The 140531-nt window shown below is 49.4% G+C and overlaps 5 protein-coding genes and 1 non-coding gene across 7 annotated transcripts; 3 read left to right on the plus strand and 3 right to left on the minus strand.

Moving 5' to 3' along the window:
* Positions 1 to 252: 252 nt before the first annotated feature.
* Positions 253 to 33293, minus strand: DUOX1 (dual oxidase 1). 2 transcript variants are annotated; one of them, XM_043472096.1, is made up of 34 exons: positions 33195 to 33293; positions 31336 to 31444; positions 29150 to 29233; positions 28800 to 28964; positions 27830 to 28017; positions 27490 to 27691; positions 27219 to 27385; positions 26792 to 26852; positions 26574 to 26670; positions 24858 to 24948; positions 23743 to 23845; positions 23302 to 23474; positions 21577 to 21752; positions 21249 to 21367; positions 20297 to 20434; positions 19508 to 19621; positions 18550 to 18749; positions 17711 to 17896; positions 15271 to 15496; positions 14905 to 14998; positions 14465 to 14640; positions 12310 to 12379; positions 11966 to 12097; positions 11247 to 11425; positions 10784 to 11014; positions 9977 to 10076; positions 9649 to 9698; positions 8003 to 8130; positions 3919 to 4072; positions 3293 to 3525; positions 2894 to 3052; positions 1412 to 1567; positions 1130 to 1258; positions 253 to 572 (listed from the first exon to the last, which is right to left on the minus strand). In XM_043472096.1, the coding sequence occupies exons 2-34, from the start codon at positions 31391 to 31393 to the stop codon at positions 450 to 452; spliced, it is 4662 nt and encodes a 1553-aa protein (XP_043328031.1). In that variant the 5' UTR covers positions 31394 to 31444; positions 33195 to 33293; the 3' UTR covers positions 253 to 449. The 2 variants fall into 2 exon arrangements, 1 of the variants encoding a protein (XP_043328031.1); XR_006270077.1 differs by lacking the exons at positions 253 to 572; positions 1130 to 1258; positions 3293 to 3525 and having other exon boundaries at positions 1431 to 1567.
* A 649-nt stretch (positions 33294 to 33942) lies between these two features.
* DUOXA1 (dual oxidase maturation factor 1) lies at positions 33943 to 44627 on the plus strand. The gene is made up of 7 exons (XM_043472102.1): positions 33943 to 34226; positions 40448 to 40622; positions 40941 to 40998; positions 41951 to 42085; positions 42335 to 42548; positions 42812 to 43029; positions 43704 to 44627. Exons 2-7 carry the CDS (start codon positions 40476 to 40478, stop codon positions 43943 to 43945), a joined length of 1014 nt encoding a protein of 337 aa, XP_043328037.1. The 5' UTR covers positions 33943 to 34226; positions 40448 to 40475; the 3' UTR covers positions 43946 to 44627.
* Positions 44628 to 44951: 324 nt separating this feature from the next.
* DUOXA2 (dual oxidase maturation factor 2) lies at positions 44952 to 48850 on the minus strand. The gene is made up of 6 exons (XM_043472104.1): positions 48391 to 48850; positions 47190 to 47247; positions 46771 to 46905; positions 46310 to 46523; positions 45718 to 45932; positions 44952 to 45328 (listed from the first exon to the last, which is right to left on the minus strand). The coding sequence occupies exons 1-6, from the start codon at positions 48535 to 48537 to the stop codon at positions 45135 to 45137; spliced, it is 963 nt and encodes a 320-aa protein (XP_043328039.1). The 5' UTR covers positions 48538 to 48850; the 3' UTR covers positions 44952 to 45134.
* Positions 48851 to 48954: 104 nt separating this feature from the next.
* On the plus strand, positions 48955 to 68489 carry DUOX2 (dual oxidase 2). Its single transcript, XM_043472097.1, has 34 exons — positions 48955 to 49032; positions 49399 to 49475; positions 49724 to 49813; positions 50071 to 50235; positions 50833 to 51020; positions 51159 to 51360; positions 51465 to 51631; positions 51998 to 52058; positions 52180 to 52276; positions 52724 to 52814; positions 53091 to 53193; positions 53622 to 53785; positions 54316 to 54491; positions 54713 to 54831; positions 55197 to 55334; positions 55557 to 55670; positions 55860 to 56062; positions 56360 to 56545; positions 57936 to 58161; positions 58241 to 58334; positions 60207 to 60394; positions 60906 to 60975; positions 61400 to 61483; positions 62012 to 62190; positions 62330 to 62560; positions 62736 to 62835; positions 63538 to 63587; positions 63874 to 64001; positions 64254 to 64407; positions 65640 to 65872; positions 66095 to 66253; positions 66397 to 66552; positions 66662 to 66790; positions 67076 to 68489. The coding sequence occupies exons 1-34, from the start codon at positions 49019 to 49021 to the stop codon at positions 67196 to 67198; spliced, it is 4659 nt and encodes a 1552-aa protein (XP_043328032.1). The 5' UTR covers positions 48955 to 49018; the 3' UTR covers positions 67199 to 68489.
* A 13070-nt stretch (positions 68490 to 81559) lies between these two features.
* On the minus strand, positions 81560 to 113382 carry SORD (sorbitol dehydrogenase). Its single transcript, XM_043472105.1, has 9 exons — positions 113179 to 113382; positions 103099 to 103132; positions 99157 to 99321; positions 96996 to 97155; positions 91299 to 91417; positions 88158 to 88223; positions 87042 to 87217; positions 83140 to 83261; positions 81560 to 82333 (listed from the first exon to the last, which is right to left on the minus strand). Exons 1-9 carry the CDS (start codon positions 113239 to 113241, stop codon positions 82168 to 82170), a joined length of 1071 nt encoding a protein of 356 aa, XP_043328040.1. The 5' UTR covers positions 113242 to 113382; the 3' UTR covers positions 81560 to 82167.
* Positions 113383 to 120035: 6653 nt separating this feature from the next.
* TRNAG-CCC lies at positions 120036 to 120108 on the plus strand. The gene has a single exon. It is a non-coding gene; the product is annotated as a tRNA-Gly (tRNA).
* The last annotated feature ends 20423 nt before the right edge of the window (positions 120109 to 140531 follow it).

Here is a 140531-nt window from a genome sequence, read left to right on the forward strand (position 1 = left end):
TTACCAGCCCTTTTGACAGTGGAGAGCTCAGAGGAGAGGAGATTTGAGGAGTGGAGAGAGGTTTTAGGATGCCAGAATCTATCTGTGCTCCCACTTCATCCCTAAGCTCAACAGCCCCTGCACACACACACAATTTGTCTGCTTCAGCCTTTTGATTTTTTTCCTTATTTTGGAAGAAGAGGTGTCACTTCGCCGCAAAACAATAATAGATCTCCTAGCTCCCAACTTTTAGTCCTTACATAGTGCCTTGCATTTCTCTAGGCTGAGACATTCTGGGCCTGGGAGTCCCTGAACCCACATGGGGTGACTGACCATGGCCACCTGGACCAAGGTTGGGAGGTAAAAATGAGGAGATGGCTGAGGAAGCCAGAAACAGGAAATCTAGAGGTGAAGTGTCAGGCTGAACCTCTGCTCATCTAGACAGTGGGCATAGCCCCTGGGCAGGAAGCCTAGAAGTTCTCATAATGGTGGGAGAAATGAGTTCCATCCTGCCTGTTGACGAGCTGACAAGCCTTTTCTACATTCTTGGTCATGCCAGGGGGGCCGCAGCTGAACACCCCAATCTTCCGGACCTGTTGGAGAAAGAAGTGAAGGCTAGCTCAGTGTTTAGAGGGAGTGTCTAGCTCAGTGTCTAACTCCATGTTCATGTGAAAGACCAGCAGGAGTCCTTGGTGAGGACTCATTCCATGATCCTGTGAAGGTTTACTCCATACTGTGCATGATGAGGGCTGGTTCAGGGTTTTATAAATCTTGCTGAGTTTTGGAAGACTTGTTCTCTGTGGGGCTAGCCTTTACTCTTTTCCAAGGCATTTGCTAGCTTCAAGTGTAAGCCCAGTGTTTGTCTGGATAGTATTAATGGTAAGGGTAGCTCTGAGTTTATGGTGAGGACCAGCTCCACCACTGAGCCCTTCCTTTGGGACAAGGCATCATGGCTTCAGAAGTAGCAAGTCCCTGCTGCCTGCTTCCTGCCTTTGCCTCTGAGTGACCTGCACCTCTCCTTTTCCATTCCATCACCCCACCAGACTCCTCAGGGATCGGTTCTCCTCCCTTGATGGAGCAGGTTTGGGAGCTTTGCTCAGACCTCAAATGATAAAGGTGAAGAAAACCTCAATGTGGGGTGGGAACTGACCTGTGGATGGACCTTCTGCAGAGAGTTGAAGAATGCCTCGAAGGGGGGGCGGCCAAAGTGGGTGATGGAGCGCAAGCCTGTGAACAGACTCCGGTTCAGCACCTTCTGGAAGTGCCGCTCACAGATGTACTGGGGAAGGAAGCAGAGGAGAAAGGTCATGGCCAGCAGACTCAGGGTCAGCTCCTCGTCCAGAGGCTGGTCCGCCCACCCGCCTCGGCCATCCTGGCTTGCCCTGCCCACCCACACACCCACAAAGCCACTCCTTGGTTGGCCCTGACTCACCAGCATGGTGGTCCTGAGGTCGAACTTCTCAGCCAGCTGGGTGATGTAGATGTGCACGGACACCAGGTCCTGGCGGTCATTCTCCTCCACCTCTCGGATGATATCAGCCAGCCATTCAAACTGCCGCTGGGTCCGCGTCACCCAGATGAAGTAGATCTGGGGAAACAGTGCTGGAGCTTGGGACCCAGCTCGTCTCAGAGTCCCTACCTCCCAGGAATCACCACTCCTGGTCTCAGAGCAGCTTGTGCCTCTCCCCAGGCAGCCAGGGGGAGTGAGTGTATGGGGCCATGCTCTGAGGGGGGAGACGGAGCTGCCCCAGGGCATGGAGAAGCGGAAGTGAGCAATAGCCTGGGGCTGCGAGAAAGGACCCCGTCAAGTGAGCTGAAGGTCAGGTGGGGTGGGAGGCAGCCTTCCCTTCCACTCCATCCAGTGGGCCCTGTTCAAGCTGCTAGGCTCCCAGCCTACAGGCTGCCCGAGGGGAGGGGGACCCGCTAAGGGGTGTGTCACAGAACGGCCTCTGGGAAGACTGCGTTGGCTGCCTGGAGTGGATAGGCATGGGCTCAAAGAGAGACCAGGGGGGACTTCCTGGTGGCCCAGTGGCTAAGGCTCCATGCTCCTAATATAGGGAGCCTGGGTTCGATCGCTGGTCAGGGAACTGGATCCCACAAGCTGCAACTGAGTTCTCAAGCTGCAACTAAGACCTGGTGTAGCCAAATAAATAAATACTAAAATCAGAAAATATACCAGGGGCCTGGATGCTGCCCTGGGGGACCCATCTCCAGCTTCTGACGGGGAGAAATGGGGTTGTGTGAGTTAAGGAGCAGACACAGAGCTGGCATAAACAGAGGAGCCAGGTAGCTGTCTGTCACCCTCTGAGTGCTGACAGCATACGGGCTGGGCCTCTGCCCGCTGCATTCTTGCACCCCTGACTCACCTGCCGGGCCCAGAGAGACAAGCAGGGGCCCGCCACCAGGGCTAGACTCAGGTGAAGGGGCCTGGTGTGGAGGGGCCTGAGGGCCTGGGCTGTGTTCCTGGAGCCGACCAGGCCCACCAGCCCTGCCTTGAAGCCCCTCCTCCTATTCCTCTTGAGAGCAGGGCTGGTTTCACCGGTGCCTCACCCCAAGTGCACCCTTCCCGACACTGCTTGAGGGGCGGGCCCCCTCTCCAACCCTGGCTGGAGTGACTCTCAGAAGCAGATTCTATGTGGGGCACCCCATAACTGAGGGAAGAGCCTGCAGGCATCAGCAAAAACACTCGGGTCCAGGAACAGCCCGACTGTGCTGTGTGCTGCGGTCCATGGGGTCGCAAAGAGTCGGACACGACTGAGCTACTGAACCACAACAATATCCTGACTCCCTTGGGTCAGGCCAGCTCAGCCTTGCCTAGAACAGGGAGGCCAAGAACAGAGGCAGGGGACAGGCATGGATGGACACAGTGACAGGGAGCAGGGGACCACAGCTGGTGGGAGGAGGGGACACTCACCTTCTTACAGAACACTTGGCAGCTGACTGATGACTTGAAGACCAGGTCTTTGAGGATGGAGGCAAAGGGGGTGACCCCAATGCCCCCTCCCACCAGCACTGACACCTCAAACTTATGCCACTCCTGGTGGCCCTCTCCAAATGGCCCATCGAGGTACAGCTGCAGGAAAGGGAGTGGGTTAGAGTTGAGTTCGGCTACCACCACAGTTCTGAAGCCAAAAATGGGAGGCAGGGAAATGCAGGTAGGTTTATGCAGTGAGGGAGAAGTGGGAGCCTTGAAGCATCATCTGGAAGAATCAGTCTCTCAAGGAGGAACACAGTGGGGAGTCTGGTGCTGCAGGACCAACGCCTGCTAAGGGGATGTGGGAGCGTGTGGTACGCCTGGCCTGGGTCCGGGCACCTTTGGGTATTTGGCACAGCTGTCACCCGTCGGGGGTGAGTAGATCTCCCTGAGACGGGTGGTCCAGGGCCCCGCTGCCCGGATGTGCAGGCTAAGCGTCTCCTCGTGGGGCGCTGACGTCAGCGTGAAGGGGTGGTACTCAGTGGTCCCCAGAGCCAGGCAGGCGATCCGCACCCACTGTCCTGACTTGTACTCGAAGCCTTGGGGCCGCTGGAACTCCAGGTGGGTCACTCCTGAGGAGGGGAGGTGGGCGGTAGCCCATTGTTCTGAATCCGGCAACAGGGGGCCCCCCAAGAGTTCCCCCACCTGCGGCCTCAGCTCTGCTTTTGGAATATGACAAAGGAGGCCTCCCCTCATCAGAAGTCACAACACCCCCTCAGGCTGTGTCTACCCTGAGCAGGGTTTGGGCAGCACTGGGGCTGGTGGGCAGCAGGAAGAGGAGCAGCCTGGCCCAGGCTCCTCCTCTCTCTGGTGTGAGAGTGGCTCAAATCCCCTGGCAAAGAGCCTCTTGTACTCACTCCCTCACCCCTACCACCTCAAGGCCCCTGCTAACTCCACTGGGCCAGGCTCTGCCCTGCCCTGTTCAGCATCCAGAGAACAACCAGCCTGCTCCCCCGAGCAGGTACCTGAAGGCAGCAGCTCTGCCTTCACCACGCTGATCTCCACCTTCTTCCGGCTCAGGCTCACCAGCTTGTCCCCCACATAGATAAGTGCTGGGACCAGGAAGAAGATGTGGAAACGGGGCAGCTGGATCAGGGCGAAGCTGCCATGGATGATGAGCTAGAGAGAGCAAAGAGTACAGCTGAGATCGAAGCCACACCCACAACAGGGTCTGACCCCTGCATCCTTCCCCAACTGGCCTATCCAATCCCCACCTCATCAGGTGCAGCGCTCCTTCCAGGCTCCAAAACCTAACCACTCCCAACCCATCCTCCATAGCATCCATCTGCATCTTCCTGACGCCATCCACCTGCACTCAGGCAGTAGCCTCCTAACTTTCCGCGGGTTGCCCTACTGTGGTGTGTTCTTTCCAGGACGGTCAGTATGACTTTTTAAAGTTCCTTTTATCATGTCATCCTAGCTCAGAAAAGCTTAGAGGGTTTCCCACTTCACCACAAGGCCTTGCGATGCTCTGTCTTCTGCCTGGCAGCATTCCCTGCTCCCTGTTTTTCAAACACAAGTCCTTTCTATTTCCAGACTTTCCACCTGTTGCTCCCTCTGGCGGGAAGGCCTTTCCCCTAGTTCCTCCCATCACCTCATTTTTCGGGCCTCAGCAGAAACTCCACCTCCTCATGCCTTCTCCCTTCCCCCAGCACACTCTCTATCCCATCTCCCTGTTAACCCCATTCAGAGCACTGTCGTCATCTGCGATATTTGTGGATATTTGTGTTCCTTCATCCATGGACATGTTTACTGTTGTTCTCCCCACTGGACTGGAGAAATAGGGACTGCATCCATTTTCCATGACACTCTCAGCTCCCAGCAGTTTCTGACTGGCACATGGTAGGCACTCAATAACTAGTGAGTCAGTGGAAGGGGTTTCCCCAATTTACCCACTTCCTTTGGAGACTACGACACCTAGTCAGTCCTCTTTTTCCATGAAGTAACTAACAGGTATTGTCCAACTCTGGTTCTTTCCCCAACCAGCTGGTCTAATGTGGTCAGACATGACTTGCCCCATTCTTTCCACTTGCTTTGTTTGAGTCCAGTCAGTCTGGCTCCCACCTCCACCTCTTCTCAGGACCTGCTCACAGCAGACTCCCAGTGGCCAGTCCCCGAGGCCGCCTTTTAGATGGCATTCACTCCCACTCTCCACAGCCCATGGCTCTAGTGAGCATCCCGGCCTTGCCTCTTTAGCAACAATGCCCTGCTGGTTTTCCCTCTTTCCCTCTCTGACTGTTCACTTTCTATCTCCTGCACTGGTTCTGCTCCTCCCAACTCCTAATCCTGTGTGTTGCTCAACCCCGATTTCTTCACCCTCTGCTCTTCTCCTACAATCTCCCACACAGCGTGGCCTCTCAGCCCTTCAGCCTCAAATATTCTATTGTCATTCCCACTTCTCCACCAGCGCTCCTGCCTTTCTTCTTTTTTTTTCCTCGATCAGGGATTGAACCCAGACCTTGGACCCTTGGCAGGGAAAGTGCAGAGTCCTAAGCCCTGGACTGCTAGGGCATTCCCTCATAGGTGCCCTTCCTTCCACCTAGAATGCTCAGTTCCCACTCTGCCCTATTAAACCTTAGCTTATCTCTCCTTCAGGCTTAGCCCAAGTTCCATCTTCTGTGTGAAATCTTCCCTAACCAGTTTGTCCCAAATGAGGCTCCCTTCAATGAGCTCTTGTAACTGACTGACTGGAACATTCAGCTCAGCAATTAATCCCATATTATCTGGTCATTTTGATCACTTCACGTGCATGGCACTCATCTCTGCAGCTAATCCTCAATTTCCGAGGACAGGGCTTAGAGTCTCCCCCTCCTCTGTTGGGCCTGTGTGTGTGTTGGTCACTCAGTCATGTCTGACTCTTTGCGACCCCATGGACTGTAGCCTGCCAGGCTCCTCTGTCCATGGAATTCTCCAGGCAAGAATACTGGAGTGGGTTGCCATTTCCTTCTCCAGGGATCGAACCCAGGTCTCCTGCATTGCAGGCAGATTGTTTACAGAGCAAGTATATCCTAGGCCCTCAACAGATAACTGTTCAAGTGAACTCGGTCCCTCATTCAGCTCCCTACTCCTCCAGCTGAGTGTTCCCCAATTCTTGAACCTCTCCCCACAGAGCTAACTCGAACCTCTTTGGGCTCTGAATTGGCTCCAGTTTTCCCAAGATCCTCTTTCATTACGGAGCCCACGCCCACCCCTGAAGCTTTCTGAGCATCTACCGACTGAGAACAATGGATGACTTCATACTCCTCTGTTTATACACCTTGCTTGGTGTTGGCTCTACCTTGAAACCGCAAAGCTGCTGCAGAGTCATGGTTGATCAAGGAGCCTGGGGAACAGCTTGCCTTCTCAGCTTCTGCTGCACTAGCTCCAGCCTCTACAGCCTGAATCAGCAGCCTAGACACCTTTGCCCAGGGTCTGCTCCACACTGGGGTCTTTTACTTGCAATTTCTCTTTCTGCCTGAGGGCAAGTGGCCACATCTGAGATAAATGGAGAGGCAGCTGGTGCTTTGTGTCTGCATGCTAAGCTGCTTTAGTTGCGTCCAACTCTTTGGACCCTATGAACCATAGCCCACCAGGCTCCTCTGTCTGTGGGATTCTCCAGGCAAGAATACTGGAGTGGGTTGCCAGGAGATCTTCCATGACCCAGGGATCAAACTCAGGTCTCTTATGTCTCCTGAGTTGGCAGGCAGGTTCTTTACCACTAGTGCCACCTGGGGAACCCTGCGATGCTCCCAGGCTGCCAGTGCTAGGACTTCCCAGCTGAGGGGCCTGTACCTTGCTTAGCTGCTGACTTCCCTGTTGGCTTCCCCAGTGATCCCCAAAGCCCAGGGATAAATCAGAAACCAGTTTTGCTCTCAGAGAGCCAGGCTGGCCACTCTTCTGGATCTAGTTTTTTTTTTTTTTTAAAGCTGCTTTGTCAGCAGAAACAAAACTATCATCTCCACCCCTAATAATAACAGTAACCCAGATTCTAGGGCTCTACCCATTATCAAGAGATTGGTGAGGGAGGCATAAATTAGCCACAGCTTCCAAAGAAACAAACTCCATGAGTTCTCGGAAACATCTAAGCTGAGGTTGGGTATTTATCTCCAGAACCTTGAAGTGCTGAGCCTCAGGCAAGATGGAACCAGACATTCTTATCTCCCAGTGAAGACAGAGCTGCACCTGGGAGGGGGCAAGGCGGACAACCAGTGCCATCCAGACCCTTTGTCTTGGGACAAAGAGGACCCCTGTGTGCAGTTGTTTCTGGAGCCAGGTGACAGAGAGGGCAGCCGTGTGTGAGCTCTGCACTTCTTGAATCCTGGCAGACAGGCTGTCACCAGTGGGGACGTCAGAGCTTTGGGACTTGGTTTACCGTCTCAGCAAGGCCCTAAGAGTGCCCTTTGGGGAAATGCCTGTGTCTGTGAGGAAGGCAGGCCAAGCAGCCATGCCATAGCGGCACAAATCAGAGTCATCTCTGGAAACAGCCACTGAAGTAACAGAGAGCAAACCCAGGGGAAGAGGGAATGGGAAAAGGAAGGAGGGAGGCAGGGAATCTGAGGGAAGGGAGGCAGGAGCCCAGGATAAGAAGGAAAGGGGAGAGGTGGAGTCTCAAAATCCATTTTATCAACAATCCAAAGAAGACATTTTGAGCAAGTTCATTGACATTACAGATGGCACTTAGCTACCTGGATGGGGTAGCTAACACCCCAGAAAACTGGATCAGAACAAAAATGGCAGAACCTACTTAAGGGTGAGTTTCTCTTTAAAAAGACAATGCTCCCTTGAGTGAGTCCACCCAAGAGCCCAAACCACCACCCAAAGAGGGGAAAGACTGGCTGGGCAGAAATGATGTGGGGGTGTCTGGAAGGAATGTAGACCAGCCTGGTAAGGCTGCTACTGCAAAATGCATGCCAGGGAGTCAGCCTTCCGAGTGCTGCAAGTTGGGTCAGTCTACCTGAGCGCCCCATACTATAATCTCTATCTTTTAAGGTGGATGTCTCGGCCATCGCTGCCTCCCTGGGAACATCCACCCAGATTCCGCTGGCCTGGTTCATAGCCAAAACCTCTCACCAGCACATAGAGCAGGATGTAGAGGTGATGGGTCAGCCAGAAGCCCCGGAAGCTGCAGCGCCGGAAGTGGTGGGAGGCGAAGATGTACATGATGGAGAGAATCAGGAGCAGCATGACTCCCGTGAGACCTGCAAAATGAACATGAGGTGAGGGCAGAGGAGCAGGGCCTCACAAAATGGGCTGTTCTGAGGCTACTAGGGTCTTCTCTCCACTCCACAGCTCTAGGCGAATGATAGAAACCCACCATCCTTCCCTCTTCCTCTCCCCAATACCACTGATCACAGGTGCCTTTCACTTTTCACCAGACCCTGCTTGTCCTTCATAGCCCCTGTTACGACTAGTATGTCTCAAGCACCTGTGTCATTATTTGTTTCATATCTGTCACTTTCTTGACTCTCAGGTCCACAAGAACAGGGCCCAGGCTAGGGTAGTTCACCACTGCACTCGGGTGCCTAGTGTAAGGCCTGGCACCCCACAGGCCTTTGGAAAATGTGTACTGAATGGATGAATGGACAGGGCAGCTACTCTGAGTCCTCTGGATAGAACTCCGGATGCTGTAGGCCCTACCCTTGGGGAGTCGAGGCTTGGTCAGGGTCCAGGTAGCACTCTACCTGGCAGCCACATCACAGAGCATGAGCACTGACACAGTAAGTGGGACCACACCATCACTGTTCATCACCAGAGCCCCCCTGAGTCCCACCCACCCAGACCTGGTGGGAGACCCCTCCTCTCACAGGGGATCCTAGGCAACACTGGAGCCATTCCAGAGAATGTCCCTCAAGTGATCAAGGAGGAGGAGGCAGAAGTGAGGAAGATTAGAGCCCTGTAGGGTGGAAAAGCAGAGGTTAAGAAGGGATCTAGCCAAAGCCTATAAGTCCTGAATGGAGAGGAGAGCATAAACACGGCTTGATCCATTAAATCCCAGTGTGCAGGATCAGCAAGCACTCTCTGAAGTTCAAAGCAGATCGTTTTAGGGTTTAAAGAAAATTAAAAAAAAAACATGCTGTGTTTTACAGAAAGGAGTGTAGAAGATGCGTTACCCCAAGGAGGGAACAGACTTAAAATATAAATAGCTTCAAGAAGCATTTGAATAGATTTACAGCTAATAGCTCTAAAATGGGTGATTATGGGCAGTGAGGAATATGCCCTAAATGGCTCTTGTCAAGACTACAGAATGGAGGGGGAGGGGTATTTGCCAGGCTCTATGAAGAGTAAACTCCGGGAGTTGGTGATGGACAGGGAGGCCTGACGTGCTGCGATTCATGGGGTCGCAAAGAGTCGGACACGACTGAGCGACTGAACTGAACTGAATGAAGAGCCCAGCCCCTCCCTCACATAGCTGAGGACAGCATTCCTCAAAGTCACTGTCATGGTAGGTGTGTATGTTCGGGTGGAGGGGATACACTGCTGTCCCTCAGAGGGAGTAACTAGCTCAGAACTGGGGGAGGAGCTCAGCTAAGCTCTTGAGAGAAGGCCTGGAATGCAGTCCCCCAGCCCAGAAAAGCGCTCAGGGCAAGGACATAGCCTGGCTCACCATCAAGGCCAGGAGCACCAAGCCGAGTGACTGGGCTGCCTGTGGCAGACAGAACCCAGAGCCCGGCACTCAGAGCCAGGCCCAGAAACACACGCAGCGAGAGGGCTCTCACCTGGCACAGTCTGGAAGAACCACCAGTAATACTTCTGGGGGAACTCGGATCTGTGGGGAAGGGAAAGCAAGTGAGGAGACATCTGGGACTTCCAGAAAGGACTCTCCAGAGGAGGCACCCCAAACCAGCCACCAGTCTCCCTTTCTGCAACTTGGGATTCTGGGCTCAGGATGATCATTGTCTGTGCTATAACCTGGAGGGGGACCCACTCCTGAGCCAAGAAAATTTCTTTTCTTTTTTCTGAGCCAAGAGAATTTTTGCAAAGAATTTCACCCTCTTCACCCCTAGGCCAGGCCACACACACACTCTCTCTCTTTCTCTCTCTCACCCATTGTCATGGAAGAGGCCCGGAAAGAGGCAGGAGAGGACGCTGAGAGGGCTGATGGAGAAGAGGTACACGTTCACCACGTGGCCTGCACTGTGTAAGACTGAGGAAGACCAGACAGGGTAGGGGTGAGCCTGGGGCCAGCCCACTGTGGGTGCTCAATGCATTCAACCCTAGCAGGAGGACTCCAGCCAGCCAGAGCTGGGGGCCTGAAGAAGGACCCTGGGGATCTGGACTTCTGTTTTCTAATCAGCCTCCTGTTCCTCCCCTGCCTCACATACCCATTATCCGTGAAAACAACCCCACGGGTCTGAAATTATACTCTTAGAAGTTCATTCCTGGGAATTCCCTGGTGGTCCAGTGGCTAAGACTCTGCGCTCCTGATACAGGGGGGCTGGGTTCGATCCCTGGTCAGGGAACTAGATCCCACATGCCACAACTAAGACTCTATGCAGCCAAATGAATAAAAATAAATGTTTTTTAAAAAAGTTCATTCCTTTGGTTTCTTTTGCAGAATTATGTTTTAAAACATAAAAGTTGGGGGAGATCACACACTATTAAGTGCACTCATTTTGGGGTGTGAGTAACTTGTCAGTGGGAAGTGGTGAAATGAACTTGACAGCCTGGGGCAGTGAGGGACTCCTGGGCTTACTTCACACCACCGAGGGAGCCACCGACATCCTATGAGAAGAACATCTAAGACTCAGGCTCACGTTACACGTGGGTGGAGAAGAGGGGGGCTCTCAGAGGAGGGGCAGCCTGCAAGGGGCGGAGGAGGTGGAGAAGATCCCTGAGACTCCCAGGCCCTGCCTGTGAGGACGATGGCAGTAGAAGCAATGAGGCGATGGAAGTCCACGGCGGCGTCGAAGGGCACGTAGCGGTTGAGGAAGGTCTCTCGCAGGAAGGTGATGAGGTTGCGGCACATGGTGAGCAGGATGTAGGAGAACATGAAGGAGATGCTGGCCGCTGTGCCGCGCGACAGGATGATGCCCACACGGGTGATGTCCGTGATGCCCTTGTGGTGAGCCGCAAAGGCGTAGTCTGCAGAGGGCCCTGGCGGGTGAGCGGAGCGGAGCGCAGCGCAGGCCCCGGCCCGCGGCCACCACTGCCTGCCACAAGCTCTATTTGAGCCGGCACTTGGCTCTCCTGAGGCCCCGCCCCCAGGGCTGTCACTCATTGCCGCCCCGCCCCGGGGCTGTCCGTCACTCGCTTAGGCCCCACTCCCCGGGCTGTGGCTTATTCTAAGCCCCGTCCCTCCACGGCTGTCACTCACAGTAGGCTCTCTCCAGGAACAGGCCCCCTGCAATCGCGTAGAACACCGCCAGGCAGCCTATGTGGCGCCGGTAGTTCTCAACGAAGCGCTTGAACTGCTGCACCGTCTGGTGACGACGGCTACGTTGAAACTTCTCTCGGTGAGCCTCGGTGAACAGCAGGGGCTGGAACGATGTCACCCTGGGAGACAGGAAGTCTTGGTTCTCGGCTAAGGACCCGATGCTAATATGGACCCGGTCTCCAGAGGGGAGAAAGGAGCATCAAGTCATTCAAGACAAAGTAGGGTGTAGACCTCAAAGGCTCCTAATTACCACCCTCCTCAAGCGGGCTGTCAGTGAGGGGACGCCCTTGCAAATGGTCACTCTGTCACTCTCTTCTTCCAGTCCGTAGCTCTCAATTCCCACTAGCTCTATTCTCATCCTTTACTGGAGGCTTAATGGACTCTTCCTCCAGGAAGCCTTCCCTACCTCCCACGCATAGGTGACCACTTCCTTGAGTTCTGAAGCCTTCTGTTCTTACCACTATTATAGCATTCATCAGTGGGACACTGTGACTATCACTGTACCAGACTATCTCAGCAGACTGTGACATTCTTGGGCAAGGACTGTTCATCTTGCCCACACCCTCAATGCCAGCACAGTGCCTGGCGTAGAATAACCAATGTGTGCGTGCCAAAGGAATGGGTGAACTGTTTGGGCTAAAGGGAAGGAGCAAGCGTACTTCTTGCCAAACCTCCGGCGAATCTCCTGGGGAGGGTCTGTGTCGTTGGGGCACTGCAGTCTCCGTGGTGTCAGCTCCACCCCGATGTCAGTGTCCTTTCGGGGACAGCGAGCACTCACTCTGGGAGAGGGACTAGGACAGGAATGCAGATTAGGATGGGACCTTGGCCCCCTGAGCCACCTGATTCTCTGCTGCCCCTCTCACAGGGCTTTCTCTGCCCTTTTCTAATTTGCATGAAAGCACTACTTGGGCTAGTGAAGGTTCTGATCCCAGACATTCTGGGGAAATAAAAAGCACCTCCCTGACCCCAGCTCTCCCTCCAACATCCCCAGATAAGGGCTTACCAGAGCTTCTCCTGGCTGATGTAGGAGGCTCGCCGGCAGAGGTCCTTGATGACTTCAGGTACCTCCACCCCTGCAATGCAGAGCCAGGCTAGCTAGAAGCTCAGGGTCCAGGGCCCAGGAGGACCTATCTCAGATGCACACCACCCACCCCATGTCCGGACACTGTAGAGGGTCCCTGGCCAGTACACTGCCTCTGGGTGAGCCAGCCTCAGCCCGTGATCCCAGTGGGAGCTAGACTCAGCCATGAGGGGTTAGGGAGAGGGTTTGAAACCAAGGGGGCCAGGCAGGCTCCCCTGAGTATGTGTCCAGTTTCAGTCCCCCACCTGAGACTGGTATAAGGCTTGTGGGCTAGGGTTCAGGAACTGTACACAACCTGCCTGCTAAGACTTCAGTTCAGTTCAGTTCAGTCGCTCAGTCGTGTCCGACTCTTTGCGACCCCATGGACTGTAGCCTACCAGGCTTCTCCGTCCATGGGATTTTCCAGGCAAGAATACTGGAGTGGGCTGCCATTTCCTTCCCCAGGGGGATCTTCCCACCCAGGGACCGAACCTGGGTCTCCCGCATTGTAGGCAGACGCTTCACCGTCTGAGCCACCAGGGAAGTCTGCTAAGACTACTCAGCCACAAAACCCTGCTAAAGACCCTCTGGCTTAAAAACTCCCAGGAGTTAAGTGTAGACTCTGGGTAGTACATGTATGGGAGATGACTATAAAATTCTTTCCCCTTTTCTGTGTTTGAAAGTGCTCGTAATAAAATGTTAGGGGTTGGGAGGAACCCTTCCAGAAGCTGCCAGCGCTGAGGGGCAGGGCAGGACTGAGCTGCAAATCCAGGTTCTCACAGGAGGCCTGGGAACGTCCAGGTCACTTTCAAGTGCAAAACCAGTCTTGAAGATTACCCTGGTCTACAGCCCAGAGGCCAAAGTGATTAAACTGAATTTAATGAAATGAGTGTTTTAAAACAAAGAATAGATGTCTGTTCTCTCAGATGGTTCAGCAAACAACAGATGTTGGAAAATGGTAACAAATGGCAAATGTAGGTGAAGGGCAAAGGGCAAATGATGCTCCTTGTATCATTTTTACACCTTTCCTGTGGGTTCATGATGTTTCCGAGTGAAATACAGAGGAAACAGCAAAGCACAACAACAATTAAAAACCAAGCAAAATAGTACTCAGTGTTAACACTCAACTTAATCCCCAAGCCTGGTCCTCCCCTCCACACCAGGGCCTGGATGTCCCAGGACTCTGGTCTAGGCTCACTTCCTGGCACCTATCCCTGCTTTCCCCTCAGGCCCAGGTGCCTGTCTGGGAAAGGTGAGAAATTGCAGAATCAGGAGTGCTGGGTCTGTGTTCTACCAACACCCCCCTCTCGCCCTGGGGACCAGAAGCCCTGACCAGAGGCCCAGCTGTGTTTTATACAATTCACCCCTCACCCCTTCTGGGCTGCTCAGCCCCCCAAATTCTCATAATACTGGGAGGGACTGGGTTTGGTCTCAACATGTCCCAGTGAGAATTCCAGGCTGTGAAGACTCTGTAACAGCCCAGAGGAGGCCACAGGCAGTCCCTCTGCCTGCTACCTGGCCCCTCTTCACCCTGACTCTAGCCCCTACTCACCTGAGTCAGACATAGGTGGGGCAGGTAGTCAGGGGGAGGGAAAAAAATAGAGTGGGACTCCATATACTTAGCAAACATTTAATAAGCACTCCTCCAAGGGGTAAGGTGGCAAATAAAACCAGAGCAGCCCACTGCCACCATCAGACACCCCAGCTGAGATGGGTATGACCAGGTACAAGGAGACACGTCTTCCCTCCTGACGTGGGCACCAGGCACTGGGGTCTTTGACAGGAAAGCAGAATTCCACCTGCCATCCCCCACCCTACCCTGACCCTGCCCACCCCACCAGCAGGGCTGCACTATGACTTTTCTGGGCCATGGGCACTACTACCTTTCTGCATTAAAATATTATATTTTAATAATTATGTTGGTATAAAGAAGAATATAATCCAGGATGGATACATTACATGTTTATCATCATTATTATATCAATTCTTCTCACTTTAAAAGAAATATAAACAGTTCCATGGCACCTCAAAGCATGTGGGCCCTAGGCAGGTGACTGCTGTGCCTACTGAGTCAGCCGTGCCCAGCCCGCTGCCCCACCTTTGACACACAGCTGTGTGAAGCGGAGCTCGCTGTCGTGGTCCCGAAGCATGAAGTGGAAGTCCTCCCACGTCAGCTCCTGCTTGTCCTGGAAGCCTGACTCCCGGAACATGGACTCCACCACCTCGGTCAGCTGGGTCTTGGTCAGGCAGTTGTTGGAGATCTCGATGAAGGACCTGGGGCCGGGGGGAGGGAGGCCATCAGGCCCCAACAAGCAGCCTGCATCTTAGATGCAAGGCCATCCCAACAGACCTTCAGAGCTGAGCCAATATGGAAGGGCCCCGACTGACTAAATCCCAAGCCCTCTCCTAGTTACAGCAGTCTCTGGCTATATGGCCTCTATATCTGCTGTTTACCTCCTGCTCCCTCCTTCATATCCCCCCTCTCTCCCCCACAGTCCCTGCTCTGGCCCACTCTCCCAGCTCTCCTGCAGCACCAACCTCAGCATTCTGATGAACTCGTCCTTGGAAATGAGGCCATTCCCATCAAAGTCATACATGCGGAACATAAGGCGAGACTTCTCCTCGGGGGAGCCTGGGAGAAGAAGGACCCTGTGAGAGCCTCGGCCCACCTGCCTACACCCCAGGCTGGCCAGGAGGAGCCTCACACTGGATCGACCCACTGCTGGACGCAGCCAGGGTTTGCTCTGCTTCCTGACCCCTACCCGGGCATTCCCAGGTGTCTGCCACGACTGGAGACCTGGCCGCAGTGCTTCCCCGTCACTTAACAGGTCAGCGGCACTCCAGCCTCAGTCTGCAGCTCTTCTCATCTCCTCCTGTCTAGGTAATCACTCCCCCCTCCCTCACCTTTCATGAAGACCACCAGGATGTCGAGGAACTCCCGGAAGGACAGGTAGCCATTGCCGTCTTTGTCGGCCAGAGAAAACATGGACTCCACAAACATGTCTTGGGGCTTGAGGCCCAGGGACTCGGCGAACTCGGCCCGGCTCAGCTCACACGTCAGGGCCTCCCGCACCTTCTGCGATGAGTCCAGGGGCAGGGTACCTGCGTCTGCCTGGTCGATGTCCAGCACCTGTACTTGGGCAGCAGCAGAGAGGGGAGAGAAAAAGACAAGGCTTCCTTGACTTGAAGGCCAGTGCAGGCTTTTGGTGCCACCTTTTAAGGTGGCTGCTCAGCACCCCCACCGCTAAGTACTAGCCCATCAGCCCTGTGAGTGGTCCCTGGGCCTCTGTGTTAGCTGATTGGACCAGGGATGTACACTTGACCCAAGCAGAAGGTCTGGAATTGAGACTGGGAGGTCCCAGAACAGTCTTGACCTGAGTGTAAGAAAACAACCACACTGCTCCTTCATGTGCTCAGAGACATAGAGACAGGAGGAAGTGGGGGGTGGGGGGTGGACTTCCCTGGTGGTCCAGCGGCTAAGACTCTGTGCAGGGGGCCTGGGTTCGATCCGTGGTCGGGGAATTAGATCCCACATGCCACAAGTAAAGCCCCAGCATGCCACAACTAAGACCTGGCACAGCCAAATAAATAAATAAAAGGAAGCAGGGGCATGGAGAAAATGGAGGCAGCCTGAGACAGAAGTGGCCTTGTTTGATGACAGCTTTCCCTTTCCTGGTCCCTTTCAGGCCAGATCACAGTCTTCCCTTTGGACTTCCTGAGACACCACTATGTCCTCAGAGTCACTGACCCTCTGTCAGTGCTAGCTTGAGCAGGTGTCTCTTATCTCCAAAGGAGTTTTAACTGAGAACATCTTCAGCTGGGCTGAGAACACGTTGGGCGGAGGCAAGGGGAATTCTCATGGCAGGCCATCTTCAGCCCACCCTCCCCAGGACTGCCTGATCATAAGGACAGACAGTGAGGGAAGCAGGCCACTGCACCTGTCCTCCCAGCCTGTCTACTGGGGGCCTCCAGGTCCAGCCGGCTGTGATTTCATGAGCTAAACCTCATTGCTTCAAGCAAGGTGCTGTGGTAGAAAGAGCCTGGGGCTGGAGACAAGAGACCGGGGTTCATGTTCCCTACTCTGCCACCCACTCACACTGCGTGACCTCAGGTAAGTCTATTCAGCTGTCTGGCATTCATTTCCTCACCTGTCTTTCTTATCTCACAGGGTCAATGAGAGGTTGTGTGAAAAATGTTTTGAAAGCACTGAGCAGATAGAAAGGGTTGGCAGCTACCCCCAGAATACAGTAACACACCCTCAACAGTTCCCAGCACAGTGAGTTCCCAGATCACTTTGGGTCCTAAGCTGAGAGGAGGTGCCCAGGTCCTGGCAATGAGTCACCCCAGTGAGGGGTCCCTCCACTCTCCTGCACACTCAGGTTCAGCTTGGAGGAGTGAATGACATGCCATGTGCCTGGCATGTGATGAATGACCATTAGATGGTACCTTCCTTCATAAATCCTCTCCCCAGCCAGCCAGCCCTGCTCCTTCTCCTTCATTTTCTGCCCCTCTACTAGGCATCTCTGCTCAGCCCTTCATGCTGCTTTCTTCTGAGACAAAATTTTTCCAACTTGCATGCTTGCCAAATCTCACCTCCACCAAGACTACCTTATGTCGGCCTGAAGCCTTGCTACCTTTTCTGAACTCCTAGACCACTTACTTCCTGGATCTCTTTTGTCACTGTCATTCTTCCCAATTATCTTTCTTCCTGTGCTCACACCATCTTCCTGGGGGGATGATAAACTCCACTGGTGGGGGCCCATGCTGTATTTATCCTTCATCTCCCAAGCTTCTCCTCTCCACTATTCTGCTCCCAGGCTGCCTGTATTTCCATACCAGATAGGGACTGAAGTCCTTGCAATTCTCTTCCTATCTTGTTTACCCACATCCTCCCAATAGACTAAAAAATCTGCAAGGTGGACACTAATGTCCCATCGAGGCCTCTGACAGCTGTGCTCCCCCAAGGACGCATGACCAAGGACCCTCACTGCCCCCATACTGCTCATCTCACCCTAAGTTCCTGCAGCCATTGGGACAGGATGAGCTGCATGAGGGCAGAAAAGTGGTTAGCTGTGAGGAGTGAAATAAGAAGTGACACATTCAGATAACCCCCTTCCTGGCCATTGCCTCCCTGGAGTCTTACAGACGAGAATGGGCTTGGGAAGGGGGCAGGAACATCTCCTTATAGCAAGGTCAGGTAACTTGGCCAAAATCACAGCAAAGTTGATTGTTAGCTAAGAACCTGGGGCTTCTAACCTTCCCTGGTGTCACCCCCTGGCCTCACACAGGTAAGGGCACCACTACAGGCAGACGCATGTGGACAGAACCGATTCCACATACACACCTGGGAGAAAAGGTGCCTGAAAAAGGTCTCCAGGAGGTGGCTCCGCTGCTCCCGTGTCACTGCGGCCCTCATCAACTCCTGCTCTCGCAGCTCCCACTCCTGGAAGTTCAGCCCGCTCTCCTTCAGAGCGCCTCGCAGGCTCTCCACCATCACCTGCCGCTCTTCCTCCAAGTCAAACAGCAGCACCTATGAAGGAAACATCAGAGAGCAACCACGTGTCAAAGCCTTGTGAGGCCAGAAGGTTTATGTGAATCTTGTTTTTTTTTGGAGGGGCAGGAGGGGGGGCACTGGAAAAATCACCCCGGCCAAAGAGATATTGTTAATCCTGGGCTTCGTGGAGTTAAGTAGCATGCTTGCAGGTGCAGAGGTAGCATGCAAAGGCACATGTGCAAAGTTATGCTTCCTCTCTACTCCATACTGGAGAAGGGATGGGAAGGCAGGAAGGGCAGAGGATGGAGAGACCCAGAAGCTGGACAGAGTCAGAGCCAAAGACCAGCACCTGACTGAGCTCCCCTCCAAAGCTCTAATTCATCAGATCCTGCAGCCAGGGACAGGAAAGAGGGCCCAGCTTCTTCTAAGGACACTCAGCTAGGGCCTGCCAGGCATTCGTAGAAAGGGAGAGGGCAGACTGAGTCTGCAGGAGCAAAAGGGACAATGGAGACTGTGGCATCCAGAAGACTCAGAGCAGCACAGACATGTTCCAGTTTATCTCACTATCCAGCACTCCATCCAGGGACTAGGAGCTAGAAACCCTGCCTGGTTTGGGGCCCCTTCCCTCCACCTGGCTCCCCCCATGGCTTAGGCTGCGGACAAAGAGCCAGGGGCCAGCTGGGCCATACCAGGTCATACTCCTTGGGGATCTTGAGCAGCAGGGCACGGTGTCCGTGGTTGCTGGACAGGATGAGGTTGACCTGCTGTGGGGGCCGTAGCTGGACTGTGCGGAGCACGGAGAGCCTGCCGTCCACCACGTGGATCTGCCCGGGCTGCAGGTGGACCAGCACAGGCCGGCAGGGCTCCTTGTGGCCCTGCCATTCCATTGCTGGAGAGAGATGAGGCTGGGTCAGCTGGGGGCTTCCTCCCCACCCCCTACCCCCTGCTGCCTCGGGGAGGAAGAGGGCCGGCTCAGGGCTGGAGTTAGATCAAGGCCTCTGAGCTCCATGTCCTGTCCTGCATACTGGCGGTCATCCCCTCCCAACAGTTGCGCCTCTAGTCCATGAGCAGCATAACTACCATGTCCTGGGTGTTGACTATGTGTCCAACACCGTACCCAGTGCTTTGTGTGAACTATTTTATTTAATGTTCACAAATCTATGAGGTTAGTGCTATTGTTATTATCATGTTACAGATGAGAAAAAAATAGGATTAGATAGATTAAAATTTGCCTGAAGTCCAATAGCCCATAGGGGTGGAACCAAGATTCTAATCCTCAGTGAATGTGATTCTAGACCTTCCTTAATGACTTCTTCGTTGCTTGAAATTCCAGTTGTGAGACACTGCAAAGCAGCAGTTCTCGGGAATTTGTGCATCACAATGAGCCTGTGAAATGTAGGCAGGGTCCCATGACTCCTCCCTGTGAGTCTATCACATTCTGTTTTTTGTGGGGACCATTGGGAGGAGCTAAGGAAGATGGAGGACTCCTGATCTGATTCCTGCCTAATGCCCCAGTGACACTTCCTGCCTGACCCAGCCTGTCCAGAGGCCTAGAAAAGGTCTTTGCCCTAGGCTGCTGAGAGAGGCAGGGGCTGTAGCCTGGAGTCATGACCTCCCCTCCCCAACCCTGGCCAGCCCCAGGCCTACCTTTTATGCCCCCCACGAGCTTCTCACACATGATGCTCTGGCGGTCTTGGCCCTGAAGCCTCTTTAAATTTCTCCTCCGGAGCTGGGCAACGATCCAGGCACTGAGCAGGCTCACTGAGAGGCAGAAGCAGTAGGATGCTCAGAGGAAGGTAGAGGTCTGGGGAGATCAGTGACTTCTTTCCCAGGTTTCTTTCCTTGGCAAGAACCCCTGCTGTCCTCACCTCCTAGGTAACCCATTCAGTTGTCTCAAATTATGAAGTGCCCCGGGAGGGAGGTGCTCTGCATTCCATGGGAAGTTTTGTGGAGCATCTAAGGTGCCTGCCTACCCTTGTCTGCTTCTACCACTCGGGTCCCTTCCCAGCTAGAAACTGGTCCTTGTGCCAGAGACTGGACCCACTCTACTAGGCTGCTGGTCGATCAACACACTTAGTCAAAGACTAAGTTGCCCAAGCCGTTGCCCCAGCAGCTACATCCCAGCCCTGCTCCTCAGGCAGGCATTTGCTTCTGACAGTTTCCCACGCCGAGGCTCCTGTAAATTGCTGTGGATTGTGGGTTGCCCATGGCTCCTGAACCAATCTGGGCCCTGCGAGGGACCCCAGAAGAACAGGAAGACAATTCCCCCTGGAGCTGACTTATGTGTTGCTTTAATACTTCTCACGTCCTGCCTGCTCTGATGTTTTCATCTCCTCGGAGGAACAGTACTCTGCATTTGTTGGTTATCATAAATACATCTGACCCCACCCCCAGCTGACACCTCTCACCCAGCCCCACCCTGCCCTTCACTTTTACCCAAGGGGAAGCAGCACAGAGTCCCAATGGTGACCCCGAAGCCAAATCCACTGCCTTCAAAATAGTCCCGCATGATGGGGGGAGCACAGGCTGGCAGGCCTTCGGTGCTGAGCTGTCCTGGCTGTGGGCAGGGGTCTCCTGGGAAGACAGAGGAATGTACAGGCCTGGGGGTGCTGGCCCACATGCTCTAGGACAGGATCACCGAGGAAGTTAGGGTGGCAGAAAGAGTTCTGGGAAGCAGAGGGGAGGGGGCTTCTTACCCCTGCCATTGTACCAAGGATGTGGCATCTGCCTACTTGGGTAACATGTGGATAAAAAATGAACCTCAACCTGTCTCTCCCCCACACGCACATAATACACGCACATACACACACACACACACACAGCCCTTCCCTCATCACTGCAGTGGGGTTAGGATATCCTTGGCCACCTGATGCGAAGAGCCAACTCATTGGAAAAGACCCTGATGCTGGGAAAGATTGAAGGCAAAAGGAGAAGGGAGTGGCAGAGGATGAGATGCTTGGATGGCATCACTGACTCAGTGGACATGAATTTGAGCAAACTCCAGCAGGTAATGAAAGACAAAGGAGCCTGGTGTGCTGCAACCTCCATGGGGTTGCAAAGAGTTGGACACAACTTAGCAACGCAACAACAACAAAGGATAGCTTGACCCCCACAATGCTATAACCATCCTGGCCAAATGTGAGCCTCCTCACCAGGTCTCTCTGCATCTCAGTACTACCCTCGCTTGGGTACCTGCTGGGGTTTTACAGAAGGGATCCTACATAGCTGTATGTGACCACCGGGGGCCCCAGAATCCAAGTCTTCAGGGGTAGAAGCAGGGACACTCCCCACATGGAGTCTACTACCCAGTCACCCTGAACCAAGCCCCCAGCTGGGGAGGGCTGAGGCACCAGATCCCAAACCCCACAAAGCGCCCCAGGCCACTCACCAGCATGCCAGAAAAAGACACTGGGCTGCAGGGCCCCAGGGTCCACCTTGGTGACAGCTACTAGGACATCCCGTAGGGAAGTGTTTCTGATCTCTGCAATCTCTTTTTCAGAGAACAGCCTGGGAGTGGGAGAGGTGGGGAGCTGTTGAGATGGGTGAGCAAGGCAGGCCTCTAGGCCCAGGAACCCAGATGAAGGAAAAGACACAAAGCGTTGGGGAGGGAGTGGTGGGTCAGCTGGGAGTCAAGGGCCCATTGGGGCCATTCATGGGCAGAGGGTCTGGGATCCAGGCTGAGGTAGAGTCTGAGGTGGGATCCAAGCAGGCCTTACCCATTCTTGCTGTTCTCAAACCAGTAGCGGTCGCCATCCCGCAGTCGCACAAACTGATCAAGGACGATGGTGCTGAAGAGGGGTCCAGGGTCCCCGTGGCTCTCCAGGAGCCCCCCAGGGAGTAGCTCCAGCCGGGATAGGTCCTGATTGTACAGGGCCGCCGTGGCCTCCAGCACCTGGAGCCAAGAAGGGAGAGGAGTGAGTGCAAAGATTGAGTACCTGCCCTCCAACCAAGAGCTGGCTCCCAGAGATCAGCCCCAGGGATCATCACAAAAAAGTGACAGTGATGATAAGTCACTCATTATGCGCTGGGCACTGCTCTGAATGCTTTCTATAAGTTGACTCATTTATGAGAATTCTCTCACAGACTCAGCTGCTTATTTATCAAGTTAAAACAAAACAGGCAGGCAGTCTCCTAGGTGACTTGTTCTTGAAAAGGTATGACAGTTGAAGGGTCAAAATCAGCACGAAAGTTGAATGGTTGAATGATAAGTCAGAAAAAGCTTCTAATCTTTACAGGTTAAAAAAAAAGTCTGGAAAATCGAATCCCTTCATATCCATTGCCTTTTAGAGACAGTATACGAACAGTGTCGTTCACCTGACTTTTACTGTAGTTCTTTTCTCCACAATGTAAATAATCACTGTGTGCTATGCTGTTCTTAGTCTCTCAGTAGGGTCTGACCCTTTGAGACCCCATGGACTGTAGCCCGCCAGGCTTCTCTGTCCATGGGATTCTCCAGGCAAGAATACTAGAGTGGGTTGCCATGCTCTCTTCCAGGGGGATCTTCCCAACCCAGGGATTGAACCCAAGTCTCCTGCACTGCAGACAGATTCTTTACCATCTGAGCACTGGACCAGCTTAATTCCAATGAGGCCCAACTGAAGTTAAGGATTTGCTGCCTTTGGCATAACTGGTGATTCCTATCTACATGTTGATTTTATAAAGGTTTCAAGCCTCATGGACATATCACTTCTTTATAACCTTTCAATTCTCCACTTTCCAATAATTTTATAAAATAGTGAGGGCAAAAGCAATAAAATAATTATTGACTGCTAGCTTCCCCAGTGGCTCAGAGGTAAAGTATGCAGGAGAGGCAGGAGATGAGGATTCAATCCCTGGGTCAGGAAGATCCCCTGGAAGAGGTATGGAAACCCACTCCAGTATTCTTGTTGGGAAAACCTCATGGACAGAGGAGCCTGACTGGCTATGGTCCATGGGGTTGCAAAGAGTCAGACACGACTGAAGTGACTGAACACAACTGTAGAAGCAGTGCTGTGCCCAAAACGTAAGGCAGCCAGAACTGGTCTGCTGGCTGGCAGGCCATGCCGTTTGCCCAGGTGATAGCTCAGAGTGTGACAGCTGACTCTCCAAAAGCAGCTTGAATATTGGCATACAAAAGTACAGTTTGTTCTTGAGTTAAGGACCGCCTAAGCTCATTCAGGGAGTTCTTGGGAAGAGTAAATGAGATGAACCCTATTAAGTGCAACAGATGCTCTCTAAACATTGCTGGATCTGCACAATCGCAGTCTAAACCTGATCCTGCTGGTCTGGTAACTTCCATCCTGGCGTGTGATCCTGCGAAAAGCGGCCTGGGTGAGCTCTGCCCTGCCCACCAGGTGCTTGCCTCTGGGGCCTGTGTCTTGCTGTCTGTCTTCTGTGTCTCAATCCAGTATGCCCTGGACCTCCCCCCCGGCCCCACCACCAGGGGCCCAACCCCTCCTCACAGTGCTATCACTCCGGGAGAGGGCTGGGTTGATGTCCTGCCATCTGGTAACTGGAGGCAGGCCCAGGGTTGCCCTGGCCTTGGTGTAAGAGGGCAGGCCCAGATCCCGGCCCCGGAGCAGGCAACTGGCCAGGTAGTCTGTGCGGGAAAACTTCAGTGGCCCAGGCCAGAAATCTGGGGATGAGATACCGAAGAGTCTGAGGGAGTTCCTGGACCTCATGCCCAGGTTCCCACCAGCCCTGGGACCCCAGCCATACCCACAGAGAGGGAGCTGTGGTTTGCAGGTCAGAAGCTCCATCAGCAATGAGACAGTGTAGGTTCCCCATCCCTCGTCGCCCCCCAACCGGCATGCCTCCCTGCCCGATTCTGGAGCTCCCACTGAACTTCTTCCCAGGGGCCAGGGCTGCATAGCCTGCAGGGACAGCCTCAGCCTCAGCCTCACCTCGCACGTCTTCCACCACCACATGGTCCTCTCGCTCAGCGATCTGGGAGGCCATGCCCAGCAGTAGCGCATCCACATCTTCAGCTCTTTGTAGGTTGGGGTGCTTTAGGGGTGGGGAGAGGGGAGAGGTGTGGCTAAAGAGGCCAGAGGTTGGGCAGTCAGGTTCCCTCAACCCCACACTTTGGGTCCTGGGCCCACCCAGTCCTGCTGTTTGCTCCCAAACTGGGGGGTCATTCTTCCTCTACAGCTTGGTTCCCCACTCAGGATGAACAATGTCCCCATCCACCCAGAGTGCATGCTGCTAGGACACAGGTCTCCACAAGCACAAGGGACCTAAACCTTTACCTCTGTCTTAGGAAACTTGATGGTACAGTTGCCAAAGGCACTAGGTCTAGGTCTTGGCCCTTGCTCTGTTAGCAACCAGTTGTGTGACAGGACCTGTCTGAACTCAGTGTCTTGCCCTTAATAAAAGGGCCTTATTAATAAAATATGTAAAATAATACAAAGCAGGACACTGTTTTTATTAGCAGGATTTATTAGCAGGACACTGACTTCTCTTTCAGCCCAGATCTATGACTCTGTTTTCCTCTTCCCTCTTTCCTCTTACCTGCCCTCTATGAACACACTACATGGAGTATCTCATTTTGCTTTAAATGAATGGTTAATGCTCCTTACCCCTAGTGACCTGGACAGATGATTCCTGTTCATCTCTCAGAATTCCTCCCTCCACCTTGCCCTGCTCACACATACACATTCACACACTGCCCAGGTGTGTCTAACTGGGAAGTTTCCTTGGGGGAAGGGATGGCTGGGGTACTCCAGTGCCTACAGGGGAGAAGGAAAACCTAGGAAGAAGTGACCCATGCAGAGCCACATCAGCACAGCCCCCACGCCCGTGTCTCACACTGCCCTGAGGTGGGGGAGGAGACTGACATTTGACGGTGCACAGCTACCTGGTCATCTCAGACATTGGTAGAGGAGAAGGTTGAGGTGCCCCGGGCTGCCTCCTTCACCCCAGCCCATCCCAGCTGGCTACCTCAGTCTACTGCCCACCTTTACCACACACCCTCAGACACACACACACACACACACACACACACGCCCTCAATCCTGACCTCTCGGCTCCAGTAGCTGTTGCAGACCCGGAGAGCTCTGGGGACACTTGAGTTCCTATTGATGACCCCCTGGAAGTGGCAGCTGGCATTTCTGAAATGAAAGGAGCAGGTTAGTGGTGACTGAGGCTATGAAGTCCTAATGTCAGGCAGGCATCAGCTTTGGTCTCCAAAGCTAGAGCCAAGGACCTAGGTCATTGCTTCCTTAAGGTGGTGTGTGGTCATGTTCTGAACAATCTGATTTTTGGATGCTCCCTCTCCCCACATTAAAGCAAATTTCTAAAACTGTATCCCATATTTTGCCATGTTTCACTCTCTCCAACTCTCTCTTAACAGATAAAGATATGGATATGGGTATAGATACAGTTACAGATAAACTGTCAACTGAAAAAAAATGCACAACATAAGAGATGTGAGTTCCGATTTTATTCAGGGAACTTACTGAGGACTATAGTCCAGGAAACAGTCTCTGAGTAGCTCTGAGAGGACTACTCCAAAAAGGCTGGGAGAGAAGCTAGTGTATATATATGATGTTGGCTAGAGAATGGGTGCAAACACCCATCTCTGTAGAAGGTTACTGCTAGTCATGAAGATCAGTTATCCTGGTTAATGGTTTTTGTGTTTTTCTATGTATTGGGAGATAGAAGAATCTGGGGTCATTAAAAATATTTTTTCTGAGATATCTCTAGCTATCTAAGGAGTCTGTTTTTCCAGTGCACAGAGTGCCTTATCCTTTTTTTGGTCCCAAATTCTTTTTCAGGGTATACTGTTGGAAGATAGCCGCAGTGGTTAATTCCACAAGTGGTTCCTTGTGGAACTGGATGGTGGGCAACATTTTTTATATATATTTATATTTATGTATGTAAATTAAAACATATAAAAGGGATTATTAATCATTTTTTTGAAATTTCTTGTCTATGGATAACTCAAGTACTACAATTTCTTAGCCATCATCAGCCATATCCAGAAATTGTTCTAGAGTAAAAAAATCTAATCCATGAATTGTTTTAAATTATAATGCAGCTGGAAAAAAAATAGACTGCCATGCTTTGTTTTATATACTTTTAACTTAATATGTGCATGTTTTTAAAGTTTCCCTCTCATTATTTTGGAGCCAACACTTTTCTCTTTTCTTCAGCTCTCACACATTTTTATTGTAATACCCTCCAAAGGCTTATAAGCCCCATGTTCTGTTCTTATAGCTAAGAATGCCCCTAGTGTAGTGTCAACACCTGAGGTGCAGACCTGGGGGCTTTGTGATTCACCCTCTGAACCTCAATTAACTGATCTTTAATTGGGGGGATTGATATCTACACCAGTTGCAAAAAAGTGAACATTAAGGTACTTAAAAACCACAGTGATTGGAACTCCCCTAGTGGTCCAGCGGCTAAGACTCTGTGCTCATAATGCAGGGGGCCTGGGTTTGAGCCCTGGTCTGAGAACTAGATCCCACGTGTGGAACTAAAATATCCTGTGTATGCTGCAATGAAGACTGAAGATCCCAACTGCCGCAACTAAGACCTGGCATGGCCAAATAAATATTAAACACACACACACACAGTGATGTATTTTTTAAAACAATTGTCCTTCTTTCCTTCCCTATTCACTCTTCCTTGGGGAATGGGCATACTTCAGATTGATAAACCAGTCCTGAGGGTAGATTTTTCTCAATATGCACCTCCATCCCTCTACACACAAACATCTGAGCCCCTCCCTCACCTCATGTAGACGCCAGGGGGCACCATGGTGGAGAAGAACTGCTCAGAGGCAGCCAGAAACTCCGGGGAGATGCTGGGGTCCAGGAAAGGGCGGTATCCTGGTAGGAGTGGAGAGGAGATAGGATTGGTAAGATTGAGCCTTTAAATCACCCAACTTCCCCCCGCCCCCACCAAAAAAGTTCCAGCAAGTTCTCCCTTCCTCCCTCCCCATCCCCTCACCTGCATATTCCGGGGGCATTTTCCGCAGGAAGCTGGGCAGCCACTCATACATGGCGATGTTCTGAGGGTCAAGGGAGGGGAAAGGGGAGGCCAGCGCTGTAACAGCCAGGCCACGAGAGATCTGAGCTCAAGGAAGGCTTAGGTGGGAGATGAGGACCAGGCAAGGGCAGTCACGGGAGAGACTCTCAGACAGAAGAGGTGCGGAGGTTCCTGTTCCCCACAAGCAACCAGGGCAAGCGGGTGGGGAGCGGGCTGCGAAATGATAATGACTGGAAAACCTCCTGCGTGAGTAGCGCTTTGCCTGCTTATCACCCTCAGGGGCTTTTCCTAGACGGCAGCTCTCTGGAGAGGGGGGGTGGTTTCTGGCGGGGTCGTCCAGGACCGAGGGCTCTGGAGTCTCCCGGGGACCAGGCCGTGGGGGACCCACCTGGTAGGTGGCGATGACCCTCTTGCGCGCGTGCTGAAACAGCTCCTCGTCCCCCCAGAGCGGATGCCGGCGGGCCAGCCTCTGCGCCCACAGGTTGTGATAACGGAACCAGAGCAGACCCAGCGCCTGCAGGAAGGGCTCGCGGTTCCCTCGCTCGGCCCCAAAGGCTGCACGCGCCGCGGGAACGCAGGGAGGAGATGAGCGCGGGCTGGACCACCGGGCGGCCCTCGCCGGCCCCCGCCCGCACCTCCTCGGGCCCCCGCCGCCTCACCGTACAGCCCCCGCGGCCCGCGGCGGCCCGTGGTGGGATCCGGCGGTGTCCACATGAGCAGCGGGGCCTGCGCGGCCCGCGGGAAGGCGGGGTCGGGCCCCGACGCCAGCTGCCCCCCGGAGAAGCTCCGCAGCTCGTCGCTCCAGGAGTGCGAGGATCCATAGATGGCGCTGCCGTCCAGCCAGCCGGTCACCTCGTTGGTCTGCGGGGACGGCGGGAGGCTGAGCCGGGGGTCGGGCGGCCAGGCGGGTCCGGGAGGGCTGAGGGCCCGCGGGTGTCGTGGGTGCGGCGCGGTTGCCTCGGGTCCCGCCAGCCCCCCATCCCCGCCTGCCGCGCTCACCAGGTCCCGGGGGTTGCTGGGGCTCTGTCCGGTCTCGGGGTCCCAGCGACTCCTCTGGAAGGGCAGGACCACGTCCCCGCTCCGGTCGCGGTCGAACACGGGATCTCCGGGCGGGATGTGGATGTTGAGGAACTCGGCTGGGCAGCCAGACTTTTCCACGCTCACCAGGTCCGACAGCACGTGGTAGCCTGCCAGCAATTGGGGAGGGCGCGGTAGGGCCAGCAGAGGGCCCCTGAGCCGTGTATCGAGACCCCCAGCCCCTTCCCTTCAAGCTTTAAAACACTCAGAAGCCATTACGGGCAAGTCTAAGCCTTGACCTCCCCACCCCTTACCAACCCTTTGTCCAAAGTGTTTTCATTGTCAAGTTTGGGCTTCTCCTTGGTAACTGGGAGGTGCCCGTGAATGTGCCTAGGCAGCAGGGCTGGCAGCACTGGCTGCGACATGCAGCTGGGAGCAGCCTGCCCAGAGGGCCTGCCGGCCTCAGCGGGATGCTGCCCACTGGAAAGCAGATAGGGGCACCAGGGATGGCCAACAGGAGCTGAGCATTCCTGCTCAGAGCCAACGACCCCCCAGTCAGTGGGGTCAGGCCCACCTAGCACCCCCATTTTGCCAGCCCATCCTCAGCCTTCGTACCAGAATCAGCACCCTGCCCTGAAGCTATCCTAGGAGCCACAGGGGCAGAGTGAAAACAGAGTCCCATTCAGGAGTGAGCCCTTTCGGGATTATGCCCATGGTCCTCTCTTCCCACTCCCATCAACAGCTTAAGGTGGTGCAGATTTATGCCTCTCCCTTCTCCCCCTGCTCCCACACCTAGCCCACCACCCCACTGACTCCTCTTCCATCTCTCACACCCCTCTCTCAGACCCTCCGTCACTACTCTCTGTCACTCCCTGATGTCATAGAGGTGTCAGACACAGAGGTGTTCAGCTGACCCCGCAGACCTCCCTTCCTCAGAGGTTGAGGCCCTCACCGAAGAAGACCCCCAGCACTGTGCGGTTTCGCAGCGAGGCCAGCCCTGCGGGGCCCCTCATGGCGGCGTTGCTCAGGGCCCGGGGGTTGGGCAGGTGAGGCTCTCCCAGGGGCTGGTACACGCCATCTGCATAGCTGGCTGGGACCAGTCGCTGCAGCCGAGAGCCTAGAGGAGGAGAGGGAGGCACAGGACGAATTCTCAGGGGGCTCCCGGACCCCTCTCCCAGGCTCCTTCCAAACCACAGATTCTAAGAGCTTAGGAATGAAGGAGCTTTTGTGGGTACCAGCCAGCCCGTGACCCTTAGTGGTGACTACTATCCTGACTCTGGTCTCCACTTGGCTCTCACCTACCTTTGCTGCCCCATCTGTGCTCCATGAGGTTGTTGTACCACCCATCAAATCGCTGCACCTCCCATGAAATGGAGTTCTGAGATCCTGTGTGAGAACAGAGGGAAGGGGCAGCTGAGCAAGTCAGTGCACAAGAGGACAGCCTGGGTATGGGTCCAGGGGGCCTGGCACTTGGAGCAGCTGAAAGTGGACGCCCAGCACAGTGCAGGAGGAAGGGTGCAGAGGGAGATCACCCAGGGCAAAGTGATGTCCAAATTCAAGCCCAATCTTTAAGCTGCTCAGTGGGAAAATATGGCAGGGAGCACTAAAGTTGTATAACTGGTGTGTACTGAAAAATGGCCTCAGAGAGGAAGAGGGTGGAGGAGGGCAGTGGTGATGGGGCAAGGGAGGCAGGAATCTTCTACTGCCCTCACACCTCAGCTCCCTGGGGACAGAAACTCTTCCTAGCCTTAAAACATCACACAGTGCAAGAGTCAGCCACTCTTCCACCCAGGGAAGGACGTCATTCTGTGACTCACCTGTGGGCAGGGGCAGAATGGAGGGGGCTTGGCCCTGTCCCGTTAAGCAGAGCTCAGAGTAAGGGTGTGAGGCATGGGGCTGTGGCTTTGGGGCCTGTTGCTACTCAGGTCTTTTTCCCAGTTTCTTGGGTGGGATCAGGGACTGACTGGTCATGTGGATAACCTTGCTGCCTCCTCATTATGTTCCCCACATAATTCCTCCTACTGATTCTATTTTATTCTCCAAAAACTAGGACCTAGGAGGAAGCGCTCAGCTGTTGAGGGAAGAACTCAGGCAGTGGGGGCAGAAGGAAGAGCGTAGATGTGGAGCAAGGATGCTTCTGGTCAGTAAATCAGATGACCAGCCAGATTCCTTTCCTTAGACTAGGAGGTTACAGGGCTTAGGCTCCCTCTCTGCTCACCTCAGAGAACAGAGCAAAGAAAAGGACTCTCATCAGCCAGAGAGAGACCCATTCCTCTAGTTGTCGTTCCACTCAGACCAAGGACAGGATCTCAGAGCTACCTTCCTACCCCATGACCGCAGAGCTTGCGCATCAACACACTTATACACATAAACTCACCAGTGGATCTGAGATGGAAGATGACTCAGGCCGTGATGTTTGAGCAAAGAATTCAACTAAGGAACCAGGACTTGGGGCAGGAATTAGGGCGGCCACACACATGTGATTTCTAAAATATGATGAGCCAATGGCAGAACAAGGAGGCCGCCTCTTGGGTAGGGCATGGAGGAGAATGCCTCTGGGAATAAGAGGCAAGAGCTGGGGGGAAAAATGGAAAAATCCAATGCCCAGGGAAGGAGAGGACTGGGAGGAATGGGACTGCGAGCAGCTTTGGCAAGGGAGAAGCTGCAGGGGCTGTCTCACCATCCTATGGCCTCCAGCCAAGACTGATCATTCCACAAACTTTCCCTGCTTTCTCTTCTTGCATCTCCTACCCCTGATGATCAGGGACTTGCTCTTTTACACCTAATTTGTGGCACCTTAAGGCCACTTTTCTCTGCAGAGACCCAGACTACAGAGAATGGCCTCAGATTCTAGTAAGAGGCTGTCCAAAGCTGAAGTAACAAGATGAAACTCTTATGGAACTTATTGGGCTGGTGTCTTTTTTTTTTTTTTTGGCTGCACACCAAAACTTGCAGGATCTCAATTTCCTGACCAGGGACTGAACCCAGGCAATGACAGTGAAAGCCAGGAATCCTAACCACTAGGCCACCAGGGAACTCCCAGATCTTACTGGGTTTTGTTTTTATCATATTGTTTTAAGACACTGGTGACTTCGCTTCAGCTTTGGATCCAACCCGAATCCAAGATTCTTTTTTTGTTTTGTGCGTGTAATCAGTCATTTCCTCTATGAGGTGTCAGGGGTCCTGACTTTATGAAGAACAAGAAAAGATAGTGGAGAGAGAAAGGGCCCCCAGATTGTACGGAATACAATAGGAAGTACTGACACAGCAGTTGATGGCTCTCTAGTGTGTGTGTGGAGGAATTTTTCATTCCATTACCATTCGTCTAATCAAAAGGCTTGAAATGAGCACTCACCATGTGCAGGGTGCTGTGTTAGCTAGGGACTGGGGATACAAAGGTGAAAAATGACTCAGTTTCTGTCCTTGGAGGATCCTGGAGAATCCTGGATTCCTCTGCTCCTAGCCATGCTTCTCTAGTCTGTACTTACCCATGGGCATCCATGGTCCAACTAGGAGTGTCCATGCCAGAGCAAAGCGGAAGCTCATGATGAAAATGTTAATAGGGCTCAGGTGTTAGAACACCCTAAAATGGAGACCCTAGAAAAAAGACAAAGGATGGAGAAAATGAGCTCCAGCAGTTCAGGAGAGTCGGGGTCTCTGGAAGCCCCTCGAGATCAAGGCATGGAAGTGGGCCAAGGCCAGAGTGTATAGCAAATGGCAGGAGACTCACTCTCTCCCAGGAATCTTTCATTCATTCAACGAACACTTGATAAGCACCCACTACATGGTGGGCACTGACCTAGGCACTGGAGATTAAGTGATAAAGCAGACAGAAACCTCTGCCTTCCTGGACTTACTTTACTTTTGAAGATTAATTGGAAACCTTGCTTTTTTTTTTTTTTTTTGGTCTATGCCACACAGCACTCGGCGGAATTCTAGCTTCTTGACCAGGGATCGAACTGATGCCCCTTGCAGTGAAAGTGCAGAGTCTTAACCACTGGACCACCTGGGAAATCCTGGGAAACCTTGCTTTGACTCATCTTCCCATAGTATGTGTTCCCTGGACACAGTCTTGTTTGACGGCCAGAACACTGGGTTGAGGCCAGGATGCTGTGCAGCAGCCAGTCCAGTAGTGTGATCTTAGGCAGGTCACTTATCTGCTCTGGACCTTGGTTTCCTCTTCTGGCTATGAGAATATACAAGCCTAAACTGTCTACCTCCTAGCCTGGTCACCAGAATCGAATGTGAGAATGAGGTTGAATTCAAGGCAAGAAAATTGACAAGTGTTACGTAAATGTGATATAGAGAGGGTAGGCTGGAGCTTGGCTTCTCTGGGCAGACACAGAAGGGATGTAGCCACAGGTGCTCATGTGTTTGGTGCTGGCTTCCTGCTTTCTCTCTCTCTCTCAGACCAGCAAATCACCCAGGAATGATGGGGAAACTGAGGCAGCAGGGGACTCAGGCTGGGACCCTTGAGAGGTGCAAGGCCAGAGAAGACCTCCTAAAGGCAATCTGGAGATTAAACAAACAAACAAAAACTAGGCCCACTCATAATTCAAAAGCTCAGCATGCCACTCTCTCCACCCCCAGTGAAGGGCTTTGAATAGTTAAAGCCAAAAGGCGGCCCTGCTGAAGTGACCACAGTGCTCCTTCCCTGATCTAGGATGTCTTGTCCCTTTCCCTCAGTCACCAGTGTACCACTCAACCAGTTAAAAAAAAAAAAAAAAAAGCATGCAGTGAGCTTTCAGGCCAGGCCAGGCTACCTGAAGGGCAAAGTGGACATGCTTCATAACCACTTCTTCAGGGTGGGTAGCCACAACCATTTACTTCCCAACAACCTTGAAAGGAAAGCAGAGCCTCATGACAGGGCAGTGAAGCCCCAGGCAGTGATAGTACCAGAAGAGAACACAGGTGCCGGGTTCTTTCCCCACATGGCTGCTTTTCAGACCCAGAGTCCCAGAGCGGTGAGTTCCCTGGGGTAGGGGAAAGATGAGTCAAGGCCATAGGCATTCCATCTTGGCCCCAAGGGTGGGCAAAAGGGGAAAGCCTGGACTCTAAAAGCCCCAAGTTCTCTCCCTGACATGATGCAGTGGCACCAGGAGGCGCTCCAAAGACAGCCCCTATGTCCAAGCGAACTAGGCCACCCAACATTCCCAGTTCCCGAAAAACCCAGTCTCCTCAAGCCGGGGAGGATAGGTCTTCACAGGCTCATTTTAGCCTCGGGTTAAGAATGGAGGCTCAGCGGGGCCAAAGCTGGAATTCCCCTTCCCTCAGAAAAGCGTGGCGGTGTCACCACAGTCACCTTCCCCTGAGCGCCCGTACACGCGCGAGCCCTCCTGGGTCTGACCTGCGGCCGCGGCGTCTCTCGAGCGCTGACTGCTGCTTGGCTCCCGCCAGGCTCGCTGCTGGGCCGGCGACGCGCGCTGGGTCCGGCGCCTTCTCCCTCTCTGCGCGGGGACGGGCAGGGCTGGGGGTGAAGAGGGGACTGCGCGTCCCAGTTCTAAGGCGGGGCGGGGCGGGGTGGAGTGCCAGGACCCGCCGAGGTGCTCCGAGGAGACCCGGGCGCGCAAGGGGAGACTGCACGGGCTCGCCCGACTCAGATGGGGTAGACGTCCGGTCAGTGGCGAGGCCACGTGAGCGGAGAAAAGAGCGAGTCGGCTTCTAAAAGGTCTGCTGGGGATGGGAGAGGGCCGACGAGGGGACAGGGTGCGAAGGGACAGGGGAGACGCTGCCCAATCCTCTCCACGCGGGCGGATATGGGCTCTAAGACCAAGAGGACCGGTCAACGCCCGCAGAACCAGGCTAGGCGTTCGAGCAAGGCATGCGTCCTAAGACCTTTTAAGAGTCCGTGGTAACATCCACCACCCGGAGTTCGTCGTGAGATCTCGGGGGTCTCACTGCCCTCGAGCCCCGTCCGCGCTCCTCTGGACCCGGGATTGCATCGCTGGGTTTGTGCTAGAACTGTCCCGGGCTGTGTGCCAGGGGCGAGGGGAAGGAGGAGTCGGAGGGCTGGCTGCGGAGTGGACCGTTTTCGCGCACCCGTCCCTTTTCAGTCGCAGGCTGGGTGGGGGCGGGCGCAGCGCCGCAGACTCGGGTGCGGTCCGAGAAGGTTGAGAGCTACTTGGAGCGGGGAGGGGCGAGACGGCGGGAAAGCATCCCGGACCTGGTTCGTCCGGTCATAGCCTACTTAAATGCAGTAGGAGAAGAGTGGGGGATGCAAGAGAGCCCCGCCAAGAGAAAGGGCGTGCGCTTTTGGTGACCGGGCGTCCGGACCTGGTTTCTTCTTTATCCCATCCCTGGGAGCGCTTCATGTGAGGTTGCACCACGAAGAGGCGAGCGGCGCCGGCTGCCAGGCACGCACTGTTTCGAAGAGGCAAAGGTAGGAAACAGCAGTCCGGGTTTAAGTGGCGGGTATACTGCTGCGGTCTGTGCGGCCCGGGTGGGTGTCGAAGAGGGCCTTGAAGTGCTGTCCCCGCCCCGGCCCCTAGAGGCGCACTTCCCACATCCGCCCAGGTTCAGATCAAGTGGGAGTTCCAAGTACTGGGAGAAACTAAGAGGCAAAGAACAAACAAAACAAGAAACTTAACTAAGGCCACGAGGTTTACAGATGTAGAATCCTTACCTCGGCTTAACTGGAGTCTAGGTAATTCGGCTGGCAAGATTCAGCACCCCTGGGCTCCTTAACCACCTCAGCCCTTTTTAAGGATTCCTGCCCCAACCCACTTTTCAGATCTTGTTCTATTTCTCCACTTAAAGGCCTTCTTTGGTGCAAAAGCACACGTACGCGTGCCCACACACCCTCTTGAAGAAAGAGACTGGGACAGGAATTCTGGACAGGGTCCTTTAAGCCATCCAGAGCTGTGAACTTTGAGTGGGGTCCACCCCAAACAGAAATAAACCATCACATTCTAGCAACTGGTATCACTAGTCAGAGTACTTGACAACTCCAGGTAAGTCACCCACACTCCCTTTGTAGAGAATTGGTCATCTTTACCGGTTCCAGAAGAAGCAGGAGGCAATCAGAGAAAAACTTCAGAAAGAAATCCCTGAGAGGGCACAGAACATTAAGAATGTACAGAAGAACCTTGAATGCAGAAGTCTGGAGCTTGCACTAGGCTGTATTTCTTTGAAGACTGTAGCTTTATTTCTCGGCCACCCCTAATCACACACAGAGGAACCCCACTCTATCCTGTGGTAGGTAAGGAATGGGTACTCTGTATCTGAATTGCAACTGAGCATGAGAAATACTTCAGTATTTTAAGAGGAAAGGTATGCCTTACCTCTCAGGCCAGGTGGCAAAGGAGAAAAGAACAACCCCAGAATGTGGAAATTGGCCCACCCAGTGAGAAAACACCTCAACTTAGTCACAGGGGCCTCTGATGCAAGATTTTTGTGTCTAGGTGTTTATGGTACTGGGAACTCCTTCCTTTTGTCTGTATTTCTATTTATATGAACCTGTAGGTGTATATCTGACCATGCGTGCATGCATGCTCAGTCGCTCAGTCGTGTCCAACTCTTTGTGACCCAGTGGACTGTAGCCCTCCAGGCTCCTCTGTCCATGAAATTTTCCAGGCAAGAATACTGGAGTGGGTTGTCATTTTCTCCTCCAGGGGATCTTCCCGACCCAGAGATGGAAACTGAGTCTCCTGTGTCTCTTGAATTGGCAGGCAGATTCTTTACCATGGAGCCACCTGGAAAGCCTGTATCTGTATCTTTCTTGTGCTTATTTATAGTAATATATATATATATATCAGTATAACAATCTGGTAGTCGGCTAGGGGAGAAGTGGCAGGTTAAAGATTGACATGAGATTTTTCTAGACAAAATTCTACTGTCAGATACTCCTTGGCAAGCCAAGAAGGAACATGTCCCCAAGGGAAACCACAAACTTCATAGGAAAAAGCAGGATTGTTGGGTGTGAGGACTTTTCATTTCAGTCCCACCTTTTTATGCAGGAGGCCTATTAAGTTAATGATTAAAGCCAAATTAGGATCAGGGTTATAAAAAATTAACTTTAAATTGAGTGATGTAGATTAAAGAAGACCTAATTCACTAAACTGAACCAGAAGGAACTAAACAAGGCAAGTTTTATTCACCAACTGTCTTTTTGTTTTAGTCATCTCTAATAAATATTTTGGAGAATTGGAAATAAATTAGTGTTGTTCTTCTATACTTGATCCAGAAACCCTATTGTTAGTGTTACTTTGAAGTACAATGTTAATAGGGATGAGCCATTCTTATAAAATATTTTATAACCTCCCTTATAACCTCCCTTTGAAATAAATTGGAGAAGGAAATGACAACCCACTCCAGGACTCTTGCCTGGAAAATCCCATGGATGGAGGAGCCTGGCAGGCTACAAGCCATGGGGTCGCAAAGTCTGAGAGACTTCACTTTCACTTCACTTTGAAATAAATGCAGGAATAATGCTAATACATGACCCTAATCAAAATACATTGCATCATCATTTCTTTATATTGCAAATATTGGTTTTGAAATTCCAACATACAAGATGTACTCTTATTTGACTACTATGTATTCAAACTTGCTTTATCTTCCTATCTTATTAACCAAGATAGTCTACATTTTATAGCATTTCCTTAAAAGTATAGTTTTCCATCAAAACTGTAACGGCTTCAGTCTAGGTGTCATAAGTTAAAAAAGTCTTAGACCAATAAATATCTGTTATAAAATATTAATAAAGTATCACCATCACATATTTTACAAAATAATTTAATCCTCAAATTCTTACTTACCTTTAGCTGGAGTTGAAATGTATGTTTCAGATTCAATTAAACATGAACATTCATGCTTTGGAGACCCGAACTATCAGAAGAGGCTTTCTAAAAATTTTGTGAAGCACTAAAAATTGACAGCATGGGTCAAATTCATTCCTGTCCAATCTTTAGCCTCAATGTAGGTGATACTGTTGACTGAGTACAGTAGCCGACAGTGAGGAAGCATAGCTCCCTCTTGTGTGTGAAACAGAAGATGCCACCTGCTGGGAGAGGGATACACTCATACATTCATTCATTCCATCCACAGACTGGTTAGCAAGTACATGCTGCATTAGTAAGTTTATCCCCTGATGCAAAGATGGAAAGACAAAGCCCTTGCCCTTTAGGAGATTAGAAGCTAATGGGTTCTAGAGGTTCAAACAGAGTGCAGTGTGATTACTGTGATTGTGGAGGTATGTTCAAAATGCAATCAGAACATTAAGGGTGGGAACATCTACACTGGCCTGATGACGTCAGGAAACTTCACAGAGGAGGTAACACGAGCTGAGACTTGAAAAATGAAAGAGTTTGCCAAGACAGCAAGAGCATTCCAGACATAGGAAATAGCATATACAAAGGCATGAAGGCTTGAAAGAGCATGTCAGATTCAGGGAGATGCCAGTAGTTTAGAATGGCTAGAGATTAGGCTGCACAAAAGATGGAGATGGAAGTATAGGTGGGACTGGACCACAAAGGACTTTGCATATGATGGTGAGAAGATTAGATTTAACGCAGAGCAAAGAAATAAAATGATTATATTTGCTTGTTAGAAAAACTGTCCTGGCACCAGGCCAGATAGGATGAGGCAGAATTAGGGCAGAGGCAGTAGTAGGGAAGGAAATACATGGATGGTTTCAAGAAATAGTTAAGAGGTAAAATGATCCAGGTCTCTGGCTTATTTGATTGATGAGATGGTGATGCCACTGAAAAGACAAAGAGAACAGAATAAAAAGCAGAGTGGAGACACTGAATTCAGTTTGGGACCTGTTAAATCTGAGGCATCCATGGAACAGCCAAGTGAAAACATCCACAGGGTAGCTGGCCCTTTTGTGTTTAGAGCCCAAGTAGGAAGTCTGTGTGGAGACAGATCTGAGAAGCATCGGCCATGAAGGGATGAACTTGCCTAGAAAATCATGAAGAGTTACTAGAAGAAGAGAGCCAAGGCAGAATCCTGGGGAGCATGACTGTTTAAGAGGGGAGAAAGAGCTAGCAAAGGGGCCACGAAAGGGCTGGCCAGAGGCAGGAGACCTAGGAGAACATGGTGTTGTGGAGGCCCAGGGAGGAAGTCAGAAGAAAGAGAAATTACCACAGGAAGGGCAAGAAGGATGAAAAGTGAGTTTCCCTTTAAATTTAGCACTTGGTGATCTAATGGGGAAGGATCCCCAAGTGGCTCCGTGGTAAAGAATACACCTGCCAGTGGAGGAGACACAGAAGACTCAGGTTCAATCCCTGGGTAGGGAAGATCCCCTGGAGAAGGGAATGACAACCTGCTTCAGTATTCAGTATTTCCTGACTAAGAAATTCCATGGGCGGAGGAGCCTGGTGGGCTATAGTCCATGGGGTCACAAAGAATCAGGCATGACTGAGTGTCTGAGCTCTGAGCACACATGCACACAACCTAATGGAGAAGCTGGGGTTAGAGAGAAGCCAGATCCACTGGACTGAGGAGATAAGGCAGTGGGCACACACAGAGACTGTTCTTCCCAAAAGCCTGGCTGTGAAAGGGAGAACATGGGACTAGGTAGTAGCTGGAAGGGACCCAAAAGTTCAACAGAAAGAGATCCTTCTGTGTTCTTAAAAATGGGAGAAATTAAAGAATGTTCTTGAGAGAAAGAGCTGGCAGAGAAAGAGGAGCTGCAAAATCACCAAGAGAATGGGGGATAACTGATGAGATAGGTGGTGGTGAAGGTGGGCAGGATTGGGGTCAGAGCCTAAGAAGAAAAGATTCCATTCCTCTGGAATGGGAGAGTTGAAGAGTTCAGAGAAAAAGCAAAACTTCATGTTAAAACTGAGGCAGAGGTTATTCGACTTGCCCCAAAGAGAGGACTGAATGTTAAATTGTCTCTTTGCCTGATACCATGCTTCCTCCCATAGATAGCACCAGGAGGTGACCAGCCTAGAAGGAGAGGGAGAGTCTGGGAGCCACAAAATTTAGAACTAGAATGGGTCATGGAGATACCATAACCAATTGCAGATGAGGAAGCTAAGAAACAGAGGAGGTTTTCGTTTGCCTGTCTAGTTATAAAATCAGTCAGTAAAGAATTGGAACTAGACCCAGAACTGATTCCAGCCCAGGGTTCCCTGTAAGGATTGTCGAAAGAGACAAACAGGGAGTAATGAAATGCACCCCCTCCTTCCCAATCTACTAGCTTCTATTTATTAGTATTATTCTGTTCCAGGTACTATTCTTAACACTTTATAGACACAATCTAGTTTCATATTCACAATGACCCTATGAAGTTAACATTATCATCATCCCAGTTTTTAAAATAATATCAAGTCCCTGTTGAGGTCAAGTAACTTGCAAGAGGCAAAGGCAGAATTCAAACACGGAGCTTCTAAACTCCTAAACTTATCCTTCCATTGCATAACTTAACAAGACACTGCCTGGTCAAACTACAAATTATGGAGCCTCCTGGGTACTAAGGCCCCAGTACAAATCATACACAGGGAAATGAGCAGAGCTGGGTTCCTTGATCATAAGATGCATTTTTTTTTTCCACGTGTTGACATGTCTGAAATTCAGATGTGTCTTACCAACAATGGCTGTCATAGTTTATTTGTTTGTTTGTTTGCTGCACTGCACAGCGTATAGGATCTTAGTTCCCTGACCAGGGATCGAACCTGTGCCCCCTGCAATGCAAGCACAGAGTCTTAACCACTGAATCGCCAGGGATGTCCTGGCTGTCATGGCTTAATTGGCAGTGGTTTTTTCTCTTTCTTTCTTTGTGATACATAAAATAACAGCATCCATTCCATCTGGATTTCACAAGACACAGTTGATTCAGGTACCATTTTCCCAGTATTTTGTCTGCAAACGGACAAACTAGAGCCAAATAGCTCTGAGACCAGGGAACAGACAGAAAAGAGCTAAGCCAGGGCTTGAGCCGAAAGGAAGCCTGGGAATTTAAATCAAGGAGGAGAGCCGCTGATGATGTGTGGGTGGAAGGATGTGTGGTCCCGGCACTGTGCCTAGTGGAAGGTGGGCTCCTTCAGTGCTCACCTAGGCGCACTAGTTCAGCTCGGCTGTTCTCCAGTTACCAGTGCAGGAGCCAGGGTGCTCAAGAGAGCTGCTCAGACCAGAGGGCCAGGCCAGGTCTGGGAATCGGCCCGCTGGTGATGTAGCTGAATTACATACACTTAGCAGAGCGCTCTGGCCTTTGTTCCTTTGGGGACTGAGGAGGAAAGCCGACCTTTTTGTAATCTGTACCATCTTTCAGCCTTATGCCTTACCTTGACAGTAAATACAGCTCTTTTTATGTTCTGTGATCTGTCTGCTTGTGCTGGAGGCCTGAGGGAGATAAAAGAGAATTATATTTCTTAAGACAGTCCCAGAGGAAGCAGCGAAGCCTTGAGGGTAGCGGTGGCACTGATTTAGGGGACCTGGGGATTAGGAAGGGAGCATGGGGTGACAGAGACTGATTGCCAAGACCTTTATTCTCTCACAGCTAAGGATGGCTGAGGGATAGTGGAATGGCGGTAACCGTGGCGTCTGGTGAGCGCCAGAGAAGAGGGATCTGGTGTACTGTCTGCTGCATCTTCAGCACCAGGAGCAGTGCCTGGCTCAGACAGGGCACTCAGTGAACACCTATCGTTGTTGTAGAGCCTCCGCCTCCCCCGAACAACCCAAAATGGCTGCTTTTGGACACACATTCCCCTTCTATGCTGGGCCCAAGCCGACCTTCCCAACGAACACCACAGTGGCCGTCATCGTCGCCATCTTTCTGACGTCACTGGCCACCTTCATTATCATCCTGCCAGGCATTCGGGGCAAGATGGTGAGAAACAAAACAAACCCTGCAGACCCCAGCCCCAGAGAGACCTTGACCTTGAAAGGAGGGGTCCAGACTCCCCAGTTACAATCAGATTCAGGAGAGTCTAGTCCTGAGAAAACATCAGCCACCCTCCCAGCAGAGAGCTCCCCACTCCCTGACAGATAATTACTGAGTACCTGTTCTGGGCCAGGCACTTTGATCTCAGTTGACTGAGTGACCTCAGCTTTAGAGCAAGCACCCTCCCCAGGTCTGGAAAGAGAAGGGGTGGATTTGGAAGGAGGGTGCGGCATCGTGAGCCACCACTCCCTCCCTGTGACACAGAGGCTGTTCTGGATGCTGCGGGTAGTGACCAGCTTATTCATTGGAGCTGTGATCCTCGGTGAGTGTGAAGGGCAGCTGACTTGGGTGGCTCCTCCATCCTGTCTCTCCCATTGGGGTGTCCCCACAGCAGCCTTTGCTTCAGGGTGGACTTCTAGACCTCCCTGCCCACATCTCCCTCACCCTGGACTTACTCCCTCATGTCTACCCTTTCCCTGAGAGGTGCAAGCCTCCTCCATGTCTCTCTCCAACCTTCTGAACATTTTTATTCAGCGGAAAGCAGGTCAAATGAATGCCTGTGGGGAGAGGGTCTCTGGAGGCTGGAGGGAAAGAATGGTGGAGGGCTGCTTGCTTCGCTTTGGGGATTAGGCAACAGGAAACAGAAAATATCTGTGTTGAAGCTCCCTGTGTTTGCCCAGAACTGTTTATTATGTTAGTGTTTCCTCCCCCAGCTGCTTGAGTAGCTCTCCCTAAATGGGGGGAAGTGAGGGGAGGGGTAAGAGGAGTATAACCAGAGGAGGGAGATATTGGATTCTGATCCTTTTATTAATTTTTAAAATTTTTTATTTTGGGCTGTGCTGGATCTTCATTGCTGCACGGACTTTTTCTTTAGTTTGCGGTGAGCAGGGGCTACTCTCTAGTTGCAGTGCATGGGCTTCTTATTGCAGTGGCTTCTCTTGTTGCGGAGCACAGGCTCAGTAGTTGTGGCGCATGGGCTTTGTTGCTCTGAGGCACGTGGGATCTTCCTGGACCAGGGATTGAACTTGTATCTCCTGCATTGGTAGGCAGCTTCTTTACCACTGTGCCACCAGAGAAATCCCACCCCACCCCCATTTATTCATGTCAAACATGTTGCTGGCAAACTTACTATGAGCCAGGCCTTACCCTGGTTAATGGATACACAATTATGAGCAAAACAGACATGGTCAGTCCCCTTGGTGCTTTCCCCCTGGCTCTAACCCAGCAATGCCCAGGCCTCCCTGAGTTCTTATATATCCAACTCCCCAACCCAGCCGTGAATTTCAGTTCTGAGTGGTCTGTGGGCCAGGTGAGCACCAACACGTCCTACAAGGCCTTCAGTTCCCGGTGGATCAGCGCCAACGTTGGGCTGCAGATTGGGCTGGGAGGCGTCAACATCACACTCACAGGTGAGGGAGGGCTTTTATCTGTGAGGGAGGGCAAGGCATGGTTCTGTATCTTTGGGAGCTATGCTCAGAGTGGTCTGAAGAGCGATAGTATGTGGGGTGGTAGGAAGGGAAATTCTCAGGCCTTGGAAACTGCCTTCTCTCACTGGAGACCAGAGCCTGGCCCTCTGTCCAGCATGATAAGCTGCTTCCCAGGTACATCTCCACTCTGGCCCTTGGGTCCCTGCTGAGCATAGCTGCCCTCTTCCCCAGGGACCCCAGTGCAGCAGCTGAACGAGACCATTGATTACAACGAGGAATTCACCTGGAGCCTGGGGGAGAACTACGCTGAGGAGTATGCCAACGCACTGGAGAAGGGGCTGCCAGACCCCCTGCTCTACCTGGCCGAGAAGTTCACCCCACACAGCCCCTGTGGCCTGCATGGCCAGTACCGCCTGGCGGGACACTACACCTCGGCTATGCTGTGGTGAGCGTGGCCAGAGGCCCTGCTGGCCTAGACTCAGGAATGGGGCTTCCACCCATCTCTCCTCCGCTCACGTGGAGATCCCTAGTGAGACAGTCTGGTGCCGGTGACCACAGTACTTGGTTGGGAAGCCCACAGGCAGGAATCCCCACTTCACCTCTTTGGGGTATCCTTGGGTCCCCGAGCCTCCACCTCAGCCCCTCCAGGTAGAACTTTGCCCCAAATGAGGCAGAGGTACCAGCCTTCACCAGGTGCTGGCTCTCCAGGGTGGCATTCCTCTGCTGGCTGCTGGCCAATGTGATGCTGTCCATGCCTGTGCTGGTCTACGGTGGCCACATGCTGCTGGCCACGGGCCTTTTCCAGCTGTTGGGACTGCTCTTCTTCTCCACGGCCACATCCCTCACCCCGCCCTGTCCCCTGCGCCTGGGTGCCGCCACGCTGCATACTCACCGTGGGCCTGCCTACTGGATTACGTTGACCACAGGTGAGGCCCAGCCTTGGGACAGGCAGTGGGGGACTCAGGGCCAGGGCCCAGAAGATCCATGGGGTTGAGGGTCTGTCTCTGGGGATGAAGGATGCCTTTCCCCTCTTTAGAGCCCCTCCCCTAAGATTCCTTATCCCCAGGCTTCCCTTCCTTGTATTTGTATGTATCTGTCTTTGTCATATCCCTTATCCCCTAACTCTCTCTCCACCCAGCTTTTCCCTAAATCTTCTGACCTCATGACCCCTCCCTCTTCCCCAAAACACTTTTCCCTGTGTCCCCATTCCTAGAACACTCCTCTGTCCCTGTCTCAGAGAGTCTTCAATTGCCCCGCAGTTTTCTTCTCTTCTCCTGTCCTACTGTGTCTGCCCCCTTAAGCCATTTCCTATGCCTCCTCCTGTGTGTCCTGCCCTCCTCCCAGTGCTGCTTGGTTTTCAGAGTTTTCTCTCTCTACCCTGGGATGTAACTGAAGGAACACTGGGTTGAGAGTCCAAAAACTCAGGACAACAGACCCATAACAGCCATATGATCTGATACTGATCATCTCGTGGAGCACAAGTGGCCCTGAAGCAGAGACACTAGGCCTCCCTCAGGAGGGGCCTAATGCTCTTAGGAAAAGACGTCCTTGGGAGCGTGTTCCTATCACTGAGGTGGGATACCTGTTGCTTCATCACCAGGACTGCTGTGTGTGCTGCTGGGTCTGGCCATGGTGGTGGCTCACAGGATGCAGCCCCACAGGCTGAAGGCTTTCTTCAGCCAGAGTGTGGGGGAGGACCCTGTGCTGGAGTTGGATCCCGAGGAAGGGGGACTCCTGAGCCCTCGCTACCGGTCCATCACTGAGAGTCCCGAGCCCCAGGACATCCCTCTGTCAGAGGCTTCCTCCGAGGCCCCCTGCGAGGAGCCTGACTGTGCCCTGTAACCGGAACCGTTCCTTTCCCTGGTGGCACCTGGGCTTCCAACATGGCTCCAGACTTTTCTGGAACCGCCCCCCCAAAACCACCAGAACTGCCAACAGGCTGGGTTGTATCAGTTCCCGGCCCCAATCTGAAAGTGGAATAGGGAAAGAAGCTCTATCTATTGATGTAAAAGTGGAACAAAACATAAAGCCCTAAGGCAGACATCGAGGCTGCCCATAAACCAGATCAAGCAGAGATTACCTGTTTCTGCCCAGCAACCCTGCTCTCCCCTGGTACTTTGCCTCAAAGTGGCATTTACTGAGACCCAGCTTCACCCACATAACGACATATGTGTGTGCGGGGTTACAATGTGATTCTCCTATGGTCCCTCTTATCCTTCTGCATGTCTTTGATTTCCTTTTTCCTGGGTCCCTTTTGTTCTTCTTTTACTGCCCCAGCTGGTGTGATTTCACTAATACAATGAAAGTACTGCAAGGGAGAAGAGACCAAACTTCTTGTCTTAGATCTAATATTAACTGAGTGTGCTGCATTCTCTCTGAGCCTCTGTTCTAAATTTGCCAAATAAGATTGTAGGATTTGCCAAGGACCTTAAAACATTCCCAGGGTTTACATCTTTATGCCTTGCTGACATAGCTTGGCCCTCAGACACCACTCCTTTGATGAATAAATAAAGTAGTGAATAAACTCCAAAATAATATTTCTTCGGAGCCCACTTAGCAGAGAGGGATCCCAGGGGGCCAGTGGCAAGAGTGGGGAGCTGGGAAGACCTGTCTGGTCACTGCTACCATCCCCTTGGGGCAGCTCAGGAGGATGCTGGCTTTGGTTGGTTCTTCCCTGGACTCACTAGAGGGCACCCTCTCCCGGATTACTCTGCATTTTTCAGACAGACAGAACCCAGCGTGAGTGGCAATGCAGAGAAAGAGTGTACTAAGACTACCTCCAACCTAGGGAAGTCTGGTATGCCCGGAAAGCCTTTAAAAGCCGGGGAAGATAATGAAGGAAAGTTTCTAGAAAACAAAAACAGAAAGAATTTATTTCCAGCTCACCCTGGGAGATTCTTTCCCTGAAGCGGGGGTCACATCTGAGGCCACCGGCCTCTCCCACCGCGCTCCCGGAGCTACTCCGCTCGGCGGGCACCGCACCCCGGCCTGCGCGGACCAAGGCAGAGTAGGAGTCCGACGTTGAGTCCTTTCACAGGTTAGTACTGATGGTTAAGTCCGAGGCCCTGAACTGTTTATGCAGTGGGTTGCTGAGGATGAGAGGCGAGCTCCCCTTCGTCGGACTTTCGAGGTCCTTGACGCTTCCTTCCAAGAAGAGGCGAAGAGCGCTGGGCCGAGCGTAGTGCAGACTCAACACCGCGGCTCCGAGGAGAAGGCACAGGACGCCTGCGACAGCACAGTCAGGGCGGGGTTGGGGGTGGGTAAAGGGGGCTGTAAGGGCTTCAGAGCCCGGCCTCCCCATCTCCATCTATGAGAGATATCTGCATTTCCTCCCCAGATACACACGCGCGCGCGCGCGCGCGCAGAAAGATCTCTAGTATGGAATACATGATACGCGGGTTCGCATGCTCAGTGGGGTAAGATACTGAAGGAACCCTTCCGAGCTCGGTCCCCCTCATCTGCAAAATAGGTGTAACAGTGCCAGCGTCTACGAACTATTGAGCGGGACAGATCAGATAATTTATGTGAACTCACTATGCAAACTGGAAAGCGCACACTGGTATAAATCCCGTCCCCGCTCCCAGCCACCGGGGGCGTGTTCCCTCGGTCCTCACCAGTGGCCAGCGTGATCCAAAAGGCTGCGCCATAGTGAGTGGTGAGCTCGGAGGAGCCGAGGCGGAGCTGGCAGAGAGGCACGCTGGAGATAGAGGCGAAGGCGAACACCGAGAAGAGCGCGAAGGCGCCGGTGATTAGGAGAGCCAGGCCTCCGTAGTGCGGAACCGGCATGGAGAGCAGCATGTTGGAGAGGAGCCAGAAGCAGAAGGCCACCCTGCGGGGAGGGGGCGGCGGCGCTGTGAGCCGGGTCCCCCAGCACGCCCGGCTTCCCGCGGGCTCGCTGGCTCTGCATCCCAACCCAGAACCAAAGTCTGGGGCTGGGATGGCAGAGGCGCAGGGAAATACCGGAGGAGGGTAGCCGACGCCCAGCCGTTTCTGGTTCTCTTCGGATTCCCGCGGCCGGTACCGACCTCGTAACCATCTGCCCCCGAGGCTGCGATTCTCACCCCAAGCGCGTCGGGCTGCAGCGGGAACTCACATCCTCCGGCTCACGCGCCTCCACCTCACCCCCACCCCCGCCACATACACACACACACACAAACGCGTGCGCGAGAAATCGAGCGCGCGCAAGTACGCAGAGTGGCTTCTCACCATAGAGTGGCCGAGGCGTAGTGTCCCGCCAGACGGTATTGGTAGTAAACGCCGCAGGGGCTGCTCGGAGTGAACTTCTCCGCCAGATAAAGAACTGGGTAAGGCAGCCCCTTCTCCAGGGCCTCCGCGTACGCCCCGGCATAGTTTTGGCCCACCCGCCAGATGAACTGCTCGTTGTAGTCGATGGTCTCGTTCAGCTGCTGCACTGGGGTCCCTGCGGATGGCGGCGAGGTCACCGGGCTGCGTACAGCTAGGACCCGGAGACTAAGCGGATTCAGTTGGGAAAGTGAGACTCCGAGAGAGAAATGGGTTTGGCAGCGGTTGAGGAAAACACAAATCAATGAGAGCCAGAAGCTATTTGAACTTGTGGGATCTGTCCTCACAGGTCCCCCAGCGGGTGGGACCCCTCCCCCACCCATAGTGTCTGCCAACCCCAGGAGCTCACGTCGCAGCCTCCTCACCTGTGAGTGTGATATTAACGCCCTCCAGGCCCACATGCAGACCGACGTGGGCTCGGACGCGTTCCACACTGAAGGCCTTGTAGGATGTTTTGGTGCTAACGCTGCCGACCGACCATTCTGCGCTGAAGTGCGCCGCTGTGGGGAGACGCACGCGGTAGGGGCGGGGAAAGGTCAGGGAGAAGACTGGGGACGTGCAATTGGGAGAGTGGTGATGGGAGGTGGGAAATGGTGCACAGAGTTGGGCGGGGGGCGCGTCTAGAGCCCAATCCATATACGCGGTAAGGGTGGAAGCGAGGGCACTAGAAAGAGAATGGGAAGGAATGGGAACCCAACCCAAGTTCTCCACTTGCCCAAGGGTCCTCTGGCCACCCCCTTCCTCACCCCAGGTCCTCTCCCCATCCACTGCATGACACACTCACCCACAATTTCTGCTCCTATGAACAGGCTGAGAAGAACTCTCACCAACCAGAACCACCGCTGCAGGAACACACACTGGGTCAGGTCTGGGTAGTGCCTGACCAGATTCCCGCAGACCTCCCTTGACCCCACGCTGCCCTGGCCCTTAGTGCCTCTGCAACTTCCCTCTCTTGCCCACCTTTCCCAGTTACATTCTTGACCTTTAAAGGCTGAAGTCAAGTCATGCAAGTCCCTCTGAACCACTGACATGTCTGATGTTTTCTGGCTGCATGTTTCTACCTCCCTAGCTCCATTTCCCAGTCCACCCTGCCACTGGGCTGTCTCTATGCTTTCCCACCACCCCCACAACCTTTCTTCTCTGGCTGTCTGGTTCCTACTCCTGGTGCTGTCTCCTGCCCGGCTCACTGCCATGGTGAGGCTCAGTGAGACCAGAAGTGCTAGGCAGGCAGGGGTCACCTCCCTCAGGAGAGGGAGGCCTCAGGGTCTGGTCACCAGGTGGAGGAGGTGGGACACTACATGTCAGATATTACTAGGTGTGCCAGTTTTCCAGAAAACCAACACAAGACCTGGGGAGGCTTGAGAAACAGACAACTTAGGTTCTGGGAGAGGGGGAAATCTAAGAAAAAGTGCCCAGTTTACCACAACTTTGAAGAAATTGCTGTGCAGAAGTCTTTAGGTTGGAGGCACATGACAACCAAGAGCAGAGGTGAAACACAGCAGTCTGAGATGCTGTTTTCTGTCCTCTTAGCCAGACGGTCATCACCCGGAGGTCAGGATGGGGGTGGAAAGGGAGTGGAGGTGCAGCCTGGGGACAGGAGGAGGTCCCTGCAGCAGGTGAAGCCTTGGACTGACCCCAGGATTACCAGACTGGACACCCACTCTCTGCAGCAGCCTCCTGAATGTTCCACCTGGGGGTCCTCTCTGAATGTCCAGCAGAGGCTCTCTCCCTATTCTTGGGAAGGGGTGCGTACTGGACCAGACTACTGGTGTGCTCCCCCTGGTGTTTTGGTTCAGTGAACAGTAGTTCAGGTGAACTACTGGTGTTCCTTTGGTTCAGTGTGCTTGTCTGGCTCAGTGTGCTTCAGTCTGACTTTTCATGAAAGACCCTGCCGCCCTCCTACCTGTCCTGGGTTCTCCAGAGACAAGGTGTCTACGACGCCCTCCACCCCCCCCCCCAGACCAGAGCTTCTACTACCCCCTTACCGAGTGGCCACGAATCCCGGGTAAGATGAGCAAGAAGCTGGCGGCCAAGACCAAGAAAACGAGAATGACGATGAGTAGCAGGACGCTCAGGCCAGCGGCATGCCGGGGCTGAGGGTAGAAGGGCAGCACACCATCCCACAGAGTCATGCTGCAGCCCGACTGAGCTGGGTGTGTTCCAGCGGGGAGAGCGATCACTGGCCTCCGAGTCCAGGTCCCACTTCCCTTTACTCTGTCCCCTGCGTGCTAGCACTGGACCCAATGGACAAGTCAAGTCTGAGGGTCTCGGCTCACCTTTAAGGAAGCCAGCAGCTAACTGCCCTCAGGCGTTCTGGATTGGCTGAGACCGAGTTAGGTAAGTGGGAGAGCGGACTCTGAGGGTTCGCTCTGCGTTTGGAAGTCGTATGGGACCTGAAACCCCTTTTATAGCAGCGTGGGCCGCGCGCTGAGAGCGGTCGGGACTTTGCAGCTGGGTCCCGGAGGGAAAAGATCATGCAACTAAGAGGCGGAGGTTAATTATGCAAATAAGAGGAGCCCCACCCGCCTAGCAAGAGGGAGCCGCCCGGTCCAGATGCTCACATCTGGCGCTGGTCTAGCCTAAGTGGAACGTCTGCACAGCCGGCCTCAGAGGATGCAGAGAGGAGGGTGAGAGTGAAGCCGGGGGAGGCTGAGGATCTGCGGAGCTGGGGAGGGAGGGAGGCAGGGAGCAGAGCAGAGAGGCAAAGATTCCAAGAAAAAGACTTCTGACCCGGACGGGGTCCCTAAGCCAGAGGTTGGACGGGTACATGGGACTTGATCTTCCCATCCCTCAGTGTCCATGGACAAGTATTCACTGAGGGATATGAGAGGCTTGTGCCCTTTAAAAGGTGCCCTGTAGGTGTGGGTCCTTGGCGAGACTTCTAAAAGCTTCGCTCCAGAAGTGGGGGTGGACACAGCTAGCGCCAACTGTCGGCGGTGGGGGAGGCTGGCTCTGTATTCCTCCTGTACCACCTCCCACCCCGCTGGTCGCAGGGTCAACATGCTCCGCGCAAGGCCAGAGGTACTGGTGCTCCTGGGAGTTCTGCTGACTCTACTCCTGGATCCAACGGGTAAGTACCAGGCGCTAGTTCCCTTAGGAGTTGGGCAAGGGATTGGTGCAGGCAAGAGGCTTCCTGGGGCTGGAAGATGGGGTGAGATCGCTGCGCGGCTCAGCGAGATGGGAAACTTCCCCGCGCGAGCATCGCCACTTGGGTCGGGTTGGGGGCCCTCGGCTGGTTGGAGACGCAGACCGAGGCCATCGGGTCCCCCAGGGGTCGTAAGGAAGCTAGCAATGAGCGGACCACTCTCTGACCCACAGGTGGCCAGGACTCACTCTCACTGACCTGGGAAGTGCAGCGCTATGACGGCTGGTTCAACAACCTGAGGCACCACGAGCGTGGCGCTGCGGGTGCGTCCTGCGGCCTGGGGTGGGGAACGGCTAGTGGAAGGCAGAGGTGAGGGAGACCCTGCGCGGAGAAGCTGGCGGGGAGGGAGCGCGCCAGACAGCCGCCCCGCTGCCTGCGCGGCCAGCTCCTATACACACCTGAAGACTGAAGAAGGGGTCTGGTGGGTGGGAGTGGGGGTTGGAGGGAGGTGTAGGGCGAGGTTCAAAGGCTTGTTGGGAACGGCGTGCTCTGACAGAGCCCGGCTCCCTGCTTCGCACAGGCTCCCGACTGCAGCGCCTTGTACCGGCCAACTACGCGGATGGCGTGTATCAGGCTCTCGGGGAGCCGCTGCTGCCCAACCCGCGCCGACTCAGCAACGCCACCACGCAGGGAAGCGCCGGGAGGCCGTCCGGCCGCAATCGCACGGTCCTGGGGGTCTTCTTCGGTGAGGGCAAATGGGAGAACAGTTCCGGTGAGGGTTGACCAGGCGCTTAGCTCAGCGCCTAGGGAGAGGGGCCCTGAGGCCGCTCTGCAAGTCCACAGGACACCGATCCACGTCCTTCCAACCACGTCCTCACCGCCCCCCAACCCATCCCCTCAGGCTACACTTGGAGCCTTTGTTCGTCTTGGACGGATTTGAGGGTGTTAACCAGCGGGTATTTTGCTCTCCTAATCTTTCTCTTACCCTTACTCCAAACCCAGGAGTGCCACTAGCCTTCCCTGTAGCTCCTTGGAGCTAGGTCCCCTGCCGCCCCTCTCCTCTCATTGTGAGGGTTAACTTCTTTACCCCCGGAGAGGGAGGGGGAGGCACGATCTGTTAGGAGATGGGGACTGGCTCCAGGGAGCCCTTACATTTATTGTATTATTTTGATTCTCACCACGACGTGATGGGGGTGGGCGAGGAGGGTACTATAACCCCACTTTACAGTTTAGAAGAAAGTTTTAGAGCTGGTGGCGCGGCGCTCGAATTGGAACATCTGTCCTTAGGCTCCCTGGCGGTGGGGAATAGCGATTCTTACCAGATTGAACCCCACGTCCGCAGGCTACCACGTGCTGTCGGACCTGGTGAGCGTGGAAAAGTCTGGCTGCCCAGCCGAGTTCCTCAACATCCACATCCCGCCCGGAGATCCCGTGTTCGACCGCGACCGGAGCGGGGACGTGGTCCTGCCCTTCCAGAGGAGTCGCTGGGACCCCGAGACCGGACAGAGCCCCAGCAACCCCCGGGACCTGGTGAGCGCGGCAGGCGGGGATGGGGGGCTGGCGGGACCCGAGGCAACCGCGCCGCACCCACGACACCCGCGGGCCCTCAGCCCTCCCGGACCCGCCTGGCCGCCCGACCCCCGGCTCAGCCTCCCGCCGTCCCCGCAGACCAACGAGGTGACCGGCTGGCTGGACGGCAGCGCCATCTATGGATCCTCGCACTCCTGGAGCGACGAGCTGCGGAGCTTCTCCGGGGGGCAGCTGGCGTCGGGGCCCGACCCCGCCTTCCCGCGGGCGGCGCAGGCCCCGCTGCTCATGTGGACACCGCCGGATCCCACCACGGGCCGCCGCGGGCCGCGGGGGCTGTACGGTGAGGCGGCGGGGGCCCGAGGAGGTGCGGGCGGGGGCCGGCGAGGGCCGCCCGGTGGTCCAGCCCGCGCTCATCTCCTCCCTGCGTTCCTGTGGCGCGTGCAGCCTTTGGGGCCGAGCGAGGGAACCGCGAGCCCTTCCTGCAGGCGCTGGGTCTGCTCTGGTTCCGTTATCACAACCTGTGGGCGCAGAGGCTGGCCCGCCGGCATCCGCTCTGGGGGGACGAGGAGCTGTTTCAGCACGCGCGCAAGAGGGTCATCGCCACCTACCAGGTGGGTCCCCCACGGCCTGGTCCCCGGGAGACTCCAGAGCCCTCGGTCCTGGACGACCCCGCCAGAAACCACCCCCTCTCTCCAGAGAGCTGCCGTCTAGGAAAAGCCCCTGAGGGTGATAAGCAGGCAAAGCGCTACTCACGCAGGAGGTTTTCCAGTCATTATCATTTCGCAGCCCGCTCCCCACCCGCTTGCCCTGGTTGCTTGTGGGGAACAGGAACCTCCGCACCTCTTCTGTCTGAGAGTCTCTCCCGTGACTGCCCTTGCCTGGTCCTCATCTCCCACCTAAGCCTTCCTTGAGCTCAGATCTCTCGTGGCCTGGCTGTTACAGCGCTGGCCTCCCCTTTCCCCTCCCTTGACCCTCAGAACATCGCCATGTATGAGTGGCTGCCCAGCTTCCTGCGGAAAATGCCCCCGGAATATGCAGGTGAGGGGATGGGGAGGGAGGAAGGGAGAACTTGCTGGAACTTTTTTGGTGGGGGCGGGGGGAAGTTGGGTGATTTAAAGGCTCAATCTTACCAATCCTATCTCCTCTCCACTCCTACCAGGATACCGCCCTTTCCTGGACCCCAGCATCTCCCCGGAGTTTCTGGCTGCCTCTGAGCAGTTCTTCTCCACCATGGTGCCCCCTGGCGTCTATATGAGGTGAGGGAGGGTCTGGCTGAGCAGCACACTGGCAGAGGTGAAGATTCAGTGGCCTTGGGGCCCCGGGACCTTTTATACACCCCACCCCCACAGTTTCATGGGGAAAGAGAAGCAGAATTTGGTACCCTGAAACAGAACCCAGGGGTAGGAGTCCAATCTTAACAGGGAGGTTTCCTCGTTTCCTCCTAACAGCTGAACTTCTGTTGCTGAGAGCAGGATTTGTCCAGCAGCTGTGTCACTCTCTTCCCCCTTCCCTTCCTGCCCTGTGTGGACAAAGAGCAACCTCTACTTTCAGTCCACGTTGATTGCCAAATCCCTGCCGCAGTCAAGGAAGTTCAGAGGACACCCCTTAGTACTCACCAAATGCCCTCTGAATGCCTCACCCCACATCAGCCCCACCCCAGCCTCCTTGAATTCTTTTACTGCATCCTTGTTTCACCATTTCAGAAATGCCAGCTGTCATTTCCAGATGGTCCTGAATGAGGGTTTTGGCAGCTCCCCAGCTCTCAGAGTCTGCAACAGCTACTGGATTCGGGAGGTCAGCCTGGGGTCAGGGACAAGGGAAGGTGGATCAAGGTCAGTCTTGTCACACAGGCTGGGAAAAGCAACAATTCCAGTTCACAGGTGTTGCTGCCTCAGGGTGGTGGGAGATGAAGGTAGAGTGCTCAGAAAATTATCTGGGGACAGCAGTTCAACAGGGTCTAGGACTGGCCCAGGGCCCTTTGTCCTGGGGTGCTGCAGTGGTCTGGGTGAGAGGGACCCCGCTCTGGGGAGGAGCCTGAGGACCGACCTTGAGTGTGCTGTTTCTTTCTAGAATCCCAATCTGAACAGCGCTCAGGCAGTGAATCAGCTGCTGCTAGGAATGGCCTCCCAGATCTCAGAGCTGGAGGACAGTACTGTGGTGGAAGATCTGAGGGGTAAGCCCTGGAAGATGAGGGGATGAGGGCCCAGAGGTCTGTGAGCCTGGGGACCCTTCTGGGTAGTCAGCAGGTAGGCCTAGGGTGCCTACAGTGTAGGAACACACACACAGCAAACAGCCATTAGAAAAAATTAGAGGAAAATAACTATTCTAAACTACCTACATACTGAGTATGCCAGTAATCTCTGGCACTTAGGTCTCTAAAAGTTTTTGTCCAGCTCCATCTTGAGGTTAAGGAGGTGGGACAGTGACTAGAACCATCCTGAGTCTTAGGGGAAGAGTTTTGCCAGAAAAATTGCCCCTGGTCACACATGGTGACATTGACATGTGCTGGATATGGGTGATGCCAACAGCCCAATTCAAGGCTGCTGGGTAAAGAAGGGTTAGGGGGACTGAGCCTAGAGCCGGGTCCTCTCTCCTCCTTAGATTACTGGCCTGGCCCTGGCAAGTTCTCTCGCACTGACTACGTGGCCAGCAGCATCCAACGTGGCCGAGATATGGGGCTGCCCAGCTATAGCCAAGCTCTGCAGGCCTTGGGGCTGAAGACCCCGAGGAACTGGAGTGACCTCAACTCCAAGGTGGACCCTCAGGTCAGAAATAGTGATGATAATAATGGCAACTAAAGCTTTCTTGAGGTGACACTAAGTCCTTTACATGTGTAACACATTTAATCTGTGTGAAGAACATTATAGAGTAGACACCATCATTGTCCCCATTTTACTGATGACATAATTGTTAAGTCCATCTCAGAGGCAGGACTCAAATTTAGGCATCTGATTCCAGAGTATCCTCACCACTACTCTGTACCATTTCTGCAGAGTGAGCCCTGGGTGGGGAGCCATTGTCGTATTCCTGCAGGGTCTCTCCCCATGAGATGGGTGACCCTGAAGCTGCTGGTCACTGGAGACAGGCAGTCTGGGTGGTGACACAGTGGTCCTCCCACCAGACTTGTCACCACCTGAGGGGGCTGCCTAGAAAGAGGAGACTCCCTCAGGGCTGAGCAGCAAGCCAGGCCGCGGATGGGGTCCCACGTTTGAGGGATGGGGCAATAGTGGCCGCCCCCCCAACACAAAACCACACACGTATACTCACACACCCCTCACCTCCTGTGGTGCCCCAGGTGCTGGAGGCCACGGCAGCCCTGTACAACCAGGACCTGTCCCGGCTGGAGTTACTCCCCGGGGGACTCCTGGAGAGCCACGGGGACCCTGGACCCCTCTTCAGCACCATCGTCCTTGATCAGTTTGTGCGACTGCGCGATGGCGACCGCTACTGGTTTGAGAACAGCAGGAATGGGTAAGGCCAGCCTGACTCCCACCTCAGGCTCTATCTCGGCCTGGACCCCAGACTCTCTGCCCATGAATGGCCCCCATGGGCCCTTGACTCCCAGCTGGCCCACAACTCTCCCCCCCAACCCCTCTGGGTCTATTTTTCTCATCTGGGTCCCCAGGCCCAAGTTTGCTGGAGACCTGTGACCCCTTCTCATCCCAAACAATTCCTGGCTTTCCCAAACTTAGGCTCTTCTCTCCAGAGGAAATTGCAGAAATTAGAAGCACCACTCTTCGGGACGTGCTGGTGGCTGTTACCAATGTGGACCCTGACACCCTGCAGCCCAATGTCTTTATTTGGCAGAATGGTGGGTGGCCTGGGAGAGCACAAGCAATGGTGGCAGAAAAGGGGCAGAGGTTGTTGGGGGGGGGGTCCCTTGGTGTTGTCTCAGGGGCTAGGCACCAGGCAGTTCCCTCTGTGTTGGTCTGGGAGGCCTGCATTAGGTACCTCCCCCAGTAGAGACTAGACTGATTTGCAGGCTGCACTCTGTGGTCGGGTTGGGGTGGATGCTGAGAGGTGGGATGTGGAAGAGGAACTTTGGAGAGGAACAAGTTCCAGGGAGGTGGGTCTGGGAGGGAGCGGTACCTGGCCCTTTGCAGGAGAAGAGGGGAAGGATGCCTGGCTAAGGAGTGGGATGCTCAGGCCTTGAGACCTTCTGTGCCTTTCCCGCAGGTGCACCCTGCCCTCAGCCCCGACAGCTCACAATCAACGACCTGCCCCCCTGTGTGCCCCTGACCGAGATTCATTACTTCGAGGGCAGTGGCCCTGGTTTTGGCATCACCATCGTGGCTTTGTGCTGTCTTCCACTTGGTAAGCTCTTCAGCCCTCTCACCCATGTCTCTTCTCTCAGTTCCCCTCCTCTCCACGGACTGTCCCCACCCCTTGTTACTGACTGACCTGTAGGGTTCAGTCCTGAGTTCATTTGAAGCCAGCCTCAGGGGGCCTTAGGAAGGGAGGGGCAGCAGCCAGGGCCTTGGTGAACCCACAGGTGAGGGGCTCCTCTCCCCACTGGCTCCTTCTGACCCCCTTCAGTGAGCCTGCTTATCTCCGGGGTGGTGGCCTATTTCCGGGGCCGAGAGCGCAAGAAGCTCCAAAGGAAACGCAAAGAGAGTGTGAAGAAGGAACCAGCCAGTGATGGAGTGTCAGGTGAGATGGGGCCAAGGGGAGGGAAGGGGGAAGAGAACCGAAGGCGTGGGGTGCTGTGAAAGAACCAGCTTACAGATGTGGGGAGAAAGCCAGGCTTCGGGGTGCCGGCTCAGACTGGAACTGGCCTGAGGGCCGGGGCCGGGGGAGCTCTGCTGAAACGCTCTGCCCTGCCTGTCATCCCTTCCCTAGCAATGGAGTGGCCGGGCCCCCGGGAGAGGAGCTATCCAGTCACCATCCAGCTGCTCCCAGACCGGCGGCTGCAGGTTGTGGACCGGCGGCTCTCTGTGCTCCGCACCATCCAGCTGCAGCCCCCACAACAGGTCAACCTCATCCTGTCCAGCAACCGTGGATGCCGCGCCCTGCTGCTTAAGATCCCCAAGGAGTATGATCTGGTATGGCCCAGCCAGCCTCCCCAGCCTGGGCTGCCCTCGCCCATTTCCCTTCTCATGGCGAGTCCTCTCAGGTCACCCCGTCCTCAGCTACAGGGCTCGTCTGTGAGGGCTGACACTGGGAGGAGGCACTTCTTTCCGAGGTCCCCACCCAACTCTCCCTCTGACCCCCTTGGGCCACTCACCTGGCCCTAGCCGGGTTGGAATGGGGGCCTTTTAGTTTCCTTCCCCCAATCCAAGGACCTCTGAGGGGAGGCTGAGCCAGAAGCTTGAGCACTGACATGGCCTTCCTTCTGCCAGGTGCTGCTGTTTAACTCCCAGGAGGAGCGGGGCGCCTTCGTGCAGCATCTGCGGGGCTTCTGTGAGAATTGGGCTCTGGGCCTGGACGTGGCTGAGATCAAAGAGTATGAGCTGTTCAGGAAAGCTGTGACCAAAGAGCAGCGGGAACGCATCCTGGAGGTTTTCTTCAGACACCTTTTTGCCCAGGTGCTATGACCAGGCCTTTTGGAGGCAGAAGGGGCCCAGGGGTAGGAGGGAACCTGGGCTGGACAGTACCCTATCTAGGGTGAACTGAGCTTCTGTCCTGCGGGCTGGAAACAGACAGCCCCGGTGGAACCCAGGTTTTGCTACTCACTAGGGCATCACCTTGGAGAAGGCAATGGCAACCCACTCCAGTACTCTTGCCTGGAGAATCCCATGGATGGAGGAGCCTGGTAGGCTGCAATCCATGGGGTCGCTAAGAGTCAGACATGACTGAGCGACTTCACTTTCACTTTTCACTTTCATGCATTGGAGAAGGAAATGGCAACCCACTCCAGTAATTTTGCCTGGAGAATCCCAGGGACAGAGGAGCCTGTTGGGCTGCCATCTATGGGGTCGCACAGAGTCGGACACGACTGGCATGACTTAGCAGGGCATCACCTTAGGCAAATTACATCACCTCTGCTCTGTTTTCAGTTTCCTCATCTATAAAAGAGTGATTAAAATAGGATCCATCCCCTTGGGTTATGAGGATTCAGGGAGATAGTCGACGTTTGTGGTCTTCGAAGTGTGCTCCCTGGACCAACAGTAACAGCCTCATCTGGGAATTTGTTAGAAACTCAAGTCCTCAGGCCCTTCCCCCAGATCTAGAAAATCAGGAACTCTGAAGCTAGGACCCACAAGCCCTCCAGAGGATTCTGATTCACTCTAAAGTTTGATAAACACTGTTCTATGTACAATGTATTTAGCCCAAGTGCTTGGTACATGATTGCATTTAATTCATAGAAGTTACATATGTGGGCTTCCTTGGTGGCTCAACGGTAAAGAATCTACCTGCCAATGCAGGAGATGCAGGTTCAATCCCTGGGTCAGGAAAATCCCCTGGGTTGGGAAGATCCTCTGGAGAAGGAAATGGCAACCCACTCCAGTATTCTTGCCTGGAAAATCCCATGGACAGAGGAGCCTGGTGGGCTACAGTCCATGGGGTCGCAAAAGTGTTAGACATGACTTAGCCACTAAATAACAATAATAAGTTACATGTATGTGACTTTTAAAATCAGGCACGTGGCATCCCTGTCTGAACTGACAAAAGAGCATATCTTTAGCCCCTTCCTGCCTATCCATTCATGTCTGCTGCAGTTTCTGTCACCGGTGCAGGCTCTTTCACTTTGCATTCCCAAACACTGTCCCTCCTTGCTCCCACCCCATCCCCTGCTACAGTCTCCCCTCTGCAGGAGAGCAGAAGCCCAAGTCAGAAATTTGTCTAATGATCATGAACAACCAGCAGGGTTCACCTTTCTGATCCAGACTTTGGGAGGTGAGAAGGGTCACTGAACTGCTTCCAGCTCAGGCCTCAACTCTTCCTCTCCCTCCCTCTGCTGCTGTCCAAGTACAGGTGCTAGACATCAACCAGGTGGATGCAGGGACCCTGCTCCTGGACTCATCGCAAAAGGTGCGGGAGGCCCTGACGTGTGAGCTGAGCCGGGCTGAGTTTGCCGAGTCCCTGGGCCTCAAGCCCCAGGACATGTTTGTGGAGTCCATGTTTTCCCTGGCTGACAAGGATGGCAATGGGTACCTGTCCTTCCGGGAGTTCCTGGACGTCCTGGTGGTCTTCATGAAAGGTGAGGGGATGGTGGACCATCCCAGGCGCCAGGTGTCTTTGAGCAGAGAGGTGACCGGGGTCCCCCTGTCTCTTCCCAGGCTCCCCGGAGGACAAGTCCCGTCTGATGTTCACCATGTATGACCTTGATGGCAATGGCTTCCTCTCCAAGGACGAATTCTTCACCATGATGCGGTATGGGGTGGGCCCCTCCAGTCCTGAGACGTCCTGCTATTTTAAACAGGAAAACAGGTCAGGTCAGAGGAGGGTAGGTGAGGAGGTTATGTGGCCATCTGCATTGAGAGGTGGTCTAGATAGTGCATCCTAGACACCCAGAGCATCCAGCTTCAAAGTTTATCTGGCCAGGCCCCTGCCCCCAGAAGGGTCTGTTTCTTCAGCCAACACCAGCCAGAAAATTCTCCCAAGTGAAAAAACACAAGCAACATCAAGATGACCAGTAACAAAGCCAACCAACCTCTTTTGGATGCTGTCAGGTCTTTGCTAACTCTTCTTCTTTTTAAAAAATTTTTTCTTATTTTGGTTGCACTGGGTTTCGTTGCTATATGTGGGCTTTCTCTAGTTGTGGCAAGCAGGGGCTACACTCTTGTTGTGGAGTGCAGGCTCTAGACAAGTGGGCTCGGTACTTGTGGCACACCAGCTTTAGTTGCCCCTAGTCATGTGGGGCATTCCTGGACCAGGGATTGAACCCGTGTCCCCTGCACTGGCAGGCGGATTCTTATCCACTGGACCACCAGGGAAGTCAGGTCTTGGCTGACTCTTCTAAGGCTGTGCTTTACACAGTGAGATCATGAATCCTGTAGGACAGATGCCCTTGGTCACTGCCGATGTTAATCACCAGGACAGGCAGGAGGAGAAAAACGGAATGTTGTTCTATATTTCAACCCTTCTCTCTTCCTGCTTCTTAAGCCATTTCTGATTGTGGTGTGCCAATAAAGACCAATTTTGGGCTCACAGACATCTTATTCCTGAAGACAGTGCTCCAGTAACACAGCTTCCTGCAGCTCTACAAGGACAGGGTTCATATCTCATCCACCTCTTCCGCACTGTGATAGGCACATAGCAGGCATTTGATGCATAGGCAACTGAATCAGATGAGACAAATGAGCAAATGAGTAAGCAGAATGCACAAAACAGCTCAGATCCTTTTAACTTTTATATCCCTGCAAACCTTACTCATTGGTTTCAGTGATCCCCTTCACTGCCACCTCTTTTGCAGGCCAGATACAACAACTGGACGTGGGCTTCTGAAAGGGCTAGGGTGAAGTGGATTGCAGTTGTCCCTCGCCGGGTGTGCTGCTGCAGGACCCTCTGGGAGAGAGTTTCTGCCCCTGGGGGCTAAGCTCCCACCTCCTCATCCTATACTCAGCGTGGCTCTGGCTCAGTCTCACCCTGAGCAAGTGGGATGATGTATTTTTAAAAAATGTGATGGCAGTTGTTTGCCGTGCCATGCAGGCAAAGCTCTTTTTCTGTTGGACTCAACACAAGTGTGCGTGTGTGTTTGCTTTTGTCCCAAAGCGCACCTAAGATAAAAGTATGGCCACTGTAGGTGCTGTCTCATTGGGTGTAGAGACACTTCTGCCTGCGCCCCGGGGTGTTGGCACAAGGAAGCAGAAGCCATTGCGTCTACATCTCCTCCCCCAGCTCCCGACTGTCTGTGCCCCCACTCGACCATGAATGGGGTGCCCGGCGGAGGTGTGGGAGGTATCAACACGAGAGAGGCTGCCACTTGAGTGGGCCATGGCCCACCTGGACACGTCCCTACACTCAGTGGACATTTATCCCAGCTGTAGATGCCCCCTGTTTGAGGGCTGCTTTCTCTAACTGGTCAAGGTCACTTTCAATTTTGTTCTGCCTTTCGGGCCATGGCCACCCCACCCAGCTTAGCGTCAGCAGCAGGCTGAATGAACACCTTCTCGGTGCCACTTCCTGGGTCACTGGTAACCACACTAGATAGTCTGGGGCCTGCCCCACCCAGCACCTGCCTGAACCTGACCTGGCCAGGTGACAGGCGGCTTTCTTCTCGGGTTCCCCCCACCCCCAACCCAGGTCCTTCATCGAGATCTCCAACAACTGCCTGACCAAGGCCCAGCTGGCTGAGGTGGTGGAGTCCATGTTCCAGGAGTCAGGCTTCCAGGACAAGCAGGAGCTGACGTGGGAGGACTTCCACTTCATGCTGCGGGACCATGACAGCGAACTCCGCCGAACACAGCTCTGTGTCAGAGGTGGAGGAGGAGGTGTGTGAGTCTGGAAGGTGGCAGGGATGGGCGCATCTTCAAAATGCAAGTTCCTGGTGCATAGCACTCAGGTCTTACTTCTCTCTTAGTCCTTGGTGCCTAGTACAGTCAGGCCTGTGTAATCAAGGGTGTAGCCTACAGTTGTGCAATTTGTACACAAAGATGCCCACGGAGGGGTCAGGGCAGGCAGAAATCTAGCCTACATGCTGCACATCAACCATGCACATTGATCTGGGGTGAGCCTGGCCAGAGGACGAACCCCTGTTTTCTCTATACAGGGAATCTGCAAGGCTGCATCCACCTGGAGGGGGGACCCTTTTCCTAATTGCATGAAGTTGCCACATTGTCTAGCAGCGGCCACCCTGTGTGGGTGCTCGGTGTGGGCAATGTGGGGAGCAAGGCTGGAGAGGATGTGGGGATGTGACCAAGTCACTGCCCGGCAGCCATTCTAGGACAGTCACCTCCCCACACTCTTGGGGAAGCCTGTCCAGCTTCTTGTTCTCCTCTCCAGGTGTTGGAGACATTTTTAAACCAAACATCAGCTCTCGAGTGTCATTCATTACTCGGACTTCTGGGGAACGGTGAGTAGGAATGGGGCATGGGAAGGTGTCCTGACTGGATCCCCTGCAGAGAAATGAAGCAAGTAAGGCTGGGGAGATCAGCCCCTGGACCAGACATTTGCCCTCTGAAAGTAGCTCTTAATGCACGGTTGTTCTGAGTCTGTATTCCGGCTGCCTCACACACATACCCACATACCCACTACTGTTCAGGAACCTGGCTCTCTCTCTGCCCCTCCAGGGCACAATCATCACACAGAACAGATGACCTGACCATATCCATTCCTTTGGTCCTACCTTCTGCTAGACTCCTCTCTGGTCAGTTTTATGGGCAGGTTCTGTGAACAGAAATGAATCCCAGGATCTACCCCCTCCCAGCCCACCCCCAACCCTGGCCTGGCTGCCTGCAAAGACAAGGGCAGCATGAGCCCCATTTTTCTTTCCTCAGTTCTTGCCCTCAGGGAGTGGGGTTCCCTGCCTCGAAAGCTCCGGAGTTGGGAGGCCCTGAGCTGAAGAAGAGGTTTGGCAAAAAGTGAGTGTTTCCCAGACCCTTGATCCGTGGAGACACAGGGAGAAGTCTTGGAGTCTCGGTCTGCCCACCTCCACCCACAAGAGACTGTCCTGAGACTCATTCCACTTGTCCCTGACCTGGCTGGCAGGCTGTTGAGTCGAATGACTCTTCAACCTCTTCCAACCTTACTCTTCAGGCCAGGGGCCTGGCACTCCATGCAACATCAAGATGGCAGGGAGGGGTCCCCTGGGTCCTGCCTGCTTTGGGCACAGCAGTGAGGCCTGGGCAGGGAGTAGGAAGAGGGATGGACAGGGCAGATAGGAGGAAGTGGAGATGGAGTAGTGGAGAGATAGAAGAGTGGGTGGACAGGGCAAGTCATGATGAGTGGTAATGGCTTGGGAGAGTGGGAGTCACCCCCCAAAAGCTTTTTCTTTCATCTATTGTGGCCCATCCTGACCGCTGCCAGAGCACCAGGTCTCCTTCATAGGGTGGCACTTAGGGGAGGCCAGGGTGCCCTGACCTCAGGCCACCTGCCTCCCACTGCTGCAGGGCAGGGGTGCCCCCTCCCCGGCTGTACACGGAGGCGCTGCAGGAGAAGATGCAGCGGGGCTTCCTGGCTCAGAAGCTGCAGCAGTACAAGCGCTTCGTGGAGAACTACCGGCGGCACATCGTGTGCGTGGCTGTCTTCTCGGCCATCTGTGCCGGACTGTTTGTGGAGCGTGCTTACTGTAAGACTTTCAAGTTGCAGGAGGGGAGGTGTGAGCGCCTTCTGAGGTTTTTCCCAAACCTCAGCATCTGGCCTGGGGGGCCCAGGTGTTCTGACTCAGGCCTCTGTGCTGTGCTGACCCACCCCAATTCTACCCCCAGACTACGCCTTTGCCTCACCACCGTCGGGCATTGCACAGACCACCTTTGTGGGCATCATCCTGTCACGGGGCACGGCGGCCAGTGTCTCCTTCATGTTCTCCTACATCCTGCTCACCATGTGCCGCAACCTCATCACCTTCCTGAGAGAGACCTTCCTCAACCGCTACGTGCCCTTCGATGCCGCTGTGGACTTCCATCGCTGGATCGCCATGGCCGCCGTGGTCCTGGCCAGTATGTGGCACCTGGGCATGCTTGCCAGGCTCCCCCTGGCTCTAGCTGTGGGGGAGACAGTGGGGAGACTGGAGCTACTGTACTTCCTTCTCTCCTGCCCGTGCCTCCTGTCTCTGCAGGGCTGGAGTTAGGGTTGGCCCTGGGAGGCATCTCTAACGGGATCTGTTTCTTTCAGTTTTGCACAGCGCTGGTCACGTGGTGAATGTCTACATCTTCTCAGTCAGCCCCCTCAGTCTGCTGGCCTGCATCTTTCCCAGCGTCTTTGTGAATGATGGGTCAGTTCTGGGGAGGGCCCCCCTTGGGAATTCTGGGGCAAGCCTAAGAGTACAACAGAAAAGAAGTAGTTGGCCCTAGACTCTCCACTCTCTCACTGAGTGAGGGTGAGAAGTTAGCATCCCGAGGAAGCTGAGAGATGACTTCCTTGGCCTCAGGAAGAAAGCTGGCCATGACTGGCCAGGAAAGGACTTTGGGAGAAGAAGTTGGATATTCTTTCCCATATGTACCTGACATACAGCTTGCTTTCTCAGCCTGCCATCCATTCACTGGGCAAACATTTATGGAACATGTCTATGTGTCCATCCCAGAGCTAGAGAGTAAGAATGCCAAGATACATGCAGTCGTTCAACAAGTATTTCTTGAGCACTGACTCTGTGCCTGGCATTGTTTGAGCACAGTGATAGAGCATAGAAGTAAGCTCCCTGCCCTCATGGAGCTTACAGAATATGAACCAGGCACTCAAGAAAGCAAAGGTTAGCTGCAGTAGGAGAATTCAAGATTACACAGGAAGAAGAACTGCTTTGAGATCAGAGAGTAGAACACAGGAGGCTGGGGCCCATGTTCTTTGGAAGGATCCCTGGTCGTCTGGGTAGAAGTCCAGGAACCTCTGTATTCAAGGCCATCAGGAACAGAGTCACATTGCAACAGTGGTGGAGCTCTTCCTGCCCCAGCCTGAGGTTCTGGGTATCTTTGTCCTACAGGTCCAAGCTTCCCCAGAAGTTCTACTGGTGGTTCTTTCAGACAGTCCCAGGTAAAGATTAGATGGTATGTGGAGTCTGGGGGCTCTGTCTGAGGACTTCTGATTTTGTCCTCATCTTCCCATGAATATGCACTTGTCTATAGTGTTGACAGTTTCCATTTGCAGGCTCCAGGAGAAGCCTTAGTTCCAGCTTCTTTGGTTAAGCTGTCCTGGGAGCCAGGGAGGAATGAAGGAGGCCAAGGAAGGAGGGCAGAATGGGGACATGCTCTCTGCTACTCTCAGCCCAGGCTGAGGCCCTGAGACCAGGACTGTCTGACCCTGTCCCCACTGCCCCCAGGTATGACAGGGGTGCTCCTGCTCCTGGTTCTTGCCATCATGTACGTCTTTGCTTCCCACCACTTCCGACGCCGCAGCTTCCGGGGCTTCTGGTTGACCCACCACCTCTACATCCTGCTCTACGTGCTGGTGAGGGACTTCTCTGGCAGGGCCAGGCCACAGGGCAGAGATGAGCATCATGATGTGGGGAGGGAGCAGGCTGAATTGGACTCAAGGGCTTAGACTGAGGTGCTGAGATCTGAGGCCACAGTCTGTGGAGCTGTGCCAGCCCCACGCACTCAGCCCAGGCCAGGGCCTGGGCAGGAAGCATCTGGGTAAGGTGGGTGGGGAAAGGGGGCTGGCCGGCTGGGTCTGAGCTGTACTAACTGGCCATGTCTCCAGCTCATCATCCACGGCAGCTTTGCCCTGATCCAGCTGCCCCGTTTCCACATCTACTTCCTGGTCCCAGCACTTATCTACATGGGGGACAAGCTGGTGAGCCTGAGCCGGAAGAAGGTGGAGATCGGCGTGGTGAAGGCGCAGCTGCTGCCCTCAGGTACCAAGCTGGCCTGACCTCGGGTGGGGAGCATGGGAGGTCAACTCATGGGATGTGGGGAGACAGCTCCCCAGGCTTCCTCACTCCCTTGTTGTTTCTGAGACCCTCTGGGGAACCCTACGGCTTTCCTGATGGAACTACAGCCCCCAGAAGGTGTGGACTTAGTTTCCAGGGCTTGCACAAAATGGGAGGTGACTATGAGAAGAGCCAGCTGAAAGGCATTCAGAGGGGTTTAAGGACGAGAAAGACCAGTACATGTGTGGCCTCGGAACAGGGCAGGGAACCGAACATCCTTCTCCCATTTCTTCACTCGGAAAAACCCCCTTCAGAGACAGACAAATGGCCCAGACCACAAGAGTCTGTTGAGAGTCAGTGCTCGCCAGAGTGGGGATTCACATCACCGTAGAGGATAGTGGAGGATATTTAAGGGTTGTGGGGCTGGCTGACCCTCAGAACTCACATTGTAAGAAAGTTAACCTCATTCGACTTTATATCAATCAAGATTACTTAAGAGCAAAGTCTCAGCATAGTCTTCGCATGCCTTTTGCACCCTCCAGTACTTGCAAATCTCCTTTTTCCACAAAGAAAGAACAAGCCTGAGGCTCAACTGTGGTCAGGCAACAAACAGGATCCAGCTAAAACGTGATAAAATGTGGTACTTTCTATTTAGAGCACATAACACTTAGACATGTAGAGTGGTGGTTAAGAGCTTGGCCTCTAGAGCTAGACAGAGCACATGACACTGGTTTTCCACCTGCCTCAGTGACCTAAATGTTCTTCTCAAGGTAAACTGAGTTGAAAAAATAAGCCAATTTAAAGAAAAACATCAGATAAATGATAATGCAGGAGGACGAGCGCCTAAGTCCCACCACAAAGGTAATGTTCACACAGTGGAAATTTGGTAAACACTGAGGTGGTACTTGGGGAGCCCGAGGTCCCCTGACCTAGTACACTGGTACCCAGGACAGTGGTGTCAGCCTGGGCCCTTAGTGGCAGGAAGCAGCAAAGAGGAGGGGAAGGGCTGGAACAGGGGAGCAGAGAAGCCCAGCTCTTGAGTTACCCAAGAAACAGAGAAAAGGGTCCTTCAACCCCCAACCCAGAAGCCCTACTAGCTCAGATCACGTGACTGCTCCCTGTGCCTGAGGTGTGTGGTGAGGACAGGGTACCTGCTGGTTCTCAGGTACCAGGAACAAGCCCTCTGATTCCTGCCTCTCCCTGCCCACGACCCTCAGGAGTGACACACCTGGAGTTCCAGCGGCCCCAAGGCTTCGAGTACAAGTCAGGACAGTGGGTGCGGATCGCCTGCCTGGCTCTGGGGACCAACGAGTACCACCCTTTCACGCTGACGTCAGCGCCCCATGAGGAGACGCTTAGCCTGCACATCCGGGCAGTGGGGCCCTGGACCACCCGCCTCAGGGAGATCTACTCACTTCCAACGGGTGACAGCAGTGCCAAATACCCAAAGGTGCCCATCATTGGGACCACTTTTTGGGGCTCTAGCATTGACGAGAAAGGTCCCCACCCTTCCTGACCCCAGGATAAGATGCTTCAGCTACCCCAAAGCCAGACTGGGAGAGGGCTGGGGTGCATCAAAGAGACTGGTTCTCCCTGTCCCTCTTCCCCCACATATCTAACCTCAGAGCTGGGGAAGGGCCAGGCTCGTCTCATCTTCCTTTTCTGTTGGCAGCTGTACCTCGATGGGCCATTTGGAGAGGGCCATCAGGAGTGGCATAAGTTTGAGGTGTCAGTGCTAGTGGGAGGGGGCATTGGGGTCACCCCCTTTGCCTCCATCCTCAAAGACCTGGTCTTCAAGTCATCCTTGGGGAGCCAAATGCTCTGTAAAAAGGTGAGTGTTTACTCTCTTCCATTCTTGAAAGACATAGGGGCAGACAGCCTGATTGTGTCCCCACATCACAGCAAAGCAGCAAGATAAAAAGCCCGTGGCTCCTTGAGCTGAGCTGAGTCAGAGCCCTAGTCATGTGTCCCCAGATCTACTTCATCTGGGTGACGCGGACCCAGCGGCAGTTTGAATGGCTGGCTGACATTATCCGGGAGGTGGAGGAGAATGACTGCCAGGACCTGGTGTCCGTGCACATCTACATCACCCAGCTGGCTGAGAAGTTCGACCTCAGGACCACCATGCTGGTGCGTCAGGGCCAGCCAGGGGGCGACTCTGTGGGTGTGTGGGTGGGCAGAGCAAGGCAGGATGGCCAAGGCGCTGGCTGTGACCTTCCTCCTCTGCTCCCTCCCCCAGTACATCTGTGAGCGGCACTTCCAGAAGGTGCTGAACCGGAGTTTGTTCACGGGCTTGCGCTCCATCACCCACTTTGGCCGCCCCCCCTTTGAACGCTTCTTCAGTTCTCTGCAGGAGGTCCACCCAAAGGTCAGTCCCACCCCCAACCATCCTTTCCCTGCCAGGACTTTCTGGCCCTTGAAGAGGCTGCAGCTGTGTCCTGAGCAGAGGACCTCAGAATGGGGTCCAGGGTTGGAGGAGGGCTTTAAACCCCACCCCTGCCTCCCCAGTTCAAGACTCCTCCTCCTCAGCACCTGGGGTCAATGCCCTGGTCAGTCCAGTCAGGCTTGGGAAGCAGCTCCTGGGGAGTGAGCATCTCAAGGCCACAGGCCTCTCCTCTGCAACCTCTGCCCCCTCCCCCCCAACACTTGATAGGTGCGGAAGATTGGGGTGTTCAGCTGCGGCCCTCCAGGAATGACCAAGAATGTAGAGAAGGCCTGTCAGCTCATCAACCAGCAGGACCAGGCCCACTTCGTGCACCACTATGAAAACTTCTGAGCCCACCTTCCCTGGTTCCTGGTCCTTCCATGGATCAGACCTGCCAACAGTTTCTGTCAGAATTCACCTCAAGCCTCAGCCAGAGAGCTGGAAGGGCCTCTCCCTCATTGTCCCATCTGTCCCAGGCTCTGAGAAGTTAGTAGAGACACTTGCAGCTCACACCACAGCAGGCTGTGGCAGATAAAGTGGGGAGGGGACAGTCTCTGCCTCGTGATAACTGAGGTGAAGAGACAACCGTGTTTTTCTCTGCTAGATCCCCATGTCCTTTTCCCTTCCACAAAATCAGTGTATACTGTTGGTGTTTTCTTGGCCTAGGCATTTGAGGGAGGATGGGGTGGGGGTACCTGGTGTGAAGAGAGGGCTCAAGGGAAAATCTCCTCAGGGCCCAGCTTAGAAGCTGCAGTGTTAAACCTGGCAGCCCAGCTGTCTCAGTTCAGTCTCTGAGGGCTTTTCCCTCCAGCTCTACCCCAAAGCCCTTCCTGCTCCTAGAGGATCAGGAACGCTGAGGAACCACCAGTGATGCCCGTTGCCCTCACCTCTTGGCAGACCCATCTCTTCCTGCTGGAGCAGCCCCTCAGCCCTGGTATCATGGGAGCCCAGCCTCTCTGCCCATCATCCAGAGTCCCCTATTGGCTCCCCACCTTCACAGGAGTTGGATGACCAGCTGTCCCAGTTTGTCCAGGACTCTCCCAGTCTTAGCACTGAAACTCTCCTAGGAAACCCCTCAGTTCCAGGCAAATCAGGATAGTCGGTCACCTTCCACAGGAGCCAACCTGGGACATCCCCTCCATACTCTTTAAGACCCTTCCTTTTCCTTCTTCAAGTGGCTCCTTCCTCAAAAGCTAAGCTTTAATTTAAAAAAAAATTTTTTTAGTATAATTTACATATAGTAAAGTGCACAAATCTTAAAGCTACCATGTACAACACGTGTTACTACTACCATCCAGATGAAGATCTAGGACATTTGCATCACCCCAGAAACTTCCCTTGTACCCCTGTCAGTCCACCATCCCCAACCCTTAGTAGCAACCACTGATGTGAATTATTTTATCACCCCAGATTCGTTTGTTCATATTGAATGTATTCTTTTGAAACTGGCTTCTTTCACTCAACACAATGTCTCTGTGATTCACCCATGTTATTGTGTATATCAGTAGTTTGTTCTTTTTTCATGCTGTGTCAAGCTCCATTATAGAGATGTACCACAGTTTGTTTATGGAGTCTTTTGTCGATAGACATTTAGATTGTTTCTACTTTCTGGTAATTATGAATAAAACTACTATGAACTTTCTTACGACTAATTGTTTGGTGTACATAATGCACTCATTCCCAAGAGGATATGTATCTCGGAGTGGAATTGCTGGGTCATAGAGTCCTCCAGCCAGTGGGACTTGTGGCAGGGAGAGTTTCAGGCCGTCTCCACATTCCTGCCCCAGGCTTCTCCCCCTGTTGGTTCTATTCTACCTCTTCTGACAGGTCAAATGCCTTGAGCCCCCTACCCTCTATACTGAAGGAATCTCTGAGAGAACTGGAAGGGCACCAGATCAGGGGCCAAGAGACCTGGACACTATGCTGACTCTGCCTATAAGTAGCTACAGAAGAAAATCCCATAACTTCTCTGAGCCTGTTTACTCACGTATTAAAATGTCTGTGTGGATGTTAGGAAGACAGACAGTGATACTGGCCCAGAAAATTAGATAGATGAGGAAATGCATGAGAATATATTGTACAATTGCAGTGGATGATGATTATTAACCTACTTATCTCCTAACAGCATCAGACCTATAGGCCTCCAGCCCTTCTGCCCCTCGCCGGGTAGACAACCAGTCATTAGTTCCAAACTCTAGCCCCTTAAGTCTCAGCCTTACTGTATTCCCAAATGTGGCCCATTGGTGCCTTCCTTATTCCTTTCTAAAGACCATTCAAAATATCTATCTGTCTTATCCTAACTCACCTATCCTTGTGAGGCTAGCAGATGTTGTTGACATGGCTGTCATGATTGTCCATAATCTCTACTCAGCCTTATCCTCCCTCATGCTTGGGCCTGACTGAAGGTCTCCTGAAGACTCCATGATCACTCTTGCCCAGGATCCAGACAATGGTAACTGCCTGTCCAGCTGGACAGAGGAACATCTGTGCCACCAAGATCTTAAGTAGCCTCAGGTGACACCCAGCCTGCCTGGCATTAGTCCTGACACCACACCCTAGCCAAGTTCCAGATGTCAGACTGAAGCATGATGATCCGGCCATGATTCATATGATCCGGCCACTGTCTAACCTTGTCCTGTTTCCAGAAAGCCACGTGTTACGTGATAGAAGTCAAGGACTCACAGAGAGGATAGAAGTGTTTTCAGTGTGGCTATTCACCAGAACTTCGACGGGCCCCACCCTTCCTGGAACTTTGAGCCAAGTCTTGGGAAATGAACTGAAAGGCAGGATCAGGCAGCAAGCAGGCAAAGTGCCTTTGGATTGAGATAATGAGATCAGGGACTGCACAAATGAGATCATGAGTTAGGGGAGAGGTTAGACACTGGAAAATACTTAAACATATGAGGCCACCAAAACATCCAGAGAAAGAGGACTATGGAAGTATGACTCATGAAAATTTAACAGACATGTTTATAACTTATATCAACTCTGTGAAAGAAAGCAAATCTTTTCTACCTCAGGTCACAGATATAGGTCTCAGGTCCTAGGACAGAGCCCAGCCCAAGCCCTGCCTTGGGCATGGGAATGGGGTTGAGAATGGAACAGGGGTAGAGAAGGAATAGGGTGGGATTGGAGGGAAGTGGGGCTGGAGATGGAGAGGATGAGGATGAGACTGGGTGAAAGGGCTTTAGGATCAGGTGGGAAAGGAGTACATGAAGATGTGGGGAGGTGCTGAGGCTGAGCTCTAGGAGAAAGACATGAAGGTTAGCTCTTTGCTGTTCCCCCCCAAATTTCCAGACCCAGCACCATTTGAGAGGGGAGAAAGTTGATAAGATGTGGCAACCTTCCCATTCACTTACTCACAAGCATTTTTGAGTGCCTGCGTGCATGCTAAGTCGCTTCACTTGTGTCCAACTCTGTGACTGTATGGGCTGTAACCTGTCAGGCTCCTCTGTCCGTGGGATTATCTAGGCAACAATACCGGAGTGGGTTGTCATGCCGTCCTCCAGGGGATCTTCCCAACCTAGGGATTGAACCCATGTCTCTTATATCTCCTGCATTAGTAGGCAAGTTCTTTACCACTAGCACCACCTGGGAAGCCCCAAGAATTTTTGAGTAAGAGGAGCCAATTTAGCATAGTCGTTAAGAGTGAGGGATTTTGAATCAAACTGGGTCACCAGCTGGGTGACCTTGAGCAAACAAAGGAACTCTCAGTGCATTTTGCCTCTTCATAGAAGGGGGAAAATCCAATGATAAAATTCAATTCAATTCAACAAATATGTGCTGAGCTTTTATTAGGTCCCAGGCAAGATTCAGCTCCCATGGAACTTCTCTGTTAATGGGAGCAAATGGACAAGAAACAAGGAAAGAAAGAAAAGGAAGATAATCCTAGATCATGATAAAGAGATTAAAAAATAATAAAACAATAATCTGAAAGTGAATCATTAAAGGGAGCCCTTTAGATAAGATGATTAAGGAAAGGCCCCTGAGGTGACTATAAGATTTTAACAATTAAAGCACACAGAGCTTGCTGTGTGCCCAGTGCTATGGTGAATGCTTTATACATATTAATTCACTTGATTTTTACCTGTATTGCCCTGTATGTAAGTGAGAGATACGGATTTGAGCCCAGGAAGTTTTAACCAGAGACCAGGCCCTTAACTACCACTTTATTTTGCCTCTCAAAAGCAGGCTGCAAGTGTTCAGGCAAAGATAATGTAAGATAGCCTTTAACAGTGCCTGGCCCTTAGTAATATTATTGTTGTCACTGTTATTATTAAGAAAGGTTGAAGCTCTAGGAGTCAGTGCTCCATATTCTGAGGAGTTTGGAGTATTTGGGGCATGAGTGATGCTAAGTGACTTGTCCTTTTCTCTTTTTTAAAATTTATTTGTTTACTTATTTTTGGCTGTGGGTCTTCCTTGCTGCACATGGACTTTCTCTGCCTCAAGCCAGGGTTGCTCTCTAGTTGCAGCACACGGGCTTCTCATTATGCTGGCTTCTCTTGTTGCAGAGCATGGGCTCCAGAGCTCGGGTTCAGTAGCTGTGGCCCACAGGCTTAGATGCCCTGTGGCATGTGGGATCTTCCTGGACAAGGGATCAAGATCAAACCTGTGCAGATTCCTAACCATGAGGCCACCAGGGAAGTCCAAGTGACCTGTTCTGAGTCCAGGTCTGTCCCGTGCTGACTGCTCTCTCCCCGTCCCATCTCTCTAGGAAGGGGTAGGAGGAGGCCTGCCCTACCCTCTAGGGACATCAGGCCCTCAGGAAGTCACTCCATCCTGGTATTCCCTGGAATGTGACAAGGAGAGCTAACCTCCCCGTCCAGTCTCCAGGAAGTTGTAAAGGACTGGGAATCTCTCCAGCCACCTTCTCAGGAATTATCTTCCTCCCTGCAGAGACTTCAGATAAACTGTAATATGAAGACACTCCCTTTTCTGAGAGTGAGAGGCTGGCAATAAAATTATAAAGTTGTAGGAGAAGTTGCCCCAAGTGCACTGGACGCTGGGTTGGCACCTGGGTTCTGTTTCCAGCCCTACTACTAAAATCATTGTGTGACCTTAGGGAAATCACCAGAGTCCTCTGGGCTTCAATTTCCTCACTGAGAAAATGAAGGGAGTAGGCTAAGACTGCTTCCAGACCTAAAAGTTTACCATTTCCCTCTGTGCTCATTATCCTAACTGAATAGAAACCCTGTATTGGGAAATAGAAGCCCTTCTTTGACCTTCCATCCAAGGTTCAATTGGCCAGGAGAAGGAAACAAACATTTAAAGGTGTGTGTTCTAGACTCTATACCACATTTACACAAATTGCCTCATTTAATCTTCACATTAACTCTTTGGAGAAGGTGTTATTGCTCTCATTTTACAGAGAAGGCACCTGAGGCTCAGAGAGTAATGGCCCACAAACATCCAAGAAGGAACAAGCAAAATCAGGAGTTGAACCCAGGTCCCATGAAATCTCAGAATTTCTGCTCTTTTCCATCTTGGTGCGTCTAATGGTATAGAAAGAGAAGGTGATCAAGAAACAATCAGGGGCTTCCCTGGTAGCTCAGGGGTAAAGAATCAGCCTGTCAGTGCAGGAGACACAGATTTGATCCTGGTCCAGCAAGATCCCACATGCCTCAAAGCAACTAAGCCCATGTATCACAACTATTGAGCCTGTGCTCTAGAGCTTGGGTGCCACAGCTACTGAGCCCACACAGCCTAGAGCCCGCACTATGCAACAAGAAAAGATACTGCAATGAGAAACCTGCACACCACAACTAGAGAGAGTAGCCCCCACTCGCTGCACCTAGGGAGAAGCCTGTGCAGCAACGAAGACCCAGCACAGCCAAAAATATATAAAATTATGGAAAAAAAAAAAAAAAACCCAAACTACAGCATGGTGATTATCGTTAATGATACTGTATTGCATATTTGAAAGTTGCTTTAAGACAGTGGATTTTTAAAGTTCTCATTACAAGAAAAAGATTTGTAACTATATACAGTGACAGATGTTAATTAGACTTACTGTGGTTATTGTCTCACAATATGGATCATTATGTTATACACTTGAAACTAATATAAATATTATTTTTCAGGTGGTACTAATGGTAAAGAATCTGCCTGCCAATGCAGAAGACTCAAGAGACGCAGGTTCAATTCCATGGTTAGCAAGATCCCCTGGAGTTGAAAATGGCAACCCACTCCAGTATTCTAGCCTGGAAAATTCCAGGGACAGACGAGCCTGGTGGGCTACAGTCCATGGGGTCGAAAAGAATAGGACATGACTGAGCATATATACATACATACCTAAATTAAGAAAAGAAACAGTTAAACATTTTCATAATCTGTTTCTCATTGTTAATTATTCAAATGGCATTTATTGAATAATTGCTGTGACAGGTCACGTTAGAGCCCACAGGGCTCAAAAGTACTGCAAGACACATCCCAGCCCTCTGGGAATGAAATCAGTCCAGCTTTGGGGAGAAAGTGCAGTAACTCATTACACTTGCAAGCACAGTGCTTGTTCAAGGTCTGTCTTTCCTGTTACGCTGTGATCTCCTGGAAGGGAGGGCCTGGGCCCCTGCTATTCACTGTCGTTTTTCCACTGCCTAGCAAAGTGCTGGGCACAGAACAGATTTTCTTGGGCTTTATGGCACATAGATTACATTAAACAATAAATAACTGATTAAACACCAAGATAAGTGGTAGAGTCGTGAGGGAGTTTAGGAAAAGTCTCTGGAGGAGGGAACCAATCCTTGAAGGATAAAGGTCAATTGTACAAACTCAACTCTGGGTTGGAGTCTGCATTCTACTGGTCCAGACTTGAGCTGTGTTCCCCTTCCACAACCAGACCTCCCTAAAGATGGCATCTTTAGAAGGAAATAACCTCCATGAATTTCTTTTACCTTTGGATCTGTTGACATCAGTGTGACAGGCTACCTCATCAGTGCTGGTGACCCCAACAAAAGATCATTTTATGACAAACAGGCCTCACCTGGCCTGGGTTCAGGTGCTGGGGAGCAACTAAGCCCATGCGTCCCACTGCTAAAGCCAGAGTGCCTAGGGCCTGTGCTCTGCAACAAGAGAAGCCACTGCAATAAGAAGCCTGAGTGCTGCATTAAAGAGCAGCCCTCATTCATTGTAACCAGAGAAAGACTGCACAGCAGTGAAGACCCAGCACAGCCAAAAAAATTTAAAAACTATATTAAAAAAGGAACAAACATGCTGATGTATGGCAAAAACCAACAAAATTCTATAAAGCAATTATGCTTCAGTTAAAAAATAAATAAAAAGAAAAAAGAAAAAGAAACCAACAAACAGAACTCAGTGTCATGGAGTCCACAAAACATGGCCAAGACCAAAAGATGCAGGCATGCAGACCTAGAGGGAAGACTTGCCAACTACTGCTCCCATAAGAGCGGTTACTCCCCTAGTCATCAGATAAAGGACATGATTTACTTAAGAAGACCAAGAGATAACAACACAAGGAGGCAAACAGCTCACTTCTCAGACCCATGGTTCCACCCTATGGTCCTGAGATCTCACAAGTGACTCCTGGGCCCACGATGTAACAGCCTGCCAGGGGTCTTCTAGGCGTCAGGGGTGGGGTTGTAATCGAGATTGGGTGGCTCCCTTCCTCTCCCTGCTCCTCGGAACTGGCTGCAGCTGAGGCATTTCTGGGACTGGAGAGAGTCCTCTGCCTTGGGAGTTCATGATACAGCTCATGCACTTCTGCATTTAACTCTGAAAGCTACAGTGAGTTGTGACATCCTTATTCAGTTTTTTAAATGATAATGGTCAAAACTTTTTAAATAATAGAAATATTTATACAATAAAAAAAAAAAAATGATGAAACTCCTTCTGTTCCCCTCCCCTCAAACACCATGAAACCTCCCTCAAATCCTCTCCTCTGTGGTGAACTACCATTAACAGTTTGGTGCCTATCCTTCTAGACAATTTCCCCCACAGTCAAACATATGTATGTATGGGGTCGGGGGAGGATCTGGGGCAATTATTTAATCTCTGTACCTCAGTTTTCTCAGGTTTAAAATGGAAGAAATACCAATCCCATAGGGTTGTTGTAAGGTTGAAATGAGTTAAGATACCTAGCATTCTCAGAAAAAAGTCTGGCCCAGGACTTCCCTGGTTGTGGAGTGGATAAGGAATCTGCCTGCCAATGCAGGTGACATGGGTTCGATCCCTGGTCTGGAAAGATTCAACATGCTGCGGAGCAACTAAGCCCCTGCGCCACAACTACTGAAGCCTGTGCATCGTAGAGCGCATGCTCCGCAATAAGAGAAGCCACTGTATTGAGAAGCCTGTGCACCACAATGAAGAGTAGGGCCCACTCACCACAACTAGAGAAAGTCCACTAGCAGCAATGAAGACCCAGCATAGCCAAAAATAAATAAATAAATAAATAAATAAATTAATTAATTAAAAAGAGTCTGGCCCATAGTAAGCATTCAGGGGATTGGCTGTTATGACTATCCCCTCATTCTTTTCCACAGCAGCTTAGTATCCTGCTGTATACATGAGAGTACTGAGAGAGGTTTTACTGCTCCTACGACAGATGCCCAGGAACACACAGATAAACTAAATGGACCTCCTAAACTTAGGGGGGGGCCTGGATCCGGAACCCAGGATTCTGCCTGTGGTCCAGAGTTGTTCTTATCATACCACAGGGCCCCCACAAGCCCCCTTAAAACCAAAGAGATCTGAAGGGGGCAGCTGGTCTCACTCCTTGTCCCTCAATGAGATCTAGCTCAGCTGCCCCATCTCACTTGGACCCCAGGCTGTCTCTGATGGGTCTCCAGGGCAGGGGGCTTTAAGAGCAGGTGAGCCCTCCTCTGGCTCTGGACATACCTCTCAGGTCCTTCCTCTGTTACCCAGTGAAACATGCTGAGAACTAGCTGCTCTGGGGTCAGCTCAGGCCAACTGCTGAGAAGCAATGGCTCAGAGCTCAGAGTGAGATTAGGCTACTTATCAGGCTACAGACACTCCCAGAGCTCCCTCTGTAAGCACCAGGCACCACACCAGCCATTGAGGGGTACCTCCATAATGTGGGTGAGAGGCATAGCCATGGCCTTGGGGAGACTCTAGCAGCAGGGACCAATCACTTACTTAGGGGCTCCTGGGTGCAGGGTTCCTCTGGGTGGTCACTGGGGTAGAGCAGGGCAGGCAGATAACAGGGAGCTCCTGAATGCAGTTACCTGGTTCCTACTTCTCCTGCTTGGCCTCCACGTCTAGGTGCCATCTCCTCCTCCTAGCCCTGACAGGTTTATGGAAAAGCAGAGGACACTGGGTCACGGGCAGGCTAAGCCTTTCTTGTCACCCTGGGAACTTCTTTGAAGCACTTTCTCAGACTTGAGGCACAGAGCCAGAAAAGCCTTGGGGATCATGTACCCTGCCCATTCACCCCATTCACCAGCTGGAGACAGGAGATTTGGTGAGGAAGGGGCAGGGCCACAGTCACAGAGACATTCATTCTGCCCCTGTGACCACCCTGTGGTAGGTGTTATCTTTCCTACTTAAAAGAATAAGGAACCCAAGGCTTTTAGAATTTGAGTAGCTCAAGGTCATAAGAAAATGGAGTAGCCTAACATGTACCTACCTACTTCTTTCTTTCTATGGGGAGCCCAAGACATCCAAACACCCCACTGGCCTCTTCCTTTATCACCACTTCCAAATGCAGGAGAGCTTCTCCTGTAGTTGGGCCAATGACAAGATGCATATTGGATGACAGAAAACTGTTCCTCAGCCAACACCAGCAATATCTGTCTGTCCCCTGAAAGATTCACTGCCTTTCAAACCCTGTTCTGGAAGAGGCAGTATGGCTTTAGGGACCAGCTGAGTTCTAGTTTTGTTGGGTGTGGAGCAAGATGTGGGAATTTTGTATGTGGTAGGTGGCTCAGACAGTAAAGAATCTGTCTACAACGTAAGAGACCCGAGTTTGATCCCTGGGTTGGGAAGGTCCCTTGGGGGAGGGTACGGCAACCCACTCCAGTATTCTTGCCTGGAGAATCCCCATGGACAGAGGAGCCTGGCAGGCTACAGTCCATGGTATTGCAAAGAGTCAGACACAATTGAGCGACTAACACGTTCACTACACTTTTCACCAGGGGAAGCCAAGTCTGGGGTGCCCAGGGTAGCTCTGGCTAGAGCCTGTCTGCCCCTGTGATGTGCCGTAAGTCCAGTTGTTGCTCCCCAGAACAAGCAACCCCAGTTTCCAAAGGTCACAGCTGAGTCACTTTCTTCACCCTACCCTAGATTACTGGCTCCATTTCCTCTGAGCTTTTTCCTCATTCACTCCCTCTAAGCTCATATGTTGTCCTATCTTCTGCTTAGCAATTTTCCCAGAAGTTCCTTAGAATTATAAATCCTTGAGATTATCAATGCTGGAAGTCCTATTTCATTCCATTTCGTGGGTGACAAGGAAAATGATTCACTTTAGTGTTTCTGAAAACACATGACACAAATATGCAAAACACTTGAAATTCTATTGTTAAGCTATATATATATATGCACAGCGTTAAATATATACATGCTTAAAAAAGCAATGTGACAATTGTATTTTAATCACTTGCTCAGAACTTCCAAAAGAGTACTACAAACTGTCAATCTGCAAGGTCTGAGAATCCAAGATTTGCATCTTATTAACTATTTGAATTCTTTCTATACCACGTTGATTTGCATATATAAGAGAGGTCAGGGCCCAAAAGGAACATTCTATACACACCATCCTCACTTCCTCCAAGTGGCTTATTGAAGTGAATGGCTCTCAGAGTGCTCTGGCATTGAAGATTGGTGGAGTGGAGAGAGCCTTCTAGTATAAGTTTATTTACAGCGGAGGGTCCCCTATGCCACAGTGATCCACTCCCCATGAATCCTACACCAGCCTTTTACAGGAGCTGTTTGTTCTCACATCCTGCTAGAAGGGATACTGAGTTTACTAATAAGAAGATGAAGGCCTGAAGAAATGGTGTCCTGTTCAGGTTACAGATGGTGGAGGCCCAAGTCTCCAGCTTTCCCAGTGTTGGCCTGAAGCCAGAGAGCTGGTGGCTGCATGGCCCCATCTCTGAAAGCTCTCCCATTCTGCAGAATCCTCCCACACTGTACATGGACTCAAGCATACCCAAACTCAGATTTTCTTAGATGGTCTCAATATTCTGTTTTCTTTTCTAATCAAGTCACCTTTAAAAGGTGTATACTCTTCAACCCAGCTATTGTCATTCTAAAATACAACTTCAGGAAGGAGCAGGTTATAAGTACGAAAATGTATGTACAAGGATAGTCACTGAAACTTTATCATAAGCTCAAAACCCTGCAGAGTCTCCAAATATCCAAACCACTGTGATTTGCTTTATAAATAATGGTATATCCATATGATGGGATATGGTGATATAGAATAATGATGTGTGACACAGTTAAGGGAGGGGCCAAGATGGTGGAGTAGGAAGATCCTGAGCTCACCTTCCCGCCCAGGCACACCAAAATTACAACTATTTACAGAGCAAATTATTAATGAGAAAGACCTGAAAACTATCGGAAAAGATCTACAACTGAAGATGTAAAGAAGGAATCACAGGACTTCCCTGGTGGTCCAGTGGTTGGGGGTCTGCCTTCCAATTCAAGGGACATAGGTTTGGTCCCTGGTCAGGGAGCTAAGATTCCACGTGCCACAGGGCAGTGAGGCCTGTGCACCATGGCTGGAAAGCCCAGGTACTCTAGAGCTCCCAATCAGCAACTAGAGAAGCCTGCATACTGCGACGAGAAGTCCTCGCGCCACAACTGAAGAAAGCCCACATGCCAGCAATGAAGACCCAGCACAGCCAAGAAAGGAATAAAGGACTCACAACAAGACAAGCAGGAGGGGCAGTATAATCAAGTCGCACATCCCCCAGTGGATGACCCACAAATGGGAGGATAACTACAATTGCAGAGGCTCTCCCCATTAAGTAAGGGAACCAAGTCCCACATCAGGCTCCCCCTCCTGGGGGTCCTACATGGAGAACCACAGCCAGGCTGCACCTCTGCCCACACACAGGGAAGTCAATGATGGGGCCACACCTCCCCAGGCCCAGCTCTGGGCCTGCAACCTCCACCTCAGGATCACACCTGAGAGCCTGAGGCTAAGGAGTAGAATAAGGTGATGCCAAGAACTTGGGTGTTCCTACAGACAGCTCCTTTCTCCTCCCTCCAGCCACCCATTAACATACAGACAAGACTGGAGCTGAAACCCAAGAAGAGGACTCACATCTAGAGCCTGAGGGACACCCCTAAAGGGGTCCTTACTCCACAGGGTGATGAGTTCCCAGCCAGGCCGCCTCACTGTCGCCCTCCCTGAGCCCTCATGGACCTCGGTGACCGTGATGTGTGGATGCGACAGTGAAGTTGGAGACCTGCCTGCTACCCAGGCATGTGGGTCCTGTATATTGGCTTCTGTACTCCAAGCCCAGACTGATATGGTGTGCAGAGGACAGTTCTGGGAAAAGGCAAATATCCAGTAAATTCTGTCTCTTCCCCCAACTCTTAACCTCTGGTCCAACCGAGTTCCCATGAGACTCCTTTGCTCTCCCAATTGGAGCAAGATAGGAACCAGGGAGGAAGAGGCAGGACTGTGTTTCATAGAAGTGAGACTAGGATGGCCTGACACCCAGGGACGGGGGATCCAGAGGCAACTTATGACAACATCCACCATAGCCAAAGGTGGATGGCAAGAGGAAGTGGCTGGAGCACTGTCCCCCTCTCCTTTGAGGTCCGAGGGCAGCCTGCCCCTTGCACTCTTTACCCTGCTGGCAGGGTCCTTCTTCTCAGCTCTCCACCCAAGTTGGGAGTGTCAGCTGGGTGGGGTCTTCAGTATTAGCTGGTGCCACACACCAGTGACAGAGCACACACAGGCCAGCAAAGCCACCCAAGTTTGGGGAGCTCGTGGGGAATTCATATTCTTGTTTCCAGAACTGATTCACTGAATCAATATTTATTGAATTAGAGAAGGTGGCAGAAGAACTGAATTTCTGGGCTACCTGCAACCCCTTCCAAACAATGGAGGGAACGTCTTAATATGGATGCAGAGAAGAAGGAGCCCCAGCAACAGCTCAGTTCACTGACTTGGGTCCTCTCGCGACCTGGAGGACTTGCTGGCATCTCATCCCATACCACTTCTTCTCCCACCAACCACGCTCTCTGCCCCTGCTTGGGAAGCTGTCAAACATCACAGTAGGTAGAGCTCTGGGGGGATTTGGAAATGGAAAGTGTTTCCTGAACTGGTTTCAATCAGCCCATTCACTCCTTGAAACTGCTCGCATGGAGGTATCAGGAAGCCCATTCAACGGACCAGGGAGTAGAGGCTCCAAGACCTTAACATAGAAGATCTAGCCCCATCACCATTGTGAAGTGAGCCACATGTTTTTGTCCTTGGTGGCCCTACCTTTCCAGGAGTCCCCACTGCAACTCCTAAGTCCTTTTCGGGTTCAGTGGCTTCCTCCCTCCACCGAATCACAATCAGAGGAAGAGTGGCTACTTGTGAATTTAACATAGTGAGTCCACCTCCTTTAGGGGTATTTCTATTGGAAGACTTCCATCTAGAAAGGGAAGAGTCTTTCTCAGCCCACGTTCAAGAACATCAGGCATCACTGAGCTGGAAAGAGTTTCAAGAGAAGGGAGCCAGCAAGTCTGGCCCTATCTAAACAGGACTTAGGGAAGGAAGTGGTGTGACTCCTGAGTGTGTGCGTGTGCTGTGTGTAAACGCAAGATAACTCCAAAGATAACCCGAGAAATAAAAAGCAGCGTGAGATCAAGCAAATTACTTGATCTCTCTATTTCCTTAGTTGTAAAATAATTATATTTGGCTTGCTGTGAGGATTAGAGATCATTAAGTTTTCAACAGTCAATGAAAATTGTACTTGATGCAGAAAATGCGTCACTCTCAAAAACCCCAGATGTTTCCTTTTGTGAAATGGGTAGCCAAAGTCAATTTCTCCCCAAACAAGGCCACAAATGGGGGTAGCAGTCATGTAGTACAAGCAGAATTTATTACCCAAATCAGTTTGAGGAACTCCAGGCACTGGTTACAGCCTTCCCTGGTCACGAGAAAACCAGAACCTCTTCAAACTCGCCCGCCAACCCTAGCTGAACTGAGGGGTAGGACTGCAGTCCAAATCATGTCCCAGCTACCGTATCCTCATTCGTGACCAGTAACCTCAAAGTCACAAATGGCATGGTGTGTTTTAGGCCCCAATCTTACCCAGGAAAATCCCATAATTAAAACAGACAAGGTCAGAGCTATCACTCAATCAGACAGAAAGGTACCAAGACCCTTAATTGGCTCTGAGGAGGGAAAAAGTTTCCTGCTCATAAAGACTGGAACTAAACAAATTGTCTAATAATCATTAGTGAGCTCTGAGCCTAGAATGGCATGCTAATCCTGTGGGGTAAGACAGGTGTACTGCCCAAACTCTCCTGGGCTAGTCTGAATGCGATTTAAGGTCTACCATGAGGACTCCCAGTGTCTGTCCTTAGGTAGGCACCTCCTGGCTGCCTAGTAACAAAGAAGCCTGCAGTGGCTGCCCCCAAATGTGCAAAAGAGTGCAGGTCGGGCACATTGGGAAGGTGATTCTTCACCTTGCAAAATAAGTCACACAGAATTCTCAGGATCTGAAGAGGTAATTCTCCAAGCAGTGCTGCAAAGTTCCTTGTCTATTTCTACAATTAAGGAATACAAGCTGGTTTGATTTCATATGAGATTTCAGTTTTATTTGTTTGATTTTTATATGTCCTAGATCCAGGAAAGTGAGTCCCTTATTCTCCTTTTGTCATCAAACCAAATAGCCCTTGTTTCAAGGGAGAGGCACTGTGTTCTGAAGTAAAATTGTTCACAACCTGTTACCTTCAACCCGGAGCTGCAGATTTTTGTGAAAATCAGGTTCTGGGCCACTTAAGTCTTGATAAAGTTGTAAATGGTCTCTTCTTACCTGAGCTACCATCTCCCATCTGGCCACAGTCACACTAGAAGCAGGAATTCAATAGGCAGATTTCTTTCCTTATTCAACTTCCAGGCACTCCAGGAAGAAGGGGAGTTCCCAGCACTTGCCTGCCAAGCTCTGCTTTACTTGAACTTTGATCAGCATAAACAGGTCATCCTGACTACAAGTTCCCCCAAATTCTCCTTACTTGTGTTTTTAAGGCACAACAACTCCCCAGCTTACGTAAGGCTCTCTGCTTACAATGAATTATTTTAATTATTCTAACTACTCAAAAGAAACTTCCACCATTCCCAGTCAACCATTGAACCCCAACATGCTGAGAGTGGGGACAACGACAGAGCTCAAGTCACATCATGGATTCTGGTCGTTGGGGTCACACTTGATCATGACTTTCAACCCCAAACCCTTTTTGGATGTTTCAAAGGCCTCCAGAGCTTTCTCCAGAGGAAACCGATGGGTGACCAAGGGCTTTACATTCACAGACTTGGATGCAAGCATTGAAATCGCCATCGGCCATCTGAAAAAGATCACAAGTATTACACTCAACCTTCAGGAGGAAAAGAGGGAGGGCCCCAAAACTACCAAGAAGATCAGCTTGGCCACACTTATTTGTTTTTTGTAATTCAGGAGTACGGAGTCTGTTCTCAAATGCAACGTCTGCCATGAAGCCTAGAATTTCTCTGGCATGAAGGCCTAAGGCATACATAAGCCACTGTGAAAAGGTAGATAGCCTCAGGGCGGCAGCCCAGAATGATCAAATCACACCGTGTAGCAGTTCGTTTGGCAGAGTTCACTGGAAAAAAACAGCACTCTGTTGAGGGGACGGGTACAAACTCTAAAATGGGAGAAAGGGCCCCTGGTGGGGACGATGGTCCTGGACAGAGTTCCCCAGCAGGGAGAGGATTGAGCCACAAAACATATGTTGGCATTTATTAAGACCCTGTCTCTTCCCAGGGTGGGACCTGGGGACCGGGAGTGGGAACCAAGGAACTTGAGTTCTTGTGGTTGTCCTCATTTCTTTCCTTCTTCTCATTAAAGAGGGAAGGTGGAGATCTGGCCACTTAGAAATGGAAAAGAGAGTGCCTGGGCAATGAGAGGCAGACATTCAAGAAGAGCATGCCTCACAATCTCCCTCCCTCCCTCTCTCCCTACAGACCTGTCAGCTCTCTCTTTGGAGCCTTATCATATTGCATGGCTCGCAGTGCAGCCAGGGAGTGCCTCTCATGAATAAATAGACAGAACCTCTTGGTCCCAGAGGCCGTGGAGGGCCTCCCCTGGACTTGCTGGCCGCTCGCCAGCCTGGTTCACCCACAACATACTCACGTATTGCAGTATCGAAACACGCCCTTGATGTCCACCTCCCTGGTGGCTGCATGCACAAGGGGCACGCTGGTCATCTCAGAGCCCAGCCCCACCAGCACCAGGGTCCCACCAGAATGAGTAGCCTGAAGAAGAAGTAAGGACAGAAAACTAAGAAAATGAGAAAATAGAGACCCCACTCACAGTAGCCCTGTTGCCATGTGGATGCATGCGTGCTAAGTCGCTTCAGTCATGTCTGACTCTTTGCCACCCCATGGACTATAGCCTGCCAGGCACCTCAGTCCACAGGATTCTCTAGGCAAGGGTACTGGGGTGGGCTGCCATGCCCTCCAGGGGATCTTTCCAATTCAGGAATCGAACCTGTGTCTCTTATGTCTCCTTCACTGGCAGGTGGGATCTTTACCACTAGCACATGTGGAAAGCTCACTGTTGCCATAAAAATAGGTAAATATCCAGAAATTTCAGACAGTTTGATTCTTTTTATACAGCTGAACTCTTTAGCATGTTAACCAAACTCAACAGAGCAGCAGAGTGAATGCGGTCTCCTTTAAAGGTCCTGAATGCACTTTATCAGTGGAGGCACAGTGGGAGCATCTCCTGCTGCCCACAGCATCCCAGGAAACAGCAAAGTTTCTCCAGAGAGCAATGAGGATCTCCCCTGCAACCAAGGCTGACTCTTCAGCAGCCTCTGAGCATCTTTCAAAGCTTTACTTTGTACCAGATGTCAGTGTCAGCTACTTCCTCCTCCAGAGTGCTCACCCACCAGACAGAGGGTCATATTTCTAAGGGACCACCAACTACCAAACACTATACCAATGGGGAGGGCATACGAATTGTGTGGTTCAACAACTGCCTTAGGGGCTTCCCTGGTGGTCCAGTGGTTAAGACTCCCAGCTACCACTGCAGGGGGCACAGGTTCGATCCCTGGTGGGGGAAATAAAAAATCCCAAAAGCTGTGTGGCCAATAAATAATTAATTAAAATGCTTTAAAAAATAAAAACTGCCTTATATGTGAAGACTGGCAATTAGAAATCTTTGTTCCAGGGACATTCACCTCAACGGTATGTCATAATGGAGTCATCAATTTCCTCTTTGGAGCAGGCAGGAGAGCAAAATTTCCCCTGACAACCTCCACATAACTTTACATAAGTGCTGAGCCTGCTCCAGAGATTTGGGGGAATCACTGTGCTCAGAGTAGTGAGAGACAGAAAAATGGACAATTTGCTCCTGCTAAGTTTTTATTATAGCTAATAGTAGAAAGCAGTTACTGGGGGCCATTCTAAGTGCTAACCACAGAGATTTAAGACAGCACACATCACAGATTGTCTCCGAGGGGAAGGCTACATCCTGGAGAGAAGTCTGCAGGGTAGGGATGACTCCTGGCATTTGTATTTTTGATCTGTGGGCCCCGAGATGGTGCTGTCAGCCATGGTTTCCTCATGTGTAAGAATGGGAATGATGCCTTCCCATAGCAGGGCTGATGGGGTAACAGTCACAGAGGCTGGCACTAGGATGGGCTCAACGCTTAGTTCATTTTCGGTTTTAGATGAGGAGCAGTCACTTACAGACCACCTGTGACATACAAACACTGTCAGCCAAGGAAAGGGTATCTCATGACTGGAAAATGTTGCTGTCCTCACTGGAGGGGAGGGATTCAGATTTGGTGAGTGAGCCACGGAATACACTGAGAAACTTCCCAGGAAACCTGCTGTCCACTCAGCATTTCCTCTCTACCTGGTAAGAAGGGAGAGGAGCACCACTGAACTGGTCATCACAAGCTGCCAGGAGGCCAGTAGCTTACTGACCACAAGCAAAGGAATGCTCAGGCCACTGCTTAGTGGGTGTGACTTTCACAACAAGGAGATGACATCAATTCAACCACAAGCATTTGCTAGGTCTCCTTATGAATATTATCCAGACACAACATGGCAGAAAATTGACTCTAAGGTATGTTCATAAGGTGCCTTCACCTAACCTGCCCACTGGCAGAGTGAGCTGTAGCATTTGGCAGCACCTGTCATGCATGATGGCTCCACTGCCAACTCAGGACATGCACCGGCTGAAGGCTTCGCAAGGCCCTTGTGTCACATTTACTGCCTCCACACCCACCATAGGTAACTGGCAGCTGGGCGCCCACCACCACCAAATGGAGATGCCAACTGTCCTCAGATGCCCTCCAGGCAGGGCATAGAGGAAAGAAGGCCTTGCCCTATGAAGCCATAACTTTTACTGCCTCTCTGTTGAGTGGGGGGTCACTGACCTGTCAACGACTCAAAAACAGCAGACACACCTTACTGGTCAAGCCCTCAAGGTGTCTGGCACAGAACCAGGCATATAGCAGGAACCCAAGACATGCCACGGGTCAACATGACTCCACCGGTAACACATAGGCTCAATGCCCGCTGGATTTCGGTTTGTTTTAGCTCCATTCCCACATGGTGACGCTGACCACCTCTGACGGTAGAGCAGAGAGCTGGTTGATTCTGGCTGGAACAGGTCAGGGCAAAAGTGGCACCTGCTCTGCCCTCTCCTGTTGCTTCCCTGACACCCCAGAGTCACAGGCATCTTGGTAGGCAGAGGGGAAGGCAGCTCTGCTTGGGTGCCAGGCTCGAGGGCCGTGCCACACAGCTTGAGGCATCAGCTTTTCCCAAATGTCTTGCATGGTGGAAAGTGCCCTTGTGCTTGACTCAGTGTGACTCAGAAGGAAGGGCAGAGGCATGTGCTGTTGTGAGAAAGCAGGCTGGGGAACAGGGCAGGAGTGCCCAGGGGTGGCAGCTGCCACCGTTCTCCCCAGCCCAGCCCCTTCTACCCCAGAACTGGCTCCTGGCCCCTCAATCTCTTCCCCTCTGGAGCAGCCAGATGGAGCAAGGAAAGCCCAGGTATTGGAGTAATGTGCTCCAGGCAAGTCTCTGGGCTTCTCTCATCATAAAATGTGTAAAATGAGAACTCACTGTCAGGGCTATTATGCAGATTAGGACCATGTCTATAAAGCACTCAGCCAAGAACATGGCCCATGGTGGAGAGCAGAGCGAGCTCTTCTTTCTTTTCCTCATACTTTGGCAGTGCTACTCCTCCCTGCCCCTCCCCTTCCAACATCCATAAATTACTGGTGGGTTGCTAAGGGGTGGGTCAGGTATTGGCAGCTTATTTGTTCCTAGGGAACAGCAGAAGACAACTGTGACCCTAAAAACTCACCTCACCTTTGTAACTAACTGAACTAATGCCCGTCACCTTGTATCGATGACTCAAAGACTGCAGTTTTCCTCAATAAAACAAGATAGGGATTTCCCACACTCATATAAGGTATGGTTCCCTGTTCCTCCTATTGATTTTTTTCTTTATTTTTTCTTTTTTTCACCAAGAGCACTACTTGGCAAAATCCTATCCTAAAGGTATGAGTCACTTAACATCTTTGAAGGCCCGTGTGTATCTGTGGCCTAGTTTGAACATCACAATGACCCAATGAGGATGTTGGGGAAGCGTCATTACCTTCATAAGAGATAAGAAAGCAGATAACAAGGGATTACCTAATTTTGTTTTGCAGGGGGAGTGGGGTGGGGGGGGTGTGTGTGCCACACAGCAGATCAGTGGGGAAGTGTTATCCAAGGAAGCCTTCTACTGGTTCACCACCCTGGGCTGCTTACCCGAAGCTGCCCACCGGCTTCAGCTACCCTTATTCCTACTGGGCCCCTGATGGTTCAAATGGTAAAGAAGCTGTCTGCAAGGCGGCAGACCTGGGTTCGACCCCTGGGTCAGGAACAGTCCCTGGAGAAGGGAATGGCAACCCACTCCAGTATTCTTGCCTGGGAAATCCCATGGACAGAGGAGCCTGGTGGGCTGCAGTCCATTGGGTCGCAAAGAGTTGGACATGACTGACTTAACACTTTCATCTTATCCCTACTCACGTAGATGCCAGCCTGGATGGAGGTCTCCACCCCTGTGCACTCAATTGTGACTTCTGGCTTGCTGCCCAGCAGGCCTTCCACTTTCTTGGCTATTTCCTGAGGGCTCTCGTTGGAGATCTGGAGGATGAAATCAGCCCCGACTTCCTTGGCTTTAGACAACCGAGAGGCTGACAGATCTAAAGTTGAACAAAAGTTTCTTTCAAACTAAGAAACTGGACGGTGGATTAGGGAGCCAAAATGAAGATGCAGATTCTGATGGCAAGGAAGCTCTGTGTAGTGGTGTGGCTGAGCCCAACACACACACTCTTTGAACACACACACCCTCACATACAATCTCTCGATAACTTCTCAAACATGCACACTCTTCTATATCCCCATATACCCCCATACCAACCACACAGCTCTCCACAGCTACACACCTACACTCTCTCACCTCCTCATACAAAACACACAGTGACACCCTTCTGCACCCCATTCCCTTAAATACTCACAACACCCCATACAGCACACAACTCTACACATTCACCCACACACTCTCAGATTCGTTACACACATACATACACACTCTCTCACAGATGCCTTCTCCACATACATACACACAGCTTCAGTTTATACCACACCGCTCTACACTCACATACTCACATATGCTGTCAGATAACCTCTTCTCACACATACACACTCATGTCTCTCATTCATATCACATATTTCACACATAAACATCCTCTTATAAACATATCACACACTCGACTAACTTCACATCACACACACACTCACACACACACACACCCTCTGAGTTTGGTTAAACAAGGGCTGAGTCTCTTCTTAGGACCAAATGGGCAGTATAAGTATCTGAGATTCACATATAAAGAGCCAGGTTCTCTTTTCTGCAGCAGCCACCCTCTCCCAGAAGCTTCAAAAGAGTCTCCTCCTAAGCCCTGACTTGGTCATCCCCTGGAACCCAGAAGAAAAGAGCAGGAGCCTCTCTAAAAACCCAGTACTCCAGGAAGAAAACAGGTTTCATGCCCCTGCCTCAAAACTGTAGACCCAGCTGCTCCTGCCTTAAGGAGATTTAGAAAGAAGAAAACCATATCAGTGGTTTTCTTAAGAAAAACTTACCAGTCACCACCACTTGAGCTGCACCCATTGCCTTGGCTGCAAGCAAACTGACCAGTCCAATTGGCCCTGAATAAAAGAGGAAATAGGAGACAATTTTGAAATATCGAACACCAGCTCTCCCCCTTGTCCAGGCCAGGGACAGGAACTGTATCTTCTGTGGGCCTCTAGCATCTCTGCCGCAGTCCCTGACATACAGTGAGACCTTAACAACTGTTTGTTGAGTGCGTGAGTAAATGAACACATGGGTATTTGTTCTCTACCTGGAATCTGCTCCCAGTGCTGGGCTCCTGTTCTCTTTGCCCCCTACCCACCTTTTCAGAACCCCTCATGTCTCCCCAGGGTGAGACGTATCCTTTAAGGTGAGCCCTGAGGACCTCCTGTCAGGGTGTCCTAGGTTGACCCAGTTGCTCAGGCAGCTCCAGGATGTTCGGGTGCCTAAGAATCAGCCCAAAGATCACCTGCTTCCCCATTTTATCGGTGTGCTAGATGGTTTTAACACAAAAACCAGACCACAAATAAAGTTATGCAGAATGCCTTTGAGGATCTACTTTTTGGACACTCCAAAAGTGAGTTAGTGAGTTTGCCCAGAAAGCAAAACGCTAGGAAATAGCCAACAAACAGGTTAAGTAAACTACAGCAGGACACCATACAGCTACTAAAAAGAGGAATTCCCTGGAGGTCCAGCTGTTAGGACCCTGTGCTTTCTCTGCCAATGGCATGGGTTTGATCCCTGGTCAACAACCTAAGATCCCACAAGCCATGTGGTGTGGCAAAAAAAAGAAAAAAATATATGTCATCTAACTCTTAACTATTGACATAGAAAAATGTTCACAATATATTGATGCTTTTTTAAAGAGTAGGTAAAATGAAGCATGATCATTTAGAATGATCTAATGAATAAAACAAACAAAAACAAAACAAAGATTCTACACCAAATTCTTACCAATGGTCCTCTCAGGCTGATGGCGCTGTCAGTGAATTTTTGTGTGTGTTTGTTCACACGTGTGCAGGCATGGTATAATTTAATTTAATTTAATTTATTTTTCTAAGGCAAAAATGTATTACTTTTGCAGATTAAAAAGAAAAAACCTGTCACGTGGATCCTACCGTCTGCTTGGCTCATTGAGGCACGTCTGTTCTACACCCTCACCCCTCATAGGAAGCCCTGCAGTCACTTATTTGGCCCTGCCAAAGAAAATCAGTCACAAAGTGTTTAAGGATTAGCTCAAAATGGATTAATGATTTGAACATAAGACCTGAAACCCTAAAACTCCTAGAAGAAAACATAGGTAGTAAGCTCCTTGACATCAGTCTTGATGAGTTTTTGGATTTGACAGCAAAAACAATGGCAATAAAAGCAAAAATAAACAAGTGGGAAATTCCCTGGCAGTCCAGTGGTTAGGACTCCATGTTTTCACTGCCAAGGGCCCAGGTTCAGGCTTTGATCAGGTAACTAAGATACTGCAAGCTGCATGGTGTGGCAAAAAAAATAAAAATAAAAAATAAACAACTGGGACCATATCAAACTAAAAAACTTCTGCATAACAAAGGAAACATCAACAAAATGAAAAAAGCAACTTGTTGAGTAGGAGAAAAATATTTGCAAATCATATATTTGATACGGGTATTAATCTCCAAAAATATAAAGAACTTACCCAACTTAACAGCAGAAAAACAATCTAATTTAAAAATGGGCAGAGAATATGACTTGACAGGTTTCCAAAGAATACATACAGATGGGCAACATAAACATGAAAAGATGCTCAACATCAATAATCAGAGAAATTCAAATCAATATTACAAAGAGATATCACTTCACATCTGTCAGCAAGGCTTTTATCAAAAACACAACAAGTAACAGGTGTCAGGGAGGATATGGAGAAAAGGCAAACCTTATGCATTTGTTGGTTGGGAATGTAAACCAGTCCAAACACTATGGAAAACAGTATGGAGATTAAATTAAAAATTAAAACTAGAACTTCCATGTGATCTGACAATTCCACTTCTGCTCAGAAGTAGAATCTTATCCAAAGAAAACGAAAGCACTAACTCAAAATGTATCTCCACTCCCATAATCACTGCAGCATTATTTACAATAGCCAAGACATGGAAACCATCTAAGTGTTCATCAGTGGATGAACAGACGGAGAAAATGTGGTGTACACACATACACATGGAATATTATTCAGCCATAAAAGCCCTGAGCTCATACTTAGGGAGACTAGACTGGATTGCCAGAGGTGGTGGTGGCAGTAAAGAAATGGATGAAGAGGGTCAAAAGGTACACAATTTCAGTTACAAAATAAATAAGTCCTGGTTATCGAATGTACAGCATGGTGCCTATACTTAATAATACTGTATTGCATATATGAAAGCTGTTAAAAGAACGGATCTTAAAGTTCTCATCATGAGAAAAAGCTTTTATAACTATATGTGGTGACAGAGGTTGACTAGACTTATTGTGGTGATCATTTTGCAATATACACAAATATAAAAATCACTATATTATATACCTGAGACTAATAGAATGTTATACATCAGTTAAACCTCAATAATAATAAAAAAGTGTATACCAGATCACACCCACAAGGAGTGAAGCATGTTGTCTGGGTCACCTGAAGCAGTTAGAAGCTTAGATGATTCAATCTGAGGTTGCCAGGTTTGTTCAGCTGGGTGGAAGCAGAGGAGGAAGAAGGAGCTAGCTGTAAGCCTATGTGGGCAGAGTGCTGGCTCCCCATGGGCTGGGACTCATTTGTGCTGGTCCTAAGTAGTAGCCATCTCATTCTTAAAAGACTGGGAGACCAATTCTCTGGGATGATCTGAAAGCTCCAAAAGATACCCTTCCCTTTAATCCCAAAAATATTTCCGTAGTTTCCTGCCAAGGGTTGAAAAAATAATCCCCAAATGCACTCTTTAAAGTGAACAAATGAGTTATGTTGCCTAGGAAATAACATTAGTTAGCTACCTTGCCTGCAAATATTTATCTAGCACAGTGCTTGTCATTGAAGGAATGGCGCACTGTAATCCTAACTAGAGAGATTTGAGAATTGATTTCAGCCCTTGGATGGGGGATGAGATGGGCAGAGGGATCTCACATTCCCCTTTAATGAACTCATAACCATAGCGACATCTGTTTCTTACCAGCTCCACACACAAGGACCTTGTTCCCCAGGGTGACTCCAGCTCGCCGGCAGGCATGGATCCCCACAGACAGTGGCTCGATCAGGGCCCCTTCCTCAAAGGTGACATTGTCAGGAAGCCTGAGGAGTCATTCAACATACTCAGTCCCTCTAGGTTAACAATAATAACAATAGCTAATATTTACTGAGCTTTTATTTATATGCTGAGCAAAAGTGCTAAGCAATTTACATATATTCTCTCTTGTAAATCCTCAGAATAGTTCTGTGGTAGACATTATCATTCCCACTTTACAGACAAGGAAAGCAAGTTTTGGAGGAGTGAATGACTTGCTCCAAAAGTTTAAAATCAGGGAGTACTGAGAATCCTAAAGGGTTTAAATTGGAAGCCAGGTACATCTGATTCCAGAGCTCGTATCATACTGCCTCCCTCTGAAAATGCCAGCCAAGATGAGGTGCGGCATGGCTGTCTTTAATAAATGAAAAGTTCATTTCACAAGGGTTTAACTTAACCACATCCCAGCATTTCATCTGCTTCTCAAACTTATAGCCTTTCTGGTTTCATTTTAGCAAACAACCCAGACTATCAGCAGCTTTGCAAAACAGTGATTAGAAGCTGACATCACTCTGTACGTTGTCCCCCATATTACACGCTCCAGAAGAACCACATGTGCTAGCAGCAGCTGCCTGGCTGTCTCTGGACTGGGTAAAATGGGGAAGGGCCTGTCTCCACATAGCAGATTAAATACTGTGTCACCTTCATCACTGGGTTCTTGGCTTTCACTTCCCTGTCCTCTGGCATCTTGACCCTTTTCAGATACCACTGATGAAGACAGCAAATATTTGCATAATGCTTTACAGATTAGAGAGCTTTCTCCTCCATTATCTCATTTAATCCTCAGCATGACCTTATCAGGAAGGAAGGGCAGGCTTTGTTGGTTTTTTCTTTTTTTGGCAGCTTGCAGGATCTTGGTTCCCCATGCATTCTTAGTCGCTCAGTCGTGTCTGACTCTTTGCGACCTCTTGGACTGTAGCTCACCAGGCTCCTCTGTCCATAAGATTTTTCAGGCAGGAATACTGGAGGGGTTGCCATTTCCTCCTCCAGGGGATCTTCTAGACCCAGGGATTGAATCCGAGTCTCCTGTGTCTCCTGCATTGCAGGTGGATTCTTTACCCACTGAGCCATTGGCCGTGAACAGGGATTAAACCCAGGCCCTCAGCACTGGACTGCCAGGGAATTACAAGGCTTTGTTTTTTATTCTACAGAAGCAGAACTGACTGAAGCCGTGAAATTAAAAGACGCTTACTCCTTGGAAGAAAATTTATAACCAACCTAGACAGCATATTAAAAAGCAGAGACACTACTTTGCCAACAAAGGTCTGTCTAGTCAAAGCCACGATTTTCTAGTAGTCATGTATGGATGTGAGAGTTGGACCATAAAGAAAGCTGAGCGCCAAAGAACTGATGCTTTTGAACTGTGGTGTTGAAGAAGAATCTTGAGAGTCCCTTGGACGGCAAGGAGAGCCAACCAGTCTATCCTAAAGGAACTCAGCCCTGAATATTCATTGGAAGGACTGATGTTGAAGCTGAAACTCCAATACTTTGGCCACCTGATGTGAAGAACTGACTCAGTTCTTAGCACTGGAAGAGACTGAAGGCGGGAGAAGGGGACGACAGCAGATGAGATGGTTGGATGGCATCACCGACTCAATGGACATGTGTTTGAGTAAACTCCAGGAGTTGGTGATGGACAGGGAGGTCTGGCGTGCTGCAGTCCATGGGGTCACAGAGTCAGACACTACTGAGCGACTGAACTGAACTGAGCAGAACTGAAGCCAGAAGACATTAAGAGACCTGCCCCAGATTACAAGCCTAGTGAGCAAGAAAGTAAGAATTTGAACCCAGATCTCCCGATTTCATATCCTCTGCCTGTCCCACATCAGCTGCCTTTTGGTACAAGCAGTTTTGTAGTTAACTTTTGCTAGTTCCTTACTGCCCAGTACTTATTCAATGCTCCCAAAACCTCCACATGCAAGAACATGAAATCCCTCAAGTTCCAAAAAGAAATAAGTGGAAGCCAAACCATGGGCTCATCTCCATGATCCTTCTGTTCACAACCCTCCACAAGATAAATAACAAGGTCTATATTCGGCCTGACTGGTGCCCACAACCCTTTCTTTCTCCCCTCCCCTCCGCTTCTCTTACACCATTTCCCCCACCCCAACCCACTCTTCTGCTCTGATTGTCATCATCCCTCTACCCGCTGAATCTATCCCATCAATTCAATATTAAGGAAAAAACTCTGAAGAGAAATAATGACTTGCAAACTCTCTCCAAGACCCCCAGTCACACACACACTCTCTCCAACAGTCCTGCCTCATCACATTTGGGCCTTGCTCAAAGCTGGTACTGGGACTAAAGTGAGGGTGGCCTGTGGTCAGGAACTGTATGCTCTTCTCATCCTCACTCTGACCTCCTTATGACATAAGAATACCAAGGGGAGGGGCTTCCCTGGTGGTCCAGTGGTTAAGAATCTGCCTTGCAATACATGGGACACCGGTTCGATCCCTGGTCCAGGAAGATCCCACATCCCTCGGAATGGCTCAGCCTGTGAACCACAGCTACTGAGCCCGAGCTGTAGGGCCCATGAACTGCAAATGTTGAGCCCACCAGGCCACAACTACTGTGCTCCGCAACAAGAGAAGCCACTGCAACTAGAAGCCCACACCTGGCACCTGGAGAGTAGCTCCCACTTTCCACAATTAGACAAAGCCCATGCACAGTAAGAAAGACCCAAAGCAGCCAATTAAAAACAGAAACAAAAACAGAGAAATGGGATTGGAGATGGTGATGAGAAAGGATTATCCTGTGGGAAGTTATTCCACTGATGTTGGATATTCCACTGATATTGTTGGTTTTTCCACTGATAAGGCAGATGTTGCCTTATCACACATAGTCAGAGCCAGAGTCCTGGGAGCAGCCCTTTTGCCGCAGACCTGGGAAGAGCTGCTGGTCCTCTTTCCCCAACCTTATTAGGTGAAGGCTGAGGGAAAGGGGATGAGTTTCTTACCAACTCTAACTGTTCCTGATTTTCTAAACACTGGAAGCATGATCTTCTAAATACCAGAGGAGAGTGAAAAAGTTGGCTTAAAGCTCAACATTCAGAAAACTAAGATCATGGCATCCGGTCCCATCACTTCATGGCAAGTAGATGGGGAAATAGTGGAGTGGCAGACTTTATTTTTTTGGGCTCCAAAATCACTGCAGATGGTGACTGTAGCCATGAAATTAAAAGACACTTACTCCTTGGAAGAAAAATTATGACCAACCTAGACAGCATGTTAAAAAGCAGAGACATTACTTTGCCAACAAAGGTCCGTCTAGTCAAGGCTATGGTTTCTCTGGTAGTCACGTATGGATGTGGGAGTTGGACTATAAAGAAAGCTGAGCGCCGAAGAATTGATGCTTTTGAACTGTGGTGTTGGAGAAAACTCTTGAGAGTCCCTCGGACTGCAAGAAGATCCAACCAGTCCATCCTAAAGAAAATCAGTCCTGAATATTCATTAGAAGGACTGATGTTGAAGCTGAAGCTCCAATATTTTGGCCACCTGATGCAAAGAACTAACTCATTTGAAAAGATCCAGATGCTGGGAAAGACTGAAGGCGAGAGGAGAAGGGGACGACAGAGGATGTGGTGGTTGGATGGCATCACCGACTCAATGGACATGAATTTGAATAAACTCTGGGAGTTGGTGATGGACAGGGAAGCCTGGTGTGCTGCAGTACATGGGGTCACAAAGAGTCGGACACGACTGAGCGACTGAACTGAACTGAAACACCAGAAAATGAGAAGGCAACTTGGTGGTTTTCACAGTGGGATTCAGGGAAGAGGCAAAGGTTAAAGAATGATCAAGAAGCCAAGGGGGAAGCAGGAAGATAGAAAATAAGGTGGGTAGGAAAATAAAGAAGCTGTGGTGGTGTGCAAATCCTCACAAAGAAAAACAAGAGAAGAGGGTGTGGATCCAGGGCTAGGCTGGGGACACAGACACAAAGTACCCTTGCAGAGGAAGAGAAGGGGGGTAGTGTGTCCCCTGGAGGCCCTCCACGGCCCTCCCGTTGCCATCGCCAACCAGGACACTTCCTTCCCCACCTTTCCCTACAACCCCTGCTCTCCATTCCCAGTGCAAGACTCCTTTTCAGGCCTATCCTGGTACCATTCCCCAGACATAAGGCCACAGCTATGACGCAGTCATGGCACTGTTTACTGAGCTCCTATTATGTGCCAGGCCTTGTGTTGAGTACCTGATATGCTTTTCCCATTGAATTAATGCACTAAAATGTATTAATTCTATGTATTTCATCATATCAATGCTATTATTTCCATTTTACCATCTAGAAGATTGAGATTACAAAGTTTAACTTGCTCAAGGTCACACAGTTGGCAAATAGGAGAGATCAGTGGTTAGTCTCAAGCTTCATCACTAAGCTCTTCTGCCTTCCACGAAAAACTTGTTGGGCACCTTGACTTGGAAAGGGCCCAGGAAAGGTGGGCTGGTTTAGGAACCACTTGCTCAAAGGCAGACTCTGCCCTTGTAACTTGGTCCCTTCTCGAATGCCAACTTAAACTCATCATGAGGTCCCTGGCCTGTGACTCCTCTCAACGCTTCCAGCAGGCACTAGAAAACTCAGATCTGTCAGACTGCCCCTGTGACGAGTCCTGGCCTCCATTGGACAAGCCCCATCTTGGCCAAAAGAGCCACTCCTGGGGCCAGGCTGGGGTGTGGAGAACACGCCTGGCCGGTTGGGAAGGAAAGTAGCACACCAGCATCCCAGAGCCCCACGGCCAGGCCGTGCTGAGGTGGAGCACTCCGTTTCTGCCGGACTCACGTTCCCCAGTCACTCAGAAAGCTGAGCCAGGATAGTGAGGACAGGGCGAGAGCCTGAGAATCACAGCCACCCTGTCTGGACTTCTGGCTCTGTTCTGGGTCCAAGCTAGTCAGCCTTCTCCTACCTCTGCTAATTCTCACATAATCCTGGGGTCCACCTCACCATCACTCTTACGGAAGTCAAACAAGCCATGCAGAGAACTTAACAGCACAAGGCCAGGCAGGTAATAACAATCACTGCATCTTTACATGCACGGTTGCATTTAATCTCCAGGTGGTTAAAGAGACTGAAGTGAAGAAGGTGAAGTTCATTTCCACAAAGTCACTCACTAAGAGTGAGTGGATCCAGGGTCCCAAAGCTCATGCCCTGTGACTCTATACCACAGTAAACCCTGGTTGTTGCTGCCATTGTTGTTGTTATTAAGGTTCCTATTGTTACGAGATATCTTTGTTATAACTGCAGTGGAAACCAATAACAGAGGACAATCCCAATAAGTTACCTCCAAGATGGCTGGAGAGGAGTGGCTGATTTCAGCAATGATTTTCTATTATTGCTCTACTATTGCTCTATTATTGCTCTAAAGTTAGACTGAATGACTAAATCTAAGCACTGAGGGTCAGTCCTATCCCTAGTCAGGTGACCTGTCTTCAATGCATCCAAGAAAGGCAGGCCTGCAGAGAGAATGCTTAACGTCTGGAATTATGAGCGTAAAAGAAGGAAGAAACCACTGCAGGAAACTAGAAGAAAGAACACCAAACAAACAAACATCAGGGAAGAGGTCCCAGGGGCCGTGGCTGGGCCCTGGGCACTGACTTGTAGCAGAAGTTAGCATTGTGCTTGTAGAACCGGCAGAGGTTCCCATCATCGGGGGGCGTGGCGCAGAAGAAGATGGTAGGTGACAGATTGTATCGGCCAATCTTGCAGAACTCATCAGTTTCTCGAGGAGCACCAGGCTCGATGGCAACACGATCACCTGGAGGAAAACAAAACATCCAAACAAACAAACAGAGGGGCAGAGATGCTGTTAAGAGTCACGTGCTCATAGGTCGATGCCAGCAGGGGGATCTGGCCAAATGAGCCTCCCTCCCCACTGGGGACCCAGGGTAGTCCAGGAAAGCCCAGCCTGTTGATGTCTCCGAAGCAAATACCACAGGCCGCACACACTCTGGAAGAAAATGACTTCTTCCAGAAATGAAGTCAGAAAATGACCTCAGTCCGCTTCTCCACAGGATGCTTTGGCCTGCCTGCCCTTTTTTCGACTCATGGGATAAGACCTCCAGTTCCATAGCCACCTCCCAGCTTAGGAAACATAACTAGTCCCAACAAGCCAGGTTTTGTTCCCATCTCAAACTGCTGCAAAAGAGGTAGCTAGTGTGTGGAATTTGCAGAGCTTTTTCTTCCCTGTTTTGATAATATGCTGACAGGAGCCATAATGATGGCACATCTTGTGTTCAGCCTCCTAGACAATAACTGATTCCTGGTTAGTGGAACCACTAAGGCAAATGACCCATAGAGGCTTCAGACTCTGTACATCAGAGTAACACTAAGGGTTGTGAACAGGCGGCTCTATGGTGAACAGGCGGCTCTATGGCACTTCTACTCCATGTCTCACTATGTCCACTTGGAAACCCAGTCTTAGACTGGCTCTTCTAACTTCTTAGTATGAAAAATTTCAAACATACAACAAAGTCATGAGTTTGCATGACTTATTCCATGATAAGCTGAGTTTGCAACTGATCCCATGATAAATTGAGTTTGCAACCTATCCCATGAATTGCAAAACATACAGCAAAGTTGAAAGAACTGTATGATGAACACCCAGATGTTCTCTACTTGTTTCTTCAATTAACATTTAGCTACATTGATTTTATCACATATCCATCCCATCTATCTCTCTCTCTTCCACCCATCAATCCACCTTCTTTTCGAATGCATTTCAAAGTAGGCTGCACATACAAGTACATATCACTCAGCTTCATATCATTATACTGCAGCTTGCATATCATAACTACAGCTCAATACTTGCTTATGGTTTCTTGTTAAGGTAAAATTTAGATGCTGACAAAATGCAGACACATACCTAGCTTCTTCAGAGCTAGTGGATCCCTCCTGGTGCAGCCAGGCTCAGAGGGCCTTGTAACTAACACAGGATGACACCTCCTGAGAACTCTCTCCTTCCTAGAGAGAATCTGTTATTTCCAGGCTATGAGGTGGTCTCACCAGGAAAAGAAGATTAAAGCCATATCTGGCTGTTCCAAGACAGCTTGGATTTAATTCACTGTGTTGGGGAACATCGCAATCTGCCATAGCTGAGAATTCTTCCCTGAATTAAGCAAATTCCCAGGTAGCTCAGTGATAAAGAATCTACCTGCCAAGTAGACTTGGACTCGATCCCTGGATCAGGAAGATCCCCTAAAGAAGGAAATGACAACCCACCCTAGTATTCTTGCCTGGAAAATCCCATGGACAGAGGAGCCTGGCAGGCTACATACAGTTCATGGAATCGCAAAGTCAGATACAACTTATTGACTAAACTATAGCAACAAAAAAATATCGATGGTTTCCAAGCCATCCAATAAAATCAATGCTGCATGGAAGGCCCTGGTTCTCAGCACGTAGAGATATTCTGTGGTTCCTGTGGCTGCAACATCTTCCCCTCCCCTTTACCTGGCTTATTTCTTACTTGTCTTCAGGTGTTGAATTAATTGTCTCTTCCTCAGCTGAGCCAGGGTTCTGGAGAGTAGTATACACTGATCGCACCCTGTATTCTCCTCTGCTGCCCTCAACACAATTTTGATTAATTGTCTGTCCCAGTTGCCTTCCCCTGTGTAAGATCCAAGTATGTAGAGATTGAGACTGTCTTGTTCACTGCTGTGTCTCCAGTGTTTGCCAGAGGGCCTGGCCCTGAAAAATCACACAGAAATATATGTGCTGAATGAATAAACAAATCCATTGGCAAAAGGGCTTTGCTGACCTGGTTGTAGGTGCCTGACCAATGATCCCACTTTTACAACTGTTCCTGAAGCTTCATGCCCCAGCACCATTGGCTTTTTCACAACAAAATCTCCAATTCGACCATGCTGCCAGTAATGGACATCTGAGCCACAAATTCCAACAGAATGCATCTTCAGAAGCACCTCTGATAAGAGAAAGGAGAAGGAGAAAACAAGTGAGAAAGGGAAGGACCCCTCTATCTCTCTGAGGTGTTTTTCCTCTGGACAAATGAGAGAGTTTGGTTTCAAGGTCAGGTATAAAACTTAGATCACAGAGAAAAACAAGCTAAAAAAGCAGCTTGACTAAGTCTTTTTTTTTTTTTTTTAATTTTTATTTTTTTTTTTCCAGTGGGTTTTGTCATACATTGATATGCATCAGCCATGGATTTACATGTATTCCCAATCCCGATCCCCCCTCCCACCTCCCTCTCCACCCGATTCCTCTGGGTCTTCCCAGTGCACCAGGCCGGAGCACTTGTCTCATGCATCCCACCTGGGCTGGTGATCTGTTTCACCATAGATAGTATATTGACTAAGTCTTACAAGGCAAGAAAGCTTCCAAACAGCAAAATAACTGCATGTGAGGGCTAATTCTATGCATCAGCTTGGCTTGGCTAAGGTGTCCAGCTCTTTGGTCAAATGCTCGATGTTGCTGGGAAGTTACTTTTTAGATGTGATTAACATTTAAGCACATTAATGTTCACTGCAGTATTATTTACAATAGTCAAGTTATGGAAACAATCTAAGTGTCCATTGATGGAGGAATGGACAAAGAAAAGGTGCCATTATATATACAATGGAATATTATTCGGCCATTAAAAAGGAAATCTTGCTATTTGCAACAACATGAATGGACCTTGAGGGCATTGTGCTAAGTGAAATAAGTCAGAGAAAGACAAATATGATATGATTTCACTTACATGCAGAATCTAAAACCAAAACAAAACAAAAACCTACCAAACTCACAGACACAGAAAATGGATTGGTGGTTGCAAGGCAAGGAGTGGAAGGTGGGTGAAATGGGTGAAGGGGGTCAAAGGGAACAAACTTCTCCTGATAAAATAAATATTAATAAGTCACAGTGAGGTAATGTACAGAACGGTGACTATATTAATAATACCGTGTTGCATATTTCAAAGTTGCTAAGAGAACAGATCTTAAAAGTTCTCATCACAAGAAAAAAAACTGTACAATAGCTATTTGCGATGACAGATGTTAACTAGACATTGTGGTGATCACGTCACAGTATATACAGATATCAAATCATCATGTTCACCTGAAGCTAATATAATGCTATGTGTAAATTATATAATACTTTAATAAAACAAACATTTAAACCAGTATATTTTGAGTAAAGCAGATTATCCTCCATAATGTGGATAAACCTTCTCCAATCAATTGAAGGCCTTAAAAAAGTCTGAGGTTTCCTAAAGGAGATGGAATTCTCCTCAAGACTTACCTGAATTTTCAGCCTGCTGGTTATCCCTACTGATTTCAGACTAAGCAGCTCCTCTCTCTCTGTTTCTCTCTATATGATAAATCTAATAGAAATAAATATAAATACTAATGTCTCTCAGTTCTATTTCCCTGGAGAACTCTAACACACCAAATAAAAGGTATTAGTAGGAAGAAGTGTGTCAACCACCTAAGAGGAAAAAAAAACTGTTTTTTGAGGAGATAACTATTTCCAGACAATTAATATACTATGCTTGATTCTTGAGCTTCCCAGGTGGTGCTTCAGTGATAAAGAACCTGACTGCCAATGTAGGAGATGCAGATATGGGTTCGATCTCTGGGCTGGGAAGATCCCCTGGAATAGGAAATGGCAACCCACTCCAGTCTTCTTGCCTGGGAAATGCCATGGACAGAGGAGCCTGGTGGGCTACAGCCCATGGTGTTGCAAAGAGTCCAACACAACTTAGCAACTGAGCATGCATGCCTGATTCTTATCTATCGTGAGAAGGAGGCTGGTACAATTCAGGCTTGGCAATACTTTGTGTGCTATCAGGCTGAGTTCTTCATGCTTGTTTTGCTCAAAAGTGCAGCTTTAATTTAAACCATCCAAAGATTTCAACTGGCATTTCTCCTTCACAGGTTTGAATACAGTGAGATTTGGTGATATTGTTGTTGTCAGTTTTCCAAGTTTAAAATAATGATTGAACTGAGCCCCTTTGCTGAAATAAATCCTAAAGGATTACTGGCCTAGTGTGACAGAGTTTACCACATTACAAAGTATCCCCCTGAGAAAAAGCTCTGCCCTAGAAAGACAAAGAGCCCAGAGCTCTGCTCTGCACTCAGATGTCTTGCACACTGCCCTTGTGACAAACCACAGGAGATCCACCACGTGTGGCTCCGTAGAACTTTCTCATCCTTGGTGAAGAGAATAAGAAGTGGCAGGGCACATCCTGGGATCAAAGTTAGGGAAAAGTCATTTGAGTCATGAAAATTATCTCAGAGTTTCCTCTCTGAAGTTAGCAATTTATAACATGAGATTACATTTGAGATGCTGGAACGCTAGCTGAAATTTACCATCATTTCCCTTTTCAACTCAAGAGCGGCAAGGGATAAGAAACTGAGAGCAGAATGCTGCATCAGAGAGAGAAAGTGAAAAGGATCCTCTGGGTCCAGAACAACCCTTTTCTTTTCTTTCTTTCTTTTTGCCACTTCTGGAAACCACACCGACTTTTCAGAACACAATGAAGTGCCCTTTCACTTCTCTGAATATCATATCTCAGTAGACACACTTGAGCCTTAAATATACATTACTTGCTTAACACTGATAGAAACAGCTATTATCTGTCTTCTCATTGCTATAAATCAGTAACCCAACTGACCTTTGAGTAACAAAACCCCAGAGGCTCCAGGAAAGCTGCCTTCAGTCTGATGTTCACACAGAAGCTAGAGTTCTGGGGTTAGGCAGGGAAGCATGCACCCAACTCATCAAGGACAGAAAGAGACCCGAGTGGCTGGGTGTGGGATGAATGATCTATAGACACTTTGCCCCTTGCCACCTGCCTCACTTCCTGCTGCGGGACCCCAGGGAGGAAAGGAATGGGGAAACTGTCAGCTGGAAGCTGCCACAACTAGGAGGGTGGCATGACCTCTCCAGGTAGAGACATCACCCCGGGAAGTGTGCGGGTCAGCTCGGCTAGGCAGGTTTGGCCAGAAGGAATGGAGCAAAGGTGGCAGGAAGCCTGCCCCAGTGTGCTCACCCACTTTCTGCTCCTGTTTGCTTAGGGTAGTAGGGGAGGGCTCTATGCAGCTCCTCCCATCCCCACTGGACAGAACGTCCTGGTCTTCGGAGACCATCCTGGATGTCCCCTTTCGTATTTACAAGATTAAGATCTATAGACTCACGCCTTTCCAAAGTTTGGGTTAGAGTTAGGACATGATTTGGTCACCCAAATGGCAGTTTATAGAGGACAGAGTAACCTAACTCTGTCATTAGTTCAAAAGAGGGACAATTTTGCCTTTGCCATAAACTGAAGAATTTTATGTCAAATTCTCTGGGACAAGTCAGCAGTTTGATATGGTAACGTCTCTGGTTCTACCACTGTTTCTTTTATTTCATATAGCAGCCAGATTGAATCTATCCAATCATACTGTGGACAACAGAACTAGGTTGAAAGCCTAACAAAAGCATAGTTTTTTTTAAATTAATTACTTTAATTGGAGGATAATTACCTTACAATATTGTGATGGTTTTTGCCATACACTGACATGAATCAGCCACGGATGCACATGTGTACCCCCATCCTGATTCCCCCTCCTATCTCCCTCCCCCACCCATCCCTCTGTTTTTTTAATGGAGGTTTTTAAGTAACAAACAGTAGGAAAAGAGGGAGAAAGGAGTAGCGTACTTGTCTCTCCAGGGTAAACAACAGGAAACAATAAAAGACAAGTTGAATATTCCACGGACCTACCGTTTGGGCCTGGTTCAGGGATAGGATAGTTTTCCTAAAGGAAACAAAATAGAAAAATCATTTAGCATGTACAACAACTTTACCTTCTGAACATTTCAAAATGTTTCATTCAAATATTTCTTCTTAGAATTAACACAGATTCAGACCATCCTGCTGCTGGGTGGATGTCTGAGGGGCTACCCTGAATCCTGCTGACTCCAACTGCTGATCTCACCCAGCCCACTGGTGAAATGGGCCATGGACCAAGAAAAAGTATACAACTTGCACACCCTGGCAGAAAGGATACTTCTGGGTCTCTAATATGTGGATAATACATTCTTATGTAGTTTTATTTGGTCTGGCAAACTTGTACTGGGAAAGGATGAGGTGTTTCCGGCAGTTGCACAGGAAGGCTTTTGTCTCTGGACAGGTTGGAAACTGTGTGTGCTCCGCTCATTCAAATCAGTGCACAAACCAACACTTGTTGTTCTCTCTCAAAACCTCCCACATGGAGTTTTAGTTTCGGGGGACACAGAGGACCTGCATTTGGCCCACGCTCACTGGATTAAAAAGTAATCTGGTGTTCACAGCTATTTATGATGAGGATAATGATAATTTACCAAGCTTTTCTCCCATTGCCAACTAGCTAGGAAGTTCCTAATGACAAGGTGGAAGGACAGTGAGTGGCCAAATCCAAATGTTCATTTTATTAATTCTTTGAAGGCAGCCAAGCAAAAAGAGGGAGAAGGGATGCAAATAAACCATTCACTGGACATACCATGTGCCAGACAGTCTACTGGGCTCTACATACATCATAGCACATGGCCTACCACTTGCAGATGGGAAACCTGAGATTAACAAGTTAAAAAACTTGATCAAGGTCATAGGACCGGAGTGGACAAACCAGGTCTAATCTCAGGTGTGTCTGACTCCCAAGCCTGCCTCATTGCATCCCATTGCACCCTCAAAGTGGAATTTTCATTTTCTCCTCTAGGGATGATGTAAGGAGCAATCAGATGATGAGAATTTTGGAACTGGGCCCAATGCAGAGTGTGCTAGATGGAAGCATGACTCAAAGCTTGTCTCCTTCTCAAAGCCTCACCCAGATGCTTTTATGGGAGCAATAAATAATCCTAGGACTATTTTGCTAACATGATAAGAACCTTGTTGCCAAAGACTATGCCTTCAATCTCTGGCACCAGATACAGTGCTCTGCCCCAAACCTGGGAGGCTTGGTACTTGTTAAATAATCACTCTCCATAACAGTATTTCCACAGAAAGTCTGAGGTTCTTGCTCATCCAAGATTACCAGTCTTTTCTGTTATAACAGCTCGATGCTTATTTGAACTTCCTGTCTCCAGTGAAACAAAAGATCAAAGGGTCAATGCTCATGCTTATTAATTAACACGACCAACTTCTTTGTGCCAAGTCCTGTGCTAAATGCTGCTCATGCATCACCTCCACTCATCCCCAGGACAACCCTATGTAATGCCTTTATTATTATCCCATCTTCAGTACGATGAGGTTGAGGAACAGGGAGATTTAGCAATCTGTTCACAGTAACAATAAGGTAGTAAATGATGGAGCAGCACCCAAAGTAGCATGATGTGGGGACAAGAGGCAGTTTTTTCATCTCTTAATACATTTGGAAGGAGAGGAAAGGAGAGGAGGTGAGAAGGGAGGGAGGGAAGAAAGCCATCTAGAAACGGGCAACTCCGGGTGGCTGGCTGTCACCAAAATCTTTCTCAAAGTTGCTGGTCCCACACCTGACATTATACAGCATCAGGGACTGCTGTGTAAGGTTATGTTTCTGTTATACGGAATGAAAATTTAAATTACTTGCTAAAATGAAACTAAGACTAAGTAAGGCTTTTTATTCCAAACATGGAACTGCACCCTCCCCATCCCCACCCACTCCCTATCCCCTCAACCCTCTAAAGGCGCTAGTAGGCAACTTTCCAGGCACTGGGAATTTTGGATGGAAAGATGGTAAGATCCAAACTCAAAGCAACAGTTAGGAGCACCAAGTTGCTCTTTGGTCACCAGAGATTTCTCATGTAACTGTCTGTGGGAGTTAACAGAGCTCACCAACTTTGGTCTTCCCACATGGGCAAAGCGGCAGTGTCTCTTCTGGACACTAGAGGGTGCTGTGCCAATAACCTGCTTTTTCCTTGGTAGCAGAACAGACATTATGGGGAACTTAAATACCCCTTCCTGAAAACCATCTGTCTTTTTCTGTTCTCTTTCTTGCTGATTCTAAAGACTCTTACAGCTCAGTTTTGGCTCTCCTCTCCCTTCTCTGCAGGAGACATGCCACCCGAGCACAAGACCATGTTAAGATCAGTCCTTAAGTTTGTAAATATTATCCTAAGCATGGCTGCAGGGCTCACAATGTTTTCGAAAGTTATTACAGCATGGTTACTAAAAAAAACCTTGCTTTTCATTTATGGTTGGTTCTTTGGTATGATGTTGGCTAAATCCTGTTTACTTAATCTCCTTTTCTGTCTCATATTACGGCGGTGATATGAATTTATCCTATTTCTCATGTATCAAAATTTCTTAGCTCCTCTGAGATCTCGAAGTTTCACTTTTAACCCTGGCCCCTAAAAAAAAAAAAAAACAAAACCCTGGCCCCTTTCTTCATTCCCAAAGGTTTGTCATCATGCATATTCCAAGTCTCTTGAACAGGATTTCTTATCTTTCTGTGAGTGATAGTAACCAGGGGACAGAAAGGAGTTGAGTAACATTCTTTACTGAGTTATGTAAGTTTTACAGCATTTTCACTTTGAGTCCCTTCTATGCCCTCAGGTCTTCCCCCTCCACCACCTCCACAAATAAATCATGGAAACACTTCAGGAAGAACTCTGTGGGAACACAGAATTATCTCAGGGGAATCTCACATCTGAAATGTTATCTTGCCTTTCCTAAATATATTTTCTCAAATTAGCTTAAATATATATTTCTTGAATATGCCCTAGTGGCCCCCTTTCCTCAACTTCCAGTTGTCCACCTGAGTACATCTTGCCTATATGGTAGCAATGATCTCAGGATGAGGAGAAATTAGAAGGAGGTGCTCATCCCCTCCTCCAGCCAACATGACTCTGGAATCACCTGTCTGTGTTGAAATACAGGTCCCCCTCCAGGAACTGTGTGTCCTTGGGGCAGTTACATAACATCATTGTGCTTTCAATTTTCTTCCTCTGTCTAATGAAGATAATCATAAAAGAGAGAGCCCTTGGGAATTCCTCAGTGGTCCACTGACTCCAAACTCTCTCTGCCAAGGGCCTGGGTTCAATCCCCGGTCAGAGAACTAAGATCTCACTAGCTGTGCAGCTCAGCCAAAAAGAAAAAAAAAAAAAAAGAGTGCCTGACTTGTAGTAAATGTTAGCTCTTATTACAAAAGAAATAAAATCAAAATCCTTTCTGTATAATCAGCTCACAACATGGTTGAACCAGCTTTAGACAACCGTGTCCTTTTTCTTTTGAAAGGGTAACTTTTAAAACTATTTTGGGGAAAAGTTGTATTTCTTGTTTCTCATGTCAACATTAAGAGAACTTGACTGCTTCTGAAAAGGCTGGAATTTAGAAGAAAAGTCAAGTGGGATTCCAGCATTTTTTAGGCTTGATTCTAACAGTTGAGTGTAAAGACCGTGCCCCCTGCCTCAGAGTAAGGGACAACAGGCACGGCTGGGAGAAAGGGGCCATTCTCACCCCAGGTCCTTGCAGCCAACCTTTGCCACCTGCTCTACCAGCCAGGTCTCCTGTCAACCTGCTGGCTGGCTGCCCTGCACCCTTAAGGAGACCAGAGTGGACAGTCTTATTTTTGCTTCCCTCACTCCTCAACTTTCCCCCTCCCCTGAGGGCTTGAAGGGTGTTTTGAGGGTATGAGGAAAATTCAAAGGCTTTCTTCCATTTGGCCACTTTATCCTAAGAGGCTTTGTTCTAGCCGGCACTGGTCCTGGCAAACTCGAGGTCAAAGTAGAAGGGTCAGACATTCCTGCAAAGTTCACTAAGCTGGTCTCCAGCCTCCAGCCCAGGCTCTCTGGGCTCCAACCAGCCTTCTGCTGATAACAATCTTTCTAAATTGCAAATTCATTTAAAGTGCCCAGTGATCCTGCAAAATCCTAAACCCCCTCATTTTGCAGGCTATCTACCTCCTTGCAAGCCTCCTGCAATTCCCAAACCACCCCATACTCACCCCCTCACCTCAAGGGGGCCATTTCTCCACTGGTCAATCCTCTTTTTTCTTCCTTGAGATCCCACAGGAAGTGAGAAGTGAGGGGAAGGGAGTCATCTGGAATGGCTTCCTAATTCCTGTGGGAACTCAGGGAGATTTGAGGTTTGGGTGTGTAGAGTCTGCAGTGTCAGGGACATCCAGGTGGGGTTGTTCAATAGATGGTTGTACCCCTGGGACTGGCATGGCTGAATCATGAACATGGAGAGAAACACTCACCTCCTGCAAAAAAACTTTCTCTATCCCCACCACCCTCCCTCCCCTAAGCTTCCGTAGCACCTACAATTGAATCCATACATGATGGTTAAAAGATTCTCAGCGGTGATAAACTTAAAAAAAATTCCTCCTAATTCAAAACGTATGGACATAACTACACATGAAGCTATTAGGTGGTTCTTTATTTACTGATTAAGTGCTCACTGTGTTCAGGTCTAGGTAACTGAACATTAACATTTCTAAAAAATTATTGAGCTGAATATCACTTCACAAAATCTGACCATATTTTCTCCAATAATTAATGTTCTTCATGTAAATTTGGTTTGGGGAAAACTGCCAGCTTTAACAGCCACACTAAAAGACTTATGAAGTGGACATCAATGTTATATATGAGTATACATTTCTCCTCCTTAATTTCTCTGTCATGCAATTTTGAAAGAAATTTACCCCACACCCACCTATAATTCTAGTTTTCCTACCAGAACAGGGTTACTTTTACCAGGTCTCTTGGTAGTACTAGGATTTATAATATAAAATGTTAAAATCCTGTTTGTGGTATTGTTTACTGCTCTTCCTGCTCTTAGGGGAAAATATTAGCTTTGTACTTCCTGGCCTTTTGCATTTGGCCTTTGGCATTGCCCTTCCATGGCATCTGTTGGCACAGATGGCAGTATTTGCTGGATTTAATTGCCTGTTGTTATCTGGTTTTGTTTTGTTTTATTGTTGGAACATAATTAAGATAAAAAAAAGAAAGGAGCTATCTCTTTGGCCTATTTGCTACTACCCCGTTTTCCTGTTTTCTGAAGGAGTTCTAGATTCAGCTTCAACTGCCTCTGACTGATAAGTCTAGCTCAGGTATTAAAGGGTTAAGCAGCCTCACTCACAGTAATCTCCCAGTTTAGCCCAGCTGTTCCTTTAAGCCTTTCAGGGCCCTTTAATTTAATCCTATAGAAGCTGGCAGCTCGGCCTACTGGTAGCAAAACCAGGGAGAGGGACCTGACATTTAGGACCACCCCAGCTGCCGTGCGTTCATACTCCCCTCTTTCTACAATCCTCTCCTCCTCACCCAAAATCTTAACAGCAAAGTGTATATGTAAGAAAGAATGTGTATTACAGACTCAGAATTATCTTACTTTTTAAAATATAGATTCAAAGGAATCATATAGATTCAAAGGAATTCTTTTGACATCAGATATAACACATCTTCTCACAGAGCAAAAACTAAGAAATATCTTTAAGGTGCTCTGATTAATATTTAAACTCGACGCTGATGCACTATTTTCTCTGCCCTTTATAATTAAACAACATCAACCCACCACTCTGAAATGATTATTTTCCCTTAACCAGTTTCCTCTTCATACAGCTAATCATAAACAAAGAATCTGACTACATCCCCTCCACCAGGTGGGGGCTGTGCTGTTCTTGTTTTCCCTGTCCCCAGACTCCTATCTGAAATCTGAAAGAGCCGGTCGGCAATAATAAGGGAGATAACGTGTTCTCAGCATGGTCGATGGACTGCTGCTGATAGGTGATGCAATACGTACAGAAATTATTGGCAGGGGCATTTAGAAATGTTTACAGCATTTTGACATTGCTACAACATCCAAATGCAGTGATACAAACATATTGATCCATGACCAACTAGAAACAAAAATAAAATTGGTCCTTTATCTCAGATAGTTGGGGAAACACAAACTATCCCTCAAATAGCTTCTTTGGGGAAAAACTAATTAGACTATTTTATATCCCAACTCCATGAAATAATAATTCAGAGAAAGAATTCTGTAAGGGTGCAGAATTTACCATCCCAAAATATGTCTTTTGGGCATATTAATTATTTTAAGCTGGTTATTTTTTAATAAGTTCTGAAAACCCAAGTGACACCTTTGTAAGGAAAATCTCCATTTATAAGGGTATCTCCCTCAATATACCAAATAGAGGAAGATGACCAAATCTCTCGAAATTCGTCAGTGGAGACGGCAATGACTTAAATCTGTATAACAACCTTACCCTTGTTTTCTGAGCTTTCCCTGGCAACCTCCCATAACTGACTCTTCCCACCCTCAACATCTTCCTTTCTCTCTCTCTCTTTTTTCCACTTATTCCTTTCTCTTTAGCTGTGGATGGTGTTTAAGGTGAGGGCTTTGGCCATTTTGGCAAGTTTCTCAGTTTTCCTGGGTCTCTCTCATGTATGCACGTTTAATAAAATTTTGTTTGGTTTTCTCCTATCTCATGTCAAGGTCCTACCTCAGACCAGCCAGAAGAACCTAGAAGGGTACAGGAAAATTTCTTGCTCTCCAATACTATCTAATTCTCACACAACTCCGAGGTGAGTACTACTATCATCCCCATTATAAAGACAGGAAATTGAAATGGAAAGTAACCTGGCAAGTCACACAACCAGAAGCAGTAGAGCTGCTGGCCACTCTAGCCCCTACTTGGCTTGTGATCTCATTACTGTCTCCATTTGAAGAGGACCTCAGCGAGCTGACAGTGTTTGCTGATAAGCTGTTTGTCTCTGTGCAACAGCTTGATCACCTCTTCCATTGTTTCTTTCAAGTCCACATGTTCTCCATTTAAAATGGTGGGGGTAAGGAAGAGTAAAGGAGTGAACGTTCTAAGTCCTTATTATAATGAATCATAAAGAAACCCACAATCTCTCAGTATATATATGTGTGCGCACTCCCACTCTGATTTACACAAATGGCCCAGAGCCCAAACCACAGTAGAGGCCCAAGTCCCCAGGCCAAGGAGTACTGACTTCTCCCTTGCTGTGACTGTGGTGATCACTAGTTACCTAATAGTGAAGGGGTTTAATTTTTCCTTTCCTGCAGCCACAGCTTGGAGAAAGAAAAGGGAATCCTGCCTTTTTCACAGACAGGTTAGAGGAAGGCAGGGTATCAGGTTTCCTTCCTGGTAGGCAGGCCACAAGTTTCAAGTGGCCACTGAGATGTCTACTCCCAACTCAACCCCAAACCACTTAGGCTATCTGCTTTAAGGAAGGGGGTGCAAGGGCAGATATATCCCACCAGTTGGCTCCCTCTGGAGGTGCTGGGGGACAAGCATGCTCAGGAGGGAGTGGTGAGGGCCAGAAGGGTCTGTATTGGGTTGCACGTGTTTGGGGAAGGAAATGGCAACTCACTCCAGTATTCCTGCCTGGAGAATCCCATGGACAGAGGAATCTGGGAGGTTCTCAGAGACACCAAAATGTCCTGTCCCAGAGACATCTTAAACTCAAACCCAAACTTATCATTTTAATCTACTCTCTTTTGTCCAGTAAACGAACCCCATCACCTCCAAGAGTTGGGGTCTTCCTGAATCCACCCTGAAGCCTTTCACCCAGTGAGTATACCAACCCCACCACCACAGGCTACATTCCTATCACATTCTCATCTCTTTCGGATACACTCACCCCATCCCAGCCCCTAATTTGGGCAGTGGGTGGATTCTAAGGCACAGTTGATAAAACCAATTTTAGGTGAGCCTCCCCACCCTCTTCTATGTTCAATGCTTAGTTCTACAGAGCCATATAAACAGTCTGGCTGAACAGTGGGAGAGCCTGAGTTTAGGAATTAAGGCAAAGGAGAGCCTGGGGTTGTAATTACAGTTCTGCTTATTATTAGGTACACTGACTTTCCTTAAGGCAGGCCCTGGTCATTCAGTGCCTGTGTGATAAGCTGCTTCATTTGTGTCTGACTCTCTGCAACCTTATGGACTATAGCCCGCCAGGTTCCTCTGTCCATGGGGATTCTCCAAGCAAGAATACTGGAGTGGGTTGCCATGCCCTCCTCCAGGGGATCTTCCTGACCCAGGGACTGAACCCACAACTCTTATGTCTCCTGCCCTGGCAGGGGGGTTCTTTACCACTGGCGCCACCTGGGAAGCCTGAGCATTTGGTACATCACATATTTACAAGACCAGAAAAGAGGACACGCAATTTTGTACTGCCCTTAGTTTGTACTTGTTTTTCCACTTGTCTGAATGTCCCCTAGTTTCTGTCCTCAAGTAGCATCCATCTCCTCTAGGGCCTCTGCCCTGGGCTAAAGGCCCCTGTGAGGCCTTGACTCTCTGTGGCCTCCAGCAAAGCCCTCACACTTGTATCGTTTAGTGCATCTGTCTGAGTGTCTAGAGCACCTTGGGTGTCAGGGCTGTGTCCTCCTCCTCCTCTCTGAGCCCCCAGCCCAGTGTATGGCACACAGCAGGATCCCTCTCATCCAGTAAGTGTTTGTAGGATGCAGGGCTGAGTTTGAGATCACTCTGTAAGCAGTGTACCACTTTCCTTTCTTCCTAATACCATCTGGTGTTTGCAGCAATAAAAACTAATAGTGTCACTTTAATTCAGGATCTTGGCTGGAGGCTCCAAGGGGAGTAGAAAGAGCACTGGAATAAGAGTCTGGAACTCTGGGTTTTTCTGGGCTCTGTTAACTAGTGAAGCCTGTCACCTTGGGGATGGCATTTCCTCAACTGAGTTGGCTCTGGGCAGGCATTCTTAGTCTGGGGTCCACAGACCTCTAGAGGGTCTATGAAGGAAGGCCATAAAGGAAGTCCATGAACTCTGAAATTGCTGCCAAACTCAATCTGTTTGCATTTTATGGGGACAGAAACCCCATAAAAACCCCATATTTGACAGATTATCAAATAGTCAAGAACTACTAAAGTTGGATAATTTTCCAAGTCTCTCCAATTTAGATCCTGGTGCATATTCTCTTTGAGGGGGATGGAAGTGCTAGGGAACAGGAGAGATGGCTGGCACAGGACCCGTCCCACATACCAACTGCCCAGCTCCATCTGCGACGGACTTTGTCAAAGGAGCCCTGGCACAACTACAGGGCTGACTCCGCAGCTCCCAGAACTTTGGTCCCATGAGCCAGGGAGCAGAGGCAGGGTCTGGGGTGGAGGAGACACATACATATTGCTCTTAAAGGGACAAGGGAGAAGGAATGGAAAGGAAAATGGCTGAAAAAGAAACCAGGTGTGGACTAAGAGAGATAAGGAGGAAAGGCGCTTTAGAGACATGAAGACTATCAAGATCCAGAAATCTGGCACAGTCATGGCGACACCAAGAGTCCTGGAGATGGAGATCTGTGCTGGCACTAAAAGTGGAAGAAGCTGGCACTTTCGGAGTACCTATTAGGTGCTAGGAATTCTGCTGATCATAATAATCCTGCAAAGGGTGTGTGATCAGCCCCAAGCAAGAAAGATTAAATACGAGTTCCACAGTTTTTAAATGTCCCTCTGACCCTCCTTTCTGCCTGCACTGTCTACCCAGAAAAGAAGCCCAGCACGTGTCCTAAATGAGGCAGCCTGTCTGATATCACTTCTGCAAAATGCAATGACAAGCGGCAGGGCTACGAATCCAAAGCTGGCAAAGGAGGGCTTCAATCATTTTGCAACCTTCCTGGGCTCTGGCCACGTGCCGGCCACGGGGCTAGGTTCCGGGAGGCACCTTACAAGTAACCTGCTCACAGCACCTTAGGACCAACGGCCAATTGTCCCCCTCCCCCCAACATGGTAACCAGCTCGATCGCCGGGCCAGGACGCGCAGTGTGGGGCCCGCACCGCGCTGGAATTGGCGAGCTGAGACCGCGGCTGGGCTTGGAGGCGAGTAGGGCAGGAACAGGCTAGTCTTCCCACTCCCGATCCAGTTTTACCAAGCGCAAGTCTCCGGGTCCGTGCACCACCAGGGAGAGGTTCTCGGGCTTGGCCGCCGCCATGTCTGTCGCTCTCTCCCTCTCGGGTCGGGGCCGCTGTCCGCAGCTCGTGAGGTGGCTTGGCTGGCGGCCCCTTGGAGGGTTGGGGGTGAGGGGCGGGAGGCTGGGCTATGACTGGGAGCGCGCGCCCGGCCCGGGGAGGGGCCTCCTTGTCCCTGACAGCCGGGGCGGGGCTAGCCGAGAGGGGCGGGGCTAGCGGAGAGGGGCGGGGCTAGCCTGGGGCGGGAGAGGGGAGGAGGAGCAGGTGGGGGGAGAGTGTGAAGAAGGTTAGAGAGTGAAAGGAGGGGGTAGGGAAGGGATAGGGAGAGGTAGGAAGCGGGTGGGGAGGGGTGAAGAAGACCAACCCAGCTCCACCTGCAGTGCACAGTTGGTCTGTCTCACATCCAAGGGGACCAGTCTGCCCTGAAAGTAGTCTGCAGAGGCAGTACCCCTCAGACCAGAGTTCTCAAGCTTTAGCTGCTGAGTAATGAGGATGGGCAGTGTGGGGCAGTTTCTCAGGACCAGCACAGAGATTTTGATCCAGTAAGTCTAGTCTCAACTGAGGCCTTAGGGTCTGTATTATTAGCATTGAGAATGCTGAGGCTGCAGGTGGCCAATGGTCTACAAGTGGAGAACAGGTGCTGCACTGATGCAGTGTCTATCTTGGCCGCATATCCCCAGAATCTAGCAAAGTTCCTGGCACCAGAAGTGAATGAATGAAACGGTGCATCACCCTGTGGGCCTGATGCATCAGTGTAAAGAAGCCATGCAATGGAATCTGTGAATCCCTTTCTCTTACCCAGCTCTGCTTTTTACATTAGAAGCAGGATTTCTGCCCAAATTCTTCCTTTAAGCCTCTCTCCCCTTCAAGACACAGTGAAGTTTAACTCTAAGGGGAGAGAGTTGCCCTTTGGGACGGCCTAAGTGTGCAAAGACCCCACCCTGCTTTGAGGACTTTGAAGACAGTGTATGGATTTCATTCCTTACACCTTTTCTCCTCCTCCAGATGCTCTACCAGATCCTCTCACCTACTCCTGGACACTTTCCCCAGCACCTTATTTCTTGAAGATGTCTCAGTGTGGCACCTACTCACATATGGGGCATAGCCTGTCTTTTCACTAGTAGTCATCCCTTCCTTAGATGTACTGGAAACCCACTGGGGCTAAGGCCTCATTTCTTAAACAGAACCTGGTAAACTGGTCTATACAATGAAGGAGCTCAAAAAAGAATATTTGATGATGAACATGGATCAGACTTTGGAATGCCAATAATGACACAAAGGGAAGTGTGTGTGTGGGGGGGGAAGTATTACAAGGCATAACAAGGCAATGGGATGGATTTTGTAGGGGACTTACAGAGTCAGTCATGTTTTTGCTTTGAGACACCGCCCGCAAGGTTGGGCTGTGCTTGCCTGGCTCCCCAGGCTGCTCCTGCACTCTGCCGAGCAGGCTGCAGAGAGGGGACTGACTAGGGGTTGGGGCTGCTTGCCTTCACTAGTGCACCTGAATTTAAAACTCAGCTTCACCTTCTCGCCTTGTAGCATTTCATCACAGTCTCCCAGAAGTTTTTCCAGTGAGTAAAGCTGAAGATGGAGAAAGCCTCAGGAATGGCTTAAGAGCTGAAGGCTACTTGAAGTAGACACTTCTTGAGTTTTAAGAAAATAGAACACCAGAACCAAAAGTCACTGAAATAATGACACAACTGCCACACTTGGAGCGGTATTTGTTTTCTCCTGAGCAATAGCACTTTGAAACTCTCTTGAAGGTTGTTGGCTGAAGACCAAGAGATTTGGAAGGGCAGGAGATACTTTTTGTTTTTTTGGCTGTGCTGGGTCTTCGTTGCTGTTGCGTTGGCTTCCGCTAGTTGTGGTGAGCAGGGACTACTCTTTAGTTGTGGTGAGTGGGCTTCTCATTGCAGTGGCTTCTTTTGTTGCAGAGCACAGGCTCTAGGGTGTGTGGGCTTCAGTAGTTACAGCACACAGGCTCAGTAGTTGTGGTACAGGGGTTTAATTGCTTGGAGGCATGTGGAATCTTCCCAGACCAGGGATAGAACCTGTGTCTCCTGCATTGGCAGGTGGATTCTTATCCACTGTGCTACCAGGGAAGTCCAAGAAATACACTTAAAAATATATTCTATGACTAGGGCCCTTTATAGAAAAGTTAACATGGTGAGTAGATAAAGATTCTTAAGAAATTGACATTTTTAAGACAAAAAAAAAAAAAAAAGCAAGTCCTTATTACAGTACTTAAACAACTAGTTGTCATCTTTCTATGTAATTTCCTAACAGAGACCAGCATTCACAGTGGTGAGGAATAGATTCTTTTTAAGCATTTTACTGAATAAAGGATAAAATGCTGGCTTTGCCTTTGCTACTGGCCTGCTTAGCACAGCTTCTCTGGGCCTGGGCCTAACTTTCCCAAACAGCACAGCACTTTTAGGCACTCTTTCCGCTGAGTACAACTTCAACAACTTGTCAATAGAATTCTGCCAGAAAAATTTAATTTGAAATTTAAAAATTAAATCACAGGATGCATATCTTCTGGGGTCACATATCCAGAGAAAGGGGGAACATCTTCACTGATACTGGGTCGCTACAGATCTGGAATTTTGCACAGTGCATTAACAAGAAAAATAAGTATGTCGCAAGGCCTTAGTGTTCCAAAGGTCAAAACAGTTATAAAATCTCTGATTTCCAGACTTCTCCATTTTGTCATCAAGTATTCAATTACTCAAACCTGGTTATTTACAACAAGAGAAAGAAAGAAAAGAACAACCACAAAAGCAGCCATGGGGTTTCCTGCAGATCTTAGAAATAAGGTTACTCAAGAGAGTTAAACCAGTAAAATTCATATGCAGTGGGTGAGATTAATGGACTTCCCCTAAGGAACTGGTAATATATCTGCCATTAACAAATCTCAAGAAAGAAAGGTTAGAGAAAAAACTGAGAAAGCAGGGAACTTCAGTCTAGAGCTACCCAAGGGAGGGAGGCGCTTGGTGGGAGTGGTAGCCGTGCAGCTGGGACGGAGAAGTGGAAGCAAGTGGATAGTTAAGGTGACTGCCAGATGTCAGCTGAGGGTGGTAACTTGGACTTAGACAGTTTGTGGAAGGGAGATGGAGTGAAGAGGACAGATCCAAGATTTTTATTTTTAATAATTTAATGTATTTATTATTTCTTTTTGGCCGTGCTGGCTCTTCGTTGCTGTGAGAACTGAAGCAATATGCTAACTGCTGGCTTTCATGATAGAGAAAGGTGTCAACAAAGATGCAGCTCTGGATGCTAGAAAAGATGACTAATGAGATTCTCCCAAAGAGACTCAGGAGGAAGCAGACACCTTGATTTTGGCCCAGAGAAACTGATTGCAGACTACTGACCTCTAGAATTGTAAGAGAATAAATGTGTGTTGGTGCGTTTTTCCAGCTTTATTGAGATATTAATTACCTATAACATTGTGTAAGTTTAAGCTGTACAATGTGATGATTTGACACATTTATATTAGGAGATGTTTAAAACTACAGGGCTAGTTTATTAGCTTTAGCTCATCGTTTAGCTCATATAATTACCATTTTATTGTCATTGTTTTGGTGAGAACATTAAAGCTCCATTCTCACAGCAACTTTCAAGAATACTTCAAGTTGCTTGCTGTAGTCACTAAGGTGTATATTAAGATCTCCAATATTTACTCATTTTGATTTGCATTATGTTGAGCCATTCTTGCATCAGGGATTAAGCTCACTTGATAACCGTGAATGATCCTTTTAATATGCTGTTTAATTTGGTTTGCTAGTGTTTGGTTGAGAATTTTTGTATCTATAGTCATCTGATCTTTGGGATATTGGTCTATATCCTGTAATGTCTTTTTTTTTTTTTAAATTGGGCCGCAATGCTTGCAGGATCTTAGGTCCCTGAACAGGGATCGAACCTGGGCCCTGGGAGTGAAGGTGCCAAGTCCTAACCACTGGACCGTTAGGGAATTCCCTCCTGTAATGTCTCTATCTGGCTTTGGCATCAGAGTAATGTGGGCCTCATAAAATGAGTTTGAAAGTCTTCCCTCTTCTTCAAGTGTTTGAGGAGTTTCATAAGAATTGGGGAAGAATTCACCTATGAAGCCATCTGGTCCTAGGTTTTTCTTTGTTGAGAGATTTTCAACTACTGATTCAATCTCCTTACTTGTTATTGGTCTATTTAGATTTTCTATTTCTTCATGATTCAGACTCAGTAGATCATATGGTTCTAGGAATTCATCCATTTCTTCTAAGCTATTCAACTTGTTGGAATATAATTTTATTTTCCTATTACTAGTTAACATCCTTTCACTGAAGCTTGAAGAACTCCTTTCAGCATTTCTTATACATAGGTCTAGTGGTAATGAACTCCTTTTGGTGGCACCAGGACCGGGGGTCATGGTGACTCATTTCTCTCAGTCCGTCAGGGTCCACAGCCCTGGACAAGTGATACTGGGAGTTCACAGAGACTGCAAGGGCTGTTGGGGTCCTCAGCAGTGTCTCCAGACCCAGCTGCTATGGACCAGGGCAAGCAGCAGTGGTGGCTGGATCTATGCACACAGGCAGCTGCGGGGGCTCGCTGCTGGCGCCTGCAGTGGCAGGGGGTAACTGCAAACACACATGGAGTGGGGGGACCAGGGCAGGCAGCAAGGGCTGGGGCCGACTGTGTGTGCCTGGCCGGCTGAGCACTCCCATGGCTGCTGGGTCTCACCACCAGCATGTGGCAGTGGGGCCCACCTGGGATTGGTCTAAGGGCACACAGGTACACACTTGGAGGGGTTAGATGCAGGTGAGTGCCCTGGTGCAGGCCAGTGACAAAAGACAGAGCCTGATCCAGGCCCTCAAGCAGCTGCATGGTCCCAGGTCATTGGCACGCTCTGCCTTGGCTGCACAGTCTCCCCATGGACATCCATATAATAGTGGAGTCTGGTGACAGGCGTCAGGCCTGTGACATGCAAGTACACAGCTAGAGGGGCTTTTGTCAAGTGCATGCACAGTGGCGGGGGTGAACTGCAGAGGTCTAGCCTGGCATCTTCGATTCATGCAGCTGCAGAGGCCTGGGCTGGCTGCCAGTGTGGTTCCTGGGCTCCAGCGGCAAGGGGAGGGACTCAGGAGGTTGGCATTAGCAAATCCAGCTACCTTTGGACAAATGCCAGTGAAACCTGCAGAGCGTCCCCAGCAGCTTTGCAGGCTGTCAGTTTCTTCAGTGTTGAAAGCTTTTGGGCTCACCTGCAGAGCAGGTTACTGGGAAGTGTGGTTGCCCTGATTGCGTGACTACCACTGGAATCACCCACTTTTCTTCCCCCAACCTAGCTATCTTCATACATCTCAGCTTTGCCAGTCTCTGAGTAGCGTGAACTGAAGCAGGTCCTTCCTGTGGGGCCCCCAAAGGCAGGAGAAGCTGGTTGCTCACCCCATTCTTCCTTTCCTGATGAGTTCTATTTGGAGAGGTCTGTCTTGGTGTTGAGCAATGCCAGCTTGTGGGATGGGTTGATGCAGACAAAATGAAGCTGCCTTCCTTCCTTTTTGGTGTGGTTATTCTCAAGTTGTTGTTGTCATTTTCAAGTGTTGCTGAAATTTCTTAGGTGAACTCCAGAGTGATTTATTCCTGAATAGCTATTTAATTGTTGATCTTTGTTGGGGATGGAAGCAGGAATCTCCTACTCCATCTTGTTGATATCACTCCCAAATTTGTATGATTTAAGAGAGTAAGTTTGTGGTAATTTATTAGAGCAACAAAGGTCTGTCTAGTCAAAGCTATGGTTTTTCCAGTAGTCATGTATAGATGTGAGAGTTGGAATATAAAGAAATCTGAGCACCGAAGAATTGATGCTTTTGAACTGTGGTGTTGGAGAAGACTCTTAAGAGTCCCTTGGAATGCAAGGAGATCCAACCAATCCATCCTAAAGGAAATCAGTCCTGAATATTCATTGGAAGGACTAATGCTGAAGCTGAAACTCCAATACTTTGACCACCTGATATGAAGAACTGACTCATTGGAAAAGACGCTGATGCTGGGAAAGATTGAAGGCAGGGGGAGAAGGGGAAAACAGGATGAGATGGTTGGACGGCATCACTGACTCGATGGACATGAATTTGGGTAAGCTCCGGGAGTTGGTGATGGACAGGGAAGCCTGGTGTGCTGCAGTCCGTGGGGTCAAAAGAGTCGGACACGACTGAGTGACTGAACTGAACTGATTAGAGCAACCATAGTAAACTAATATAGCCAGGAAATATTCTAAAGGCTTCCCTTATATTATTTCATCCAATTCTCATGTTTTTCCATCTCCTCATTAATCAGGGAGAGGTATAGTAGTAAATAGATACTAATTTACCACCCCTTCTCCTCCTCCTCTCCCCCCACCCCCACTGCTGGTCCCACCACATTCACCCTATACCCACATGCCACACATGCAGATCTTCCTGACTGTTTTATTCTGGGACAGAGAAGAATCTGAAGAGCCTTAAGCCTAGGGTTTTTCTTCAAGCCACTCCTACACCAATCCCATAACCCAGGGTCCAGAATAAGATGGAAAGAAGTAGCAACAGGGGAAAAAAAATTATATTTTTGTTGACTTGTTTTGTAAATCTGGATTTTTTTTTTTTAATATTAGGTTAAGATAATACAGCTGTATCTACCATGTACCTTAAGGTAGATTATGGTCCAAGATGGATCTGTCTTAGACTTTATCCATCAGACTTTATTCTAAGTAATATCCCTGATTTGAACCCACAGGACAGTCTCAAACACATGTCCAAACACATACTCATCAACCATGGGTGAGTTCTCCTAGGAAAACCTGTTCTTGGGGACTTCCCTGGTGGTTCAGTGGCTAAGACTCTGTGCTCCCAATGCAGGGGGCCCGGGTTCAAACCCTGGTCAGGGAACAAGATCCCATGTGCTGTAACTAAGACCTCATGCAGTCAAATAAATAAATAAATATATATTAAAAAAAAAAAAGAAAACCTGTTCTTTATGCCATCGTGGGAGGAACAAAGGGCAGCAGCAGTGCTGTCCTTTCTGACATCTCTCTGCCTTGTAATTTTGTTTCAAGAGAAATTCACTTAACATGCTTCCTTGAGGCTTCTGGATGGTGATTTCTAATGACAGATTTGAGATTGCATGTTGGCTTTGCCTTGGGTAAGCTCTGTTCCCTACATTCTTCATCTGTAGAAAATAGGATGATATCTATTGTCAAGATTATTATAAAGATTAACATGAGATGATACAAGTGAAAGTGTCTTGTTTATAGCAATCACGGTAACTGGGATACTCACAGCCCTTGTTAAGCGAAAACTTGGGCAGCTTTGTCGGTCCACAGTTGATTGGACTGTCACGCGAGTGTATGCTCCTCGGTTCTCTGTCTCGTCACAACAAAAATTTGGAGTGACGGACATTGAAGCCCCCTCGGCGGGTCACAGCTCTTAGAAGACAGACCATGTTATAGCTCTTAAATAAATCAGTGTTATAGCTCAGTGTTACAGCTCTATTTATTTAGATAATAGCAGGATCCATCTTCGAGGCATGAGGGCACGACGATCCAAAGACAGGAAGAGAGGAGGGCCCCATCGTGCAGGAGAGAGAGAGAGAGAGAAGAGGGCTTTGGCTCCTCTTTTTATATGTTTTTTTTGTTCCCCCTGGGCCTCTCCTATGCAAACTGGGCTTAGGCAGGAGTGTTGTTTGTTTTACCTGAGGTTCTCACTCTGGTCCTCGGACCTTCCTTTGTTCTATTTTCACGGGCTTTCCCCTTCCAGGTCTTTTAGCCATTGCCATTTTGGACTCCTTTTCCCTATTCTAACTACCTAACAGGACCATGTGTGGACAGCCAGTCCCCCAAAATCAGCCAGATCCACGGGCTGATCAGATACTAATGGGGCAGCTCAGTGGACAAGGTTGTGCCTAAAAAGTAAAGTAGCAGCAGGTTGCTCTCTAGAATCTGAAATGGGACACAAGAAGAGAATCAGGAAATTAGGGGCAGAAGTCAAAGCTAAAAGGATGTAAGGAGGGAGGAAGTTGTGGGGCCAGACGGAAGTTGTATTTCTTGAGTAGGGCTAAGTTATGAGGAAACGGAAACTGAGTATACAGAAGTGAGAACATCCCTAATAGATGAGTCACATAAATGCAGAACAGTACACTGAAGATCCTTAGTTCCTGCCACTGAGATTCCTGGAGTTATCTTACACCTAGAAGAGTTCCTGTTTTTTGATTTCCATGGTTTGCCTATCTTCCATATTGACTTGCGTGCTCAGTTGCCTCAATCATGTCTGACTCTGTGACCCTACAGACTGTAGCCCGCCAGGCTTCTATGTCTATAGGATTTTCCAGGCAAGAATGCTGGAGTGGGTTGCCATGCCCTCCTCCAAGGGATCTTCCCAACCCAGGGTTCAAACCAGCATCTCCTGCTTCTCTTGCATCGCAGGTAGATTCTTTACCACTGAGCCACCAGGGAAGCCCCTTTATTGACTTGTGCCATCTTAAAATAAGCTTCCATTACTTGAGCTGGACTATTAATCCTCATGTCTTACAAAAGAGCTTAATTAAAACAAAAAGAATCCACATGGTAGTTTCATTTTTAAAAATGGATCATGAAACACTGGGGATAAAGGAAAGAGGAGAATATTCCTGGCAAAGGGAATACCAAGAGTCAAGTCTTGGACTTCCCTGGTGGTCTGGCGGTAAAGAATCCGCCTGTCAATGGAGGGGACACAGGTTCAATCCCTGGCCGGGGAAGACTGCACATGCCACAGAGCGACTACGGCCACGGCTAATGAAGCCCATATGTATGCCCTAGATTCCGTGCTCTGAGACAAAAGAAGCCACTGCAGTGAGAAGCCCTTGCACAGCAAGGAAGGCACAGAGCAGCCAAAAACAAATAAATAAAAATTTCGAAAATAAATAACCAAGATGGAGAACAAAAAAAAAAAAGAAGAGTCAAGGCTTGGAGAGAGTATTAAGGGTATTGGTGGGGAAAAAAAAAGGGCATTGGTGGGTGGGCAGAATCTGAAAGCATGAGTCAGAGCATTGTGATGGATCAGAACCAAAGCTAAAAGCAGTAAGGCAGGGTAGGGCGGTTGGGAACCTAGATGCCCACTATGGGCAGATTTACTGTGTTATCAGTGGAAGCTCCTCCACTAAGGCTTTGTTATTCTCACACCCTGCAGGGTTTTACTTTAGTAATTCAAACAATCTTAAAGATTTTTAAAGATCAGTCAACAACCCCCACCTTGGGCAAGCAGTTTATCAACCTAACTGATAAATGATCAAAAGCCTAGTTGTTATTATGGAAGACTCCACCAGACCAGCTCCTTATCTTTGACTTTCAGGAACTTCAAGGAAGCTGCTTGAAAGAAATACAGAAAACAAGCCAAGTCATATTTGACCCTGTGACCTTAATCACAGGGAAATGCAGTAAGGAGAGAACCTCGTTTCCCATCTGTGGCCGAATTCTGACTCAGCCCAGACCCAGGGGATGACTGAAGTCCGTGGGGGTTTGGATCCAGTTCAGTTCAGTTCAGTCGCTCAGTCGTGTCTGACTCTTTGCGACCCCATGGACTGCAGCATACCAGGCTTCCCAACCCAGCACACCAACTCCCAGGGCTTACTCAAACTCATGTCCATCGAGTCAGTGATGCCATCCAACCATTTCATCCTCTGTCATCCCCTTCTCCTCCTGCCTTCAATCTTTCCCAGCACCAGGGTCTTTTCTAGTGAGTCAGTTCTTTGTATCAGATGGACAAAATATTGGAGTTTCAGCTTCAGCATCCATCCTTCCAATGAATATTCAGGACCAATTTCCTTTAGGATAGACTGTTTGGATCTCCTTGCAGTCCAAGGGACTCTCAAGAGTCTTCTCCAACACCACAGTTCAAAAGCACCAATTCTTCAGTGCTCAGCTCTCTTTATGGTCTAGCTCTCACATCCATAACTTGACTACTGGAAAAACTGTAGCTTTGACTAGACAGACCTTTGTTGGCAAAGTAATGTCTCTGCTTTTTAATATGCTGTCTAGGTTGGTCATAGCTTTTCTTCCAAGGAGCAAGCGTCTTTTTAAATTTCATGGCTACAGTAACAATCTGCAGTGATTTTAGCACCCAAGAAAATAAAGTCTCTCACTGTTTCCATTGTTTCCCCATCTATTTGCCATGAAGTGATGGGACTGGATGCCAAGATCTTAGTTTTCTGAATGTTGAGTTTTAAGCCAGCTTTTTCACTTTCCTCTTTCATTTTCATCAAGAGGTGCCTCAGTTCCTCTTTGCTTTCTGCCATAAGGGTGGTGTCATCTGCATATCTGAGGTTATTAATATTTCTTCCGGCAATCTTGATTTCAGCTTATGCTTCATCCAGCCCGGCATTTCACAGGATGTACTCTGCATGTAAGTTAAATAAGCAGGGGACAATATACAGCTTTATAACTTATGGTTACCAAGAAGGAAAGGGTGTGGGGAGAAATTAGCTGGTTCATATACACACTCCCAATTATAAAAAGATCCAGAAGGGTCCACTGTATAGCATGCAGAACCCTATTCAACACTCTACAATAACCTATATTGGAAAAGCACCCAAAAGGAACATATAGATGTCTAGACATAGGTGAATAAGTGAGAGTTGCTCGGTTGTGTCCAACTCTGCAACCCCATGGATTGCAGCCCGCCAGGCTCCTCTGTCAGTGTAATTCTCCAGGCAAGAATACTGGAGTGGGTTGCCATTTCCTTCACCAATAAGTGAATAAAGTTGTATCTATTGGGGGAAAAAAATCCACAACATTGTAAATCACTTATATTCCCCAATTCAAATGATACAATTTAAAAAAAAAAACATGGAAATGCTGACTCTAGGCCCCTCAGACCTGGTGACCTAGGCTGGTGTCACATCCCTGGAACCTGAGCAGACTTGGGTCCCAAGGTTGGAGTGTCTTGGATCTGAGTGGGCAAGGAAGATATGCCTGGCAATGAGCCCTCTACCAAAGGACCTGGAGAATCTCCAGCTCTGGGGAGTGGAGGGAGGTCCTCCTGCAGCTAAACCAAGCCTACTGCACTCAAAGGGTGCTGGAACTTCTGGGATGGAAGAGTTTCAAAAAGTCCCCTGGGCTCCCAGACTCCTGGTGGTGGGGATCCCAAGTCCAGCCTCCTTTCTTAGGGTCACCCCACCTACGGATGACATCACCCTCCGTAGAATGGACTTGCAGGAATTAGCATGTGTCCAGGAAATAAAGGTTAAGGGGGAAGAAATCAAGAGACACAATACAGCCCTGGCTGTTTGTTACTTCTGTCACAGCTGAAACTGGACAATCCAGGAACAAGGCTTTCCCTCAGGCTCTGGTTGCCTAAGTACCCAGAGTTGGGTGGGAAGAAATGCTGTCGCCTTGTGGCCATTTCCCGTAACAACAACTTTCAAACTGGTGCTAATGACTGAACACTCAGGATGCATGGTGGGTCGGAAAGGACGCCTGCCCTCAAGTCCTTGGGGGTAAATCACCAAAAAGCATTCAAAATAGGGTGGGTGTTCAAGAAGCCAATTTCAACAGGTAATCTGTACTCACACTGTATAAGATCAAAAAGCACACAGAAACATATCCCACATGACTAATTATCAAATTGATGCAAATCAAAACACTGAGGAATCACCTCACCGTGGTCAGAATGGCCATCATCAGAAAGATCCACAAAGAATAAATGCTGCAGAGGTAGGAGACCAAAAGGAATCTGCCTACACTCTTGGTGGGGGTGTAAATGGGTGCAGCCACTATGGAAAACAGCATGCAGGTTCCTTTAAAAACTCAACACATAGGTACCATGTGATCCAGCAATCCCACTCTTGGGCTCAGACATGGAAAAAAAAATCATAATTTGAAATAACTCGTCACCCCTATATCCAGAGCAGCACTATTTACTAGAGCCGAGATAGAGAATCAACCAACAAGGCCAAAGACTGAAAAATGAAGACAATGTGAGGCAGCTAGATGCTGGAAAACTGCTCACTCATAAAACAGAATTGTAAGGCGAGTGCAGAGAAAAAGAGGGTGAGCCGGGCAGTCAGGCAAGAAAAGGGAAATTTATTAGATGGAAACCAGAGGTGATTGGCCCTTAAGGAGAACCAGTGTCCTCCCTTTCTGACGGGGTCTTTCTTATACCCCACCAATGAAAAATTCTCTGAAGGGATGGTTAATGTTTAGCCTGTAGTCGAGCCCTGTGGTCACGTAGCCAGAGGTCTGGAATCTGGTGGTCTCGTAGCTTTGGGAAGGTAGGCACCAGTGAGAAAACAGAACGTCGTTTGGGCAATTTTTGGTCAGTCTCAAGGGTCACTGTGATTTTATTCTTTGTTTGGGAGGTCAACATAACGAGCCATCTTAACAATGAGCCCGCATGTGGATCTATCAGTCCTTACCCTCAAAGACAAGAAATGTGAATCTGTAACAGATAATCCACAAGAAATATTCCTTTCTCTCCTTCCATCCTTACTCCCTTGCACAGAGATACACAGAAATCTGTAACTCTAAGAGATAATCCACAGTAATTATCACCTAAATTCTTTCTATGTATACACAGTAAAGTATAACTGAGATAGATAATTCAGAAGGACCTGGTGTTCAGGACTCTTCTCATTCTTCTATGGCAAAAAAAAAGAGAGAGAGAGAGAGATCCCACCCCATAAGTATGCATGCCTGAGTCAGGAGGCTGTATGCTGACAACAATCACAAGACTGCAAATCAAGTGTGTTGCACTGCAGCATCGACAAGACGGTGAGAAAAGGAGAGGAAAGCAGCGCCTATTTTCCTACCTCCGACCTCCCCGACCTGGGATGCTATCACATCCCTGAAGACTGGACAGGCTTGAGGCTTGAGTCCCACTGCTGAACGGGGGGTGGTGGACACAGCCTGGCAGGGTGCCCTTGGTTGACCCTTCTAAAGGTCTACTGTCTCCTACATTCTGGCTGGGACCAGAGTCCCGCGTGGCATCAAGGCCCCAAGGGATTTGAAAGCAAGGTTCAGCTAGCCTCAACCTCTCCTGGTGCTGGGGGTCCCAGCTCAAACCTTGTTCCTCAGAGTGCAGCCTCCTAGCACTAGCACCTAAGCACCCTCAGCAGTGTACTGTGGTCCTGGAAAGATGAGCCAGGGTGGGCTGTTTGTGTGATGCTTCAGGGGGAAAGATAACTGAGACTCAAGAGACCCAAGTCCTTTCGGGTTAGCTCTTGCTTGATCAAGAAGCAAACCTTCCCTCAGGTTTTGGTTACCCCGGGAACCAAAGGTAGGCCTGAATGCTGCTGCTCCCTTGTGGACATTTTCTGTAACTACAACATTTTCTCGGGTGTTCACTGGCAACTCAAATCAAGAGGGCTGGATTTCTGTGAATGACAGAAATTAACATTACCCGCCTCAGGAAATGTCTTGGGGTGGGTGATGGAGTAATAAATTCCAAGACAGCCGAATTTCAGTAACCCAACTGTCAAAGGTGAATTCTCCTGACAACCTTTTAGGGGGAAAAAAAAAAGCCAAAACAAAATCAAACCTCCACAATAGGACAAGATATTAAGGATCCCTAATTGCTGGAGGAGTGCCATTCAAAACGACAACGGGAAATCAAATCCCACCAGAAACAGTGGTCATCATCACCAATCTACAACTGACAAACGCGGGAGACAGCCTGGAGGAGAAAGAATCCCCCTAAGCTCTCTCTGGGAATATACATTGGCAACAGTCAGTATAATGGACAGTTTCTGAATGCCTGAAAAAAAGCTATCAGAGAGATTAAAACAAGAATCTGACATCCCCACACCTTGGCCTATATCCAGAGAAAACCAGTGATCAAAAGGCATGGACACTCCTACAGAGCTTCAGCACTGCTTCCAATAGCCTAGACACGCTATCAGCAAAATCTCCAACGAGGGCTTAAAGTTTAAACAAGGTGTGGTACATATATACAGTAGACTATTTCTCACTCATAAAAAACCGTCACTGATATTAGGTAATTATGACACTAGTAGCCACAGGGATGGTCCTTGAAGGATCATACACTAAGGGAAATCTGTCAGGCAGAGAAAGACCATGGTATATGAGGTACCTTCCAGCCAAAATAAAAGTAGACATACAAGGCAACAAACTTACAACCCAAACTCAAAAGAGACTTTGGGAATTCAAAGTCAAATGAAGGGTTCCAGAGAAACATAGGTGATGGCCCAGGAATGAATTAAAATGTCGGTGCCTACATACACAAGAAATCCGTACTGTAATAGTTAATCTACAGTGATTATCCCCTTCCTTCCTTTCTACCTTCCCTCCATATATAAATAGCAATCTGTATCTATAAAGACAGAAATCTCTAAGAGATAATCCACAAAAATTATCTCCTAACTTCCTTCTTTATGTACACAGAAAAGTATATCTGAGATATATAATTCACAAGGACCTGATGCTTGGCACTCTTCTTGACTTTCTACGGTAAAAAGTTCAAAAATGCAATAGAGATACACCGTGGATATGTTATACCTGAATCAGGTGGCTGTACATTGAGGACGAGCACAACACTGCAAATTGACTACACTCGAACATAGCATCGGCATGACGTTAAAGAAAAAGAAAGAATTAACTGTATGAAAAGCATTGTTCTAATGAAGAGGTAAAAAGCCCATCAAATGCTCAACCATAATTTATGTAACCATTTTTCTCCTGTCAGATATAAATAACACTGCAATGATGAGTACAAAAAAAAAAGAAAAAAGAAAGAAAGAAAAGCAATGCGTGCTTTATTCCCTCCAATCTCCCTGACTTGGGGTGTGATCCAGCCTGGAGCCTGTGCAGGCTTGGGTCTCCAGACTCGGCTGCTGTGTTTTTGAGACAGCCTGGCAGGGTGTTCGTTGAGCTGTTTTTAAACATATACAGTCGGCTGTACTCTGGTTGGGACCAGAGACCCGAGTGGGATCAAGTCCTCGAAGACCTTGGGGGCAATAGTCACCTAACCTCCATGTCTCCTGGTCCTGGAGTTCCCAGCTCAAGCCTCCTTGCTGAGTGCAGACTCCTAGGCACTGAAGCTCTGTCAGCAAGGTGCTGTGGCTCCCGTCGGAATTAGGCTGGAAGCCGTGTGTGTGTGTGTGTGTGATGCTTTAGGGGGAATAAATAGTGAGACACAAGCCCTTAAATGCTCACTCAGGTACATTCCACTCTTGTTTCACAACCCTGGAAGCCGACTTTCCCTTATGCTGTTTGCCCCAGGAACCAGAGTGGTCATCAAAAGTGCTGCCACCTTGTGGCATTTTCTGTAACTACAACTTGACCAAAGGCATTTACTGGCACCTCCAATTCACAAGGGGGCGGGGAGGAGGGGTGCTGTTAAGACAGCTTGCCTCAAGAAAGGTCCTGGTGTAAATATGAGAGAAATAAATTGCAAACACACCCAACCTCCAAGATGCCAATCGAAACATAAATTTTCCACACATGCCTAAAAGAAACAAAAAAATGAAAGAAAAAATACCCTAACCACCACAAGACAAGATGCTCAACATCCTTAATTATTGTAGGAGGAATGCTAATCAAAACGACAACAAGAAATCAAATCCCACCAATCAGAATGGCCAATCTCAGAAGTCTACAAACAATATATGTGGGAGAGAGCAGGGAGGAATGGGGAACCCCCAACATGGTCAGCAGAAGGAACACGGGCAACAGCCACTAGAACTGACAGCCTCTGCATGGCATAAAAAAAAAAAAATCCAAGAGAGTTAACCCTAGGATCTGACGTTCCCACATCTCAGCCTATATCCTGAGAAAACCATTACTGAAAAAGTCACATGCACCCCAACATTCACTTCAGCACTACTTACAACAGCCAAGACACAGACCCAGCAAAATGTCCACTGACAGAGTAAAGCTTAAAAAAGACCTGGTACTTACAGACAATGGACTATTATTCAGCAATGAAAAACCGGCACTGCAATTGTGAAATCATTCTACTTGTAGCCATAGAAATGGATGCTGGAGGATCACATACTAAGTGAAATCAGCCGGACAGAGGAAGACAAGACTATATGACGTCCCTTCTAGGCAAAATTTAAAAAGAGATACAAAGGAATTAAATTACAACACAAAAATTGACTCTGAGAATTCCAACACAAGAATTTAAAAAAATAAAATAAAAAAGGAAAGGCCAAGGAATTAATTAGGAGGTTGGGAATAACACACACAGAGAAATTTGCGTCTATACTAGATACTCCACAAGGACATGATGATCAGCACAGGGAACTATGCTGATCTTCTGCAAAAACCTCTATGGCAAAAGAAAACAAATAGAACAGATATGCTATATGTATATGTCATAAGTGAACCAGAAAGCTGTACACTGACGACAAACAAAACCACAAAATTAATATACTCTAACATAGCATAGACGTGAAATTAAAATAAAAGCATTTCCTTGTTTATTCCCTCCAACCTTCCTGAATTGCACTGCTATTCCATCCCTGGAGCCTGAGCAGGCTTGGGTTCCATCGCTGGATTGTGGAGCTGAGCAACGAACCCTTAATTGAGACCCCTCTTAAACTTCTTCTGTCTGGTCTTCTGACTGGGACCAAAGTCCCTAGTGCTCCCAAAGGATGGGGACCCAATCCTCTATCTTCCAGGACCTTGGAAATGTTACCTAGCCCCCAGGACCTCTGGTGCTGAGATCCCCAACTCAAGCTTCCTTCTTAAGAGTGCAGCCACCTAAACCCTCTCAGCAGGGTGCTGTGGCCCGGTTGGAATGAATCTGGCGGGGGGGGGGGGTGGTGAAGTTTGAGGGGCAAGAAGTGAGACAACCCCTTAAGTTGTTGCTCAGGCATACTCCACTCCAATTCACAGCCTAGGAAGCCAAGTTGCCATTAGGCTCTGGTTGCCCAAGGAACCAGAGGTGGCCAGGGGGAAGTGCTACCATCTTTTGGACACTTTCTGTAACTACAACTGCACCTCCGGGGCTTACTGGCCGCTCTGTTTCTCTAGCGTTGGGGTCTGTTAACGACAGCTGTCCTCAGGACACGTCCTGGGGCAGGAATCACAGAAATAAATTCCAAACACAACCAGGTTTCAGGAAGCCAACTGCCACAGGTAAATTTTCCTCACACCGTTCATGGAAAAAAAAAAAAAGACTCAAACCTCCACCACAGGACAAGATGCTCAGCATCCCTAATTACTGCAGGAATATCAATCAAAATGAAAACAAGAAATCAAGACCTATCAGTCCCACCAGAGCATCCTCAGGAGGCCACAAACACTTACAGCAGGAGAGCCTGAGGAAACGGAACGCCCCTACACAGTAGGTGGGACGGCACACCGACAACACCCAATGTAATGGACAGTCTCTGAATGCCTGAAAATACACTGTCAAGAGGCTAAGTCTAGGATCAGACATTCTCACGTCTGGCCTAGATCCCGAGAAATCCATCATTCAAAAGGCACATGCACCCCAACTAGCAATGCAGTACTACTCACAGTAGCCGACACAGAGAGACGGCAAAATCTTCGACAGATTAAACTTGAACAAGATGTGCTACATATATACAATGGACTATTAGCCATAAAAAACAAAACTGAAGTAAGGAAATTATGCCACTGGTAGCCACAGGGATAGATCTAGAAGGATCATACCCTAAAGGACCCTAAAGGAACTCAGGCAGACTAAGGAAAGCAGTAACACACGATGTCCCTTCTAGGCAAAATTTAAAAAATGAAACAAAAGAAAGAATTTACAACCTGAAGATTGAGAATTCATATTCGAACCAAGAGTTCAAGGAAAAAGTGAAGGGCCTGGGATGAATTAGGTTGGGAATAATATAAACACAGATTTTATATTATAAAATCAACAATAATAATCCACAAGGATTATCAGCTTCCTTCCTTTCTTCCTTCCACACACACACAGAAATCTCTCTCACCTAGAGACAGAAACATGCATCTCTAAGAGATACTCCACATAGATTATTTTCTTGCTTCCTTCCTCATATACACAGAACATTGTATGTGAGATAGATAACCCACAAGGACCAGATGCTCAGCACGTTGCTTGACCTTATGCAATAAACTCTATGGCAAAAGAACCCAAAAAAGACCAGATATGCTCCATGGATACGTCACACCTGAATCAGCCGACTGTACACTGACAAGCACAGGGTGGCAGATGGACTGCACCCCTACATAGCATCGCATGAAGTCAAAGGAAAGGAGAGAAAGTCAACTTTATTCCTTCCCGCCTCGCTCATTTGGGCTTCTATGGTATCCCAGGAGCCTGAGAAGGCTTGAGTCCCAAGGCTGGACTGAGGTAGGGTCCAGACAGCCTGGCAGGGTGTCCTTCATTGAGCCTCTTTTTAGTTATTATTTCTGACCCCCTTTGAAAATCACCAGTGTCTGCTTGTCTCGGCTGGACCAGAGTCCTGAGTGGGATCAAAGCTTGGAGGATCGTGGAAGCAATAGTCACCTAGCCTGCACATCTCCCGGTGCTGGGGTTCTCAACTCAAGCCTTCTTCCTCTTGAGATTAAACACTTCCTCAGAGTGCAGCCTCCTAGCACCTAAGTACCTCAGCTGGGTGCTGTTGCCCCAGTCGGGATTAGTCTGGGGGTCGGGTGTGTGAAGCTTTTGGGGGAAGCAGCAGTGAGACACAAGGCTGCAGGCATTTTGCTCTGGCACATTCCACTCCCATTCACAGCCCGGGAAGCCCCCTTTCCCTAAGCCTCTGGTTGTCTGAGGAACCAGAGGCGGGCGGGGGAACGTGCTGCCGCCACCTTGTGGAGACGTCCTGTAATGACAACCGCACCACCTGCGCTTACTGGCACTTCCACTTCAAACGTCCTCCTTGTTCAGTCACTCGGTCCTGTCCGACACTTTGCGACCCCGTGGACTTCAGCACGCCAGGCTTCCCTGGCCTTCACCATTTCCCGGAGCTTGCTCAAACTCATGTCCATCGAGTCAGTGATGCCATCCAACCATCTCATCCTCTATCATCCCTTTCTCCTCCTGCCTTCAATCTTCCACAGCATCTGGGTCTTTTCTAGTGAGTCAGTTCTTCACATCAGGTGGCCAAAGTATTGGAGTTACAGCTTCTGCACCAGCCCTTCCAATGAATATTCAGGACTGATTTTCTTTAGGATGGACTGGTTTGATCTCCTTGCAGTCCAAGGGACTTTCAAGAGTCTTCTCCAACACCACAGTTCAAAACATCAATTCTTTGGTACTCAGCCTTCTTTATGGTCCAACTCTCACATCCATACATGACCACTGGAAAAACCATAGCTTTGACTAGACGTGCCTTTGTCAGTAAAATAGTGTCTCTGCTTTTTAATACGCTAAGTTTGTCATAGCTTTTCTTGCAAGGAGCAAGTGTCTTAATTTCAAGGCTGCAGTCACCGTCTACAGTGATTTTGGAGCCCAAGAAAATGAAGTCTGTCACTGTTTCCATTATTTCCCCATCTATTTACCAGGAAGTGATGGGACTGGATGCCCTGATCTTCATTTTTTGAATGTAGAGTTTTAAGCTAACATTCAAATGTCTTGGGGGGTTTTAATGACAGCTGCCCTCAGGCCATTTACTTGGGTGGGCTTTGCCGAAAGAAATTCCAAACACAACAGGCTTTCAGGAAGCCAAGAGGAAAGGGAAATTTTCCACACACCCTTTAAGGAATAAACAAAATAATACAAAACCCAAATCTCCACCACAGGCCAAGATGCTCTGCATCCCTAATTACTGCAGGAATGTCAATCAAAAAATGACAACCAGAAATCATACCCCACCTTTCAGGTTGGGCATCCTCACAAATCTACAAACAATAAATGTGGGAGGGAGCCTTGAGGAAAAAGAACCCCTACACAGTAGGTGGAAAGGTCGTCTGGCAACACGAAGGATAACTGACACTCTCCAAAAGCCTGAGAATAAACTATCGAGAGAGAGGCTAAACCTAGGATCTAATATTCCCCCATCTGGTCCTAGGTCCGAAAAAATCCATCATTCAAAAGACACATGCACCCCAACGAGCACTGCAGCACAACCTACAAGAGGCAATGCCCATAAACAGCAAAATCCTCACCGACAGCTTTAAGCTTCAGCAAGATCTGCTCCTTATGTATGATGGACTCTCAGTCCTGTCAAAAAACACTAAACAAAGAAATTGTGCCCCTGGGAGCTGATTGGGCCTACCTGGGGGCTCATGGTAGAAATGTTGACCTCGCAAACAAAGAATAAAATCACATGACTTCTGAGACTGACCAAATTGCCCAAACGACACTCTGTTTTCCCGAGGGTGCCTACGTTCTCAAGGCTATGAGACCACCTCATTCCAGACCTCCAGCTATGTGACCACAAGACTCAACTACAGGCTAAAAATTAACCATCTCTTCAGAGAATTTTTCATTGGCGGGGTATACAAAAGACCCTGTCAGAAAGGGAGGACAGTGGTTCTGCTTAAGGGCCAATCGCCCTCTCGTTTCCCTCTAATAAATTTCCTTTTCTTCCCTGACTGCCCGACTCGCTCACCCTCTTTTCTCTGCACTCGCCTTACACTCCGGTGCCAAAACCCGGGAGGGAAGATCCACAGCAACTGGGTGGGGTGGGCCCCTCTCAGGAGCCCGCCTCCAGTTCAAGCCCTCCCTTGAACCTTGCCGAGAAACTGAGGCGAGCTCAGGACGGGGCTCTCCACTTGCCTTGCTGGACTGACATCCACACACCGGCCCACATCTCATCCATCGGTTACGAGGGTGAGTGTTCCCCGGGCTCCTCTCTCGCGCGCCTCCTTTCCAAGTCCCAGCACTAGGCGGGAGGAGCCCCACGGCCCTCGGGGCCTCAGCCTTGTGCCCCGTCTGACTCTGAAACAGGGGATGCCCATTTCAAAGCAGACTATTATTCCCCTCTGAGAAGGTCCTGAAAATGGGGATGCCTTTTCTCTCGGCCCTTTCTCCTTGCTTTCCCTCGCCCTTGTCTGGTACTTCAGTTGCTAAGTTGTGTCCCCATGGACTGTAGCCCACCAGTCTCCTCTGCCCACAGGATTTCCCAGGCAAAATAGTGGAGTGGGTTGCCATTTCCTTAGGTCTCCTGCATTGCAGGTGGATTCTTTACCAGCTGAGCTACGAGGAAAGTCACCCTTAAAGAAAAAGAAAAAAAAAAAAAAAAAGAAAGTCACCCTTGTCTACCCTTCCTATTCAGCCACAATGGGAAATTCTCAATCCCAGCCCTCAAAATCTACTCCTCTAGGATGCCTTCTCCGAAACCTAAAAGCCTTGGGCTTCCGAGGAGACATAAGACCAAAAAGACTTATTTACTATTCTAACACTGTCAGGCCACAATACAGACTTGATAGTAGGTTCCAATTGCCAGAAAACAAAACTCTCAATTATAATACTCTAATGGGACCTCGGTGCCTTAGGCCGCCGCAATGGGAAGTGGTCAGAGATCCCTCATGACCAGGTGTTCTTGGCTCTTCGCTCTCGATCCTCCCTCTGTGAATCCTGTTCTACTTCTCAAATACTCTTAGCCCACTCTGGGCCACATCCTCCTGATACAATGTCTCCCGATTCCTGTTGAGACTTTTCTTCTTCCTTTAACCCTTCCGACCACAGCCCACACCCTATCGCTCCCAATCTCCTTGCAGTCTCTCCAGATCCAGTTTCACAACCTCCACCTTACATCCCTTCCTTCTCCCTCCCTCCTTCTCAAGGGCAGGCCCCTCCCTGCAAGCTCTGAGACCTCAGCCCCACTCTCTACCCCGAGGGTTCCAAGGCTCTACCCCAACCTCCCTAGATCCCCTCCCCATAAAAGGTCCAGACAACTTTAGAGCCAGAAGCTTCACAGCAGGACCTCGCTCTTTCCCCGATCCACTTCTCCCTTTATGGGAAGTAGCTGGAGCAGAAGGCGTTGTTCGGGTTCACGTTCCATCCTCCCTCACCGATCTGTCTCAAATTGAAAGGCATCTTGGCTCCTTCTTTTCAGACCCTGATAATTATCTAAAAGAATTCAGATATCTTACCCAGCCTTACGACTTAACCTGGCATGATATTTACATCATACTTTCCTCCACTCTTCTCCCAGAAGAGAAGGAGTGTGGCGAGCCCCTCAGGCTCACGCTGATGAGATACAGACTGACAGTAAGCCCGTAGGGGCAACGGCTGTACCCCGAGATGATCCCAAGTGGGGTTATCAGGCAGGGAGACCCGGACAAGCAGTCCGTAATCATATGGTTGCTCGCCTCACTGTGGGCCTTCAAAAGGCCTTCTCACAGTGGCAGGTAAGCCGGTCCCTTTTCTCATCAACACGGGGCCACTTACTCTGCTCTGCCTGCCTAATCTGGAAAAACCAAGCCCTCTCAGGTCTCTGTTACGGGGGATGACTGTTTAATGTCTACGCCATGAATAACCAAGCCTCTACTTTGCACACTTCAACATACCCCATTTTCCTGTTCTTTTCTCATACTCCCCAAATGCCGCATTCTTATTCTTGGAGAGAACTTCTCTCAAAATTCAAAGCCTCTGTTACTATCCCAAGCCCATCTTCTGATGTAGCCTGGCTACTGCTCCTCAACCCCACCTCCTCTTCCCCCACCCCATTGCCCTTCTCAACCATAAATCCTATAGTTTGGGATACAGACAACCGATCTGTCACCTCTCACCATGTTCCAATTCATATCTGCCTCAAGTGAAAGTGAAAGTGAATTCATTCAGTCCTGTCCAACTCTTTGCAACTCCGTGGACTGTAGCCCACCAGGCTCCTCTGTCCATGGGATTCTCCAGGCAAGAATACTGGAGTGGGTTGCCACTTCCTTCTCCAGGGGATCTTCCCGACCCAGGGATCGATCCCAGGTCTCCTGCATTGCAAGCAGACGCTTTAACCTCGGAGCCACCTGGGAAGCCTCTAAATTCCCCAATCAACCACAATACCCAATCTCCCAAAAACATCAACAAGGGTTAAAGCCTATTGTCACTAAACTGCTACATCAGGGCCTCTTGCGCTCAACCCACTCTTCCTATAACACCCCTATTTTCCCGCTCAGAAAGCCAAATGGCTCCCATCACCTGGTCCAGGGCCTGCAACTTATCAATGCGGCTGTTATCCCCATACATCCTGTAGTTCCAAATCCCTATACTCTTCTCTCATTCCCTCTTCCACTACGCACTTCACTGTTCTACACCTCAAGGATGCCTTCTTTACCATCCCTTTGCACCGAAACTCTAAAGACCTCTTTGCCTTTATCTGGACTGATCCAGTCATCACTCCCAACAGCTGATAGGGACAGTCCCCCAACAAGGCTTTTGTGATAGCTCTCATTTCTTTGGCCAAGCTCTAGCACCAGACCTAACCTCTCTTGACCTTACTCTGAGTACTGTCCTCCAATATGTGGACGATCTCCTCCTTTGTAGTCCTTCGCTTACACACTCTCAACAACACACTATACAACTCCTCAATTTTCTAGCTGAGCGAGGCTATCGAGCATCTCCCATTAAGGTTCAGCTTTCTCTTCCTAGAGTTACCCATCTTGGAGTCCTTTTAACACCAACAAAAAGATATACTGCTACCGATAGAAAGTCCCTTATATCGACCCTACCACTCCCTACACTCGGCTACATGACCACAGGACTCAACTACAGGCTGAAAATTAACTATCCCTTCAGAGAATTTTTCATTGGTGGGGTATACAAAAAACCCCATCAGAAAGGGAGGACACTGGTTTTCCTTAAGGTCCAGTCACCCTCTCGTTTCCCTCTAATAAATTTCCTTTTTCTTTGCCTGACTAACCGGCTTGCTCTCTTTTCTCTGCATTTGCCTTACAGTAGCCACAGAGATAGATCTAGAATACTCATACACTAAGGGAACTCATCTAGACAGAGCAAGGCAAAAACTCAAGATGTCCCTTCTAGGCAAAATAAAAAGGAAGTGAAAAAAAGAACTAATTTACAACCCAAAGAGATTTTATTGAGTCCCAGCTCACTCTGCACACCACAAAGTGATGTCTCTGCTTTTTAATATGCTGTCTAGGTTTGTCAGAGCTTTTCTTCCAAAGAGCAAGCATCTTTTAATTTCATGGTTGCAGTCACCATCTGCAGTGATTTGGGAGCCCAAGAAAATAAAATCTGTCACTGCTTCCACTTTTCTCCCTTCTGGTGGTTCAGTCCCTAAGTTGTGTCCGACTCTTGCGACCCCATGAACTGTAGCCCACCAGGCTCCTCTGTCCAGGAGTGGGTTGCCAGTTCCTTCTCTAAGGATCTTCCCAACCCAGAAATCGAACCTGGGTCTCCTGCATCGCAGGCAGATTCTTTACCACCTGAGCTATAGGGAAGTCACCTATTTGCCTTGAAGTCATGGGACCAGATGCCATGATCTGTTTTTTGAATGTTGAGTTTTAAGCCAGCTTTTTCACTCTCCTCTTTCACCTCCATCAAGAGGCTCTTTAGTTCCTCTTTACTTTCTGCGAGTAAGAGTGGCTTATCTTTAGGAATGCAACCAAAGCGATCTATCACATGAAAGATCAGAGGGGGAAACCACTGTACACTTGACCCATCTACAAAGAAGAGATGAAAGGCATAAGAATTGGAAAGTAAGAAATACGAAATCATCATGTATTGTATACAATACGATTGTGTCAAAAATCCAAACAATTTTTAAAATAAATTTGAATTTAAGATGATCACTGGACATAGGTCAGTGATCCATTGTATTCCTTTATAAAAAGAAATTGGAAACAAAAGAATTTAAAATATGATTTACCAAAAATGCATAAAAGACCAAATACCTAGGAATAAATCTAGTACAAGTTAGACCACAAACTACAAAATGCTATTGACGAAAATAAAGGGGGAAACATTTTAAGGCCTAAATAGGGGATATATCAGATTTGTGGATTAAAAATTTTAATATTGTAAAGTTATCAGTTCTCCCCAGATTGATCCATAGATTCAATCTTAATTAAAATCCCAGTAGAATACTTCAATGATTTTTTTTTAAATCCCAGTAAAAGCTGTTGTGGAAATTATCAAAAGCTGTTGTGGAAAATCATGTAAGTCAAAGGGTTTAGCATGTCCAAGCAAGAAGAACAAACTTGGAGAATTTACATCATCATCTATGGAGAATTTTTATTATAAAGTAATTAACACAGTAAAAAATTGATCCATGGAGAGAAAACCCAACTAAGGGAAGAGAATTGAGAATTTAGAAGCAAATACACACACACAGAGAATTACCTGATTTATAATAATAGGTACAGTGTAATGGAAAGAGTGACTTTTTAATGATGGTTCTGGGTTGATTGGCTCACTGTAGGGGAACAAAATGCCTTGAGACCTAGCATAAAACAATATCGTTGTCCAATGTATTCCAGGTGTAAAAGGGAAACATGGAATCATGTGACTACCTGGGAGTGTTAAATATGCCATAAACATTGTTGTATTACATTGCTTCTCCATTTCTGTTTATGATGTGTGCATGGGTGCTCAGTCATGTCTGACTCTTTGAGATATGTACTAACTACTTGTTAACTGAATGAAACAGTGGTTTAACTCAAAATACGAATTGGAGTATCACATTCTTTCTTTGTAGAAAATATCTATAACTCCAACTATAACATTATTAGTCTTTTTGCTATAGACATCTTTACTGTGTGGTATTTAATGAGGTGATTCTTTGTGACTGCACAGACTGTAACCTACCAGGTTCCTCCATCCATGGGATTTTCTAGGCAAGAATACTGGAGTGGGTTGCCATTCCCTTCTCCAGGGGATCTTCCCAACCCAGGGATCAAACCTGGATCTGCCACACTGCAGGCTGATTCTTTATCAACTGAGACACCAAGTGTAGTATAAAGCTGTGTGGCTCCAGATGAATTTTAAACCCCTTTGCTGGAGGTAGAAATCACGCATATTTACCAATAATCTAACATTATATTTTGGACATAGCATAATTTAATTGGTTAGTTACAAAGACTGATCAAGACTGAGCTCTCTAAGATCTAATACATGAAACAAATCTTCAAATATTAGGAACAATATCTCTTGAAGATATAGTAAAAGTTATAATTAAGTTCCAAGTAGTGGAAGTCACAAGCAAGTCTGGGGTTGAAGAATAAAAATAAAACCTATTCAAAAACAAGTAAATGAAAGTGCTTATAAACATTGAGATGGTAGAATGCTAAAACATAGTGAAAAATCAAACCTACTCCATTTAGTTCCTGACATATTTCAAAAAGGCAGAGAGATCCAATAGGTTTCATCAACCAGTCAGTTGCTAAGCAACTCATTGCTAAGATGGATGTAAAGTGCCTTGACACAAGCGTAGAGAAATACAAAAATAAAGAAGGATAAACGCTAGGTAGTCCTCAGATGCTAATCTCAAACGACTGACCTTTGAAAAGGTCTTATGTCTTAGCACAAACATAAGTACTGAACACTTGACCATTTCACAGCAGATATTCTTCATTACAGAAGTACTTCATGAGTCACAAGAGTATTACGAAAACAATCTGAGTAATGATGTGCTTAAAATAAAGCAAAAATCTTCATTTCCATCTCCATTCCCATATTTTCAGTTTGTGTTGTAAAGTAGTATGCTTAAAATTAAATCCCAAATTCTCAATTTATTATCACTGTCATTTTCACTGCTGATGAGTAAAAACTTCACTTATGATTTAAAAAAAAGTTCTAAAAAGTGTACTAGTTGCATGGGAAGGTTTTTGAAAATGCACCAGGTACCTTTTACTAACTAGTGGCAATTACATTTTTTATAATTATACAGTCATGCAGAGAAATAAGAGCATACTGAAATTAAAGAGAATAATAAAATAGCAGAGGTAAAATAAAGTCCTAATTGCCAAAATGTAAAGACAGATCCTGCACCCCAAGGACTTCTGTACTGGCTTCTCATAACAACTGACGTGCAAAGAGGACAAATCAGTCTCTGGTCCCAGCACAAGATGGAGGGTTTAAAGCCGAGGGGGAGCGGTGAGAAGCCTTGAGCTGTATGCGCCTTTCCCCTTGATCATAAATTTTCAGGAGACACAGATGGGGACCCTCTACAAATTGACGACAGCCCGAGATAATCTTGCGGCTTCCCCGGTGGCTCAGGCGGTAAAGAATCTGCTGCAATGCCGGAGATCCAGGTTAGACCCTGGGTCGGGAAGATTCCCTGGAAAAGGGAACAGTAACCCACTCCAGTAATCTTGCCTGGAGAATCCCATGGACAGAGGAGCCTGCTGGGAGTCCATAATCTGGCTGTGTGAGCACATGGCCATTAATGTCATGAGTTGTTTCTGCTTTGGGGTTCACCCCAGAGTGTTTTACATCTGAGTGTCTTATATATAACAGAGCAGACTTCAAAGGAAAAT

This window comes from Cervus canadensis, chromosome 6, assembly GCF_019320065.1.
Source record: "Cervus canadensis isolate Bull #8, Minnesota chromosome 6, ASM1932006v1, whole genome shotgun sequence".
Lineage (NCBI taxonomy): Eukaryota > Metazoa > Chordata > Mammalia > Artiodactyla > Cervidae > Cervus > Cervus canadensis.

Excerpts from the sequence above, each read along its gene's own strand:
- DUOX1 (XM_043472096.1), bottom strand. The coding sequence starts at position 31,393 with ATGAGCTTCCGCTTTGCTCTGGCATGGACACTCCTAGTTGGACCATGG. Across the intron at positions 14,999-15,270 it reads CCTGGTGGTCTTCATGAAAG|GCTCCCCCGAGGAGAAGTCT; the intron begins GTGAGGGAGGGG and ends TTCTTCTCCCAG. Across the intron at positions 10,077-10,783 it reads TACTGCCATCGTCCTCACAG|TCTTACACAGTGCAGGCCAC; the intron begins GCAGGGCCTGGG and ends GGTCTTCCTCAG.
- DUOXA1 (XM_043472102.1), top strand. The coding sequence starts at position 40,476 with ATGGCTGCTTTTGGACACACATTCCCCTTCTATGCTGGGCCCAAGCCG. Across the intron at positions 40,999-41,950 it reads CATTGGAGCTGTGATCCTCG|CCGTGAATTTCAGTTCTGAG; the intron begins GTGAGTGTGAAG and ends TCCCCAACCCAG. Across the intron at positions 43,030-43,703 it reads CTGGATTACGTTGACCACAG|GACTGCTGTGTGTGCTGCTG; the intron begins GTGAGGCCCAGC and ends CTTCATCACCAG.
- DUOXA2 (XM_043472104.1), bottom strand. The coding sequence starts at position 48,537 with ATGACTCTGTGGGATGGTGTGCTGCCCTTCTACCCTCAGCCCCGGCAT. Across the intron at positions 45,933-46,309 it reads TACGCCTCGGCCACTCTATG|GGTGGCCTTCTGCTTCTGGC; the intron begins GTGAGAAGCCAC and ends CCCTCCCCGCAG. Across the intron at positions 45,329-45,717 it reads TTGGATCACGCTGGCCACTG|GCGTCCTGTGCCTTCTCCTC; the intron begins GTGAGGACCGAG and ends GTGCTGTCGCAG.
- DUOX2 (XM_043472097.1), top strand. Across the intron at positions 49,476-49,723 it reads TCTACTCCTGGATCCAACGG|GTGGCCAGGACTCACTCTCA; the intron begins GTAAGTACCAGG and ends TCTGACCCACAG. Across the intron at positions 62,191-62,329 it reads GTTTGTGGAGCGTGCTTACT|ACTACGCCTTTGCCTCACCA; the intron begins GTAAGACTTTCA and ends TTCTACCCCCAG.
- SORD (XM_043472105.1), bottom strand. The coding sequence starts at position 113,241 with ATGGCGGCGGCCAAGCCCGAGAACCTCTCCCTGGTGGTGCACGGACCC. Across the intron at positions 97,156-99,156 it reads GGTCAGGCACCTACAACCAG|GTGATCGTGTTGCCATCGAG; the intron begins GTCAGCAAAGCC and ends GTTTTCCTCCAG. Across the intron at positions 82,334-83,139 it reads GTGTTTCGATACTGCAATAC|ATGGCCGATGGCGATTTCAA; the intron begins GTGAGTATGTTG and ends GATCTTTTTCAG.